This window comes from Zonotrichia leucophrys, chromosome 2 (genome assembly GCF_028769735.1).
Source record: "Zonotrichia leucophrys gambelii isolate GWCS_2022_RI chromosome 2, RI_Zleu_2.0, whole genome shotgun sequence".
Taxonomy (NCBI): Eukaryota; Metazoa; Chordata; class Aves; order Passeriformes; family Passerellidae; genus Zonotrichia; species Zonotrichia leucophrys.
The window spans coordinates 58470515-58592410 of NC_088171.1; the positions used below are offsets into that span (position 1 = coordinate 58470515).

Below are 121896 nucleotides of genomic sequence, written 5' to 3' on the forward strand. Positions count from 1 at the left end.
TGGACTGCTTTTCCACAAGGCAGAACATTTTTCTTTTAATAACATGCTTTTTGTAAGTTGGAAAGATGAACTTGTGCACCAGCCATGTGGAATGTACTCCTACTTGTTAATAAGTTTCACAACCTTCTTTAGAAAATTTGGACTCTGTGTAACTTCAAGATAAGAATTCTGGGCCTCCTCATTCTATTGCAATTTTTTTATGCCATGCTGGTGTTGTTTTCTATCATTTTTACCAATAGAAATATTTTTCCCTGACACCTTATGAAAAAACCTATGTTTACTCAATCCTGCAGCATCAGTACATGGTTTAGAATTCTTTCAACATGGTCCCAAACATATCTGAGAGCTAGACAGCAGAGGTTAGCAAGAGTGAATGGGAATAACTTCTGAACTGTTTCAGTAGATTTCCCAGGAAGGGCTTGCTTTTTGCCACTGCAACTTTTCCCAGAGATATTGTTTGGTTAAGAGTTGCATCAAAGGAGCCGGAGAGAACAGCAGCTTCTGAAAGGCAAAGAACGAAGCTGCACAACATTGGGATTGTGTGCGCAGCTTGCAAACTCATAGAAAACAGTACCTTACCACTCTCCTGCCTTTTCCATTAACATTAACATTTGAATCTAAGGCATTTTGGACAACTTTCTTTTGCTTCTTGCAAAGCACTCTGCAGACCTCCCTGCAACTTCTAGAACAAGATCAGAGATATTTTCTGTACTACCACAGTTTCTCCTTGCGAGACATAGTGGAAAAGCTTTTTGCTAAGATGCAGGCGACAAGAGACGCTAAAGACGAAGCTACAGAGCTCTCCGAAACTAAGCGCCGGTCCTGGGCATCTTTCGGCAGAAGCTGCGAAAGCGCTTCCGGAGCGCACCGTGACCAGCACAATGCTCTGTGCTCAAAGAAGCCTCTTCTTTGCCTCCGGGAGACGGAGAGAGCGGCAGCTTCCAAAAGGCGAACAATGAAGCTGCACAACATTCTGAATTTTATCTTTTATTGTCTACTTTTACCTACTACTGTGCTTATATCTACCAGAGCAAATATCAGCTTGAAAGAGCGTATTGTCATGACCTGCTCATACAAACGATGGTTCCCGATGGTTCGTTAACTGATCTCGGAGTGCAAAACACAACACGGAATGGGGATTGCAGTATCCATCCAAGCAAATGCACCTTTACAGAATGACTACGGCAAATGCCTTAAAGGAATTAGTGACAGGAAAAAAATATAAAAGAGAGGGAGAACAAGAGAGGGAGTATAGCTACCAAACATAGAAGGACAGAGTCCTGGTATTACAGCCAATGGAGTTTGCCTGGTCACATCGGGAAGATCTCCAATCCTGGTTGACTCAAGGTTCTGTTTATAGTCCATTGCTGAGGGAGAAACGGAACAGGTACAATCAAGAAGAAGTCTATTGAAATGGCTGAGAGTGAACAGATACAATCAAGAAGAAGTCTTTTGAAACGGGTGAGGGGGAAAAAGGTATTGAAGACAGGTACAGACAGTCCCTGTTCTCAGCAGGATAAGTCAATATCAGCAGTGAGTGGGACCCACTGTTTCAGGACTGCTTTCTATGGGAAACCAGTCTAGGTCCAGTGAACATATCTGCAGGCAACACTTAGCAGACATCCTGCTTCAGTCAGGTCAGCACCCCTGGATCAGAATTTCGGGCATCTTTGTCTCAGTCCTTGGCAGAGGGGCTTCGATCTCCGTCCTTCACCGTGGTAGTGAAGCAGATGAAGGATTTTCCATGAGGGGGCTACCAAAGCTGCCCCGGCAAGTTCTTCTGGCCAAGAGGTGGGAAAACTCCTGGGTGTTTGTCGTGAAGCAGGTGCAAGCATTTAGGGCGCGTTGCCCCTTGGCAGGCTCTGCTAGAAGCAGTCACTGTAGACACAGCCATGAACAATCACTTGGCAGGCCCAAATTCTGCTCAGGGGCCTCAGGATTTTTGGTGTTCATCCACCACCGGCAGGCCAGAATTCCAATCAGGGTCCTCAGGGTCCTGATGTCTGTCCTCGGGACGGTTGTGAGGCAAATGAGGGGAACTTCAGACCGTCTTTCACACGTATCAGGAAATCTATTTACTAAAATAGCCAAAAAAGAATGTATAACATTTAAAATTGAGAAAATAAAAACCAAAAAAACCAACACCAAAACTTTGGAGCAATGTCATTCTAGAGGATGCCATGTATCTATGAGAAGTACAAAAAGCTTCTATTTTCAAATGCACTTACTAATCATCTGTTTTTCTGTTTGAAAGCTCTGGCACTTACCCGGTTCCTTTTTGAGCTAGTTCAGCTCATTAATCTGGTAAGAAAGCAGTCAAAAATAAACAGAAAAACCTGTGGGGAACAGGATGTCACTTCAGCCATGTTGTAGTGAAGTGTTAGGTCAGCCTTCTGTGTTGTAGAAATATGTCTGTGATGTATGAAAAGCAACGCATAGCACTATCTTATTTTAAATTTTCTCATTGCTTCTGGCAACCTGAATGATCAAGATGGTTCAAAAACAAACAACACCCAGCCCTCTGAGATACTCCCCAAACTATTCCAATGGGATAACCTTATCAGATGAAGAGCTCACTATGCAAAAGCTGAATATGATGTCAAGAATGATTTGTTGTGGATTACCATTTTTTGGGATCGTTTATCCCTTACCTTCCCATGTAGGTATAGGAAAAAAATTAAGTTGCCACAAGATTTTTACAGGTGTTCTTGTATTTTGGGATATTAAGGATTTAGGGTAGTGAACAAATCTATGGTGAGTTTTACTATTGACTTTATTGCTTTTTCACTTTGAATTAACTGCTTTGCATTTCAGCTTACCCATCAGTATAATGAGAAGAATAGTATCTTCCTTCCTGCCCAAAAGATGTTTAATTATGCCTAAGTGATGTCATGGACTTAGACACAAAAAACATTGTGATTGAAAGGAAGTATTGGCATGCCACAAGGTAACTGTAGTGAGCTGTGTTTCCTCCTCAGCTTCACTCTTCTACTGCGATTGTAGAATTTTAATTAGCAGTTCCAAAACTTTGTTTTAGCATCATCTGGTGACATATCTCAATAGAGCAGTGTCCTAGGGTGACTTTATGATGCTTGTATCCCCAGCCATCTGTTCTGTTAATGCAGGATATTATATTCTGTGCCTTCAAGACTGGTCCTGAGAGCCAAGGTGGGGAGAAGAATAAGCACGGAGTTTGTTATCAGAAGCTGCACTCACTTCTCTAAAAGCAGGATGTGTAAAAATATTTGTGTACAAAGTAATCAGAAGGAAAAATAGAATTGGGAAGAACTGCACATTGTTCTGGAATACACCTCCTGCCACAGGCATACAGACATCATTTGCTGGTATAATTTTTAATAGTTCGGTTTTTTTTTTTAATTTTTGTATAAGATAAAATATTACTGCACCTTTTTGTTTTCTTAATATAGGTACAGCCATTTCTTAATAGAATAGAAGTAAGCTATTTGAATATGTACAAATGGTCTTTTTAAATACATATGCTATAGCACACTGTGAAAGGAACTAGCTATAAACAGACATTCAAAGTTTTAAAATGATTTTGAGTAAAGTGAAAAAGCAATAAAGTCAATAGTAAAACTCACCATAGATTTGTTCACTACCCTAAATCCTTAATATCCCAAAATACAAGAACACCTGTAAAAATCTTGTGGCAACTTAATTTTTTTCCTATACCTACATGGGAAGGTAAGGGATAAACGATCCCAAAAAATGGTAATCCACAACAAATCATTCTTGACATCATATTCAGCTTTTGCATAGTGAGCTCTTCATCTGATAAGGTTATCCCATTGGAATAGTTTGGGGAGTATCTCAGAGGGCTGGGTGTTGTTTGTTTTTGAACCATCTTGATCATTCAGGTTGCCAGAAGCAATGAGAAAATTTAAAATAAGATAGTGCTATGCGTTGCTTTTCATACATCACAGACATATTTCTACAACACAGAAGGCTGACCTAACACTTCACTACAACATGGCTGAAGTGACATCCTGTTCCCCATAGGTTTTTCTGTTTATTTTTGACTGCTTTCTTACCAGATTAATGAGCTGAACTAGCTCAAAAAGGAACCAGGTAAGTGCCAGAGCTTTCAAACAGAAAAACAGATGATTAGTAAGTGCATTTGAAAATAGAAGCTTTTTGTACTTCTCATAGATACATGGCATCCTCTAGAATGACATTGCTCCAAAGTTTTGGTGTTGGTTTTTTTGGTTTTTATTTTCTCAATTTTAAATGTTATACATTCTTTTTTGGCTATTTTAGTAAATAGATTTCCTGATACGTGTGAAAGACGGTCTGAAGTTCCCCTCATTTGCCTCACAACCGTCCCGAGGACAGACATCAGGACCCTGAGGACCCTGATTGGAATTCTGGCCTGCCGGTGGTGGATGAACACCAAAAATCCTGAGGCCCCTGAGCAGAATTTGGGCCTGCCAAGTGATTGTTCATGGCTGTGTCTACAGTGACTGCTTCTAGCAGAGCCTGCCAAGGGGCAACGCGCCCTAAATGCTTGCACCTGCTTCACGACAAACACCCAGGAGTTTTCCCACCTCTTGGCCAGAAGAACTTGCCGGGGCAGCTTTGGTAGCCCCCTCATGGAAAATCCTTCATCTGCTTCACTACCACGGTGAAGGACGGAGATCGAAGCCCCTCTGCCAAGGACTGAGACAAAGATGCCCGAAATTCTGATCCAGGGGTGCTGACCTGACTGAAGCAGGATGTCTGCTAAGTGTTGCCTGCAGATATGTTCACTGGACCTAGACTGGTTTCCCATAGAAAGCAGTCCTGAAACAGTGGGTCCCACTCACTGCTGATATTGACTTATCCTGCTGAGAACAGGGACTGTCTGTACCTGTCTTCAATACCTTTTTCCCCCTCACCCGTTTCAAAAGACTTCTTCTTGATTGTATCTGTTCACTCTCAGCCATTTCAATAGACTTCTTCTTGATTGTACCTGTTCCGTTTCTCCCTCAGCAATGGACTATAACAGAACCTTGAGTCAACCAGGATTGGAGATCTTCCCGATGTGACCAGGCAAACTCCATTGGCTGTAATACCAGGACTCTGTCCTTCTATGTTTGGTAGCTATACTCCCTCTCTTGTTCTCCCTCTCTTTTATATTTTTTTCCTGTCACTAATTCCTTTAAGGCATTTGCCGTAGTCATTCTGTAAAGGTGCATTTGCTTGGATGGATACTGCAATCCCCATTCCGTGTTGTGTTTTGCACTCCGAGATCAGTTAACGAACCATCGGGAACCATCGTTTGTATGAGCAGGTCATGACAATACGCTCTTTCAAGCTGATATTTGCTCTGGTAGATATAAGCACAGTAGTAGGTAAAAGTAGACAATAAAAGATAAAATTCAGAATGTTGTGCAGCTTCATTGTTCGCCTTTTGGAAGCTGCCGCTCTCTCCGTCTCCCGGAGGCAAAGAAGAGGCTTCTTTGAGCACAGAGCATTGTGCTGGTCACGGTGCGCTCCGGAAGCGCTTTCGCAGCTTCTGCCGAAAGATGCCCAGGACCGGCGCTTAGTTTCGGAGAGCTCTGTAGCTTCGTCTTTAGCGTCTCTTGTCGCCTGCATCTTAGCAAAAAGCTTTTCCACTATGTCTCGCAAGGAGAAACTGTGGTAGTACAGAAAATATCTCTGATCTTGTTCTAGAAGTTGCAGGGAGGTCTGCAGAGTGCTTTGCAAGAAGCAAAAGAAAGTTGTCCAAAATGCCTTAGATTCAAATGTTAATGTTAATGGAAAAGGCAGGAGAGTGGTAAGGTACTGTTTTCTATGAGTTTGCAAGCTGCGCACACAATCCCAATGTTGTGCAGCTTCGTTCTTTGCCTTTCAGAAGCTGCTGTTCTCTCCGGCTCCTTTGATGCAACTCTTAACCAAACAATATCTCTGGGAAAAGTTGCAGTGGCAAAAAGCAAGCCCTTCCTGGGAAATCTACTGAAACAGTTCAGAAGTTATTCCCATTCACTCTTGCTAACCTCTGCTGTCTAGCTCTCAGATATGTTTGGGACCATGTTGAAAGAATTCTAAACCATGTACTGATGCTGCAGGATTGAGTAAACATAGGTTTTTTCATAAGGTGTCAGGGAAAAATATTTCTATTGGTAAAAATGATAGAAAACAACACCAGCATGGCATAAAAAAATTGCAATAGAATGAGGAGGCCCAGAATTCTTATCTTGAAGTTACACAGAGTCCAAATTTTCTAAAGAAGGTTGTGAAACTTATTAACAAGTAGGAGTACATTCCACATGGCTGGTGCACAAGTTCATCTTTCCAACTTACAAAAAGCATGTTATTAAAAGAAAAATGTTCTGCCTTGTGGAAAAGCAGTCCATTAGTAATTTTATCAAAGGTAGGATTAGATCAAGTATTCCTACAAGACAGTAGCAGTACTACAAAAAGCCTTTTGGTGTCTATTCAACTACAGGGAACTTGAGAAAGCAGAAGAGTGTCTTTCCCTGCTGCAAGCTGTACTTCCTATTTGCTAGTGCTGCTTCAACATTGTCTAAAGAAAACTTGTCAAAATAAGACTATTGAATACAAGCAACTGTAACTATCCATCCTGTTCCAGCTAACTTTAAGTAGCAAGTGTGAGACACACACTGTAGTTGAATATTCTAACACATAGACAGAGTATACCATCACTAAGAAATGGGGACTCTGGACAAAGGAGCAAATGCAGACGAATTTCAGGGAAGGAAATGATTGGAGAGCTAACTGCAGTCCCTCAACTTGACAAGGAATGCTGTCCAGTAATCCCAACCAGAAACAAATAGAACTCCATTTTCAAATGGGTTGCATCTATGGTCCTCTGTTCTTCTTCCTATATGAAGAAACTGAGTTTTGAATCAATCTTCAAAATGGTATGGCTAAAGACCTTAGATGCCTCCAATTTTTTTTTCCCCCAAAAGTAACATTCTCAACACCTCTTTAAGCTGACTTTCCCCCTTAAGATGCCATATTTTAAAAGAGCACCTTGTCATTTAACAGGGTATTCCAAACATCATTTGCAAATTTAGACTCTTTAGAGTCACACTCTTCCTAGTAATCTTTCATTTTTGCAGCTCAGTGCTAACGTAAGCAGCAAAGAAGAGAAGAGAGCGCAGCTCTTTCCAGAGCATCTTGAACAAATGCCCTTGCTTATGTTCTATTCATTCACTTCACCAAAATACCTAATGATGAAGAAAAGGTTGGGAAAGCATTACTAGATGTGTTACATGGCAATGTATGGGTGTGATTTCTCAAGTAGAATTTGTATCACATAGATGATACTTGGCAAACAGCAAATGAAGGGGTTTTCTTCAGCTCTCGGACTGATGTTACATGTGGGTAGTTTAAAAAAAAGGTAAGAGAAAGGATAGTTTTTACATGTGAATTTAATTACACCCCTACCATGGACATCTGAATCTTATGAATAGACAGTGTCTGATTTAGAACAAAATTAAAAATTATTACAGTTTAAAGAAACATAGGATCATAAACCCTTTGCTGATGGAACGTAGCCTATTCATTGGTTGAAATGAAGCAGGTAGACAGGATATATGAAATATTTTTTTGTGGATCAAACATTTATTTTCTAAAGTGACGCTGACAGTTATTGCAGTGGCCTTAGACAGTCACTGGGGTGAGAGAAGGACGAGAATCTTGTTTCTTGATCAGAAGGCTTGATTTATTCATATATGATATATAATACATTATAACTATACTACAAAGAATAAGGAGAGAAGTTGCAGAGAGCTGCTAAGCTAAGAATAGAATAGAAGGAATGAATAACAAAGTTCTGTGTCCAGGGAATCTGTCCCTGAGCTGCTCCTGTGATTGGCCTTTAATGGTACACATGGGAGATGAGCCAATCACAGGGACACCTGCTACATTTCACAGCAGCTGGTAACAATTGTTTACATTCTTCTTCTGGGGCTCTGCTTCCCAGAAGATGGACAAATGTGAAAGAAAGGATTTCTATGAAAAAATGTCTGCGACATCTCACCTTTCTAAATTGTAAAAATTAAAAGAAAAATGCTGATGTGAAATGAACAGGAAATGTCTTCACCTGTAAAATATACAATACTAACAAATCACTAAAACAATCCTACAATATAGGAAAACGCAAAAAACAATGCAAAGAGAATTCAAGTCCAAGCAGCTGCGTTTCAGGAACAGTCCAAGAGCTGAAGTTGTTTCTTTTGGACATCTGAGAGTCCTTTTTGGTCCTGAAAACAGACTTGCTGCAAAAGAGTCCCATCAATAGTTATCAAAAAACCATTGACAGTCCTACAACAATTTCAAACAATTTGAACAACTTTGGAATGTCCCTTTCTGGCCCTTCAATGCTTCAGTGCTTCAGAGCTGCTGCCCGCTATTTTCAATCTTTTTTATTTAATTTTTTTTTTTTTTTTATCGAAAATGAAAAGAGCAGTAGCAGAGCAGAGCAGTGCCAGAGAAGGAAAGGCCCTGGGGGCCCTGGCCCATGATGGACCAGGAACCCCAAAACTGGCCCACAAAGGGGGACCAGGACCAGTAGGAGAAACCTCAACCCCCAGTAACACCAAGAGGCCAAATGCTGGCCCTGGCCCAAAAACTTCCTGAGCCCAACGGCCCAGGCCAAACCCATGAGGCAGGCTCTGCATTCCCACAGGCCTGCACCTTGCTGCCAGTACAATGGCAGCACGAGTGGGGACACGCTTCCTTTTCCCAAAACCACTGAGGCATGCCAGCAGCAGGGAAATAGAAGCCTTCCCCAGAAATCTCATCTGGGGTCTGGAGATGTTTGTTCCCCACAGCAAACCAGCTATGGTCTCCTCCATCTGTGCCCTCTCCCTCTGCACTGCAAACGCAGCAGGTTTGTCTCTCATCTGCCCCATGGTTTCATCCCCACCCCCTCCGGGCTGGGAACCAAAGGCAGAGCTCTCGGGATGCACCTGCCCCCCGCCACTAGGGCGCAAGAGAGGCGGCAGCCTCCATGGGACAATCCCCGAAAAACCACCCCCGAACCCGCCGAGAATGCTGATCTTAAAAGCAGGGAGACAGGCTGTCCCCCCAGTCAGCTGGCGGGCAGCCCCTGCTCCACGGAAGGGAAGACCAGCCGCCGGGGCCGCTGCTACAGCAACCGGTCCGGGATGGTCCGAGCTCGAACAAGCCGCCGGTTCCAGGGCAGTCTCTGACGCCGACACGGAGGACACAGCCTCCGACAACGGCAGGACTGCTGGGGCAGCCTGTGCAGGCAGCGGGGGGGAAGCCGGAATCGGGGAGGGAATCTCGCTGGATGTAGGTAGGAGTGGCCGCGGGCTTTTCCGAGGGTCCCGCAGGTTCGGCGCCGTCTCCAGCACCATCCTGAACAGGGACCGTCTCGGCTTGAGGTGGCGAGGAAGCCGATGGAAGCGGCAGAGGGGCCGGAGGGGCCGGAGAGATCTTCTCCTCCGCTGAGCCGGAAGCTGGAGACGCGTCGTCGTCGCTTAGCAACTCAGCAGCCACAGGAAGTGCCTCTTCTGCATTCTCAGACGCAGGCGCTGGCAGGGGCGGGGAGGCCTGTGAAGCCGTGGGCGGGACCGCCTGGAGAGGCGGAGACGGGATCGCCTGGAGTGGCGGCCGCGCCGGTGAGGCGGGTCTTGAAGGCGGACGCAGCGCTGGCAGGGGCGGCACCAACGGCGCTGGCTCGAGCGGGACCGCCCACTCCCATCCTCCCGAAGAGAGAGAAGCGGGGGGGAGGAGAAGGTTCCGTCTGCGCAGGCTCCGGAGAAAGAGTAAAAAAACTTCTTCGCTCGGCGCAGTTTCGCCTCCCCCCGCCGCGAAGCAGGGGGGGCCGGGCAGCCCCAACTCATCCCCCACCAGGTCTTCTCCCGCTGGGGACGGTGGAAACGGAGCCTGCCCATAGCAATTAGAAATCCATTGAAAAATAGCTGCTCTCCGTTTCAAAACTGGAAAGAGCTTTATAAATGCTGGGTAAATAGAAGGCGAAACACGCCCCTGGCCCCAGACGAACTGGAAAATGGAGTTCATGCACTCCCAGACAAAAACATCCAAGGCGTACAGGACATCAGTAAAGAACCCAAAAAGCTTTGCCCATCGAAAGAACTCATAGAGATCTGTTGCTGACAGAAAAATCCCATCTTCTCTACACCATTCTTGCCAGAGGGCAATAAGTTTCTCCTCTGAAGAGGAGAACTGAACCTCTTCCTGCAAGGCATGTGTCTGCCATACCAACAGCCACAAACTACGAAGGGCTGGTTCATCAGGAAGGGAAAAGCCAACAGTACCTTTTGAAAGTGTCCAGCTTGCTCTGGCCAGCTCCTTGGGTCTGCTGCTGTCTCCGAACATCTTCCTGAAGGTGTTCCAGAAGAAGGTTCACTTGTGGTCAGCCTTGGCTGTGAACTCTGTCCAAATCAGGATCTTCAGTTCTGCAACTCCTGGCTGAATCCACTTCTGTGGTCACTTCAAAGCAACCATCACTTGCTACACATGCAGGATTTTTCCCAGTGCAGCAATTTTGCTCCTCTGGTCTTATCAAATTAATTTTTGCTCTGACACGAGCGGTCACCAGATATTGCAGTGGCCTTAGACAGTCACTGGGGTGAGAGAAGGACGAGAATCTTGTTTCTTGATCAGAAGGCTTGATTTATTCATATATGATATATAATACATTATAACTATACTACAAAGAATAAGGAGAGAAGTTGCAGAGAGCTGCTAAGCTAAGAATAGAATAGAAGGAATGAATAACAAAGTTCTGTGTCCAGGGAATCTGTCCCTGAGCTGCTCCTGTGATTGGCCTTTAATGGTACACATGGGAGATGAGCCAATCACAGGGACACCTGCTACATTTCACAGCAGCTGGTAACAATTGTTTACATTCTTCTTCTGGGGCTCTGCTTCCCAGAAGATGGACAAATGTGAAAGAAAGGATTTCTATGAAAAAATGTCTGCGACAGACAGTGAACTCACCAACTTAGAAATCGCACAGTAGATAAGGGTACATAACTTGCTCCATCAAGTTCTCCCTTGGAATCATCATCCAAGGCGATTTTCCCCTGCATCTGTAAACATGTGCCTACCTTTTTCACAATATTTTTGCAGCAGCATTGTTAGGCCTGATCAGCTGATATGGAGGATGAATCATCAGCAGCAAGGTGACTGGCTAGGGGAATTTGCTTCAATGGATTTTGATCTCCCAGATATTTTGAAGACCTGCTTTGGCCCTGCTTGTCAAACACAGCTTTTCAAGGGTGCTAAACTGTAGTGAAACAATCAGGTTTGTCCAGGGCCCCTTGGGGAATCTGAATGCTGACACAGCGGCAAAGAAGCTTCCTGACGCCAGGGACATCTGCCATATACCCTATCCCTATAGCCATGTAAGGCAATATCTTGTTAACCCTACTATTGGTCACTTATGGTCATTCTAACACCTTTGCCATTGGTCAGGATTGGATCCGGGCCAAGGGTATAAAAGTAGCATACTGTACCCCTACTAACTCGGAAGAAGAAGTGCCGAGACCCTTCACGAACCCTCCAATAAAGCCATACAGTGGAACAGCCGGCGTCTTCTCCTTCTCCTCTCTCTACTGTCTGCTGGAGCCTTAAGCCAAGGGAGAAAGCTAACAAGCAAGCAAAGCTGAAATCATAAGAGCTGGCTAATCACTAATAGCTGAATATTCCCTGCTTGCTAGGGGCTGACCCGCGGCCTTGGTCTGAGAGCGAGCTGGCCTCTGACACTCAGTCCCCCTGGGAGCTGAGCTCTGGAGTTGTCATAGCTTTCCCTAAGATAAGACCAATTAAGGCTCATTTACTAAACAATTGTTCAGACTGTGGATCTCATGAAGAAGTACTTTCTGGTGTCTGTACGGGGCCATATGCTCTTTATTCTCTCCCTCAACTTCTCCATCACCTCTCATCTCTTTCACATGAGCTATGTTAAGGTCCACAGGCTGCGTTTCACAGAATCTTGAAGCCTGATGCAGTAAGAATGATGAATGGAACACAGCTGGGATCAATTTTCCAGTTTGGATAAAATGCATTCTGCACACAAATCAAATGAGAAGGTGTTCCCCCTATGCCCAGAAAAACCTTCACTAGTACTAGTGTTCTACGTAAACCGCAACTTAGTCTGAAAGAAAAGCTTTTTCTGAGAGTGTCAGAGAGGTTTGTATGAACCACAGATATTTGACAGATGCAATTTTGAATATCAGAGGAAAAAGAAAACGGCAAGAAGTTTTTAATTTTAATGGTTATAATTTTACTGGTAAAGTTCCATGCACTTTTTCAGCAAGTGGCAAGCTCAAATGCTCATCAAGATATTTTAGTCATTTGTAAGTCAGTATTCATATAAAATGTGCTTCAAATCAAAAGAATTTAAAACTTTTCCTCCAAGTTTCTATGCCTAGATTTATTATTTCCTATACATATTAGATGAAAGGAAGGCATTTTTTTACTATGGGGGTGCTGGAACACTGGAACAGGTTGCCCAGAGAAGTTGTGGGTGTCCCATCCCTGGAAGTATTCAAGGTCAGGTTGGATGGGGCTTGGAGCAGCAACAAAGGAGAATCTTGATGGTAGAGAAACAAAGTTGGACTATAGAAGAAACTCGGTTTGAAGTATAGGAGCAAGTTTTCTCTCAGCTCTTGGGGTAAATTCAAAGTTGTACAAAATTACATTTATCTGTGATTTTCACTACTGTTACAGTAGTGCCATTAGTGAAAACTGTACAGAAGATAGCAAATTTTAAAAGAAATAAGAATTACAGCACAAAATACATGGGATGGGTTTCAACATGAGACACTCTCTAAGTGAAAATCTCTGTATTTCAACACTTCATCATATTAGGATTTCATGAAGTGCCAAAGAAGGTGGCAAAATATCATTGGGGACATTATTGACTGGAGTTCAGCCTGGCCATTAGTAGGAATTGGGTTTGAACATAATGTAGATATACCACACACACTTTCCCTTCACTGAAAAATTACTGTTTACAATGAATAAGCAATGAGGATCAAAATTGATTGAAAGCATCTATAAAATGTCAAGTATTTCATTGTAAATGATCTGTGGTCCAAATACTTCTTCCACCCTAGGGAGGGACAAAAAAAATCTTCCATATTGTGATGATTTAAAATGGTATAAACCAATGTTTTATTCTGAAAAGATATCATCTAATTTTTTTCTATTTTTTGAAGAAAATATTCCTAGCCATACAGCACATGGGAGTTAAGTAATTTTAAAGAAACAAATGAAATTAAAATATTCTGTAAATATAATTAAATGAAAAGCTGTGTTTTAAATAGGAGGTAGATATTAAGCAGAATTTTTGTACCAGGTATTTGAATTATTGCACCAGCTGTTTTGCCCACAAAGAGAGGTATTTAGCATTTCAGTCTTTTCCAAGGTGTTCATGATCTGCTATGCTGACCTCTGTGTGTGCCTAGGTGTGTGTGGAAGGGGGGGCTTGTGAAGGGGAGTGTGTATGTCTGCTTAACACTTGTTGTGGCAGATTCATGCCTCAGCTCCATCATTTGTTTTAGAAACTTCACAGAGAGTGGATATGAAGTTTAATATGAACAGGAGATCAATTCCCAAATCATCCATTTGACTCTACCTTATAAATCATGTGCTTTGTTGCGTATTTTATCAAATACACTTTCAAGTCACATGGAGGAATGAGAATGTGGAGAATCCCTCCAATATCTTGCAACTTTTATGCCAGCAGATTTTCAAGAAAGCATCATTTCTCTTTTAAATACGTCTGGGACAGGCATGATGGCCATGTCAACCTGTTGGAGTTTTTGCTGCTGGGAGAAGTTGTACAAAAGGATTGGTTTTTACATTGACCAGTTACTGAATCAAGAGCATGAATACATTTGAAATTCAACTGGGGGTTCCTTTTTCTAGCAGACGACTACTAGAACGAGCTTTCAGACTGAAGCTGACTCTTTTGCTCTGGTTTTGATTCTTTCCTATTTTCTTGGCCTCTTTGCCACTATCTAGACAAATTCGGAACTTTTTTCCCAACTAAAATTGCTTCATAGTCTGATAATTATGATCCATTTTTTACAAGGAATTCTTTAAATCTTTGTTAGAGTTAAGAAAGTTAAGGATTTAGGTCTTTTTCTTCCCTTATCAATATTGCAATGAAATTGATAAATAAAGACCAACTCTTTATTTTTATTTTGAACCCAAGTAGACAATTCTCATACATTAATACATTTTGTGGACCAATAAGTTGTCACTTCTTAACAATATACCTTCTGTGACTACGTTGACAACACTTTTGGTGAAGATCCTGACTGGTCTTAGACACACATAGGGAGAAATTTGCTCAGCCAGTGTCAGTCTTAAGCATGTGTATCAGAAGATCTTTCTATAGCTGGGGAATTTTCCCATGAAAGGGATTCAGTTATGGAAGAGACAATTATCCCAGTGTTTTACATTCTTCTTGAACACTACTTAGGACCTTCAATCCCATGCCCATTTGGATCTCTGTCTGCACAGAACTTTGTCATGCCAGTGCTTGAAATGCATCTCTAAGAGAATTCACTAGCACAGAATGAATGAGAGTGGAAGGGCTCGGTGGGGCTCACCAGGCCCAACCCCCCTGCTTAAACCAGGATACCTAGAGCCTCTTGTCCAGGATCATATCTGGGCATCCTTTTAATGTGTTCAAAGGTCCAGGCTCCACAATCTTTCTGGGCAGTCTGTGCCATGGTTCAGTCACCCTCACAGTAAAAAATCATTTGGTGATGTTCGGAGGCAATCTCCTGTATTTCAGTGTGTGCCCACTGCCTCTTGTCTTTTCACTGAGCATCATTGAAAAGACACTGCTTCCCTCCTCTTTGCACTATTCCTTCTGGTATGCATGTGTGCTGCCATGTGGAGAAATGTCAAAAACCTCCCTGAAGCCCAGGCAGACAATATTCCCTTCATCTACCATGCAAGTTGATTCACCAGAGGAGTTTAAAAAGTTGTGCAGCATAAAGTTCCCAGGAAAATCCATGCTGACGACATTCTTTTGTCCTCCTTCGTGTGCCTGGCAATACTTTTCAGCAACAGCTTCTCCATCAGCTTCCTGGGGATAAAAATGAGGCTGGCTGGCTTGTGCTTTTCTTAGTCCTCCTAGTTGCCTTTTATGAAGATGGGTGACATTTGCTTTCATCCAGTCTTTGGGCACTTTCCCCAGTCACCACGATCGATCAAACATGATTAGGAGTGGCCTCAGAATAACATCTGCTAACGCCCTTGAGACCTGTGGCTCCATCTGAACGGGGCCTGTGGACTTCATGGAATACGTACCAATTCAGTGACTGTGCCCATAAAAGTTTGCATTATTGGAATATGAATCCCAATATTACCAGGTAGATTGTGCCTGGGCTAGTCTGACCCTTGCTGCTAGGCCAAAGGCGGCAACTGTGATATTTCACCTCAGAGACACCTTTAGCTGGCTGGATGATGCAGCTGGGTGCTGAAACAAGTCCAGACTTGTAGAAACTCAGTTTACCTCAGGTGGGAAGGCTTCAGGCAATGGTGAAGAGAGAGGAGACGGATTCTGCTGGAGGGTTAATATCCAGAGTTTTATTCCATGGTCACAGAGGTCTGAATCTCAGGTAAGAGCTCCAACAGAATACCGACTGCATGGCCTGATTGGCCTTTTAAGCTCCGGGACAGGGGGAGGAGAAGGGACAGGTGAGCACCAACCAGGTGGGAGGGGCAGGGTCTCAAGGGACGAGGGACACCTAGACAGGCCAATGACCCAGGCCTGGATTGCATCCTTTGAAAGTGACCAACCACTCGAGGCCTTGCTGGAATGTTAAGCCTGATTGACAGCACTCACTCAGCAAGGGGGCGAGGGGGAAGGGAGGGAGGTAGTGCCACACCTGGGGAAGGGACTGGTAAGTTTAAAACAGGATATTGAAACACACTGCAACATTGCATGGGAGAACAGGACATATTAACAGCTACCTGAAGAGTGAGTGAAAAGCTATGGAAGCAATCCAAAATGACAAAGACTAGAGTTCCCTTTTAAGAAAAAGCATCCTATCACGGAGCTGAGCAGCTTTAGATCTAGGGAAGCTTCCCTTCTGAAAGGATACAGAAGACATTCTTTTACCTTATCCAGTAATAAAATGGATTGACCATTCACTTGCAATACAAAAAATTAAATTATTTCCAAAATTGTTGCCGCCTAACTAGACAGTCATGTACTGGCTGGGTATTTCCCTAACCTATGACAGCACCTCCTTGATGTCTCTTATGCGTACAGACTATTCAAATTAGGTCATTTGGGTGGGGATTACTGGTCTTTGAACTTTCTTTCTAATGAATTTGGAATATTTATGGAAGCAAGGACCTGAAGATGAAAACTTCATTTCCCATCAGTGCACTTTAACATCCATGGCTGTAATGCCATTGTTTCTCACCAACTGAGTCAAGAATTTATGACTACAATGTGGATCAGCTCCAAAAGGTAAGATAAAGGCTGCATAATATTCTCTCTTGGTAAAGCTATTTATCTCAAATGAAGTGATCAAATTCTAATCACTCACTGGCCTAAAGCTACAAGGAGGGGAAGATGGACCAGATTTTCCTTCCACTGCCGTTCTCTTTGTCACCTCAGTGTTTAATATGGGTATGAAGACATTCAAAAAGATAGCTTTGCTGAATTCATAAAATTCAGTCTTAAAAAATAACTTTTTAGCAGCTGAAATGAAAAGAACAACTAAAATGCTATTAATTCCATGGAAGACTGAAATTATTATTTCTTCATTTTGCAATCGAGGATGTATATTGTGTAAGCTTGTCTTGTGTTGTTCTACAGGTTTTCTAAGTGGCACACCTTTCTTTATGAATGGACTGTCCTTTCCTAAATACTGTCATATGGAGGAATCTGCTTCTGATAAGAAGAGCGCTAGGATGTCTTTACTTGACCTTTTATTTTTACTGATGCTTGGTCCTCTGAAATGAATGTTTTTTTTAAATTGAAATGTGTTACTATTGTTCCCACGGGGTAATCCTCAGACTCTTCCTGTCAGAGCTGTCACTAGTCAGCTATTCTCCTATCTGTCTTTAAGTAGTTGAATGTTCTGGTGTAAAAGTAGCACCTTCTATGTAGCCATGCTCTTAGTTGCCAGTGTCATCTTGAGTCCAAACACCCTCCTGCAAGGGACTGCTGGTTCTGTAGTCAACTAATGGGGAAAGATCGGTCCATCCACGCTTCCTGATTTAAAAGATAAAGGTATATAAATGTATGGTGTCCCTAAACAATTCTATGCAGTTGAACACTAATCTTTGCCGTGTTTCTTCAACTCACTTGCAAGTCATTCATGCGGTAGGTTATTGTGAGAATTGCTTGGTTTGAAGATGATTAAAAAAGGGTATGAGAATACTCTTGTGCCTCTGGTATAAGGATACTTTTCTAATCCATACAAACTTCCTTCAAATGCAAAAACATGCATCTTGTATTGTCCTAGGTCACAATATAAAGATGTATTCTGTTCCCATCCTCAAGAGCTGCTGAAACCAGGGGGGGCATTGTTTTTTCCTTACCTCCTGTTAACGGGCCCATCAATGTCTTACCACATGACTCAGAGATGACTCCCTCTGGGAGCCATTTCTGTTCAACGGGTATTCAAGGACCCACCGCATGACTCAGAATGAAATTAGCCTATTGTGAGATGCTCTGCCTAGGGGGGAGGAGTGGTGTTTTCTTTTGTATTTTTGCATGTATTTGGGGTTCTCCCCCTTTTCCTAATAAATTGTATTTCTGCCTTGGAGTCTCTCACTGGTTTTACTTTCAAGCCCGAACAAAAATTTTGTTGCCCAACGTGAGGCCAGAGGTACTGAGGAATTTTAGAGTTACAATTTTGTATTGTAGAAGCCACATATTCCCTGTGATGTTCAACTTGCTTATTTGGGCCCTATACCTAGCTCTCTATATTTTTCTCTAATTTTGGGGATTTTTCTGCTGATTATAATGCTCCTGTATAAACCAGGGTATGGTGTAAAAATTGTTTTATTGGTCTGTTATGTCTATTGCATGATAACCTCCTAGGCAATGGACATCATTTGGAATACGTACTCAATTTTGTTTGCTTGTCCTAATCTAGGCTGCTGTGTCTGGGGCCTCAGCAATCACACCCAGCCCCTGGACGGAGGTGTAAAGAATTCCTTTTTCCAGTCTTTCAGGCTTGACACAGCAGTTTTTGAAAATGTTGAGTTCTCTCTGGATACCATGGACAGCATAGTGTTGTTGTTGGTTCCTCTTTGTCTTCCCTGTACAGCCTGCAACATGCTTAGAAACAAAGCTCTACATGCTGTGGTTCAGCGTTTTATTGAGGAAGAGGAAAGGAGAAGCAAAGCAACAGTGTCCATGTCTGCACAGAATGCCAGAGGAGGAAAGAACCAAATGCTGCAAAACAGCATCCATGTCTACACAGACTGTCACAGAGGAGGAAGAAACGAAAAGCATCATCAGCATCTCCACACAGATAGTCACCGAACCAGAACAGCCTGAACCAGTAGCAGTTGTCCCCGTTGAGAAGAAGAAATCAAAGAGCAAATCAGTCTGCATCATGACTGATGAGGATGTGGCAGGACCCTTGCACCCAGCGGAAGTGTCAGAGCCAGAAATCATCACTTGCTCTCTGTCCCTGGGTGAGCTGCATGACCTAAGGAGGGAATTCACCTGCCAGACGAACAAGTCCGTCCTGACCTGGCTGCTGTGCATCTGAGATGCTGCAGCCAAAAGCACTTTGAAATACACAAAGTATCCCAAGTGGAAGCAGGACCTTATGTTGGTTTATGAAAGAGAATGAGAACTTCAAAGAATGAGTGTGGATTGATACCAACCACACACAGAAGAAGAAATGTGTGGTGCCATGAGGCATTTTCCAAAGTAGGTCATGCATCAATGACAAGCACATATTTTGCCTTCCAAAATGTGCTCTGCCACTGTGTATCTTGGGCAGTGATGCATGAAAACCACTCTAATGCTTGCCCTGCACTTGTATTGGACACAGGGAGAGCTGGGAAGCAGCAGCAGTGAACTGTGCAGCAAGCTGGGAGTTCTTCCAAGCACAGGCTCTTTTGCACAAGGAAGACCCTCTGGAGAAATGGAGCCAAGGGAATGGCAGTGCTCACTTCCATTCCAAGTTTGCAATGGGCAAGAGAGCCAAAATATCAAACCAATCAAAAATGCAGAAAACAAACAAACAAACAGAAAGAAATACAACTTTTATTAAGCATTAATGAAGCTTATAGTCCTGCTTCATTAGGAGCATGTTAGCTGGTGCTCAAAATAAAAAGTAAACTAATAAGAAGCATAGCAAAGGTTGTCTTTCAGTTTGTAAAACCTTCTACAGCAAACAAATAAAACTCTAACAAGTAAAACCAATGTTGTATGGTGGCTCTGAGACGAAGAGAAACCTTCAGCCCCGTGAAGAAAAGCATGGCAAAGGAAAAAGCAACAGCTCAGTGCATGATTTCCCTCAGTTCACAGCAGAGGCGATAGGAACAAAAAAAAATCACTTCTGACTGAAAGACTGAGAAGGAAAAAAAATTACCTCCATGTTCATTAAGAATTACCAGAACAGATATGTGTTTTAGATGTTTAAAGTATTTTAAATTCCAGAACTGAGAATATTCAAAGTTGAGAACAAGGTGGAGAGTTGATCATCTTCCACAGAGAGAAATAATTTTTCTTTTTTTCTGGACAGACAAGTTGTGTTTCCCTTAAAATCTTGTGATCCTATGCTGCATTAAGTTTGTACATTCTACTTGAGATTAAAACTATCTTTAGGATTATTTTGTAAAAAATTTCTTGGGTAAAATTAAGAAATATCAATGCAGCTGTACCTTAGACAGCAAAATATCTTTAACCTTAGTATCTGAAAGAATGATAGAGAAGGTTATGCTGGATGACTTTTAAAAATAATGCAATCATCAATCACAGTCATTGTGTTTTCTTCAAAAGTAAAGCTTCTTTGTCTAGGTATAAGACTATTTAAAAAATCCCTACAAAACAATGATTACAGTTGGTGCTTTTAGGATTAACCAGAGGCAGCTTTGAATCTCTGGCCAGACATTCATTGAAACAGGTGTTAAATTTACATCATAAATTATTATCCTAGACACAATAATTTTCACACAGGGTACTTTTACTTGAAGGCAGTATGTGGAGAGCATTAGGTACTATGTTCCTTCCCTTGTTTCTTTGCAAGGTAGTTCATACAGTCCTGGTCTGCTGTTGACTGATGCATATTTTAAGGAGAGAAAGAGGAGCTTTGTAAGCAAAGGTCATATGTGTTCAGAAGAATTGACCTGTAGTCCATAACTTTTGAGTTTAAGAATATTAATTTAAAAGGTGTAGGATTCTATTGGGAAACTTGCTTCAGTTTCATGTATGACAACTTTCCCTGCAACAGTAGTGTTTATTTGCCTTTTTTCTATTGATAGGCTTTTATGTTGTTGAGATAGCTGTCTCCAAGTACAGAGCTGCTGTGCTGCTTCTTCCACAGTAAAAATCTGTCATCTTTCTTCCTGTTGCTTCTTTCAACTACTCTATGTGTGGTCAAAACATAATATGACTTAAATTATGAAGAGATCAGATGTAGCAAAGGTCATTTATAAAGATTTTTTGCCTGTTCTTCAGTTTCATGAAGTTTGTCAAAGGAGAATACTTATTTCCTATGTACTAGGTATTTCACTGAATTCAGTACAGTTACTGAATAGGAGAGTTCAGCAATTTCAGCAGCAGAAAGCTCTTCTGGCAATCCTTACCCTGCAAAAGAGAAAGATTTGCAAGCGATTGCTGCTGAACAAAACATGTCCCAGCAAATGAAATTAAAATATGCTAATGAATAAAAAAGTACAATATAGTAAATAAAACGTGGTACTGAATAAAGCATGGTGAATAAAATAAAAAAATAGCAGTCTCTTTTCATTGGAACTAAAAATTCAGCCTTCAGCTGTGATATTCATCATTGCATTTTGTGTTTAGAACATTCATTTGAATATGATGGGAATGGTTTTGATTTTCAGGGTTTTTTTACATCTGCATCTCTTCTGTGTCTTTCACAAATAAACCTGAAGTGACTTTGAGTATTCTTCTTCAGACACTTAAAGGAACATAATGAGAAGATGTGGTAGGAGGGAATTGAATTCATCTCCATTCACAACACATCAGACATCTTCTTTCCATTGACAGCTGTATGGTTTCAGTGTAGTGGTAACTCCTGCCCTGTCTCTGTCTGGGAGCTTAGAAGACTGTCTCCTCTCAAGGTGGTGTGTAGTTAAGATTTCAGACATCTTTCTGGATATTCAGTATAAATTAATTTGGATCCACTCCAGTCTGAACCCAGTGAAGCTGACAATAGTCCCATAAGGAAGAAAAGGGAGCACCAAAGAGGACTCAATCAGTATCTGTCTGTACTTGCAAAGTGTAAGGTAACTTTATATAGCTAGGTCATAGTAGCATTAATCCTTCCTCTCTAATAGCTGTGTTCCAAGTCCCACACACATGGAAGAAGCAGGTCCAAACCAAAATCACACTACTGGGGCAGAAGACATGCAGGAACCCTTGTTGCAGTAAGTCAGGCAAACATCAAAATGTTAAAACTTGACCTGTATTTAAAACCAATGATAGCAACCATAATTAAGAAAGAAACTAAAGAGAAGAAGGTGCCATATCTCAGAGCTAAAGCTCTAAAATAGTCATAGTGATGATTGTCACTTTGCACCAAAACAAAAGCTACATGCTTCTGCTGGCCCAGAAGCCAGCATATAGACATGAAGATTTCTTCCATATAAAAAATGGAAGAAAGGCAGGAGTTTGTGGATTCAGAAAAAGGAGGAAATAAAGTAAAGGGGTGAAGGACGGCAAGAAGAAACCAGAAGGAGAGCTACACAGACAGCAGACTTTATAAGGCATGTAATTATTATGAAATAAGAGCTGTCTATTTTGAGAGAACCAAAAAAGGCAAGGACTGACTGTTGTACCACAGCATGTTCCAAAACGGCCACCCTTCACCTCCAGGTGCAACCTGTAGATTGGGGGGAGGAAGAATCAGTACACTTTTACAGCTATAGTACAGTGTCCTTTCCCAACAAAAACACCGCTACTTATCCCAAAGAAGTAGATTTTTGGCATAGCAAAATTCAAGTAACTTAAATCTGACTGAGAAGTCATGGGTCGAGTCTGAGATGGAAAGAATGGTGAGGTTGGAGGGAAGAAAAGGTACAGTAGAGGTAAGGATAAAGGAGCATGGGGAATTCTGTCAAAGTATAAGTAAGGTCATATGGGACCCAATTCTGTCATTTACTATTCACAACTCCTTAGTTTAGCAATTTAGATTACCTTTTTATTTCTCAAGTGCTCTGTAAACATAAACAGGTCATGACCATTCACTTTCAATTTACCATCATATGTTCCATCAATAAAACACATTAGAATGTGAGCTGACATCAAAAAAATCATTTAAATGCATGCTGTGGAACCTCTAAGTTCTGCTTAGTACTCGGTCCATTAATTTTTGGTTTATTTGGGGGATTTTTAAAATAAATTAGGTTAAGAGTTGCTTGAATATTCCTACTGTAGATAAAAAGAAAGTTAGACAAATCAGAACTGCCTAAATGAAGAAAGTGTTTTCCTTACCCTCAGATGATGAGGCTCAGTATTATTTCAAATAAACTGTCCTGGTTATCTTAATGATTATCCTCAATACTACAGTGACACCTTCAGCTCCTGCTACAAACATTCACTTTCAGTCCTGATTGAACAAGTTTTCATAAACCAATAAAGTATATTTATTATATATATTTTTAATATTATTATATTTATTTTTTTAATTACCTAGAAGCTAACCAAGTCTCTAATTTTACAGGTGAGAAGCTGAGTAGCACTTGTTTACCACTCAGGCACCAATTAAAGTACTCTCTATGTGTGGGAAGTAGTGCTTGTGTAAGGTGTATGCAACAGATATAGCATAAGTTACAGTACCTCAGGTGATTAGAGGCTATTCAAATAATAGTAAATTCAGCTGAAAAATTAAAGGAAATTCACAGCTGATGATTGGAGGTGAAGATGTTGAAAAGAGTAATTTAAGTTCTGATTTGGCAGATCATCTCATCACTACTTCACAATTTTACAAATTTAATTAATTTTGTTAAATGAAGAAGTGAACTTCTCTAAAGTCTCTTTGAAGGACTTGATCAAGTAAGCTCCCAGTTCATTGTTTGTCTCCTGAACAGCTGCATCATAACTCCCAAAGAGTGGCGTTGAAGCCTTCACATCATCTCTATTTGCTTGGAGTAAAATGAGATTAAGCTCCTCTGCTACCCTTTCATATTTTTGGTGATCAAATCTGCAAACACTGGCATCATCAATGGGGTAGGTGATGCCAATAGGGTAGCAATCCTTTGGAACGGGGAACTCCACATTTTTCAGCATTGGCAATTCACAGAGAAATGTGAAAAGGTGTTTAAGTGCTTGGGATGACAGTGGGTTTCCAATAAACTTAAGCTCCTGTAGTTTCTGACAAGGGCTTAAACCTAAAATCAACATGTTGACATGAGTGTCTTGGATATTACAGTCCTCCAGAGTAAGACTCCTGAGCACTGAAGAGCAATGGCTGAGGAGCTTAAAGAATGTTGATGGGTAAAGCTCAGGTATATCGTGACCACTCAGGTCCAGGGCTTCCAAGTGATTGGCATGGAAGCTATTGGCTAAAAAGGCCATATCAGCATGGTTCAAGGAGCAGTTAGAAACATCCAGCATCTTCAGTGGAGTTTTTAGTGGGCTGCAAAATTAAAGAGAAAAATGTTTTATAGTACAAAATAAAAGCTACATTTACAAAATTTCATGCATCTAGCCACATTATGAATGCAGCCATCTACCAAATAATTTTTTCAAATCTCTCTTGAAAACAGAAGCATGTGACAACAATAGCAAGTATATTTTCTTCCTGAAATTAGTTCCATTAATTACCTCTTTCTATGCATGAATCCACTGCACTATTTTAATGGGGATTAATTTACTAACATTCTATGTATCTATTTTTTAACCAGTTATATATTGTAAAGTGTCTGTCACTTGCTGACTTTAACAGCAGATCACTACTACCATAAGAGCATTGGTAGCTGCTTGTAGAAAGCTGCAATAATTCCAGAGATTTAGATAATTTCCATTAAGGAAGGATTAATTCCAATACGAAATAAACATTCTCACAGGATATCTGCTTTCGTTTCTAGCTGATTTTTTTCTGCTACATTTTTTTAATGCCCAAGAGGTTTAGACATTGTAGTGTTCTGGAGTTGCAAAGAGACATTTTGATGAAGAAGGACGGAAGAAGTGTAACTGAGATTTTACTCAGATATTTATGTTAAATATAAAATAGTTCTGACAAATGAAAAGCAAGAGATCACTTTCATACTTACTACATACTTCTCCCACAGGGTTCAGCTGGATCAAGCTTAAAAACTTGCAATTCATTTCAATTGTACCAGTCAATATATGAAGTATGCTACTCACAAATTTTAAATAAAATGGTTTCTTGTATGGGAAGAATTTTAGACCAAGATCATTTGTCTGTATGAAACTTTTATCTGCCTTTTTTTAGATGCTCTGAAAAGCTTACAATTAACTTATTACCTGTTCCAATATAAGTATCACTCACTGGTAGTTGGCTAGCTTTTTGCAAATTGCCAGTTTTCCACTGGAATTCATAATGAATATTCACATATCAGCTTAATTTGCAATACAAAAAACTCTTGTCTTGACATCAAGAGACAGAACGAATAATTCAAATCAAAGCCTTAAATGAAAATCAGCTATTCCCCTGCCCTCCTTAAAATACAGTATCTGTGGAAAAGCATATTTACTGACTGTTCTTTAGAGGACAAACATTCACCAGATACTCTAGAAAATACTTGGAATACAGCTCAGGGCTTGCACCAAAGGCCAATGCAAGCTGATTAATACATAAGTTCAAATAAAAAATGTCTGGGTATACCCGTCTCTTCTGTGGTAGCTAAAAATATATTCTCACCAGATGGACTCTGGAAGATTAATCAAAATAGTCAGTTTTTCAAAGTGTATTAGGTATACTTTGGCTGCTGATTCTCCCCAACACATAATCTTTCCTAGCTTCCTGCTGCCCCCTCCCACATACATCCCAACATATACTCACTTCCCTTACTCTTAGAGATTCCTAGCTTGATGGTGGCACCAAGTACTCTTTTTTACAGTGTGACTGAAAGCAGGATGACCACATTACCTGAGAAGTTTCTGTATTCTTCCAGTGAGTATAGAAAATGACATACTCAGCTCAGTAAGCTGTGTCATTTCACCCATCTTCTCGCCAATTTTAGTAAGCATCTGTTCGTCCATAGCTGTGAACCTCCGCACATTAAATGTTCGTGCTGGCAAGGTCAAGGACATCAACAGAGGGAAGTGGATACAGTTGAAGAGCATTTCCAAGTGTTCCATTTCCAAGTGAACATTATGAACTATTTCCAGTTTGAGCAACAAGGAGGGATCAGTGAGCTTTATGATATAGAAGAATTTCTGCAGGGTCAGGTTGTCAGATCTGAATGCCACACAGCAGATTTTCAGTGGACAGCTGCATTTCTTCAACAGGGCCTGCACAACCAGCTCATAGTTCCGCTCTGTAACAAACAAGTCAATTAGTACATTGATACTGACTTCAAAGGTACCTGGACTGCACTCTGCTTGTTGCAGGTAAACCAGGAGGTCTGAACAAAGCTTAGAGAGCAGCTGTGTCCTGGTCCACCTGCCCATTGTCTTCTTGCACTTACAAAATTGAACTTCAACATCTTTTATACCCGTCAGGTCGACCACTTTCAACTTTTTCATGTAGGGAGAAGACTGATTCAGCACATAGTCTCTCAGCCCTGTCAGACAGCTTTCCAAGCACACTGAGCATGTTCTATGGCTTAGGTCTTCCTCATAGTCCAGAGTAGCTCCCAAAAGTTTTCCCATGTTAAAATCAAAAAGTGGCCAGTTCTCTACCAAGTCGTGAATCACTTCCCCTTGCTCCAGTAAATAGCTAGCTTTGAAAAGAAGCGGAAAAAGATCATGAGTAACAGCTCCGAGACTCTTCCTGGCAAACTCTGCATTTGACACGAATGCTTCGGCGCTAATGAATCGGAGAGACTTCATTGTTGTCCTGGACTCCTTACTGTCATGGAGAGTGACTTCTATATTTAACTAAAGATCCTAGTTGCTCACAACCTCCTATTTTTATCTGCAGCTGCTGCTTGCTGCTAGCAGGAGCCTGGGAAGCCAGAGTGAAGAGTCACATGCTGCTTTCTATTTTAGAGCTACACTGTGAGTTTGCAGTAGTCATCTGTGAGATCTTTAGTCAGAGAGCTTTTATGCCCTCATATTTATATCTAAGATAATTCAAGTAAATATAGACTGCTACCCAGCAGAAACAGTAAGATCAATGCAGCACACATACCTGAGAATATTGTTGTATTTTTTTATGTCATACAAAAAAGCACTCAGAGTTCCACTTAAACAAATGACATGATCTCTATTCAACTTTTTTTCCATGAAAGATGCTATGCTGGGGATTCACATGCTGATTTCAGTGGGGATGATTTCCCAGAGTTAGCATTGAGCTTCTCCTAAAAACTACAGCCATAAGGAAAAACTGAGGCCCTACAGTCATTGACCTACAACAGTGCCCCTCCATTTTGTCCTTGCTGTCAGCAAGGAATAGCTGGTGCTGTTGCTGCAGTGGAAAAGACAAAAGACTCTGATTTATTAAAAATATGCATATTGATCTAGTACCGATATCCAACTGTGACGGACAAAGAGGCTCTAACAGTTTAAAGTTAGAAAGTGTATGTTTATTGCGATTCTGGGCAGCGGTCTGGGATAGCTCCCAAATACACACCGCAATTTACAGGTGATTACAGAGTCCTTTTATCTATACAAGTATTGAATACCCAAAATACAAATGTATATTCATACCTTCGGTACATCCCATTTCCTGCTTCGTATGGTAATTAGTTCAAAAGCTATTAAGCATCTGTAGTTTGTTCCTTGAAATGGGTCAGTGGTCCCTTTCATGGGGAGGGGTCCCAAAATGAGGAAGTAAATGAAGTCTTCCTCGTTCTGACCTTTCTACCTTTTCAATGCAAATATGACAAATGAACCCTTGGTAGAACTCCCATTCCTGTTTTTAATTGGTTTCAGAACAGAGGAGGCCTACAATTGTCTTATGTTCCTAAAAGCTATTTATCAGTTTCTATATTCTTCATTATAAACCCAGCTAACCAAACATTATGTTGAAAGCAATCAATTATTAGTTAACTACTAACTCTTAACCTCGTCAAGGCCTACCCATTTATTTTTATTAACTCCAATAAAGCTTATTTCTAACTAAAACTTCAGCTCCTCTAAAATCCTGACATTCTTTAAAGTTTATGTCTCAGCTCTGCAAGAGCTCAGAGTCTTGGTGACCAGGATACTTGTTTGTGGTAGGAGACTGAACGTTGATTGCAAGACAAGCTGAACAAAACACAGCACTGTTAAAACTCTCTCATAACTTCTCAGGCAAGCTCTTGCTTTGAGCAACAGACAGTCTTTTCCTTCCTGTTATTTAAGAAATTGTGATACTGAATGGGAACACATTCAAAATCTATCCAGGCTAGGAGAAAAACAACTGTCACCTACCTATCACAAGAGCAGATGATGTTTCTTTCAATTCTTTCCTCCCAGGGGACGCAATGATGGACACCTCTCTTACCTCTCATGTGCTTTGCTAGGCAGCTAGTGGGATGGAGATTTCCTTCAAGCTGTGCTGATCCTGCTTTTCCAGGTAATTCCACATCTGTTTTGTGAAAAATTCACACCATGGTTCAAAGCTTCAGTCTCTTTTTTCTTTTCAAGTAAAGTCCTGATGGAATATTTGAATATTTTATTGAAAGCAAAAGAAAAATCCCAAATATGCTTTATATTACAGGAAGGAACATCTTTATTAGATTGTGTCATTCTGAGGAAGCTTTTTATTTTTGCAGACTTTTGGTTTGTGTTAATTTTGCCTTCCATTAGATGAGTTGTAAAAAACATGCAAGGTGAAATACATAGAACTTGACAAGGTATTAGGTATTTTCCTTTGTTTTTCAACTCCATGTGTATCAGATGACAATGATGTAGGTATTACATTACTTTGTGCAACCTAATAAATGCCAAAAATATTAATAACATATATTAATAATATAATATATATTACACAATATCTATTCTATTAATAATATAATATTAATAAATGTTCTATTGCTACATATAACTGATCCCTGTATGACAAGAAAATTGATTGAAACTTTTGTCAGTTTAGTTTTATTGCCTATCAAAATGGAATAAGCTAGTCATTAAGTTTTTATCTATTTACCCAGTACATCTGGACCTCTTTATTTCCCAACCTAGTACATTTGGACCTCTTTATCTGTTTACCTAGTACATTTGGACCTCTTTATCTGCTTACCTGGTATATTTGAACTAGTGGTCCAAAAGTTTCAAGATAAAGTATTCTACTATTGTCCCAGATTTTATTAAAATACAGCAATAGGAATGCTGCCTGGTTGTGTAGGGATGGGGTCAGAAAGGCCAAGGCTTGGCTGGAGCTGAATCTGGCAAGGGAAAGAACAGTAAGAAAAGTTTCTATACGTATTTCAGCCAAAAAAGGGAGGTCAAAGAAAGAAACACAGCTGGGAAACTGATAATAACAAACTAGGAAAAGGCTGAAGTCCAATTGTGCTGCCTCAGTCCCCACTGACAAACCTCTCTTCCCACACCTCTCAAGGCAGGGACTAGGGAAGCAAAGCTCCTCCCACTATAAAGATTGGGCTTTTGACCACCTAAGGAACCTGAATGTCCAGAAGTCCGTGGAACCTGACGAGATGAATGCCAGACTCCTGAGGGAATTGGCTGATGCAGTTGACAAGCTACTCTCCATGACACTTGAAAATTCATGCCAGTCAGGTGAAGTCCCAAGTGACTGGAAAAGGGGAAACATTGTACTGACGCCAGAGGCAGTGAGCTCGCTCGACTTCATCGAACATCAGATGTCAACGAGCACGCTCACCAGGTGGGACTCCAAGGGGGAGTAGGTGTGCTAGCCCAGGGACCCCCTGATAAAGCCCAACCAATACAATGGGTGGTCCTGGGAAAACCATTGCGTGTCTTTTCCCCAGGATCTGAATACCTTGGTAGCCTCATCATGAAAGGCAGAAAGCTCGCTCTGAGACATTTGGCCACTGAACCCACCAGAGTATACCTACCCTTCCACAAACAGCTTCCTGCAGAGTCACCAACAATATCAGAATACCTGGCCATGGCCCTCGCTGGGTTCGGAGGAGATGGGGATACACAGCAAAACCCCCATGGATGCAGTGGCTTGCGATTGTTGACATTGACCTGCCAGCTAAAGTGATTGACTGACCACGAGAAGTACCCATGGTCTTTACCGATGCATCCTCATTAACCTCATGGCAGCGGTAGTACGGCAGGCAGGAGAGCAGTGGTGGTGTATTGAAACAACGGATCCTGTGCTGTCGGTCCAACAACTCGAGCCAACCGCTGTGGCACTGGCATGTGGACTGTTTCTGGAGGAACATCTCAACATCGTGACCGACTCCATATTCATGACCAGACTCTGTCTAGCCATGGCCGGACCCGGCGTGGCAGTGTCCACAGTGGCGGCAATGCTGGAAGAAGCACTCTGTTCACAAAGGGGCACCATTTCTGTCATCCACATCAATAGCCACAGTCCGGTCAAGGGAGCCTTTCAGGTTGGCAACAACAAAGCAGATGCCGCTGCAAAAGGGCTGTGGGCCCTAAGAGAAGCCCACCAGCTGCATGAATCCCTGCATGTCAGGGCCAAAGCACTCACAAGGAAATGCGGGATCTCCGTCACTGATGCAAGGCATGTCATTGTGTCATGTCCCTACTGCCATAGTGGTCCAGCGGAGTCAATCCCAGGGGCCTCAAGGCTGCCGACATATGGCAAACGGATTTTACATTATGCCAACTGTTGAGGCCCCAGGCATGGCTTGCAGTGACAGTGGATACTTACAGCGGGATAATCGTGGCCACACAACACCAAAGAACTGATTCCAGAGTGACTGTCCAACACTGGTTAACAGCCATGGCATGGCTAGGCATGCCAAGGCAAATTAAAACAGATAATGATCCAAGCTTCATCTCGAAATCGGTAAAGGCGTTCGCAGCAAGGTGGGGAATAATTTCATGGCATCCCATATAACAGCACTGGACAGGCCATCGTCGAACGAGCTAACCAGACCCTAAAAAGTAAACTGGAGGTGCTAGCAAAAACAGAAGGCTTCACCAATTCCATCCCGCTGAAAGATCAAGCACAAATTCTAGCAACCGTCCTGCTAGCTTTAAATCAGTTCCCAAGGGGAGATGAAGGCAAAAGTCCTGCCCAGAGGCACTGGGCCACCCGGGTGCTAGAGGAAGGCCCGTAAGTAATGATCAAGAATGAGCTAGGACAGTGGGAGACAGGTTGGAGGCTGATACTCACGGGGTGAGGGTACGCAGCCATAAAGAAAGACAGTAAAATTAAACGGTGCCCACTTAAGTCAATAAAACCAGACCTTCAGGGCAAAGACTAACAAAATCTGTAAAGTTTGTCTTGCAGGACTGGATCCTCAGACACCCCCGCAGCCCATACACCCCGCTCCCAGAAGGCTGTGGCAAAACATCAAGCAGCCCGATGGCACACCACACCGGTGTCGTGAAAAAACTCAGTGAGAGGCCGGCACAGAGAAAGACTGGGGGGAAAAAGCTCAGCATCTTGTCCTAAGTGGTATCCGTCAAGTAGAGTTTTAACTCTGGCCAAGTTCTGGCTCTACTTGAATGGAATACCAATCAACCCAGAGCTTTTCCGGCGCCAAAGGCTCAAAAGGCGTTTTGGAGAGAGCATGAGTCCGGACATGAGCTCTCCAAATCTCTCTAGTTTTTAAGATCAAACAGGCCATAGACTCTGGGAGAATAGGTCGGTAATATGGTGTCAACAAAAAAACTGCAGAGGTCCTGCGAAGATACCCAAAAGTCATGGTTCAGCCCTCCATGACTGATTGCCCTTACATTTTAAACAAGTTCATGTTGTTTTTTAGGAAAACCAGTTGGAGATAATTAGCTTTTGGTTTGTTAAACGTTTACAGTCACAAGTTTTGTTACAGTTGTGTTACATTGTTTAACTTTTCATTTGTTACAAGTTTGTTACATTGTTCAAGTTCAGTGCACTTTACCGGTTACACGTTTCCCACTTGTCAGTTTAAACCTTAGCATTTCCTATGTTTCAGCTGGTCATAAAAGAGGGGGGAAACGTGGGCTCAAGATATCACGAGATGTCACGAAGATAACGCGATGTCACGCTCAGGCGAAACCCCTCCCCTTTGGCCGTTACTCTACCGTTACCCCCTGTTATAAATTACCCCAATTAGCCGTTAATAAACGCCATTTCACCGTCCACCACATTGGTGTCTGCATATGCTTTGGTCCGTGTGGTAGGGGTGCTGCCACCGAGCCGTGCTCGACCTGGGACACCACGCTCCTAGCCCTTGTAGCGGCAGCAACAGGACTGTCTCAATCAATGACATCGTGGCAACCAGTCCACCCTCAGAAAATTTGCAGATGACATCAAGCTGAGTGTTACAGTTGACATGTGCAAGGGATGAGATGCAATCCAGGACCTGGAAAAGCTTAGAAGTGGCCTCGTGGGAACCTCATGAGGTTCAACAAGACCAAATGTGAGGTGCTGCACCTGGGCTGCAGCAACTCCCTGTATCAACAAGGGTATGAGAGGATTGAGAGCAGCCTTGAAGGGAAGAACTTGGAGTGCTGGTGGAGATGAGCCAGCAACGTGCACTCACAGCCCAAAAAGCCAACCATTATCCCAGGTTCTATCAAAAGCAGTGAAGCCAGCAGGGCAAAGGAGAAGATCCTCTCTCTCTCCTCTGGAGAGACCTGACCTGGAGACTAGACTTTCAGTATTTACCTGTCTAGGAGCCCTTACATCTTTATCCAGGTATTTCTATATGAAAAACTATCCAGACTTACCAGGCTCTCTAACCTTGTGTTGTGGTTTAAATCGATATGGCAACTAACTCCCATGTGGCTGCTCACTCACTTCCCACTCCCCAGCAGGATGTAAAAGAGAATTGCAAAACACATGGGTTTGAGATAAGAACAGTTTATTAATTGAAATAAAGTAAAAAGGGGGAAAAAAGGGCAATTAAAACCAAACCAAACCAAAAGATAAAATGAAAACCCCACCTCTAAACAAGAGAACCACATTCATCTCCTAGCAATAGGACCATGCTGGTTTCAACATCCCAAGAGTATTCAAATTTTTCAAAATTCCCAAATGCCACTGTAATTAGCCTAGAGAAGCGGAAGATGTGGGATAATGTAGGTGTTATTGTTAATAGTTCCCACCAGATGGCTCCCGAGGTTCAGAGGCGTTGCAGTGCCAAGCAGGCAGACAGAATTAGGCTCACGACCAGTGGTTCTATTTCCTCAGAAGCCATTAATACAAAGTACAACAAAATTATCGCTTCAGCTCAGGCACCAAAGGTGATAAACAACACCATCAGGGAACACATACTGCAATAAGCTATGACATAACACAACTCTGAGAATGAGGGTAATCAGAGGCGTTGCAGTGCCAAGCAGGCAGCCAGAATTAGGCTCATGACCAGTGGTTCTATTTCCTCAGAAGCCATTAATACAAAGTACAACAAAATTATCGCTTCAGCTCAGGCACCAAAGGTGATAAACAACACCATCAGGGAACACAAACTGCAATAAGCTATGACATAACACAACTCTGAGAATGAGGGTAATAGCCCTGAGACCAAATTAGGCTTACATAGGCAAGTAAATAAGTAATATTGTTAATCACTTTCCTAAGAGTGATAATTGTAAAGCTCAGATTTCTGCTACTTTCTGCAGAAAATTTCTGACTTGTCAAGCTATCATGAAGAATTTGAAAAGTCCATGACATTTGTGGTCTAGAATCTGATCTGTGTGGGTGAGATTTTACATCGGCTTCATCTACAAGGAGCTAAGGAAGTTATTTTATTATGAAAGGCATAGTTACACAGGAAAAGTAATGCTAATGATTGAAAAAAAATCATAGGTTTTACAGAGTATAACATGAACATCATAGCAACTATTTTACATGAGAATGAAGTAAAATAACGGTTTTCACTACAAAAAATGCAATTAAACTTATTACAAAGAAAAAAAAAAGAGCAATTAAATAATACCACACAGTCATTCATATGAATTGACAGATTTTTTCAGCTCAGCCTTCCTCCTCTCTGTGAGAATGTTTATGTTACTCAGATATTAATCAGGTATTTGTTAAAGACTTGATCTTTTTATTCCATATTTAATGAACAATCGCCTGGCACTCGTTGCACTCCTTTCTTGTAATATTGATGTTAGGGGAGAAAGAGAAAAAAATCCTAACCATATTTTTGTGCATCTACTTTTTAAAATAGTGTTCTGTTGTGCTGAGTTTTTTAGTTTGGATTTGGGTGGGTGTAGAAGGAAAGAGATCATCACTTTGCCTTGTCAATCAAAACCTGGAAATCTCCTAGCAGCTTTCTCACTTTCTCCAATGAAAGTTCTCCTTGATCTAAAGAGTCAAGATATTTCTCTTGCTCATTTACAAACTATAGTTTTATCTGCATAAAAATGCAAAAAAAATCTGTCTCCCCATTCAGCAAATCTAACACAGACTATTCACAGACATAGGGCACAGAAATGAGATCGTTTGTTAAGTAAGCTATATATTACCTAATATATTTCTCTCTTAAGAAGTTCTGTCTCCTTATATTACAACTGAATCGGGCCACCTGGACACATTGACCTGATGACAATAATTTGCTCCTAAATTGCTCATATTCATAGTCATAGCACTGCACACATAATTGTCTCTGAGCAGCAGTATATGTAACATCAGATAAATTCAGCTATTTAAACAGAAAAAAGATATTTAAACCTGTTGTTTATTTAATAAATTCCTTAAAAGCAATGATGATCTGGTCATAATCTTCCTCCAATTTCCATGCTTCTCCAAGACTCCCCAGCTACCAAAGGCATTTATTGGACAACAGCAACAGTCCATGGACTTCCTCATCAACTGGATTATACAATTTGGTTACAAATTCCATGGTATCACCTTTAAATGGTGATAAATGGAAGGAAAGATCAACAGAATTTATCTGATGTGGACTTTGTCAGAGAGTAAACTGCATCAGGAGGCATGAATCCCTATTTTTTTAATGAATGTCACTGCAAACAAGCCAATAACTACAAAATATATTACTTTATTCAAACTGCCAAATTAAAAAGTACCTCCTCAGAACCACATTCATTACTATGTATAGTACATTCATTACTATGAATATCACACTCTCATTTGTTAAGAAGAAAGAAGTTCCCCTATTTAACTGTCACTCAGAACAAAATCAAGAAAGCAACTTAATTCACCCAAAACCTCTTGATCTGTTCAGGAGACCACCTCAGCGCATAAATTTCAGGTAAATTCCATGATGCTAAAAAAATTCCTACTAGAATTAATGCCCATTTATGGAAGTAAATTTAAGTTTTACATAAATTAATTCATTGTAAAACATAATTACTATTTATTATTTCAAAGTACCTTAGAATACTTCCTATTACAAATTAAAAAATAATAACTACAATCTCTTCATGCAGCTTTGGCTGAATTTAAATACTAGTTAACATCATGAAAAAAGTCATATTAAGAACAACAGATGTCTCTTAAGATGCATCTTACTTATCACTGTTACTACTATTTTTAATACTGGTTTTCTGTAAACACCACTGTTACTGACACTTTAATAAGTACTTTACTTTTCTTGAAATAACAGATACAAATAACCAACACTTACACCCAGTCCTACATGCGTTTAATAAAAAAGGGATGCCATATAATGCAATTAGAAATATAAAGGATGTTAAAAATTGTTCAACAAAACGTGCAGCAATTCTTCTCTGAGTATATCATGTTTGGGTTTTTTCAATATCATACACTCCATACTGTGATATGAAAAGCTATACCGAATATTTGCAGTACCCAGTGTTCACAACACTCTTTTAGAAAGCCACTCCTGGATTTCAAAAATAAGTATTTTAATAAAATGCAAAATTTTAAATAAAGATTGTAAACTAATAATTTCATGGATATCTGCAAGATCTTATTTCTCTTGTCACTTACCAATTATATAACCATCTGGATACAGTCCTGAGTAATGTGCTTGAGGGGAACGTGCTTGAGCAGGGAGGTTGGACTAGATGACTTCCAGAGCCCCCTTTTAACCTTACCCAGTCAGTCCTTCTGTGATTCTGTCATATAGTTACATATTTACCTATTCCTACTAGTTGCTTTAGAGCTAATTTATGCATTAGACTATGTTCTATGCCTCTGCAATGGCAGAAGAACAGACAAATTCCATTTCAGATCAGGAGTAAATGCTCTTGCTTCCTTAAAAAGGGAAAAAAAGGTGTAAATTTCACCTTGTATACTAATTTCACTTTGTATATTAACAATAAGGCTCCAATTAATTCATGCTATTCATCTCAACAACAATTACTAGTTTATTTCAAACATTTCTGATTCTGTCAGCATTCTAAACTGATATAAGTCTCCTCACATACTGATTGTATGAATCAGCGAAGAGTCTCTGAAAGTCTGTTGCTCTGGCATTAATCCTGCCACACATTAACTAGTGGGAAGTTGGGGGCATGGAGTTTACTGCTTAGGAGACTTAACTGCTGACCTGAGGCTTTGTTGGTTTTGTTTGTTTGTTTGTTTGTTTCCATGTACTGCCTCTTCATTTGGCCTAACCATCTACTGGGAATTTTACTGGTTGTTTTCACAATGTCACTCATCACTGATGCAACAGCCTTCCAGAAGAAACATACAGAAGTCTTTGTGCCCTTTAAAAATCTATCCTTCTCCAAGTGCACCAGCATCCTCCTTTCTTACCAGGCTAACTCAATAGTTTCTAGATCCTGTATCAATCTTGATGTCCCTGTTGCAATAGATACTAACACTAGAGGGTGACAGCTACGTGTATCATAATCGAAGATAATGCTGGCCACTCCAAGCAGGCTGTCATGACACCAAGGCATTTGTAAATCAAAATAAGCTACTGAGTAAGGATGAGGAGAATATTTTGGGAAAAAAATGTTATATTCCACCATCAAGAGAAGCCTCTTTTTGATCTCTGAATGCAGGGAGACAAAGTTTACCCAGTTTTCACAGAGAAGGAAGAGACTGAAATCTGCCTGCAGCTCTTCAGTTCTAAAATCAGTATCTCAGATTAAGGCAATAAATACTTCAGATTGCACAGACAACATACAACTCCCACTGTAGTTGAGGAATCCTGCTATGTTTCTGCAGCCAAGAGACAAATTATCTAAAATACATGATAGAAGCAGCACCTGTTGAAAACCAGGCCAAAGAATGTCTGTATCCTTTGTGGAAATCTTGTCAAAGATAGCAGTGAACAAAGAAAACACTTGCCCATTAATCTGAAATACCAAAGAAATAATGGCACTTCATACTGTGTCCATCCATAGAAAGAAACAATGAAAACTGAATAGCTAGACAGAACCTTAACTCCTAATGAACCCTTGCTCCTACTGTTTATGCTGGCTAACCACAGCTCTGAAAAAGCCTAGAAGCTGGGAAAAAATAAGATATGTAGTCAGGTCTCCCAAAGATGTCACATTTCTGAACATTTTCATTCCAACAATAGTCTCTTATGCACTAACTAGAGCCAAAAACTAGATCTGCAGCACTTTACTTCATGTCTTTTTTTTCAATAACCACTCATCCCTCAGTTACATCTCTGTAGTAGTTAACTAATCTTTTCCTCTAATATTTATTTAACTTGGTTGATTTGGCTTACCTGCACAACAGGATGTGGCTCCCTTACAGTAAGAGTACTGACAGAGAGAGAGCTCATCTTTCCTGAGCTGGCACAGGAATATTTGAGTGGGTGTGGTTTTCAAACTCGGGAAAAAACGCTTTTTAATATTCAGTGGCCATAGTAATTTCTCCAAGCAGTGCACAATGCTCCATTTCCAACTTACTATAAAGTCTGGAGTGCTGCTTTGGTCCCAGGCAGCAGAGCAGCTATATTTACTGATGCTTCAGAGTCTTATCCTCATATTCATGGTACATTTCAGAGATCAGTCTTCTGTAAAAAAGGGAAGCTGAGCATAGCAGCCTGTAAGTCTTCAAAGAGTCTCAATAATGTATTACTTTGACCACTGTCTTCTCTCCTGCTTTGAGCTTACATGACAATGTGCACTTCGATATTCTGGGATGTTTTTGGATCATGCACGAATTAGAGGCAAAAGAACACTAAACCAGTGAGACTGAGCAACAGAGGACAGGTGAAGGACTGAAAGAGTTTTTCCTGAAAATGTCAATAGGACAAAGCAAAGAACACAAAGAATCACAGCTCTTTCCTGATTGCAATATTTTGCTGTCTCTGGGGTTTTTTTTGGGAACCTGTAGAATGAACTGTCTTCTCATCTAGGCAGCAGGACAGATATTGAATAATCTGATACATCTGATTACCTTGAACTTATTTGGCCAGAAAAACTTGTTCCATTTCATGTTCCAAGGATCAAAGAGATAATGAAAAGATGGGTTGTGCAGGCTCACAAGATTCCCAGACTCAGAGCTGGTGGCAAGACCAAAGACAAATGCTGAAAACATTTGCAAGGAAAAAGACTGGGAAAGTTTTAAAGTAGTTCATCATCCATGTCTTTTATTTTGTGTGAAAGCATATGGTCTAGGCTTAGGCTGTTAATAAATGCTTATAGCCACTAAGTCTCACCACCAACTTACTAAAAAAGCTATATTCCCACTTACACTGTCAGCAAAAGACATCAACTGACATGTCAAGTTTAAAAAGTTTTCTTCTTTTAAAGGTAACACCTGTATACAGCTTTGTTCTCCATGACAAACAATATACACTTCAAATACTTCCACACAACTTTCCTAATATAATTTATGTATTAACATATCCATTATTTTTCCTCTCATTTGACATACATGTGATATTTAACACCTATTTCCAATTACTTTATTGCTTCATCATACTGGGAAATTAATCTTAAGTAAATCCAAATAACATAATACTTTATCCAGAGAGTTTAAAGTTTGTTTGTAATATTGCACATTTATGGCATCTCCTAATGCTCTTTGAATTCAAGTGAGAGCAATGAGTCACAGAATCACAGAATGATTTGGGGTGGAAAGGACCATAGGACTAAGTGCCATGGTCCAATTGTTTCTTGAACACCTCCAGGGATGGTGACTCCACCACCTCCCTGGGCAGTCCATTCCAATATTTGACAACTCTTTCGAGGAATAACTTCCTCCTGATGTCCAATCTGAACCTCCAATGGCACAGTTTGAAGTCTCCTGTCCTGTTGCTGGCTGCCTGGGAGGAAAGAATGACCCCCATCTGGATACAACTTCCTTTCAGGCAGTTGTAGAGAGCAGTGAGGTACCCCTGAGCTTCTCTTTCTCCAGACTAAACAACCCAAGCTCCATAAGATGCTCCTTATTTGACTTACCCTCCATACCCTTCACCAGCTCCACTGCTCTTCTCTGGACATGCTCCAGCACCTCAATCACTTTCATGGAGTGAGGGGTCCAAAACTGCACATAGGATTTGAGGGGCAGCCTCACCAGTTCTGAGTACAGGAGGATTATCCCTGTCCTGGTCCTGCTGGGCACACACGGGCTCATATTTAGCCTGCTGCCAACCAGTACCCCCAGGTCATTTTCCACTCAGCAGCTTTCCAGTCACTCTTCACCTAGCCCATGAAGCTGCATGGGGTTGTTGGGATCAAGCATTTGGTCTTGTTGAACCTCATGAAATTGGCCTCAGTCCATCAATCCAGCCCATCCAAATCCCTCTGTAGAGCCTTCCTACCCTTCAGCCAATAAACACTCCCACCCAACTTGATGTAATTTGGGAACTTACTGAGAGTGCACTTGATCCCCTCATCCAGGTCATCAATAAAGACATTAAAAATGACTGGCCCAATACTGAGCTTCAGAGAACCCCACTAGTGACCACCCACCAACTGGACGTAGCACCAATAACCACATTTCTCTTGGCCCAGCCATCCAGCCAGTTCTTAACCCAGCAAAGACTGCACCTGTCTAAACCATGGGCTGGACAGCATTTCCAGGAGTATGCTATGGGAGACAGTATCAAAGGCTTTGCTGATGTTCAGGCAGACAACACCCACAGCCTTTCCCTCATCCACCAGGTGGGTCACCTGGTCATAAAAGGAGATCAGGTTGGTTAGAAAGGACCTGCTCCTCCTAAATCCATGCTGGCTGGGCCTGAGCCCTTGGTCATACAGGTCCTGTATGTGCCATGTGATCACACTCAAGATGATCCGTTCCATAACCCCCCTGGTCATCAGGGTCAGATTGACAGGCCTGCAGTTCCCTGGCTCCTCCTTCTGGCCCTTCTTGTGGGTGGGCACCACGCTGGCCACCCTCCAGTTTTCTAGGACATCCTGGTTAACCAGAACTGATTATAAATTATGAACAGAGGCTCGGTGAATCTTCCAGCAGCTCCTTTGGTATCCTTGCATGAATCCCATCTGTTCCCATAGACTTACGAGTATCTAAGTGCCTCAGCAGGTCACCTGAATAGCAAAGAAGATCTTCACATTAAGGTGGAATTTCTTGTGCATTCTTTTCTGCCCATTGCATCTTGTCCTATCAGCTGGCACCACTAACAAGAGCCTGGCTCCATCTTCTGTCATTCCTTACTCAGATACTAATAGATATTGATGAGGGCTCCTCTCAATAATTTCTTTTTATGGCTGAACAGGTCCAGCTCCCTCAGCCTTGCCTTGTAAGAGAGATTCTCCAGACCCCTGATCAACTTTGTAGCTCTCCGCTGGAACTGCTCCAGGAGCTCCATGTCTTGTCCTGAGGAGCACAGAACTTGACACAGCATTCCATGTTGCCTCACCAGGGCTGAGTAGAGGGGCAGGACCACCTCCTTGGCCTGCTGGCAAGGGTCTTCCTAATGCACCCTAGGATCCTATTGGCCTTCTTGGCCACAAGGTCTCACTGCTGGCTCATGGACAGCTTGTTGTCCAATAGGATCCCAGGTCTTTCTCCATAGAGCTGCTTTCCAGCAGTTTGACCCCCAGCCTGTACTGGTGGTCCGGGTTATTCCTCCTCAGATGCAGGACCCTGCATTTGCCCTTGTTGAATTTCTGTAGGTTCATTTCTGCTCATCTCTCCAGCCTATCAAGGTCCCTCTGAAGGGCTGCACAACTCTTGGAGTTGTCAGACACTCCTCACAGCTTTGGGTCATGAGTGAACTTGCTGAGGAGGCATCTACACCTTCATCCAAATCACTGATGCACAAACAACACTGGGCCCAGTACAGAACCCTGGATACCACTAATGACAGATCTCCAACTAGTTCCAACTAGATCATGACCCTCTAGGATCTGCTGTTCAGCCAGTGATGAATTCATCACTTCCAGGTCAGGGTGGAAGTAGTGAGTTCTCCAGCCCAGCCTTACAAATGTTTCACAGAAGAGTGAGCTTGGTCTGGCACTGTAATGATCTGATGAGTTTTACAAGTCCCATTTTAATGTCAGAAAACTGGACTACAGGAAGCAGAGTGACCCAGGATTGTGTACCCCAGAATATTTTACAGCACACAGAGTATGCCAGAATTTGTTTATTTATTCATTATTTCTGGTTTAAAATATAAAGGATGGTGTTATTCATGTGGAAACACAGACCATTAAGAGCACCTGTTCAGGGAGTAATCATCTCTAAGCAGTTGCTAATATTCAGGATCTCTCTTCTTTAAAGAGGAGCAAACAGTGATCCTGAGAGTGGTGCCTGCCTCACAAAGACTCACAGGAAAAGATAAGAATTTCTTTAGCTCACTTTCCCACTAGCTCAGTCATCTGGAAGTGGGAGGAAAAAGGAGAGAACCACAGACCTCCCAATTCCTTTTAGCACATTGTACTTATTTTCATTGGCATGCATGCCAAAGAATTCCACATAAAATTGGAGTACACTGATTGGAGATAATCATACAAGATTATGCCAGCCTCATATTTCAGTGAAAACCTTTATAGACATATACCAAGTACCAGTCAGAGAAACACTTGCTAGTGTTGCTACACAGACTTAGCCTTTCTCTAAGCACAGTGTTTCAGGTATTACCAACCCCTTGGATCCATCTCAGAGCCTGCATTTATTTCAGAGTTAATTGTAATTCTGTGTATTTGCTAGCAACAGAGTCATTTTTGAACCTTAAAACCAGGCTTGATCTTGAGATAATATTTTCCAAAAGAAAGGTCATTTGAGGCAAAAGAAATAGTTTGATTTATTTTCTAGAGTTAAATCTTTTTTACAGCCATTTCAGCACACACTTTCAATCTGAAATGCACAAAATAGAAACAGTATTTGAGAGAGAAAACTAGATTTTGATTGCCCGACATTTTCAATCCACTTAGCCTCCATTCTACAAGCATGTGTAGTTGTTTCTATCTGCTAGCACCAAAAAGCAGAAAAAACACTCTATCAAATACAATTCACTTGAATAAGATTCACTCACTGCCCCAAGAATTCCCTATGTGTCAAAGGAGTAGGAATTCAACTTGGTTCACCAGCTGATTAAAGCTCAAAGGCAAATAAGACAAATAAGGTGGTAAGTTCAGTCTTCATAGCAAGACATTTGTTCAACTCAAAAAAAAGTTCAAAATGTTCCAATGTCTCTTGAACAATCTACTGAACTTAAACTTGTCCCCCATGCTGAACTGATTTTAAACAGAGGGCTCGCAGAGTATGACCACTGAACCGAGTATTGCTATACCTAGACTGTTTCTCAATAGGCATAGCAGACAGATTTTTTTAAACTTGCTACATTCTGTCTTCCCCACTGTGTACCAGATGAAGGTGAAAGCTGCTGAGCTTCCCTGTGACCCCCTAGAAGATCACTACAGATATTCTTTGCATTTTTACTTAATAGCAATTTTCTTATACATAAAAGAAGAGTCTGAATTTTCCTCATGGCAAATACTGTATAGCAAAAAGATACCCTGAATCAGGCGTGAATTCACTATTTATGTGACAAGAAGTTACAAGCACTGAACACTAACAATGTTTTGTGAATTATGGGGATATAGCAATAGAGTTGCACTACAAGGCAACCTGACCAATCAACGAATTTGTTCTTTAAAACTTCCTCTTAAATCGCAGTGCTTTTTGATACTACCAGCACTTTCTTTTCCTTTCAAGCATTTTTCTGGCATTATTTTGCTTGCACACTTTATGCACAAACTTTGAAGAGAAAAAAAGCACACAGTTTTCTCCAACAAACGTGTGTAAATGCATCTGCTCTTGTATTCCAAATTTGAAGTGCATATAAAGTACTGTTGATTAGCTATCTTCATTAACTGAAATATCACCCAATCCAAGCCTTTCTCAAAAACCTGTATGCAAGTAACACTATTGTATTGTTCTGCTTCATTAAGTCATACCTGTTTGTTAAGCCAAATGCAAAGTTCCCTAAGTAATAAAACACAACGGCTATAATTGAAGTGTGAAAATCTCCATTTTTTTAAAAAAAAGTAAGAAGCAGCCTGTTGAATGTACTCAGTTCTAAAGCTGAGGAAAAAAGGCAGAAGGAAGGATGGTGTGCTGCCCCTTCCCTCAGAACTGACGCACAGGGATCAAGTTACTCTTGAAGAATGCCAATGTTTACTCATATTTCTTTTGTTTTTCTCTCATAGAAGAATAGAAACCTGGATACAAAATGCAGGATTTATCAAAAGCTACCTGAACCTCTTGATTACTTATCATGATCATAAAATTATCACCTACCTCTATCAAAACACTTCTTGTTCTCAAGGTCTTTTTTAAGGGCACACACATCTGCTATCACTTCCCTGACTACACTTACATTCAACATACTTTTCTGTTTCGACAGCTATCAACACTTGTCTTTGGAGCTTGAGTTCCAAAGTTCCTTGAGACTTCCTCCATCCTGATTTCAATGTAAAAAGCAATTGCATAAATGGCACTTTGTCAAGACAATGCAAAGCACTGATATCCATGTCGCTCTAAATTTCATTTGACATGTCTTTCAGCTTACACCACCCTTCTTTATGTCGTCTCATAAACACTAACTGCTCCCAGGAAACATTCCTCATCACCAATCACACACAGCTCCACTAGATTAGAGTAACTGCTTCCAAATACTGCAAAATGCTCTTCTACTTCTTCATGATGCATGCTGAGATAACTTTCTCAGTTACAAAAAAACTCAAAACAAACAACCACAAAAAATACACCACAGACAAACAAAAATAAGATAGCAACAACAATACAGCAAACAGCTGTTCCACTGCCTGGCCAGGAGACAAAAGAACAATTGGGGGATGGATAGTAGGGGGTAGGCTAAAGGCAGGGGAAGGCTAAAGGCAAAGAGAAAGGGCAGGGAAAAGTTTAGGAGGACAGGAGGATAAAAGAATCAGTTTGGTCTTGAAATGCAAGTGTATTTGAAATGCATCTGCACATGCAGACCTCTGATACCCATGTGCATTAAACATGGCCTCAGGTGGGAACGATACAAAAATCTTTCCATGATCCAAGAACAATATAGCAATCAGAAAATGGAAGATAATAGTTTTCACTATCACTAAGCCTGTGATTTTGTCCACTTTACAGTGATGACTAATATTAAGACACAAGGTGGCGAGTTGGATTTTATACTATCAAAATATGACAGACTTTAATCTGAAAAATTTGGCCAGCCTTATAAACCAGTTATCCAGTCTACAATCTGAGCAATTTAAGTATACATCAGTAACAGTTTTTCTTTAATGTGAAGGCACCAAAGTTAATAAAATTTATTTTACTTTTTTAAGCTAAAAGATTGATGTTAGAACATAGAATCACATCTGTAATCTACCGCTGAAAATTTGGTTATTCTAAAATTCTGTTAGTATTACAGTCTCAACAAACACTATTTGCACATAAGACTGGTTTCCTTCCCTTGCACATCTAAGTGACAAAGGTAACTGCACTTTTAAGCTCTTTAAACTATGTAACATGTTACATCTACATGTATCACATTTTCATTTGGTCAGGGACAGCTTAACTTCACCCTTCATCAAAATTTTTACTCTGTTATGACATAAAAAGTACCAGGCACATAACATCCTCTTTAAGTGTCAATGGTATGAAACAGAAACAGATTTGCATCACAATATAGACTCATTCTAAAAACATAGATCAAATCAGTCTATGAAATTTTACTTTTTAGAAAAGGAAATTAAAATTTTCTTTAAGACTATTGACTATTCATCATGTTTACAGTATTTTTTTAAGAATTCAGCAACAAAGTCAAACCTGTTGGCAAAACCAGGATGCAAGGTTACCATTCAGGAACCAAAGGTCTGGGAGTTTTAAAAAAGCCAAACCAGCGCATGGAATTATATTATACTAAAATTAAGATATTCCCTCTCCACACCAAGTGTGTGAATGAATAAGTAATACATAATTACCTCTTACAGTTCCTAGCCTAATATCTTATTCCATTAATCTGATTTTTCCCAGTACAGATACCTCTGTTTGGTCTTTCATGCTTTTGCTACTCACTACTTACCACTTAAGATTACTTCAAGGCACAATATGTTTCAGGTTTTTCAGATCATACCCATTTGTTTGTCAGTCACTGGACATATTCATTCTGCAAAACAAAAATCTACAATTTTGTAAATTCTGGCAGGTTTCTGTTAATCCTTTGAGTCAACCTATATCTTAAAATTCAGTTGTAATTTAACAGTTCAAACTTTTAGATTGTTTTTAAAAGCATATTCTATAGTTACTTTCCAAGTAATTAGCAGACACTAAAAATAAAATATTTATTTGAATGAAAGCAATCCCATAATAGGTTATAAAAGAAAAAAATTATAAAAGAGGTTATAAAAACTGAAAAATCCAAATGAAAAAGGGGTGTAAAAGATAGGAGGAAAGTGATTATCTCATAACTGCATCACTTCAGAATGCAGAATGAAGCACTGTGATCAATAAACTTCATTATTATCAACTTTCAGCAAGACAAGGAGAGTTTAGAATGTGCCATGGAATGCAAAACCTTCAGGCAGAGCAGAAATTCTTGCAATGCAGAAAAGTCTTGTGTATCAAAAGGAACAGCTTAGTAAATTTTAACACCCTGGTCTGCTGCTTAAAAAGATATTATCTATTTTTACTAGTTGAACGTCTGTGATCTGCAGCTTCAAAAGAGGTAGCTCTGACTCAACTGAAACCTGTGGGCATGAGATGTAAAGAGCACGTAATCTGCCAAAGGAGAAGAGAAATTAAAATGAAAATAGCCAGGTTATAGAATATTAAAAAACCAAGATACGGCATGCTCTGATGTCTTGATTTTCAGTTTAAACATAAGAATTAATAGCCTTGAATCTGTTTGTTAAACTTGAGGGTGTCTGAAGAAAAGCAATGAAATTGTTTAAAGGTCTTGAGATCAAGTATGATGAGCAGGTGAGGGAGCTGGAGTTGTTCAGCTGGAGAAAAGGAGACACAGGGAAGATCTTAATCACTCTCTAACTATTGAGCAAGGCAGGTCTAGGGCTCTTTTCCAAATAAGAAATTATAGGATGACAGGAAACAGCATCAAGTTGCACCAGGGGAGGTCTGGATTGGATATTAGGAAAAATTTCCTCACTGAAATGGTTGTCAAGCACTGGAATAGGCTCCCCAGGGAAGCCAGTGGTGGAGTTGCTGTCTCTGGAGGTATTTCCAAGACTCACAGGTGTGGTGATTTGGGACATGTTTCAGAGGAGTGGCAAGTATTAGGTTTACTGCTGGACTCAGTCTTAAAGATCTTTTCCACTCTAAATTATTCTGTCTTTCTAAGGGGAGAAAAAGTTTAGGTTATTAACTTGCAGTTGGTGAGCAATGTTTTTCGTAGGACAGAGAATGGTAATTCCCCAAAGCATACCTTTCAGGGCTTATGGTATGAAGTGAACTTTGTTTTCTATAGTGATGGCAGCATTGAAGGTCATGTTGTTTGTACATGCAAGTGGTAGCACAATCATGGCACGTGGCTCTACTTGAATATTATAACTGGAGTCCATTCCTCCATCGGGCACCTGGAGCATGGGACAAAGGTGTGCCCTTATGTTTTTTCTCCCAAACAAAAGGCCATCATACTATAGTGTGGCTTCCTAAATATTTCACATGTAACTGTAGCTGTCAGTGAGGTTATGATCGTGCCAGGGAAATAAGACCTCGAGAAAGCCTAACAATTCGGTGTGAACACAACCGTGCTCAGGACTATAGGGAGCGCAGTTTAAACAAACGGTGATCTTTGGAAAGCCCCTGGAAAACACTGTCTAGGGAAATTGCTAAATCGGAACACAGGGGCTGTTTGAGCCCTGCTATCCCTTCTTCTGTCATAGCTTTGTAGGTCTGAAACTCTGCCAGCTAGGACAAGACTTGTTTTCTAAATTTTGCTAATCCCAACCCTTCCAGCGCCTTTCTCCCGGAAACCGGCGAGGAGCAGGCGGAGGAGCCCGAGCGGGCCGCGGTCAGAAGTCCCCAGCGCGCAGCGGTATTTACCGGGCCGGAGAGCCGCGGGGCCACGGCGGTAGGCGGCCGGGACGGCCGGAGTCCCGGCCCTGAGGATGCCCTCGCCCCCAGCCACAGCCGGAGCAGCGCGGAGCGCCGGGGGGAGGCGCGGACTCCCGAGCAGCCCAGCCCAGCCCTGCCCTGTCCGCGCTCCCGGAGCCCAGCCCAATCCATCCGGTCAAAAAATCCTGCCTCTCTGGCCCAGCGGCTGGTCCCGGGATATCGCCCAGGCCTCCTGTAAAACTTCATCTGTTTTAAAGAGCCCACCTCTGTGAGCAGCACGTCCAGTAACTCTTCTAATGTAACTTAATCTAACCTAACGTAATCTAATTTTATCCTACGGCTTGGACAGGAGTTCTTGCTGGGTTAAGAGCTAGCTGGATGGCCGGGCCCATAGAGTGGTGGTGAATGGTGCTGCATCCATGTGGCTGCCAGTCACCAGTGGTGCCCCTCAATAGTCTGTGCTGGGGCCAGTTCGGTTCAATACCTTTATTGATGACATGGATGAGGGGATTGAATCTTCCATTGGTATATTTGCAGACGATGCTAAACTGGGAGTGTGCATCGATCTCTTGGAAGGCTGGAAGGATCTGCAGCAAGATGGTTGGATGGGCAGAGTCCAATAAGATGAGGTTTAATAAATCCAAGTGCTAAGTCCTGCATTTTGGCCACAGTAACCCTCTGCAACATTACAGGCTGGGGACGGTGTGGCTGGACAGTGCCCAGGTGGAAAGGGACTTTGGGGTACTGGTCAACAGCCAGCTGAACATGAGCCAGCAGTGTGCCCTGGTGGCCAAGAAGGCCAGTGGCATCCTGGCCTGGATCAGGAATAGTGTAGCCAGCAGGACCAGAGAGGTCATTGTTCCCCTGTACTTGGCACTAGGGAGGCCACATCTTGAGTAGTGTGTCCAGTTCTGGGCCCCTCAGTTAAGGAAGGACATTGAGATGCTTGAGTGCTTGAGTGCATCCAGAGGAAAGCAATGAGGCTGGTGAGGGGCTTGGAAGCCGAGCCTTATGAGTAACAACTGAGGGAGCTGGGGTTGTTTAGCCTGGAGAAAAGGAGACTCAGACGTGACCTTATCACTCTCTACAACCTCCTGAAAGGTGGTTGTAGTCAGGTGGGGGTTGGTCTTTTCCACCAGGCAGCAACTGACAGAACAAGAGGACACAGTCTTAAGCTGTGGGAAATATAGGTTGGATATTAGGAAAAAGATTTTTATGGAAAGAGTGATAAAGTTCTCAAATCGTCTGCTCGCAGAAGTGGTGGAGTCATCATCCCCAGATGCGTTTTAAAAAAGATTGGATATGGCACTCAGTGAGGTGTTAGGGCATGGGTTGGACTCAATGATCTTGAAGGTCTCTTCCAACCTAGTGATCCTGTAATATAATCTAGTCAAATCTAATCTGATTTTGTCATCTAATCTAATATTTTGTGGTCTCCTGTAATAAAATTCTAACTCTTTGCAAGGCAAACTGAAACAAACTCGTAAAGCTACTCAAGAAGTGTTTATCTGAAGCTGTCTGTCCATAGATTGCTAACACCTGTCACATGCTGTACTCTGTACTTCTGCAATGCTCCCTTGTCATATCTCACTGTCTAGGCCTCCCTATTGCTCAATACATGTTTATCATCATTAAAAGTGAGCCTAAATAAAAAGTCCAATAAAGCAAAAGAAAATACTGACAATGAGGATGTGGAACTAGGTTCATTATTTGCAGAAAAGTCTAAGTATTCATCTCTTTATATAATCTAGATGTAGGTAGTTTCTTAATGCATAACTGCTTCTTATTTACCTATTCAAGGATGTTTGAATATGAATGTAACATGAAGTGGACTCAGAGCTCAGGTGGGTCAGGTGAATGCTTGAAATGTGCCACTATTTCCTCATTAGGAATGGCAGAAATGTAGTCAAGAGCCTGTATTCTCTCATGACAGGGATTTAAGCTGATAATTTGCACAAAGTACTTCTGGGTGTTCAGTCCCCGTCTTTTTTTTTTCCTTTTTTTTCTGACCCTGCTGTACAAAGATTCCTACAAACTGTCACAACATCTGATTTACTGGTCACTGGCTATTCAAACTCATTATTCCATTCCTGCAAACTGGTAGTGTTGCTAACAGCTATAGGTATTAGGAATCCTAGTAAAATCTAGAAAAAAGAGCCTATTGGTCACACTCAGTTGCTCCCAGAAAAGTAACTGCTTATTTCTTCATATATTTACCGCATGTATACCAAAAGTACCATTACCTTCCTTCATAATAGATTTTTTTTTTCTTCTAGGCCTGTCCAGAGTGTATCCAGATCCAACACAGCTGGACAAATTCATTCAGATTTCTTTTCAGGTGGGAATCACCAAATGATTTGGAAATTCTTGAAGATATTAATTATATGTTTCAAGGTATGGAGGAAGGTAAAAGAGGGGAAGACGGCCACCTCTTCCTTTTCCACCTTATGAAATGAGTTGTCTAGAGGGGCAGTGCTTGCTTGGGAAGATAGGTTAAACTATCTCTGTTTATCTTAAACTAACTCCTGACTATTACATGTTGGAATTAAGCATCATTCTAACATCAAGCAAAATCATGAGCAAAACCAGTTTCTGGTAATTTCAAAATTGCCATTTAAAAAAAAGGCTAAATGTTTTACAGTGCAAGCCTGTTAAAGAAATTAAGCATTCACAACACAAGGTTGTCCCCTAATGATTTGTATAGCAATTAGAATTTCTTAAAAAGCTGTATTTGTTCCAAAACGAGAAGGAATTATGCAATGTAAAAATTGGACTAAAAGCAGTAAAAAGACTTGCAGCACGGGAAAAAATTATTATCTTCTGTCCAAATTAGGTCTGGTTTTGTATCCATATGTATATCCATATGTATATGTATATTTTCAATATTTTGCTTACTCTTGTATGATAAAGGCTGTTTCACTTCAGCTGTTTCTTCAGCACACTTACATTTATTGTTAGACCATTCACATGCCAATGCAGCCAAAAAACTCTATTCTACATTGCTTCAGAAATGTTACCTATCCCACGTGGTTCAGCAATCACTCCAATGATGAATCTAACACAGATCTTCTTCCATTGACACTTTTGGGTGCAGTTTTTGTCCTGTGAAATATATTTCTACAGCAGACCTACCTGTGTTATGGCATGAGACTTTACAGTTGTCCTACACTTGATGCTCTCCAACATACCTATGTCTCAAATATTTTTAGCTTAGCATTGTGGCCTCATTCCTCAGTGATAGGACAAGTGGAAACAAGTTGCCCCATGAGGCTGCAGATTGGAAGTTTAGATTGACTAACTGGAAAGATTTCTTCATTGAAAGGGTTGACAAGCACTGACAGGGACTGTGCAGGGAAGTGTTTGAGTCACCATCCATGGAGGTATTTTAAAGACCTGGATTTGTGATTAGGGACATGGTTTAGTAGTGGGCTTGAAAGTGTTAAATTAACAGTGGGAATCACTGATCTTAATGTTCTTGTCTAACCTAAATGACTCTATGATTCTGAATGTCTGATCAGCTTCATTATCCTAAGAAATATAGGCAGTGTTCAGGGGATTAAATTTAGTGTTGTATATTACCTGGCAGCTTGATCCGTCTTTTAAATTTGTCAAAGAAGTAGGAGTTTGCTGGAGTGATGTTATAAATAGTATTACTGAAACTCTTATCTAAAAAGGCTAATTGACTAAATTATAATTGCCATTTTTGAAAAGATGCTGTTATTCTTTATGCATGTCAGGTGATGGATAGAATTCACCAATTTTTAGCAAACAAAAAAAACCAGTTTGGTGCAGGTAAAACTATTTACCTTGATAATCCCATCTGTTGGAGATTTTTTCAGAAATGGCTTAGAAGGCAGCTGTGAGGAGTAAAATTCTCACAGCCGGTTTCTGTAAACAGCAGAAGTTCTCAGGTTGTTTTTAATTACAAGTAAAAGTGACAAACGTGAAGGCCTTGAGAACCTTGCATACCAGAGTTCTCAGGCAGCTTTCTCATAACAAGTAGATATTCTATCTTTGGCTGTTTTGGGAAAGCAAAATTAAGTTTTGAGAACCCAAATCTTGGTATTGGAAACATAAGGAGGGGTTGGTGTGTTATCTCTGACCTGTTGTGAGCTTGGGTTTGCAATATGCATGAACTTAATTAACACGGTTATAAAAAGTGACTGATTGAGTGAATAAATGGAGTCAGATGCTGATCAACAAAGGTGGGTCTCTCCCTCTGACTTCAATACCCATCAACTCAAAAAATACTTTTTATAACACACTAAACCTGAGCAGGTGGCAATAGAACTTTTTTTCCCCAGAAACTACAATGAAACTGTTAGATTATGAAACACAAAGTTCATCCTCACACACACAGAGGAGCACAGAGAGACAGTGATTGTCTCCTAAACATTACAACTGAAGAAGAGAAACTGGAGCACTCTAATCTGGCTTCTTCCAGGGCTGTCACAGGAGGACAACCAGCCTCATTGTCTGCGTCGTGAAAGCCATTGAGGTCAGTCAAGTGGATGGGCTCTCTGTATCACTTGACAGAATAAGGAGAATTACAGCCTATGGGATACATCTTGGGATTCTGCAAGACATTGTGAATAAGAGTGCTTTGAATAGGAAGCAGAGACAGGGGGAGGAGGAAATTAAGGTGTTTTGAGGGTGAACAACTCTAAGAAGATAGAGAGAAGATGGTATTTACGGGACTGGTTGCATGTGAACAGGTTGCTGGTCTGCTCATCTGGTCACACCCTTCAGTTGGTCACTGCATTCTATCCTGTTTTATCAAAATCCATTTTTATTTCCTAGATGAAACTCTCTACTCTATACAGTAATGTTCTGAGCCAGTATAGGATGACCACAAGTTGTGTAAGCATTCTTTTTATTGTTTCTTGGTACCTTCCTGCAGTCACTGGATAAGTGAGTTTTATGTCTTTGTTAAAACTTCTGTGAATTATTTTTCTCACAGCTTGGGATGTAGATGCAGGATTATTTGTGACTACATCATTTGTCATTTCTACTGCTTTTACACTGAAGGAAATGTTAGTATTAAGATGTCAGTTAAGATTGCACATTATAGAGTTATTCTTTGAAAATATTTATATGTGGGTAGGAATTAAGCATTGGTTATTAGGCAGGTGATATAGGGGTGTGTGCACCTCTCTATCTTATCTTCATTTGAGGTCAGTTTTACCCATTTCAGTTTTCATTGTTTCTATCATGAGTATTCACAGGCACATACTTAGCACACATAAGGTTTCTCTACATTCTTAGCTACTCACATCTTAGCAGCACTAAAGTGATCCTTCTGCTTCAGACTTCCTTCGTTTTTTTCAGTCATGAGTACAGCTACACTGCCTTCCAGGATCTCTTTTCTGCCTGCACACATGTGCTTCCTGAAAGCACTGCAGTATTCAATGATGGATCTGAGAAACCTCTTCCCTTGTTGATATTGCTTGGAGGATCACGATTTAAAATAAACTATAAATACATCCTAGAGCCAGTTTTTCACTTCGCTTTCCTGAAACTTCGCAGAAACTGATGAAATAATTTTCTAAGATTGGTCAGAACTTTACTTCTATGATGTTAATTGCCCCAGTCAAGGTACATAATAATAATGAGATGTCATATGTTGTTTATGTAAATTTTAAATTATAAATCATTGTTATGATTACATCTCTATATATAACTTGACAAAATATGTGCCTTTCTGTTCTATGGATGAAAATAGTGGCTTATAAAGTCAATTGGAATTCTGTCATTGACTACAGTGGACTAGAACTATACAAAAAGTGTTGCAGCTGTCAGAATGAGCCTCGGAAAATCTACCAGTTGCTGCTTTTAATGATTTGTCTTTTATAAATGACATGAATTACCAGCAGCACTCCATTGTCCTTTTTAAGTTTGATTTGGGAGCAGAAATACATACTTCTCAGAATCCTTGAATGCAAAGTCTTTTCCAAGTGTAATAAAGAAATGATTTTCTAAATCACCAAAGCAGTGTGATTCCACCAAAGTGATACAATTTATTGCCAAACTTCTCATTATGATATACTATGAAAACATTTCTATAAAGACATTAGCAGAACAACTTGACTTGTTTAAAAATATATGAAGTAAGTTGACACCTTTTGGAAAGTACACACAAATATTTCCAAACAACAGCACTCCAAAGAGTGACAATTTAAGGCACGTGATTGTTTTGCAATCTTTGTTACATAAATCTCTGACTAGACCATGTATTTGTTAAACATAATTTCATATATTTCAATAACTAGGTTCATAGCTCAGAGAGACAGAATTCATCTCAACACAGGCAACAGTTCTCGGTTTTTTATCATTGCTAGATCATAGTGCAGCATAATAAACATTGTTAAAAACAACTTTATTCATGGAGCAAAATATGTAGAAGGAACAAAAAATATTTCTTCATTTCATGTTTTTGCAAGAAGGTAGGCCACAGTTACTTATTAAATAAATAGCAACTGTGGAATGCCAAGCTTTCCTTTTTCTTACAGAGCATGCCACAAAAAAATTTACAGACAGTTTTCAGGGAAGTAAGAACTGAACTGGCCTCATCAGAAGAGAATGAGTTGTCAACTGATCATTCCAATCTAATAAACCAGAGCAAAAATAGCGGATACTTATGGCTGTATGCTCAGCAGCTCTGAATTTATATTGCTGTGATAGAAATCAGTGGTGCTTGACTGATTAAAATGTGCTGAAGAAGTAACCAAACACTTTCACTCATATGTATACATACCACAGAAAATGTGAATGTACAATGAAAGAGAATGCAAAAAAACATAAAAATAGACAAATGATCAACTGTTATAACTTGCTTTTTTCTATTTACCCTGGTAGAGAGAGGGAATGTCTATTTATCAATTGCCCTTAATAAAAAAAAGGAATTATAATCCACTATTATGTATATTATGAGGTATGAGTACATTCTCAAATGTGGAAACTGGGGACATGAAAGTTTTTTCATCACATTTCTAACTGAGAAATTATGACAAATAAAACCTAGCTGTAGAATCAATTCTACTAGAAAACCTCTTCCAGGGGCAGAGGAGCTTCAGGAATTATGCAAGATATTCCAGATATGCAAGATTCTTCGCTATCAGAACGGCCCACTTTATCCGTCATTTGTTCAGCTGTAGTGATGCAACATACAGAGCATGCCTAAGGTCCTTGAAACAGAGAGGTAAGCCCTTTGTATATAGTGTCTTTCCCTTTCTGTTGTTTGAAATGGTGTGATATTCCTCTCTTTTATAATACTAGAGCCCACACCCCTCTCAAAAACTTAAAGGGTCCTGCTGACTTTTCACAGAGACTGCTATGTTTGTAAATATGGTGATGTCTATGGATCCTCTTTTCTGTAGCCTAAAAGCTTACAAAAACAATAAAAACATATGATGTGATTTCCAAAATTGCATACTCTTGTCTGTGCAAGAGTTATGTGGTGAAAGCTCCCATCTGCTGATGACAACTTACAAATGTTTCTTTGAGGTTCCTACCTTCAAGGTACACCTTTGAGGTGTACAAAAGCAGATTGGTAATGGTCTAACAAGCATGCAGAAAACAGTCCACAGTGTGGTTCTCTGCAGCTCAGCAATGACTTCTGTGTCATTGTCACCAATTTGAAATTGTCAACAATAACAAATGAAAGTTTTATTTAAAAGCCAACACCTGATGAGCATCTTGCCAATTTTGGTATTGGTACTTCAGCATTATGCTATGAGAGGGGTAGATTTTTGGCACATTGCACTTTACCTGTACTAACATTTGGGATCACTCACGGTTCTGTTACCTATCTATGCCAATTACTAAAATACTTGTTCCAATTATACTATCTGGAATGGTATTAATATGCTCTACTTCATCAAAATACTTGTTCCAATTATACTATCTGGAATGGTGTTAATATGCTCTACTTCATCAAAATAGTATGTTCACATGTACTCAGTTTCACAAAAACTGTATTTATATTATTGAAATTTAATGAGAGTAGCTCTGGGTGATGAAGCTTTTCAGTTAGGGACACTGGTTTGAATCATTGCCTACAACGACAACCAAACAGGCAGCTGCTTATGGCAGCTGATACCAAAAGAACCACTTCTCTCTGAGTCTGTTATTTAGAGGTGTACGTTTTGTATCTGTCTAGGTTTGTATATGGAATTTACCATCACATCTCTGCAATTTGCAGCAGCCTAACATATAGATTTTGGATACAGGACAAAGATAGAAAAAGGATGCGGACATGAGTTTTCACACATTGCTCCACTCTTCTTGGGTGTCTGGGTAAATCTCAGTTTTGATACCTGACACAGAATCATCTCAAACCCATTCAAAATCTGGGTAGGTAGAGTGAAACGATTGTTAACTTCTATAGATAAAGTAAAATTTACCACATAAAGCCACTGTCCAGGATCCAGTCTTAAACAATTCAGATACTTCCCTGAAGGTGACAGCTCATTTACAAATGGTTTACACTGATATTAAGTAGAAAGTAGGAACACATTAGGACCACAGAAGTGGCTAAGCACTCTCCTTCTATTAATGTCATAGAGCCTTTACAATTTATACCACTGAAGATTTCAAGCCAAAATTTCAAGACTGGAATCATCCAAGGCAAAATGGCCAGAGGACTATACATGTAGTATTATACATGTATGAGAGGTCTCAGAGTTTTCACTTTCATTTATAGTCTTCATCTGAATTGGCTTTCACTGATGTCTCCATCTGTCTTCAAGATGATGTAGATCTAATTCATATGCAGTAAGTGTCCAGTGCAACCATAACTATCATTTGACAGGAAACCACGTACAAAAATAACGGACATTCCTAATGCAAGTAGGTATATACATGCACAGTAGCCAAACTGCCTCTGTACAATACTTTGAACCATCAACATCCTGAGTCTTTGTGGCACTTAAATCATGTGGCAAAATGCAGAACATATCTGAGAGACCACTATCCTGATCAGCTATTGAAAGTGATACATAAATTAACAGGATAATCTAACAGTATTTGGAAGGTGTCTCCCAAAGCAGCAATAAAAATGACAAATATTTACACTTCTGTCTGAGTGAGGCTATTTAAAATAGAGCAGCTTAATTAAGAATATTAAATTATTTGCTTCTGACCACGAAAATTAAAATTCTGAGCTAATTCTGGATGTTCTTTCTTTCCAGTACTACCAAGTTGAGGGAGTGAAGGTGAATGAAGGAAATGGCCCTCCTGGAGTACTTGATTAAATGTCAAGATTCCATGACTTTCCTCTCCCTGGAAGGTTTTATATGAGAGTCGATATTCTACAGTTACTCACTCAGTGACAAAAATATTCAAGAGCAGGAAAATATTTTTCTGTAGCTTGCACTTATAAAAGGCACTGATCCATTTCAATCAGAGTCAACTTAGCAGGGAAGAGACTAACCATTGGCTTCTTCTACTTTAATTTCATATAGTATAAATGCTTAATTCCATTACTGAAGCAGCATATGCAGCCTATTCCTTTAAATGTATTTATGGCATAATGGCATAATAAACCATCTCCATGTCAAAAAACATCAAGGATTTACCATTTGAAAAGATTCTTGGTTAAGCCCTCCAAAAATAATAGATTATTTGTAACAGTCTATGTGAAAAAATAACAAGGAGTCATAATTCCCTCTCGATATGCACCCTTTCATTATGAATAAGAACTTAAAAATGTAAGTGCAGCAGAAAAGCTCAAGTGTTTCTGACATCACAGGACCCCACTCCCTTTCCATCTGAAGCCATCCTAGAGCAGATCCCATGAACCAATAGGTTTGCTCTCTATTTTTACAAAAGCCCTTTCTCATCTTCTTTCAATTAAGTTCTTGCTCACAGCTGTGTTTCCTCCTGTTCCAAGGAATGTGGAGGGACATGGCAAGATGCTGGAAGAGATGCCAGCTTCTGAAGCTTCGGGTGATGCAGAGGTTTTGGCCTGTGGAAAGAACGTCGGCTTTGTACACGTCTGGCTGCAGCAGACCTGTAATTCCCTTCTATATCAAGCAACATTTTCTTCTCTTGGGGCTCCTTCATGTAAGAGTCTTCCAGCCCTTCAAACATAAGCAGAGTATTCTCTTCTTGAGAATTCTCTGATTTGAAGCTAACTTCAGAACAATAACCTGAGTTTACTGTCTCTTTGTTTTTCATATCTGTACCCGATTCCCAGAAGAGATCAGGTACATTTGGGTCACATGAAGCAATGTACTCAGAAACAGCAGAAAGAGATATATTCCCTCTGTTTTCCAATGAGGAATAGTTTTGTGTCCAAGGCATTTGAAGACAAGAGGGGAAGAAGTGGAGGGGATTCACTGAAACACTTCCATTTTGGTTGAGTTGATCATCTGAAGAGGAGTATTCTGTCATTTCAACATCGTGATCCATATCACCTAGAAAGCATAATTAAATAGAAACATTTGTTTTCTATTTGTACACAGTTTATCTGTTAGTATGCTGGCTATTGGGCTTTGCTTTTGGCTATTTTTATGAAAGTCTTATGAATGAGGGTGGTTAAAGATTTATTTTTTTTCCTGAAATACTCTACTCTGTATCCAATTCTATCTTGGACAACCTGAAGTGAGTTAATTAAACTTCTTATCCTTGCTGAATGTCAGGCAAAACTTAGTTCAGTGTTTAGAAACAACTGCCTGTTTCAGATAGTTAGGAGATGGAGCCATCATCTGGTCACTAAGGTGTATCTTAAAACACTCCTGATTCTCAGCAAAGAAATATTTCAGAAGTTTTTGAAACAAATTGTACTCTTTCAATCAAGTAGCAGAGGGTTTCACTCCAGGGAATCAATTTCTTATTGATCAGAACCTATGATCAGTTTTCTGTATATATTAGCTATGTAGAGAAACTTAACATTTCTACTCTCGGCTTCCAGTTTCCATTGTTTTTTAAAACCTTTTAATTGAAATTTTAGTATCATTCTCCTATTGGGAGAATTTTGTTAAGGAGATAATTCAGAGGACTGTTTCAGACAGTAATCAGTGTGTATGCTTATTAGCCTGGGAAATCTAATTTTGCAAAACACTTATTAAGAAACACAGCAGTCAAAAATCCAGTGATTTTGATGTATCAAAGATACCCACAAATGAACTTACACACACCACTTCCTAATAATAAAGTTAATTATCTTCCTAATAATAAAGTTAATTATAAATAAAGCAATTGAATGGAGGAAAAGAACAAAGGCTTGCAAGAAAATGTTCTGCAGGTCATATGTCAGTATTCTGTGACTATGTCCTCAGTGGGGAAGAAAAACTGAAGAGAATTTCAATGTGGGTAAGTGTCAAGGTGAAATTTTCCTTTTGGAATGCTGCTCATTGTTCACACTTTTAATCAGGATATTGGACTGTAATTCACAGTCCTTTAACTAATCCAGTGTTTATTTTAAAACATCATTTTAAAAAATAAACAAAGATGCATCATTAAGAAACTCAGTACTGAAACCAAACACAGACCACCAGGCCATTCCAGTAAAGAAAGTTAATTCCTCTAATTAACCTTGAACTAGCACATCTTCTGAAGGGACAGAAGCCAGAACAGAAGAAAAATGCGACTACCTTTTCTACTTCTTCTTAAGAGGTGTGAAATTCTTCTTATGTCAAAATTAGCAGTATTCACTCTTGGCCTGAGGTGTTTGTCTGAACAAAGTTTCATCAACCAGACACAGAATACTTTCAACTCACATTTTGTGTTGATGCACACTAAGAGGACACTAAGACACATTTTTTGTGCCATGCATTCCACAAAAGTGGATCACACTCACTTTTGTGTTTCATTGCACAATCCCTGAAGTGCCCTGTGTTCTATTCAATTACATCTGAACTGTGGACCTGACCCCCCTCGTTTGAAGCACTACCTGACTTGATTATAAAAATGAAAGCTGATTTTATGATGTGGAAAATTTCCACACAGCAGAAGTTAAAGGGAAACTGAGATATTAATTTAAACCCAGAGTCAATTTAATTTTAAGCCTCCAGCACATTAGAAGCAACAAGTTATTTGATGCATCAAAAAGCTAAGCCTTTTTCTAGTTTCAAAATAAGGTATGGATTAAGGTAAATTCACAGTTTAATGATAAAGCTCTAAATGAGATTTTGCTTCTCCACAATTCTGTTGTGTAATTATCCCCACAAGGAGAATATGATGCATTTTAGTAAATACAATTCATTTTAAACCCCTTTCTTATGTAACTTAATGGTACATCAGTAGTGTCACTGAATAGTTGCACTGTAGCAGTGGGGCATTTTTTCTTCCTGGACACTGGATAAATAATCTGGAAAAATGTTCACAGCTAACTCAAGCTTCTTAGCAACAGAGTCAAAAAATTTTATTCCTTTTAGGGAATTCTGTTACCAATTTTATCATCTAGGACTGACTAACCGGGAAACCTGAAGCCACTTGAAAATGTATGCCCAATATTCTGGTACTTGGAATAGTATTTTCTTAGGATTTAAAATATTCAAGTGAAAACAAAGAGAAGGACCGTTATCTGCTGTAAAAGTAGCAAGGCATTGGACTGCAAATAGTTGAACAGCTCTTCTGCAGAAGGAAAATATAGAAGTGTTTTGTTAATTAAGTCAGAGGGAAATAAAAGATGTTTAGTTGTACAAAGAAATCAGGAAAGAAAGACATTTTCTGAAAGAAGAAAAAACAGAAGAATTAGTTTACTTCTCAGGATTGATAAGAAGTCTGGTTAAAAAATAAAGGTGATAATATCTTTTAAAATATTACATATGTGTTGATTCTGGGAGAAAAGATCTGGGTCGGTCCTCTGGGCCATCTGCTAGCAGGAAGGAATCTGTTGATTTATTGCTGAGCCGGATTGGAGTGAGTCGTTTGAAGTTGTCTGGCGAATATGGGATCTGCACTCGGGCCCTTTGTGAAGGTACCACAGTGTCTTCACTGGATAACCATGGTGAGAACTTCATGTAGATACTTTGGTCATCATCAGCTGAAAATACTGGGTTATCAATTCCTAAAAAAAAAAATTATAAGTGACAAATAAAAGTAATCAAAATAATTTCTTCATAATACAGCAAGATGCTTTATAAAAGGAGAAAGGCTGTTGGAAAAAATGGGCTGACATACTGATATGTGTGTGACTAAGTCAATACACAGACCATTACACACACATATATCTTGCTAATAGCTAGACATTTACTGGATTCCAATAAAGAGAAAAAAAATTGGTTACCACATCAAATTTGCAATTTTGTTAGGGGTATTTTGACACAAAATATAAAATCAATAAAAAAATCAATCAGTCCACAAGTGTTGAGCAAGAGGAAGAAAAAAAAATAGCACAGCATCAAATAAGTGCAGAAAATTCAAATCAAATACATAAAAAAATGTTTTGAAACCCCAACTTCACCACTCCATAAACAGATGAGTGTGAAATAGCTATGGCAGGCCATGAAACAGTCAAAAGTAAGATACAGGAGCCTGTTCATACAGTTATTAAGTTTGAGAAGCTTTTACATAAACATTTTGCATCTTACCATCCACTTATTTCTAGGTGTATTTATACATACTCAAACATAGAATTTGTCACGCATTAACTGCATTTAAGAGACAGTGTCATGCATAAACTGCATGTAAGGGTGTCTGCCACAAGAGTACGACACAAGTGTTTTTCTTCACTGTAGGTACCAATTACATATGGAGAAAACAGTGGCATGCTGAAAAAACTTAAACACAGAAGGGCTAAAGAGAAATACCAAATTTTATAACTCCATAAATCATATGATTTGGTTCTTGTTACATATAGTTATAAGCTTTCAATCTAATATTTTGGAGTCTTTCAAGGCTGGAAATCAAGAGCATTGAGTGCTCCAGAAATGCTGCAATCTGCTTTTTTCAGTGACTTCTGTAAGCCTGTAAGGATCTGATGGGATTGTGAACATAAAAGTAGAAATCTTGCCTGAAATAAGAAGAACAAAATTTATCACAACGAAGTTCCAATGCAAGTGAAAAACAATTCCAGAGGACTAGTATTGACTGGTCTTGTGAGGTAAGATAATTCTAAAATAATATTTTCTGCTGCTAGAAATAATTAGTGGCTTTAAAACTCGTTAGGTAGTCATATTCACAATTGCTGTCAGTTTCAAATATGGTGCTCTCCATACCTCCAAATATCCAAAAATATGTATGTTGACATTAATATTAAGCAAATGTATTTTCAGATTGAACACATAAAATCACTCAATTAAAAAACAAACAAAAAAAACCAAAAAACCAAGCTAACTCATCAGTATTTATAGTACATTTTGTTATATTTGGGGGGGGGGGAATCTTTGTAGGTAATAAATATTTTTACCAGCAGGAGCATCTGTGAAATTTTGTTTTGTCACATTAGCCAGGAAATCAACTCCTTTGCCTAGATGCAAAGTCTCATAATCATTATTTTCTTCTGATTCAGAAAACTCCAAATCTAGGGGAAAAGAAAAAAAATGCAATTTCATTAGAGATTTGTATCAGTTCTGATAGAAAATGGTATTTCCTGCTGGTTTGATACTGTCATGGTTATTAAAAATACATCTTTAACAAGGATTTTCATCATGTGACACAGGTGAGCATTAGTATAATGATTAGTTTCAAACCTAATAAGGTCATTGCTGCTTCTCTGCAGTAGAATAAGTTTTGCAATAGCTGCTAAACTACTTGCTAAGTCTGCCTTCCAATTAAATGTTTTTGGTGTTAAGTAGATGATGACATCTCTGTGCAGAGTTCTTTAATAAGACAATATTGAATGACCTACTAATGAGTATTCAGAAGGCTCTTCCGAAGCAACGTAGTTCTAGAATATTACACTTGGGGAGCCAACCTGTACTGCTTCTCTCAGTCAAACAAAAATAACACTTAGTAAAGGATTCAAAGATACATAAGGAAAAATATATTTACTTGGAGTTACTGAGAAAAGATAAATTCCTCTCTATTTTACTTGAGTTATCTTTGAGATCAAGGAGTTACATGCATAAACAGAGGAAAGAACACAAATCAAAGTTAGTCCAGAAGCTTTTAACCACATTTCAGTTTTGAAGTGACACATATAATTTAAAATTTTATAACAAACATGTTAGCAACCATGGCATCTGGCAATGCCTGACACCCATGCCAAAAAAAATGGCTAAAACAGAAAAGAATTTTGGGCTTTATATGCAAAATCAGCTTTTGCTAGGAATAGTCTTCAGGCTGATCAGCTTCCAGTTAGACTTCTAAGCCTGATCCATGTGACAGATCGGTTCATGGAGGGTGAAGCAGTACTGGAACTGATCTCTGACTACATATTCCTTCCAAAGCTACACCTTCCTTAAGTTATATCATGCTTGCTTAGCCTCAACTCTGATTCAGACCCTTCTAAAACAGTGGACTTTAACTCAGATAAGAATGCAATCTCAGCTACTGAATTTTACGTGGCTGATATCTTATGTAGACATATCCTGCTGTGATGAAAAAAAATTAGCAGCTCTATGTACCTTATCCTAACAGAGGCTGAAATTTCATTTATATTGTAGCCACTGCATTGTTTTGTTTACAGAATATAAATGTGATACTTTTAAACTGTGAGCAAAAAGGCCAACTAAAATTTTGCTTGTCATCCAGATTCCTAAAAAACCAACTTCTAAACATTTTTTATCATTAAGCAGATCTCATGATTTTATCATGAAGCAGATCTCCACTCCAAGTTCTGAGCTATGACTCAAGTTCTGAGCTATGACTAGAAGTCCCTTTTTAATGCCAGATTTGCTATGGCATGTCACAAAATCCTTTAGCGATGCTTTACTGGCAATGTAGCTGGTAAAATTCAGTAAATAAAAACAGTCTCTAAGTGCCTTTTACCTTTTTCCTTCAAAGCAAAATCTTCTACTGGGTTTTCTGGAGGAATGTTTCCATTTGGTATGACACTGCTATTTCTCTGAAAAGAAAGCCAAAAGTGACCAAAAATGCTAATGTCATCAGATAGCAATGGCAGTGATACCCTTTGAAATGATGAGTTCAGCAGAATAAGCCTAAAATCCATTGTAATCTTTGTTTGAAGCTCAATGTGGATGCCACTAATTTCCCACCTGCACCTGAAGTATGTACAGACAGAGTATAAAAAGAAACTTTGGCTCTTTTTATGTTGTGTGTTCTCTCAGTTTCACACAAATTTGGTTGAATGCTCCATGCTATCCTGCTATCTCTATCCTGCAAAATCTCCCCACAGTGTAGTAGCATGGTTCAGGGTCTGTTGTTTTTCAAGTGATCAGAAATCTCTCACCCAGAAGAAGAGTCCCAAAGCATAGAGAAGTGCAGAATGTGAGAAGAAGCCCCTTGAGTTATCTCCTAGTTTTATCTCTTCTTGCTAGGGTGCTCTAAATTCATTAAGTTCTATAGGACAGAGATAAGTGCAGGACATAGGATCCATCAGAGTCCTCTATACCCTTCCCACCCATTAGTTTGTATAATAGGTGGCTACATCTAGGTCCTTGTGAAAGTATTTTTACCCTTTTTTGGCCCCGGTCTCGTTTGTGGATTTTATTGAGCTTCTTGGAATGGTTTATTCCTAGTTTGGTACTCTTGAAAGATTCTAAGCGCTTCCTCATTGTCCTATGGAAAATCTCCTTGTCTTGTTTGTCATCTTCACTGTGCATGATCTCATGTCGACTGTACAGGTGTTTGTGCTGTGGCCAGGAAGGGAAGACAATATTCATTTACTGAGAAATACAGGTGAAAGCCCTGAATCAATGCATTTAATCAGTGTCACAAAAGTGTAAACAACTCCATGAGAAAGAGTGAACTAAAGATTAGCCTGAAGGCATTAATGAAATTCCCATTTTTCTTTTTTGTTCATGAAACAAGTCCAGGATTTTTAAGTGTGTAAGAGTGGACTGTCATTCAAAGTAAGCTTCTCCCCTGTAAGTGTCTGAATCCCTTCAGTTGATGCACTTCATTAAATCCTGATCAGAACTTTTGCTGGACTTATTTCTGCATACCACTGGCCCCAGTGATTTCAAAGGCACTAGTTCTTTTAAAATGACATGTTCTTAAATGAGAAATCACACAAAGAGCCCGTCTTCCTCAAGGGTGCAGATTTTGCAGTGGATTCTCTCCTTTTGAGTTTCACTCACAAGTTTTGGTTCCTATTTCCTCTTAGTTTTAGATTGGAAAAGAGTCCAATGCTAGCTTCTGGCTCTCACCTCCTGCCTGGGTTTATACAGGTACTGCTGTAAGGTGTGATGAGCGAGAGTGTCTTCTGTGTCCCGTATACTTTTCCTTCTCTGCTCTAAAGCTTGCATGTCAAGGCAAACTGGTCCAGCTTTTTCTCTCCTGAAGAAAAACACAAGCAGTGTTTTTTAAAATCAGTAATTGCTGAAAAGGAAGAAAAACCAGGAAGACGAGGAATGAAAAAGAAAAAACAAGATGAAGTTTAAAAAAAAAAGGAAGAGTAAGAACTGGCTAAATGACAATGAGTAAAAGCCTAATTGGAAGTGTGAGAAGACTATTGGTTTTTGTCTTTCAGGGGGATGTGGCATTAATTAATTTCACCGTTTACATGACATGTGGTCTGTTCAATAACAGATTGATTGAAAAAGTTAAGGAAGGGGCAATTTTTTTCCTTGCCTCTCTCTTTACTTTTTCTGGAGCAAACACAGAAATAACATCTAGCCCTATATATAACAGTTGGTGAACCAAAGGCAAATGAAACAACTCTAATGTGGATGTCTGCTTTATCTTACCATCCTTTACCAAAAAAAACTGTGTGCAAAATATGACATTACAAATCCATATATATCCATTTTCTGTGGGAGAAAATATTAATTAAATTTCAAAAATATTGTGACTGAAAGCCCTGTAATTTGCGTTTTTCATTTTTTTTAGCAGTGTTTCAATTTCCTCTCATACACCACCCCATCAGTCCACATTACTTACAATAAATAAGAGACAGAGCTTTCCACAGCACTTGGGAGTGGAGTGCTGAAATCCACATTTACCATGTTGTCTGTACTTGGAGAACGTATAAATGCCAGTGAACCTCTACGTTCTCCCTGGTCAGGGAAAGAAACAAGACATATTACAGCTGTAAAAACCTAGGACAAAATGCATATCAGAATACAGAAAATTTGTAAGACTGCATTTATGCAAATGCCAAAAGAAGCATGGGAGGGGTTGTATTTAGGTAACAAATAAAAACCATTTTTAGATTTTATGGTTTCTTTGCGTTGAGTGACATTGTCCCAACAAACAAAGCAAAGAGAAAATCTATTCCACTCTTAGAAATTGATTTTGAAGAAGTGAGTGATTTCCTGTGCCTCAATAGATTTGCAATTTTACTTTGTACAATGCTGCAAGCCAAGAGCATAGGAACATACATAAAGTTGTTTATGTTTCAACACGTTATTAGCAGCATTTTCAAAGACACAACCTTAAGTTTTCTCTTCTCTACCAGACTGGAAGCAGCAAACATTAAGGGGTGATAGAAGTCTACAAGTCTATTAAAAAGAGGTTATGGCATGACAAGATGAGATTTTCTTTCAGTTTTAAAACTGATGTCATTGAAGTGAACTGCTGGAAAAGCTCAGTTTTATGTCTTCATACTTTTCCCTACACCTTAAGTAATCTCTTGCTTAGCTAAAAGGTATCTGTATCATTGTGGTTACACAGGCTGAAAACATCTATGGTTTTGAATCAGTGGAGTGAAATCACATAGCAGATCTCTAGATTTTAAGCAGTAATAATCAAGAAAAATCACCTCCCTTGCAGAACAGAGATTTTATCTAAATTTCTCCATTTTTAACTGTACTGTGTTCCCTTTACATTTTCATATTCATGGAGCAAACCAAAATCATGTTTTCTTTTGATGTGGTAACCCATATATACATATCACAGCATGTGAGTTACCAATGGCATTAAGAAATACACTGTGGCCTCTGCAGGCAGAAAACTTGAGGCTAATACAATTAAATTCTGTGAGAACATGGTCCCATCCATTTTCTGAAGTGAATCTGATTTTCTTTTCAAATCAAGTTTAATGTTTCATACATACATCATACCATATCAGCTGTGAAGGTATTTTAGCCAGAAAAAGTTATGAACCATGAGTATTTTAAGTCACTTCCCTTCAGTTAATCAGGGTTATTTTGATTTTTCTTGGCTTAGGTTCTCCCCTCTCAACTGTGAGGATATACTTAAATAGAGACTGAACTCTCTCAATTCTTATTTATTATACAGATGCACCACAGCAGCAGAGTTGAACAAAGAAAAAGATATAAAATAATTTTTAATCTTTTAAGCTTCTCAGTTTCTTGCAAGTAAGAAGAGAGTGAGTAGCTGGGGGAGGCAGGTCTTTACTTGTCCTGGAAGAAATATCTTCAATTTCAATGTCAGCTTGTAATTCATAGATATTTAGTTCAAAGATATATTTGCAAAGTGAAGTTTTCTTTTAATACATACTTTTAAAACATTGCTTTAACAATTTTTAGTTGTTAAAGCAATGCATCATTGAAGAAAATATTAAAGTGAGAAAGGTGAAATGACTTTAGGATTCATAACTCATAATTAATTTCTACTGGAAGAAAAGATGTTGCAAAACTTGGAGAACTTAGAGAACTTTCAATTTCTTTTTCTATATATATCAGATCAGTAGACATTTGCCCAACAGAATTTATCTGCAAGAAACAATACACACAAATAGGATTTGGACTAAGGTAACAAAAACCAGTTCCCTTGTGTTTCATCTCCTAAAAAATCATTAAACTAACTTTTAGAAATTTGTCTTTACTATATGGGATCAAAGACATTACTGGATAAAAATTCTGGCTCTAAATCTGCATGTATTAGTGATCTATAAAGGCCTTCGCATCTGCTTCTTAAAGATAAGAAACACTGTAATGAATCTACTAAACAGATTCTGCAATGAATCTGAACATGAGTTTCATGGTTATCCACCTTAAAGTCATTATCCAGCTTTCTTCCTCTGAGGTGTGACCCAGAAAGAATCACAAGAAAGAAAATTAGTTCTTGAGTTCAGATGGTCTAAAAACTATATGGATAATTTTCAAAAATCTCAAAAGGAAGAATTTGGTTGTCTTGTTGAACTATTCTCCATCTTCCATACTAACATAATTTCTGAATTTTATCTTGTTTTCTGAATTCAATCTCCAGAATTATATGTTTCATTTGAATAAGACTGCCTGGCTGTAGCTCATTTAAAAAAAAAAAAAAAAAAAAAAAAAAAAAAAAAAAAGCTTAGCAGTACAAGTAGTATCAATGATTGTAATAGTTTAATAGTTTTTATTTAAATTAAAGAAATTAACTGATATATCACCTAACTGTGAAAGTTAATGTAACTGGAGATTATGAGTATGGATAGATTATAATTTCGAAGACCACTTTTAAAAATATTCCATTTAAAATTACCCTTGACACTTTATCAGTACTGCACATTCATGGCTGTTTGAACTGAGGTGACTAGTTTCATACTGAAGATGATTAGGAACACTTACACAATTGGGCAACATTGCTGCACTACTCCTGTAGAAGGTCAGAAACTTTCTTCAAATCTCCTTTAAAAACTTCTCCTGTTGCAAGTCTTAAGTTTCCCAGTTTCACAACTCTTTGATTGCAATTGATATTTGTAGTGTATTTTACCCTAATTACTGAATCGTGGGGGTTATGATTCCACTGAATAAAGTTACTCTTTTCTTTTTCTTTTTTTTTTTTTTTTTTTTTTTTCCTTTTGTGCATGTTACAGTGATCTGGCAGATTGAGATTAGCAGTCCCACACTTTGGCCATATATGCACATCATTTGTGATGTGAGAAGTGAGTCTCTTCAAATCAGATTTGACATCACATAGACCCACTATCCTGCAGGAGCCAGTGTCCTGTCAACCCTGTTGATGCATTTAGAAAGACAACACCTCTCCAGAATTACAGTATTTTTTTCATGTAATGAATATAAAAACAAAGATATTCAGTAAAATGCCACAGAAACATACATTGAAGTAAGTACAATATACTAGCATTTGGTGATCAGGCACAATATTGAGAACTACAGTTTCTCAAAGCAGCAATACTGACACTCAAAACACATTAAAAAAATAAAATATCCATCTCAGCAGAGCTGAGATGGAAATCGTTTTCCTTTAGGCATCTCCTGCAATAGATCAACTTTTGGTTATAGTACAAATTTTAAAAAAACAAATTCCAAGTGACGCTATAATATGTCAACAAGTGTTCATAAGTACCTCAGCCACATAGCTAATTGCATCCTTCAAGTTGAGCTCATGGAAAACATTAAGGATTTGGTCCCTTGATTTTTGAGCAGACCTTCTCATCAGTATTTTTCTGAGGTATTTCCTATCAAAATTGGACCACCTGATAATTTAAACAAACTGTGTTAATGGCAACAAGCAATTTTAGTTTCAAAGCATTTTTAATTTAGTATAAATTATATTTTTTTAGCTAAACACTTTGAGAAAAAGGGTGAACAGTGAAATGTGAGGGATTTGTGTCTTGAAGCTCTACCATTAGTGGGTAAATAAAGTTAAGGAAAAGCCTGCTACAGACTTATGCAGCTGTTACAAAGCATTTAATCAGTTCATTTAGCCAACACTACTACAAGAGTGCTATTATTACAGTATCCCATTTCAGAGTCAGTAACACATTTTATACCTTGGGATATTATGATACCTTATTTTTCTACTTCTGATTATGTTTAATTTTCTTCCCTTGTTGAGAAAGTAATCTGCTTTTTCCCAGGTGTATTGTAAGACAACCAGACCAGAAAATCAGTTCAGAATGACAGTGCCCTTCCAGAAGCTCTACCAGAGGGCCTTACTCATGCCACTGATGTGCTCTGCTCTGGGGATAGTAGCCACGTGTATTTTCAACTATTTACACTTCCAAAATTGTCTGGTAGTAGAATATCTGCCCTGTCATGTTTAGGGTCCAAAAGATTAAAGGCTGTTGTACTTTCTTCTAGCTTCCTCAACACTGCATCGAAAGGGCATGAGGCAGCTTTGGAGACTACTGGTCAGAATCCATCTTGCCCAAGGGCTATTTTGAGTTTACAGCTTTTGATTCAGATTGCTTAAACCATTTTTTGTTAAATATTATTCGCATAATTGGTAACTATTCCTCTTCTCTGGCCAGAACATCTGACCAAAAGGCTCTAATTCAGGTTTCCACACCTGGACCCATTGGTGAGGATGCTAGGGGTTGCCATTTCTTTATGGAAGCAGCACTCTCATGTACATAAGAGTCCAAAAGGCAGGCTTAAGATGGTCACATTTGTCATCAAGCTACATACTCAACCATTAATCTACATTAAGCTATTCCTTCTGTTCTTACTCAAGGGGATTACTTTCTGACATGCAAAAGGTCACATGCTAATCTGCCACTTTAAAAATATAGCTTTATCTTTGAGTCAATATATCAAAACTGGAGACATATTTGCCTATATTATATATAGCCTACTGAAATTTATTCCCAAAAAGTAAACTACAAACTTAGACCAAAATAAAGATGATTTTCTCTCTGTAGTGCCTCATGAAATTTTTTAATTGCATAAACAAATGAAGAGCAAAAGGAAAAGGAGAATGTCTCTATAACTGGATGCAGGTGAGAAATTCTCTTTGAGTTCCAGTACAAGCTAGCTTCAGCCTAAGAATTTTATTGTTTTGCATGATAATGTTAAACCTAAGCTAATAGACTCAGCTTCTCAGAAAGCATTAGTGCTCTGCAGAAAGCTATCACAACCACATAGCTTTTGGATTGGAATTGGCATGTTGACTCAGCAAGAGGTTAGCAGCTCAAAACTGTGACTGTTTGCACCTATTAAATGACCTGACTCCAGGGACAGAATGGCCTAACTTGAAATAACAGTCTTAAGGATTTCCAGATTTAATGCCCTTTCTTCCACTTTTATTCATCCAGGTATGGAAGCGTGTCCATCGCAAGGGTAAATCTTCGCATGTACTTTAAAGGAAATGGTCTTTCAGCTGAGTAATTCTGCTTCTCTCTAGATGAATCAACTATAAACAGAGGAGATGGTTCACTATTGGTTTCAGACTAATAGGCTGAAACTGTCAGAGCAATTTCAGAGCACCCTCTGCCATAACTTTCACAGGTGTTGAACACATCCTTATAGAGATAGGATAAACAGCTAGCACAGTTGTAGCTGAGCTTTTTAGTGCCTCCACACATACATTCATGAAATGTAGTAGTACAAAGAAAAACCAACATTAACATTCCAGGTGAAAACTTCTGCAAATAGTCAGTTCTCTAATCTTGAGAGAATAAACCCTGTATGTGAACTGAGGCACCTACAAAGGCATAACCTGAAATGTGGAAGAGAAAGGAAAGATTTTAGTTGTAAGGGGACAAAAATACACTGTTTTGACTTTTGCTATATTTCCAGTATTTTCAGTATGCTGCCTCTTTAACAACATTTATCATCCTTGCTTTCATTAAGCTCACAGGCTTAAAAAGTTATAATGTACAGATAATATTTCCTAGCAGTATTTCCAGATTCCAAATTGGTTACTACTTACTTGTCTCTCAGATAATGATGCCCTATTTGTCCAGAAATGTCTTCTATAGCAGAAAGAATGTGATCAAAGGCCTAGGAAAGAGAGAGTGGAATTAATATCTTTACAGAAATAAAAACGCATAATTAGAAAATAGCTCTATTTATTTCAAGTTGTACCAGGTGACTATGCAGAATAATTTTATGGATGTTATAAAACTTTTTCCCCATTTACAGAAGTACTAACTACTATAAGCTTTTCTTCAAAGGTCCTAAACTTTCTAACCAGTTCTTCATAAATTTACTAAGTATTCTTGAATTACAAGGGTCTCAACGAGAAGGTACTTAAACCCCCTTTTTAACATTCAATTTTAAAACTTCTATGGACTCATTTTACCATCTCCATTTCTGCCCTATTAAGTACATCTGCCATTATTAGTGTAGGTGACTATTTCAGTTGAGCAGTTTCCACAGTAATTCTTTTTAGATGTTTCAGGAGTTGATATTTCTCTCAGAGTAGAAGTAGGCAACATTCTTTTAATATCCAGGGCAAAATTTCATACTGAGTATATTATCTGGCTGATAGAAATCTGGAGGCTTAAAACTCTTGAGCCAAACAAAGGCAGCTGCAGGTACAATTTGGCCTTTTTCTGTGTATGGTTATAACATTTCACTCTGAACATTGGAATGATTACTGCAGAATTTTACAGATGCTAGGTTTGGAACAGCAGGACTGACATTTGGCACTGGTGAGGCTGTATCTCTAGTCCTGTGTCCAGTTCTGGGCCCCTCACTTCAGAGAGGACATTGAGGTGCTGGAGCATGTCCAGAGAAGGGCAACGAAGCTAGGAAAAGGTCTGGGACACAAGTCCTGTGGGGAGCAGCCAGGGGAGCTGAGGCTGTTAAACCTGGAGAAAAGGAGGCTCACTGTCTATAACTACCTGGAAGGATGCTGTAAGCAGGTGAGTGTTGGCCTCTTCTGCCATGTCTCAAGTGAAAGGACAAAAGGAAATGGTCCTCAGTTGTGCCAGGGGAAGTTCAGATTAGATTTCAGAATAAAAAGTTTTCCCTGAAACAGTGGTAAGCACTGGAATAATTTGCCCAGGGAGGTGGTGGAGTCACTGTCTCTGGAAGTGTTCAAGAGCTGTCTGGGTGTGGTACTGGGGGATATGATTTAGAGGTGACTATGGTGGTGATATGTTCATGGTTGGACAGGATGTTCTTGAAGATCTCTTCCAACCTTGATGATTCTGTGATATCTTATAGTCTCCCATCCTTTAACGTATATTTATATTGAAAAGTTATGTTTTCTTTTACTTAAAGAAAACTTTATAATGTGATGTGAAAGTCAATTGGAAGAGTTTGTGTTTCAAAATATTCAAAAAGGGTAAAGAAATCCTGGGACACAACATTCACTCTGAATTAAAACTGTTGTCATTAGTCTGGAATTTCAGTATATAATTATTCTGTACTGGGCAGCAGAGTATTTTTCTATGTAATATGCAAACAGAAAAGCCTGCTTTCATACCTTTTCCAAAAATTAAACTTTTGAGAAGGAAAAATAAATTTTTTTTGGACATGCTTTGCCCTAGCAATTATCAATCATTCTCCTCTTTTAGATGAAGACAAAGAAACATATTCCATCTGTCCTGTTTCCCAAGTACTCCCAGCCCCATTGAATTCTCAAGTGAAAGACCAGAACTTTCATATTAATATCCTTTCACAGGATTTAACCATAGAGAAACAGCAATGTACAAATAAGTTTTGAAATGTTTGAAGGATTTTTTTCTTGATATTTGACAGCCCACTCCCTTACCAAAAAAGATATTTTTAATAACAATTTTTTTTCTCTTAAGGTGCTCTGTAAAAATGAAAAAGATACCATGAGGTCTTTTTTAAACATCTTACTCTGCCATGAAGTTTCTCATTCAGTTTTGGTTCTCTGTGTTCAGTTTTCTTCACTTTCAGCCACTGTACCAAAGGTTTGATAGTCAGTCCCTAAGGATTGAAACATGACAATAAATGCTTGGAAGTCCTCTTAGACTTTCCTCCAGCTGGTTAAACAGAAATAAAGCACATATGTGTTTTATTTGGTGGTTCTCATACTTTCTCAGTTGATTTCTATTCCTTCTAGAAGATAAAATAATACGGTACCCTTAGTTCCTATTACAAAGATTTGAAAAGACAACAGTGGAAAAATATATCATTTATAAGAAAAATACGCTAGTAGAAGTGTTTCCTATGCCACTGAATGTGGTCTTTTCTCCACAAATCAGGAGTTTGTGAACACAAGTAAATTTTCTGTAATATACTTCAAAATATATTGTAAGCTGCTATCTACTGACTTATTTTCATTTAAAATACTTTTTTTCATCCAGAAAGTACTATTTTGTTTGGATGTTAAATAGTTTCTTGTCCCACTGCTTGCTACTATATTTTAAAACAAGGGCTGAGGCTCAGCTAGATCAGCTTAATGATTGTATCTGCCCATTAAAAGCACTGTTCCCTATAGTTATCCACATGAGGTGAAGGATGTTTAATCAGATATTAACTTGGTACTATTAATACCAAGCAGGCAAGACTGAACAATTTTTAGCACAGAGGAAATTGTGTTTTGCCCCATGTGGTCCCACATCAAAACATAAAATAGGATCTTTGTTACTAAAATTACAAATTCAATTATGTTTTCAGTTCAGTGAAACAATATGCAACCTTCAGCTGAGTACTGCCTTAAGCATTCAGTACATTCGGGGGACTCCTTCTCCTTGCAAGAAGCGTGTTTAAGAAGTTAAATTACCTGGAATATAACAGTAAAAAACACAACAATGATAGTTGTGCTGACAAACAGCTTTCTGTCTTTCACTTTATTCCCATCCAGAAGTGCAACAAGAGCAAAAGCAACTGCTCCTCGTAGCCCACCATAGGACATCACCACCTGGTCTATTATCTCCAGCTGGACAGTTCTGTAGCGGTTAAGAATCCACGTCTGTATAACCACGCCTGTAAAAAACAAATTTCAGCATGTCTAGAAATACCCTAATGGAACGTCAATATCCCAGCTGTGAGTAACAGAAATGGTGCCACCAGACTGCCTTTATAACAATCTTCACCATCTAATTCCCCCTCTTATCACTGTGTTGTCCACTTAGTGCCTTCTCATTACATCCAGCTGAAGGAATTAGGTGAACATGCTTCTGTAAGCCAGCTAGCTAGCTCTTCTGAGAGTGCTGCCCTCTGGCACAGGCACTCCAGGGAAAGTTCTGACATGTGCTGGCCTTTAGAAATTCAATTTTAGGTTTTCTAGCAGTGTAACCGGTGATATGCACAGGGTCAGTTAACAGAAACAGGTTAAAACAGCACTGATTTAGGGAGTAAGTGTTGTACCGTTTGCAAATCACTGAAAATTACATTTTGTAAGACAAGTCATAGTCTTATGAAGGGCTGTTTAGTTATGCTAACACTGTCTCCACACCTACAGGTGAGATGCTGCCTGCTGCAGGAGACCTAAGGCTCAAGCTATCTCAGTGTATCCCAGAACTCCCTCCATACATAGGGAAAACAGCTTCACCACTCCTGTGATTGGCATGGCATGTGATTCCCACTGCAGCAGGCCAGGGCTGTTAACCAGTGCAAAACAGTTTCTTCTCTTTTTAGAGAACTTTGAACTTGTGCCAAGAGAAGTGTCTTGTCACTGTAAGGAGGGCCTCCGGAGGAGGGGACCTTGGAAATTCTACCAATCTGACTCCTCCAGGGAATGAGAACTGCAATTATGTATGGCCCAGTATCATCCAGTATTTAATAATTTGTCAATGTCCAAGATCAATTACTTTAGTGGGTGCTTATTGTTATTGCTGAATATTTACTATTTACTTATCATCACATCTGTTACAGGATTGTTAACCACTCATTTGACAAATACAAAAAGTGTCAAAGACAAGGCCCAGAAAACTCTTTTAAAACACCTCAGGCACATTTGCAGTTACTGAGAGGCAGCTAAACGAACAATACTTGCAGAATATTTAGAAAAGGAGGGCAAGGAGGTAAGCACTTCAATCAGCTCAGGAGCTTCTGGAGAGAATAAGAGCACAGAATCTAGGAAAATCGCCAGCTAGATGGATGTGTGACCTGTCATTTGAATTTAAGTCAAGGCAAACAGGCAAATAAGCTGGTTTAATTTTTCCCAGGTGTAAGTACATACACCAAATTGCCATGTGTGTTACTCTCTAAAGTATTTCATTCTACAGCTCTTTTGGGATTTTAGCAAAATTACAGCAGAACTATGTAGATGGGCAAATCATCATTGGTATTTTGAAATGTTTGCAAACTTATATAAACCCAGTAAATTGACAGTAGGTAATCTCTACCTGCCACGGCCTTATTTACTCAGTTTTTCATCAGTCCCTGAGAATTATTTCTTAAGCCAGAGAACCTGCAATGTTATTATGTATGGTCTGATATCACTGTGTGCCCAAAACCTGAAGTCAACCATAACATTAGTTTAAGAAAATCTCTTTCGTGCCAAATTGAAAGAGCTGGAGGAAAGATATGGTTGACAAGAGTCACATCTCTTGTTAGACTGCAAATTAAAGAACAAAGTCCATTTTACTGGGAGATTTTGCCAGTACCATTTGCTGAGTCAACAAAGGTTAGCCACTGAATGATTCATGTTAACTGCTGGGCTACTCATGTTCTCAAACATCATCAGAAATTAAATCCTGCTATATTTTCAGCGTATGACAGAACTTACTGTAGAACTTACTCTACTACTCTAATCCAATTCCAACAATAAATTCAACTAAAATAAATGGAATGTTTTAAAAGGAGCAAAGCTAGAACTCCAAATATTTTTGGGGGAGAGGGCTAAAGAATATGTGATTGCATCAGCAGTACAATGCAAGAACAGGAAGGTCACTCTCTTACCAATAACTCTGTATACTGAGATGAAGACCAGAGTCAACAGAATAAAAGCCGTATTCCAAGTCCAGATTTCTGGATCCACAGCTGAAATACCCAGGAACATGAAGATAATAGTTTCTGCTCCACTGGCTAGCATTTTCATAGTATATCTTACAGTTGTAGAAGACTGTTCAGATATGTTAGCCTTGACATATTTCTGACAGCAAATGCCACAGAAGGTTATCCTAGAAAAAGAAGCAATTGTTCAGAAAATATGTGTTGCAATATTTAATATTATTTCCATCTGTCTGTCACATAGTGATAAAAACCCACTATTAATTCCTAAGAAAAGATACATTCATGAACACTTGTGGAGTCTACCCTTGGTAAAAAGCATATCACAAACACACATGCTGATGTAACCTCAAGTGGCCTGAAGACAGCACATATTAGAACATAATACAATGCAATTCTCTTCAGATTACTATACTGCTTTCAATGCAAATTTCTAAACCTTGTTTACATTAGATATAATCTTAAACTAATGATCTGTTTGCAGAAAGATTTTCAGAACTTGAATACACTTACTATATCATCTACAAACATGACAAAACTGAGAAGAAAGGCATGCTGGGAATCAATGGAGACTAAGAGAAGAAAGACCACAGAAGTACTCAAGCCAAAACAGGCAACATTTAGGCAAATCTTAATGTCCAGCCAAGACAGAGAGAGAGAGACATAGTGACATTTACACAGTGCCTTAGAAAAATATTGCTTTAGTCTCAAGTTATCAGGAAAGATGTCAGCACAAATGGACAACTGTTAAGTCTGAAATATTATTAATAACAGACAGAAAAGAGTCATGTCTGTATTTTGCAAAAGAGTTCTTGTGTTTTGCTCAGAAGATACTGAAAAACTTGCATTCCTTTTCAAGGCTGAATGACAGGACTGGCAAATTATAATCTAGTGCAGTGTGAACATAGTATTATCCAGCATAAACTTAATGTCATATTCTACAGTTGTCCCATATAATTTAGGTTTTTTCCTTTCAATGTTTTAAAAACCATATTCCCTTCTCATCCCCTTCATAGACAGTAATAAAAAGAGACTTACGCTAAGATGGCAGAAAGAGAAAGCATCTCTGCTGTGAGGTAGGACAGGTAGGAAATGATAAACACAAATCCAGGTTCAATGATCCTCACATGCTTGGTGAAACGACTGACCAATGAGAGCAGGAATGCAAAGATAATACCAACCAGTGTCCCACCGAGGCTCACCACAAAGAATGACACTGAAAAACAAAACACCTAACACAACTTAAACCATAGAAATAGAATGGTTTGAACTAGTTCTCTTCCAGAGACAGGACAGCGAATGACCAGTAAATCACAGAAAAATTTGGAGGACATGTCAAATTCATTTCTAGGCTCAAGGATTTTGAGCACTTGGTACATGAATGTAGAATTCTGTAGAAAAACAAGGCTACTTCTGTTAAGCCTCACCATTTGACTTTTATTTAAACCCACTGCATTTCTGTATACTATTTTTTCCATGTTCTGTAAACAATTGTTTTTTACAAAAACACATTATAGAATATGACAAAGTCACTATCAAAGCATTTATTCATAAGATAATTCAATTTCATTTCATGCAATGCTTGGAATGGGAAATAGTGACTCATTTTTCAGGGAAAATTTCTTGATTGTTACTGGCAAACATAGCTTGATGGTGATCAGTGATAGGGAGCGGCAATGCCTGTATGCAGTATGGACTTTCCTGGAAAGCAGGGAGAGCATAGGCTGAAATCTGGGAAACACTATTAAATACAAAGAAAAGCTGTATATCTGTCAGGTTTGGTGTTCTCAACAACTGAACTCCGCATCAGTCTCCTCAAAAGAAAACAGATCTGATTAAGTTTCCCAAATATTCAGGAATGTTTATTTATTTATTTTCTTAAGACATTTGCCTATGCCATAATATGCCATAAGAGTGTGTGAATATGAGTAATAATGAAAAGGGCTGAAAAATAAGTTACCAATAGCATAATAGTAATATTTTGTTTAAAGTACTGCATATATACACCAATTGTGTGATACAGAATTAACTTCTACGCACCTATGCCTTTGAGACATTCAATCCCCGTCACATTTGTTTCACCTATCGCAACAAAAGAGTCAAACACATTGTACAGCACCTGGAAAGAAAAGTAGACTAATTTAATAATTGCTCCTGAATTGAGCCTATTAAAATAATCTCCTTAGGAGCCTCAACATTATGAAGCCTGAAATTGAGTTTGACTGAAGGAAATCCTGTCTCGAAGAAGAATTTTATATTTTCTCAAAATAAAAGAAATGCAGTAGGCCAAGAAAAAACAGGTTTTTTTTAAATTAAAAAATAACACCTCACAGCAATACATTTCTCCCTTCAATATGTCCCCTATGAATAAGAAGCATTGTTACATGTAGATGTATTTTCTAAAGTACTTCTCACTGTAAAATCCAGGTATTTGAAAGATTCATTTACTCACATGTATAAGATAAATAAGATATTTAATAAGACAATAATAAGATGCTTATAATAAGATACTGAATTGAAATATGATGAATAAGTTGAACAAAAAAGAGAATATAATGATTGTGCTAAAACTTTTTAAATAATTGACTAACAGTGATTGAGCTGAAAGAAATGAATTCACCTTATCCATACCTGTGCCTAAGGAGGTTTATGAGTATCATTTTTGAGACATACCAATTTTATCTGCGCTTAGTTCCTCCAGTGGTGAATGAGGACTTTACTATGGCTTTCTCAGCTTTCCTTCTTGCAGCTAAACTTGATAATTCTTATCATGTTCACCCAGTCACGGGATACAGGTTACTTTTCTTCTGTAACAGTATTCTTTTACATATTTATGTTTAAAGAAAGCTATACCATCCACTTTCTTCTGTCTTCCAGTCTTTCATTTTTCAAAGTAGTAACTCCACTGTTTCAAATTTCCTCATAGGCTGTGCTTTCTACCTCTGGATCATACTTGCTCTTCTGTTTTTTCATCAATGAACAATCAAACTTTTTTTTATTTGTAGACTGTTTGTGTTCATTTCACAGTAACAAAATCTCCTTTCCTTTTGAAAGCCAGAGATGTTGATACTTGAGTTCATCAGAGGTTTATTTTAATTTTGGCAATACCTCAGAAGTACTAATGATACCGATATCCAAGGGCAATTAGGTTTCTTTGGAAGCCATACTGTAATCTTCAAACTCATGTGAACAGTTAGACTGCTGCCAATAACCTTGGAATGCATTATCTCCTTGGCTGCAAAAAGTTAAGTCCCTGAGCCTCATGAACATCTCTTACCCTCTCTTGCAGATAGGCAGGAGCAGGAATTGTAAATGATTCAAAAGTGAACTGAAGCTGCACAGCAACCTGATTGCATAGCATCTTTCTGCCTTAGGACTTCCTGGTCCCTGACCACTAGTACTCCACTACAAAATTATTCAAGGAAAACTACAATTTTATTCAGGGGGAAAAAAATTGTGTGATAAGGTGTTTCAATCAAAATAAAAATCAGTAGAAGTCTGGGATTCTGCTATATCTATTAAAGCTTTTCTAAATTTTAAAAAATGTTTGCAAAAAAAAAACCATTAGAAACTTTCTAAAATGTCACACATTTTTTTTCCCAAATTGGCTCTTTTTTATATGTGTGTTTGATAAACATCTGATCAAAGTAAAACTAAGGGAGCAGGAATAAACTTTGGAGAGTATTCTGTCTCTCACTGGCTGAGGTATGCATATAAATTATGAGCATAACACAAATATAGAGAAAAATATATGTGCATTAAAAAATAAGAGCAAAGGAAGGTTTAAAATCCCTGGAACTGATTTCATTAAGTCATGAAAGCCCTACTTAAACAGCAAAGGAAAATAAAACATGCACCCTTGAAACTTCATTTGTAGAGTCTAACCCAGGACTGTGTGTTTTATGTCACTTACCATCTCCAAATAACTTTCATGCTCAAATATCTGATATTTGTAAGCAAGACAGAAAGCACCATGAGATGCATTGCAGTAGTCCATGAGTAGATACACATAGAGAGTACAGTGCTTCTTTAAAGGGGAAAATGCACTTCAGTAGAAATCCCCTTGAGTTACGTTGACTTTGGGATATATAATTTACTTACCACAGTTACAGCATCATTCAGAAGTGATTCTCCAAAAACAATGATGAATAGAACTTCATTGACATGGACTTCTTCAAACACTGCCAGAACAGCTACAGGATCCACAGCAGCAATTAAGCTGCCAAAAAGGAGGAAGTCCAGCAGCCCAGAGTGCAGTTCACCTTCAAAAACAAAGCAAACAAATTATAAGCAGAATAATCTCTGTATTATCATTAGCAATGACAGACTGGGATGTTACACATAATGCCAAATACTGGAAAATAGAGATGCCAAGGTATCAACTTGAAAGCATGTTACAGTGACTCCTTAAAAAGTTCTGCACTGAGTCATGTTTTATCCTGCAAGTTTTGTTGGATTCAGCATTGGCCCATGTGGATCAAAGTTACTTCTGGGAGCTGGACCAGTACTGGCCTGTTCTTGTTACAAGACAGTTCCAGATCTAAACCAGCTTTCTATTTGTGTGTGGCATGGTTTGTCTAACTTGACTAAATTACCCCAAGATAACTGAGAACTCACAAGATGTTAAGAGGACCATACCAGCACTTTTAAAGTAAATGTCCCAAAATATTTCATGTCACAGGTCAAATTTGAGTTTTGGTTACTAAGAACTGCTACAGTGGTGTTTAACTGCACTCAGTACAACTGAACACCAATTGTGGCCTCCTTACTCACTGGTAGTTGTGGTTAAGCTACTTGTTCCCAAATTAGGATTCATGAGGCTGTTAAATTGTCTGCAAGTAGACCATAAAAATAGATAAAGGACCAAAATGTACCTCAACATATTTGTGTTGAGGTACATGTAGCCCCTAAGGAATTTTGGCAATGATTTCAAAAGTTTTGAAGGTACAAAACTCTGGTGACAGTGTAACCTAGTATTTTTTTTAACCTGCTTTTAGTTATTAATGTTATTTTGTTCAGTTATGCAAAGAGACAAAGGCAAGCATTCACTCTCATTTTAAAAGTAGCAGAAAAAGAAAAGTAGCATAGCCACAAAAAAATGCTTTGCTCAGCTTCCTAAATACCTAGCAAAATCTACCCTCCTCATGAAATCAAAAGTGGAAACCTAGTCATTGTTTTCTAGAGAAAAGATTTCTGAGCAGTAAAATTCCCTTTGCGTTCATCAATGGATGGAGGAAGCAAGGTTCATGAAGAAATGATGTTGCCAGAAATCATTTAAGGAACAGCAAAGAAGGAACAGGTTGAGAATTCATCCATTAAAACACAATGCAGAGGCCCATGCCCAAAATTATCAGGCATGATTTCTACAGGTAAAGAATAAATTCATCTAATTAAATGGTTTTTAAACATGAGTCAGCCAATGACAGTCAGTAGCCATAGCCACAGAATCAATAGTGCCTGTAAAGTACTTCCAGAACAACATGGCTACCCCTCTAGAAAGGACACTGAAAAGTAGTTTTTCAAATTCAAAATGGTTTGGGCTTAGAATGTAAATGAAACAGAAACCAGATTCCAAATGGTTTTGATACAAAATGTCATAGGCTTATTTACTCAAGGATACTTGTATGGGCAGTCAGAGGCAGGAGTAAACAACATCCTGTTATATGTGACAATGCCCAATATTTCTGGTGGAGATGCAGATGTATATATTCTCTTAGCTACTATCTGCCCATCAGAATATCTACAAGATTTCTGTACAGTTTGTAGGGATCTTGGTATGGCCCTGAAAACAGAAATTCATAGCTTGCACAGATGTATAACTACCTTATTTTTTCAAGAAGATAAATAGTCTTGTTCACACTTGGACTTATAGGGCTGTGAACAAGGACTGTGCCTATCAGTTTTAGTGTGCGAGTGGGGTGAGACAGTGTCCTGAAGTCTGTGCCAAAAATTCTGAAAACTGCCTTGAACGTAAATCTAAGCAATGGTTCCACCAAATGCTGCCCTCCTCAAGCAGGCTTAAGGAAGGAACAAGCCCAATGACAATAAATATCAGATATCAGGGTATAATAGAACATAAGGTTTGAAAATAAATTGGCTCACTGAGATTGCTTATCTTTTTTATGTGTTACCAATTATAATCATTGGTACATTCTTTGAAGACTTGCAAATCTAGTAAGCAAACATTTATGGGGAGATTAGGACACATCTATAAATCCTACAAAGCACTGCCAAGAGGCCTGTAGTTTCTAAATCAGTCTTTCATTTAGAGTAATAACAGCAGTTATTTTCAATTGGTACATGACCACGGCTTCCTCTAGCTCATCAGTGACACCTAAGATATGTTCACTGGACCCAGTTTAAGACTTTTAGACACACTCAGCATATTGCAGCTATGACCCTAGATTGTACAGAAAAAACTGTTCCAAGAACTAGTCACAACCACAATACTGCAAGCGTTAATTCTCCAGTGGACAGTGAACAGTTCACTGCAATCAGCAATTATGTAATTCTTCTTATTCTGTGAAAGCAGACTGATAGTACTAATGGTTAACAATTAATGTGCTAATCTTCTTATTTCAGTTCCAAATAAGGATTTCTTCATCATTATCACCTTCTCCATTTTCCTTCTGCAAATTATTATATCTCAAGGGTATTGAATGCCAACAAAGAGCTGATTTTATGTTCATTTTTGTAGGAAATCTATGCAATCCAGTTTGGATTATGCATTCTTGTATTGATGGACAGTACTACAAGTCCACTAAATGTCAAAGCTAGAAGTCATTTGGTTTTAGTTCATCTTAGTTTGTAGCAGATTTACATTTCTACATTTTAATGATATTACTTTTATCATTATTCACTTCAATTGTAGAACAAATGGGATATAAATAAATATGGAGCCATGGAGCTTCAACCAGAAGGTAGTATGAACTCTTCTGGAAACTGAGCAACTCAGCATTCTCCTATCTTCAGCAAGTAACAACATAAAGGTTTTTCACAGTGTGGTGCTTAGATCTTGTTGACCTCTTGGAGGTTAACACAATTGATTTAGTAGATTAGTAAGTTGGTGTCATGTTGATATTTTACACTCCTACTCAGCTTTGCTGGAGAATGACATTGTTTGAATCAGGGACAGCCTTGTCTGGCCTTTTTCACAGCTGGAATTAGAACCCTTGTAGGTCTTCATGGCAAAGACAGGTCGCCACAGTACACAAATAATGCTCTTTCTAAACATTAAAGTTTGCCAGATGTCAATTTATCATTCTCCTTATTTATTAACATCCCCATATTCATCTTGTAGAGCTTTAGCTGTGACCTGTGATAGGGGCTGATTGCCCTGTGTAGCTGTAAGCTTAGAGTTCTTGTATGCATTGCCACTAAAATATTCTCATACTGATGAAGCAGAACATATAACTATCAAACCCAGCTTTTGCAGTTAGTCATGAGTTGTTTACAGATTGGGAGGAGAAGAATAATTTAAGTGAATTTTCCTGCTAAAATAGTTTTTTTGGGAAAAGAGTCAACTTTTCCATTTCACACATTGTAAGGAAATCAATCCTTTCCATTTAATGACTTATAGCAACATATTTTTAAAGTAATTATCACACATTATATTTCCAAGAACAGTTTTTTTAAGAAAATATTTTGGTCCTATTTTTAAATTGATCCAAGCATCTTGGATATTTAATAAAGAAATCCTTTTCCAATTTGCAGTAAAAATATCCCTGTCATACATTTTCTTTCTGAACATCTGATTTTAATTATAAACGTGATATTGTGGATTAAATATGTTGCTTAAAGCACAGTAAACCTCTTATCTACCAAAAAAATGCCAAAGATTTTTGCATCTGAGCTGTCTCCCCTGTATCTTCTTAAGAAAATATTACTGCTTCTAAAATAACATTTATAATAAGGTAGATATCTAAAATGCATCCATCATAGCTGTCTATATTACAAACATCTGCAATTACATAACATGAGTCTTAAATGAAAGTAGAGATTAAATACTGCTGTTCTGTGCCTCCTCTTACAGCCCTGTGCCCTTACATCACAGTGTAATTAAGCCAAAGTGACTTGGAATCACAGAATGGTTTGTGCTGGAAGGAACGTCTTACACCCTCCAGTTCTGGGACACCTTTCACCAGACCAGGTTGCTCAGAGCCCCATCCAACCTGGCCTTGAATGCTGCCAGGGATGGCCCATCCACAGCTTTCCAGTGACCACAGTGACCACCCCCACTTTTTGCATTTGTGGTCTAGGAAATTGTGTGTCAGCCACCCTTTCAAGCCCCTTTGAACTGCTCCCATTAAAATGGCTTCCTTTTATTCTTTTTTTTAGTAAGACATCTGCTACTTCATTCTGTAAAACTTCTACATCATGTTACAATTTCCAGACTCAGAAAATGCAGAAGAGATGTGTAGATGGGTCATGCATATATATCCACTCAGTAGCCACTTAATATTGGATAACACTTACTATAAATAGCACTTAATTGCATGAATAATATTAAATACAATAATAACATTCAATATTAAATAGCAGTAAAAATAACACAGAATTCTAAGGCTGACTTCAGGAAGACACTTTCATTTCAGAGTAACTTTTAAGGTTTCTATAAAAGCAGAAAGAAACAAGCCCTTTAGTGTGTATTTTTTCCAGATGTCCATTAGAGAAAGAATCCTGAGCTTTATCCTGAGAGTGTGCACACACATTTGGAGCAGGACATCATAAGAGACATGGATTCAAGTAGCTTTTTCAAGTATACTTTTGGTAGGGAAGATTTTTTCCTAAAAGGTCGTTTTAAAATTTGATAAAGATATTACAAATTGCTCCCATTAAAATAATTTTTTTCTGCTAGGAAGAGTTGTTACATTGTAACTTATCACCCACCTAACAGTATCTACAATGGCATTCATAACTGTGTCTTCATAAATCAAACTTACCCATTATTCCAGTCAGATAGACACCGTAGAGAGATAAACCAGTTGTGGCAGCATTCCAGACTGTCCCAATGACAGCATACAAAAGGATGGAGCCAAGATTTCCAAAAAACAATCTATTTGGCATAAAATATCCAGCATCCAAAACAATGGGGGGCAGCAAATAGAAGAAAAATACAGTTGGTGTCAGGGAGAAGGAGGCAAGGTGATCTGCTGCCCATACAATGCCACCAAGGAAAAGACCAAGGACAATCAGCAGAGCACTTTCTGGAACCACCCGAGTGACTTTGTGGGACAAGTGGAAAACTGCAAGGAAACACAAAAACAGTGAGTCAGAAATGAAATGGAGGAACAATTTGAGCAACTAACTTTGATAACTGGCAATTTTGAATCCGCACAATCTTTTTGCTTTCACTGTGATTAGACACAAAAGCGTGTATGGAATGTTTGGGAAACAGACACTTATAGAATAAAAAAAGAGTCGATCTTCAGATTTTATCCAGCATATTTTAACTTATATGAAGCCAATATTCCATGACATTTATATCCTTCATTGAATTATCTTCTCTTAACTAGATCTGTTTAGGGAAAGATGATGGTCTGTGCAAAGCAGTAAGTGAAAGGCTGAAAAGAAATGGAGAAGTCCTGGAAATGTATGATACTATGGTTTATTTCTGTAACTAAAAATACACATGCAGCCTCCTAATTATTGTCTTTAAAAATTACCAGTTTATTAACAGGCTTATTGGAAGATATGACACGAAGGCTGCAAGAACTAGTTTCAAGACAACTCTTTTTAAATGCATAAATATTCTGATAATGTCGCCTGCAGCAGGAAAAAAATGAAGCTTCTGATGGAGGTCCCTTTTGAGTCTTTTCTTCAAGACATCCCTAATAAGGATTTCTTATAATTCAGAGGTTTTCTGAAGGAATTGAGGCTTTAGTGGTTCCTTCAAATATGTATTTGTGCTAAATGGTTCTGCAGTAGGCTGCTTTCTTTTGTATAAGGTGTCACAAAATTTGTATATTACAATAGTCTGTAAGACAAAGAATATATGTATCTATTACAGCAAAACATGTAACAGCATGGTGTGGTCAAACTATATAAACTAGCCAATGATTAGAAGGAGGGAAAATTACTGAGCTTCATGAGCAAATCTAAAGAGACAGAGAGATGGCACAACCAGGCAGAAAAAAACAAACTGTTCAAGGTGACAGAAACACAACTAAGACTGCAAATACATGTGGCAACATATATTTATAGTGCATTTGATAGGTATCAGATAAAAGAAAATAAAAAAGCAGAGAGAAGAACAGAGAGAAGTCAAGTCTACAAAGAAAGATGGAACATAAAATAGGAGGAAGAGGCAGAAGTGTTTGATAATAAGTAAGGACAAGTGGTTTAATTTACTTTCTTGGGATTTCTGTAAGCTTGTCCTTCAGTTTATCTTAAGTAATGATGTGCCTCAGATGGTCTGAACCCTGGTACTTTGTGAAACTGACCCAATAAATATGGCTTTACTTACATAGCTTTGTGTTGAAAATGTGAGTTACACTTCAGGAAAAAAATTTTAGCAAAAGCCACCAAGTTTTTCCTGGTTTGAACATCAACTGTGTTGAAGCTGTTACTATGCTAACACAATTTAGCTAAGAACTAGCTTGGACAAAAATCCATCATTATGAATTCTAGACTCTTAAGCCATAGTGGAAGAATCTTTCCAATGACCACGCAGAGATCTTAGACCAGGTTACTTTACTGAAAGAGCATTGTTTTTCTTCCCATCCAAGTATTTGTCCTTGTCAAACATTTACTAGTTACCTTTCAGAGTGTTTTAAGGGCCTCACTGCTGAACTGGTAGCTTTTGCCTTGGCTGCATCTACACAGGCACCATCCATCATTACAGCTGCCCCACAGCTGTAATGAGATTTTCTATTCTGATGAGACAGCTGTCTCATCAGAATAGAAAACATAAAAGTGACCACAGCCTCCCTATGCCAGTAATGAGCATGAATGTAGATGCTCCCGAGTGTTTGCAGACAAGACTTGAAAACATGTTGGAACACAGCTAAAAAGTGGGATTAATACAAATGCAATCAGACATGAAAACAAACTGAATTTAGTGAAGCTGACTAAACCATGCCAGATTTCTATGTCATTGGTGTCATGTAATGAAGAGATGAATGACACTTCACAGAAACAAACACTGGTTTTTCTGTCAAGTTTCCTCTCTTTGTTATAAAATCCCTTGGGTTTACACTAGAAAATAAGGAGAGAGAGGAAATTAAATGAAGAAAAATAAACTAGCCACTATTCCATGGATACAAATTGAGGCATTTAGCTTCTCAAAAGTTCTTCCCACTAGTCATTCTTGATTCCTTGAATTTCCAGTCAGTGAATTATCAACTAATTTATCACCTCACAGAGAGGGATTATCTCCTTATCCCTGAAAATGAATGTTGCTGAGCTAGTCTTACTAACCAAAGTCTGTTTTTCCTACTCTTACATTAGCAGATAAGCCATGACTATGAGAAGTTAAAGTTAAAAATTTAAAAGGAACCTGTGAAGACTTTTCAAAACTAGGCATTTGGAAAAAAAACCAAAACCAATTTCCAGCTAAAATTTCATATTTTGTAGAATTCTCCCCTTTACAACCAAAACCAGTTTTGAATGCTGGGAAGCCAATCTGATTTTGGTTATAACATTGTCTCCTCCTAAAAGTTGCATTTTCCCAGTGAATCAGCTCTGTCTTATCTGTATTGGTCCCATTTAACTCCAACCCACTGATTATCTGTGCCAGATTTTAATACTATCAGCAATAAATTCTTCTACTCTGTTATTTTAAGAATGCAGGCCATGGGCAGGAAAGTTATTGCATGAATGGGGCCTAGAGAAGCCTGTTTTCATTTTTGTACATGGCCCAAGCAAAATCTGAAAAACCAGACTGTATTTGGTTTAAGATAATTGCCTAGCTAACTCTTCAGGCAGACAGCATGCTATGTGATTAACAGAAATATGTCTATAAGCATAGAAATAAATAAAAATACCACAACTGATGAAATTCAATAAAATAGCTTTGGACTGAGATGCAATTGGAACTTAGATTAATGTTTGAGCTCATATTTGCACCTACACAGATTGATTTTTTTTTTTTCCGGCTATGTGTAAAAAATATATTTAATCACGCTTGTACATTATAAGTAGTTATTACATTTGTGGAATTTGATAGAGATAGGTTAATTCCAAATTCATTCCTTAATGTTTATTTTTGTAATTCATTATTCTGAAGCAACTTCTCTGATATATTCTGAGAGTATTACAAACTCACACAGTGATAGCACTTCTGTTTCATAAAGTTTGCCTTTACTTGTCTAAAAGAGATCCAAAAACTGTCCCAAAAAATTAATTGTGTCCCTATGACAAAGTAGAACTGGAAGCTTTAATTACACCTAGATGTCTAGCATGACTAGGTGTTTCACCTGACTGAGGAGGAAAATATAATCCGGCAAGGTTTGTAAACTCCTAATGGACAAAGAGTTTAGTTTGATTCTGATGTGAAAGAAGTTTCAACTATCAGGAAGGAGAATAGCATGCAGTGCTGCTCAGATAAATTGCTCTGTTACAGACCCAGAGATGAAATTGTCTACTTTCACCGCTTTTAATATATTTTAATGAGGGAAAGGGTAAAGGAAGAACACCTGTAGACAGTTCATGGCATAAAAAAAATAACTATGCACAGGACAATTTTGTGATCAATAAATTTTAACATTTAACTTTTTAACATTTAGCATCTGGAATTCTTCTACCTATGTCTAGATACAGTATTAAAGAAAAAGTAAAACAACTTCCTCACTTCCAGTACATGCTACACCTGGTTTGAAAGTGAGTTGGACTGGCTAGTGGGTAAACTGGGTTTAAATTCAAGCTGAGTGTCATCAAATTAGAAGCTTTCTACAAAATTAAGAAACAGTTGCACAGTATAAACATCCTGTGATTTTTTTTCAGATGCTTCCTTTGAGATCCAGGAAAAGGGCCTGTGGCATTTAAGCTATCTGATGAGAAAGACAAAACAAATTAACAATCTGTGATGTGGTGGCTGGAACCACTTTCTTTTGACACAAAGAATAAAATATACTTAAAGAAGCAAATTGACATTAATGGCCTTTTATAAATGCATTAACTTAGATTAAATCCTTCAGTGGAATTTACAGCATTCAGTGAATTATCTCTTGCTTTCTAAGGCCATCTGTGACTGGTTTGGAAGATGTGATCCAACAGAATAAGCTTCTTCTCACTTAAAGAAATGGAAGTCAGGAAGACTGGTTAAAAGAAAGAAAAAATTAATTTAAACAAAATAAAGAAGAGATATCGTACAATTCATCTGCAAGTTGTAATGTTTGTAGTCGTAAAAAAATTTCTGAAGTAGGATTTGCACTTATTTTTTTAAATGATCTCTAACAAAACCTATTTTTAATCAATACTGATTTTTTCTTATCAAAGGAAATATTTTAATTTAACTAGAGCTGGGATTTTTTTTGTATTATTGCCAGCCAAAATTAACAATTCGAGATAGATTTGCAACCTTTTGAAAATACACCCCTGCAAAAACAAAAATCTAAAAGTACCTATTGATAAATTTCAGGATTTATGCAGTCATTTCAACACTATTTCAAATGAATAATTACATTTCTATTAAATTTGATAGTGTAAATTCAAGTCTCTGAAAACAGTGAAATTATTTTTGCAGCTAGTGTTACTATTCCAGTGAATCACAAACCTAACACACGTGTACAGTACACTATGTGTCATCCAGAGAAATCAAGAACTGACCTATAATAGTGATGATAATTCTCTGATGATTTTTTTCCATGTATCTTCGGATAAAATCCAAGGACACATAAAATAATTCAGAAAATTAAAATATGATCAGCCTCTCATCGTTTCATAGTTTCTGTGAAAGCATAGATACGAATCCACCAACATTTCTAAGCTCCTCCTACCAGGGTTAGTGGCAGGCATGAGGTCTCCCACATGCATTTTTAGTAGTGGTTCAAATATGCACTGACACTCCCTTATTAGCCGGTTTTCCAGTTTTGACTTTTTATTTTCACTTACAAAGTTGAAGTTAACATACTTCATCAAGTCATGGGTGCTTCTAATTGGAGCTCCAAGACTTGATTCTCTGCAATTGGTGAAAACCCTTGCCATTGACCAAAGTGAGAGCAAAACACAGCAAGCTCCTTTGCACTTCTTTACTTTTCAGAGATGCAAATAACTGGATCTCCAAGGCAGCACACAATAAGATTTTTCTTAATAGCACAAGAAACTTCTTAAGACACGGCATAATAAATTACACAGAAGAATATTCTGCCCAAAGAGAACTCTTCCCTCTAAATATCTTCCAGTAGTTGGAAACTGACCGGCAAGCATGAAATTTTTGTATCTTACCTTATGTACCTGTTCACATTCTCCTTAGCATTATAAAGGAATTCAATTCAAAAACTGTTTAGTTCTACCATTTTTGCAATTTTTCAGTGGTGCCTTCTGCAGATATATGTTATTATTTAACACCAAAAAAAAAAACCTCAAAACAAAAAAAACCCTATAGCATACCTGGAGAAATTCCTATAGCATGCCTGGAGAAAAATCTGGTTTATCTTGCCTGTATAATAGCTTAAAGTATAGTCAAATACCAGTTTGTGACCCAAATTGTATCAACTCTAGCTGATCATAATGTAGTTCAAAAGAATCCATTGCTATTATGTTGGTCCACCAGACTAAGACATGGCCAAACCCTCCAAAATATAATATACAGCATGCATTTTCAAGAAAGGATCATTTTGCTTCTCCCATGCCTAAAAGTCATGGATCCCTGGGCATGCTCTTGCTCCCTAGCCCCACACTTTAGTTCCAGCCACATACTGGGTCACAGCTCAGACTGACCAGCTGCATCTGCCGCACCAAGAAAGAAGCAGCAGTGCTGTAGAAATACATACAGCCAATACAACACCCCTGCAAGAGTGCGTAGATGCTGGGATAGAGACAATTGTGTATTTTCTATGTTTGTTTTTTTGTTTGTTTGTTTTTTTTTTTAGTCTGCAAACTCCTTTAACAGACTAATGTAGATTAGATTAGATTAGATTAGATTAGATTAGATTAGATTAGATTAGATTAGATTAGATTGTTTGGAGATTGGTTCTCATTAAAGTAGGAGCCCTGACATCTAAAAAGCAGCTGAGCACTCACTGTTCTAAAATTACTTCTCACTCTTGGTTTACCAAGAATCTCATATAATCACTGAGTTTAATTAGCTTCCTCTGGTGTGTGCTGTGGTCCTCTCATGACACTGAGGGCAGTGTATATTATGCACATCACCTCATCCAGTCTAACAGTGAATTTTTCTTATAAAATGGACAGCACAAAATCCTTAGCAAACTTCCCCGTAGCAACAGTTTAGAAAATTGCTTAACAATAATGACCATTTTTTGTTTCATTTTTAATCATGTTGGCAGTTTCTAAAAGTAGTTCTCGTCAATGCTACTTTCTTTTCTGTTTATTGGGCAATTTTATTTATACTACCACTTTAATCTCAATTTTCTCCAGAAGTTTTGCTGATAAATCTAATCTCTACTTACTCCACTCTTTACTAAGAGAAGGTTTTTGATACCATTTCCTGTTTAAGAAGTTTTACTTGTTTATAATTCTCCTATCTTTTATTATTACTCCCTTTACTTCTCAAGAGTCATGTCACCTACTAGTTCCCTAATAAACTTCCTGCACATGCTATATACTTGATTTCTTTATAATCTCAGGTCTTCCATTTTCTGTTCTATCCTTGTAATTTTTGTTCTTTTCACAGATGCACCAGTTTTGCATCCTTCAGTGCATTGACCTCAGTTGTACTGGATCTTTTTGTTAACATATCCTTCACGACCTGACTTCCTGAGTTTCCTACTTTAGCAAACATAGCATTACTACCTGCATAGCCATAGGCACACCTTTCAAGTAATCACAGCTGCTTATGTAGCCTGCACAGAGTATCTGGGAATTCTCATTAAGAACCATAAATACTAGAAGGGCTATTTGGCTGTTTATGCAGACCTTCATTGCCACACCATCATATTTAATGATCCTCATCTCAGAGGATTATTGCCCCAGCTAAGTCTATGTGAAGGTATACCACCAGCCCTCATCACATTCTGATGAGACTTCATTCTGATTTCTAGCCTGAACTTGTTCACAGATATTTTATGTTCCTTTTCTTTTGCAGAAGTGATACCAATTTTCTTAACTGGCTGGTTTTCCCTAATATTAATTCCTTAATTTCCTCTTATATAAGCAGAGAAAAACCCATGTTTTGTTGCTTGTCTTTGATTTTTGAAAGTAAACAACTGCTTTTCAGTCTTCAGTTCTGTCTATTTAATCTGAGTTCACTCTGTGGATTCAGAGCCATCAGAAATATAGATTGCCTTCTGCATGAGTCATAGGAGAAGCGGGTCAAACGGCATTAATAATTTCCTATTACAATCTATAGCTCAGCTACATCCTGGATTCTTTATCACACTGGTGACTCACAGTCACCTTGTATTCACTTTGTACAGATGTACCTCCTCTTCCCCTTCCCATTCTCATGTCAATTCCTGTCATGGCCTCTGGGTGAAACTGCCCTTTCTATTACTGTATTGCGTACCTTCCCCTAGTATCAGGACTATATATTTTTCCCTGTACAATAGTCAGATCTGCATGAATACTGATAATGTCTGCAGAAATAAGTAATCAGAAAGCTTCAGTAGGAAGGCCCACATCTGTGGGTAAATCTAAAAAAGAGCAAAACCAATGCCCTGCATAACAACTGTCGAAAAACTAAATTCTAGTGACTTCCTGTGGCTGAAAAAGAATCCTCTTGTAGTTTCATACTTTTATCTCATCTTTTCTTTATCTACACAAAAACTATTTTACCCTGTTTTATTTGCAGATGAATTTAGATTTAAATTAAAGAAAAAATATCTTTCATTGTGTTTTAAGAGTGGTTCAGTGGAAGCAAAGATTCAAAGCATTAGGGAATTGCATTTCTAGTTTGTCCAGGAAGTGTTTGGGCAGACTTGTCAGAACTGAAGCTGATCATTATTATTCTATATTTGCCTTTCTAATCTTTATCAACAAAGTGTGCCCAGTTCTTTTTTTCCTGCTCAGAGGACTGATAGCATATTTTATAGTCTTTTGGATTCTGTTCTGTGGACCTTGCAATAACAAAGCAAGTGTTGTGAACTGATGTTGCCATTTTGAATTGTTTATATACAACAGACAAAAATCTCTTAAGAAAACCGATTTTAAGGATTTCTTGTATCAACAGTCCATAGACAGACATGAAATTATTTTATTAATCAATACTTTATGCTTTTACCCAATCTAGAAAAAAATGAGAGATTTATTGAAAAAAAACTTCAAACTATTTTATATCTGAAGAAACTCAGAGATGTAATATATTTATATTGTACAAGAGGTAAAATCCACTTTTAGTATTGGATCTTGGTACTGCCTTAAAATATGGTACATGAACATGTCTATTAATATGATTTATACTTAATCTCGGACATATTTTTCCTAAGCAAGGCACAAAAGTCCTTCATATGGAAGGACTCATTTGAGTTTGGTTTAATCCAGCTCAAGAAACCTTGTTTTATTTGTCGCACATGTAATGGTCACCATTTACAAAGTGCACAGCATTGTAATGAGCTAATTAAGGAGGAAATTTTAGGTAGCTGGTCTCTGTAGGTGAACAATTAACAAAATATGTTAGCAATTAAAAATTTAACCAACATACAGGTCAAGGTTCCCAGGTGATAGGTCATAACATAGTTAGATAGCCTTAAGCTAAACTCAAAGAAGTGTGTGAGTAAGCAACTATTACCTCTATAAGCACTTAGAACATAATGAAGTTTAAACAGTCAGGCACAATTTATCATAATTATGCTATATAGTTCTTTTTTGAAGGGGCAGTCCCACTGCAGTGCAAGTGTGGTAGCATTTGGCCCTTATGGAACTGAATGACACTGAAAAAAAATGGGAACAGTCAAAAATAATATTTCAAAATGAGAGCAAAGTACACATTAGAAACACCTTGAAGTATAGTAGAGGATATAAAACAGGACAGTAAAAGAATCATAAAACTGCTTCACTTGCTATGTAAAGGTATTATAATTAAACTGCAATGCATTGCAACAGCTCCAGCTTTAAAATAGTCTTCAAAGATTCACTGAAAGTTATTGATAGACAGTGGAAGCATTGTTTTAGTTTTAAAATACCAAACTATTTCCCAGCAACATGGGTTAAATAAAGAAATGCCAAAAGCTGAGTTTCACACTATGAATTTTAATTTTTTTTTCCTTTCAACCTTCATTTTAATATGATAAATTAATTGAAACTAAGACATCCTCATGGGAATGTTTTGGCATCCTCTCATAAAGATAAAAATCTGCACGGAAATGGGTTACTAGTAATATAGGAACCAGTTGTTCTGTTGTATAATAAATTGTGTAAGGACGTACCAAAGCCTGAATAAAAACCAGAATTAGTTCTCCCTGATTGAGGTCTACAGTAAATGAAGAAAAAGAAGATGAGGAAGAAATCATTTAATGAATACCAATAGTAGGCTGAAACTCTGTAAATGTCCTTATATGGTAGGGACTTTGTCTTCCCCTGTACTGCTTCCAGCAAGGCATAGTAAGGATTGTTGCTGCTAGGAAGGGCATGAGGGACATAATTAAACCCTAAGGGCTAGAGCAAATAGCTATGAAGGCTGATGCAAGTCATGGGGTAGGAAAGAACTTTTTATCAGGCACTGGCAGACTGGCTTGCTTCCTGCCCCTTACAGTCCACCCCAGAAAGATTTTAATTAATACAAGTGGAATGGCATGGAATTACAGTGGAAGTATTCCTGATTACAGCAGTAAATTAAATAAGCATTATGGTATTCAAATTCCCGAGCGATGCCCACAGACAAAATAAAAAAGAGAAACCAATGAAGCAAACACATATGTCAAGTAGCTCTTGCTTAAAACTGAAAATATGTTTGAGAGAATTAACAAAATATGCCAGGCTATTTTCCATTGAAAGTAAATACTACTGCACGCCCTGAAAAGCTTCAAAGTTTTGCCAGTCATATGTTGGAGGAGAGTCTCCAGCAGCTTGATAAGAGAAGAGTTTCATGGTGGACTACAACTCCTATACATAATTTCAGAAACTCAAAATATACTGTTTATATGCGCCAGAAATTTGGTCATTTCAGATTTTGTAGGTGAGATTTTTAACCAAAAAGTTAGAAATACTTTTAAGATAAACACTCCCTGTTGACATAAGTTGTCCAGAATGACAACAGATGAAGTCTCTTCCCAAGCTCAACGCAATTCAGCAGTGCGCGCTCACAGCCTAGAAATCCACTTGTATCCCAGGCTTCATCCAGAGCAGCGTGGGCAGCAGGACAAGGGAGGACATTCTGCCCCTCCACTCTGCTATGGGGAGACCCTGGCGTTCTGCATCCAGCTGTGAGGTCCCTGGCAGAGGAAAGGGCATGGATCTGCCGTAACAGGTTCAGAGCAGGCAAGGAAGATGATCACAGGACTGGAGAACCTCTGCTATGAAGACAGAAGGGGACACTTGGAGTTGTTCAGCCTGGAGAAGAGAAGGCTCCAGGAAGACCTTATAGCAACCTTACAGTAGCTAAAGGGGGACTGCAAGAGAGCTGGAGAGGGACTTTTCCCATGGACACACAGTGAAAGGACAAGGGGAAAATGGCCTTAAACTGAAGGAGGGTAGATACTAGGAAGAAACTCTTTGGTGTAAGGATGGTGAGGCACTGGAACAGGTTTCCAGAGAGGTTGTGGACTCCCAATGCCTGGAGATGTTCAAGACCAGGCTGGATGCAGTTGTGGGCAACCTGGTCTAGGGGAAGATGTGTTTGCCCACACAGGAGACCTGGGACAAGATGATCTTTAAGGTCCCTTCCAACCCAAACTATTCTATGATTCCACAATTCTCTAATTTATTAGGGCTTTAGAAATATCTTTAGAGCTTTGGAATGGTTTATGATCCCAGAGTTTTTTCAGAAAATGGAGAAGCAAGTAAAAACTTTAGTCTTTAAGAATGCTCTAGACATAATGTGTCACTTACCTGTTTCTCCACGTACTATTATGGAGAATACATGATGGAATTTACTTCATGACCAAATAGCTCTTTTAACATTACTAGCACTAGTCAGAAAGAATATGGTAGAGAACTGAGCAAGGTGATCAGTGGGAAAGAAAGAGGAAACAATTCTTATGTTACAAGAGTTACACAGTACTCTGTCTATTAAGAAAACACCATTTTCACCAATCAAGCCTGTAAGTTTCTGGGTTAGGCAAATAATAAGAAAATAGAAAATGTGACATGCTTTGTTACTGAATGCACTCATTCCTGCCCATAAGAAAGTAAATTTGCTCAGAAATCCAGATATGTGATTTATTTTCCCTTGGACTTAAGGGCAAGATGCATTTTAATTTATATCACTCTGATTTTATCCTGCAAATGGCTCTGAGATACTGTTATCATTCAATGTGCTTTAGCTTGACTTTTGATTTTTGTCCCTACAGTTTCTCCAATTAAGCAACACGTTAACTTTCATACCTTCATTATCTCATTTGAGAGGTGATGTACATGATGGTAGCAGAAGGAGGAACTGTAGTTTAATTAGGGTCCTTGTACTCCAAAATGTAGTACCTGGAAAATAGCTTTGATGCTTTGAAATGCAATAGGAAGGTGGTAAGACAGCTGGTTTTTTCAACCATGCATTTGTGTTTTGTAGTGCATGTGCAGGCAAAATGAGAAAGGACAGTGTGCAAAAAGAAGTTCACAAGGGGATTAGTTTAACATTACTTTCCACATTTGAGAAATAAAAAGGAAAGGAACAAAACAACTGGCTAAAGCTGTATTTGAAGGCTAGCTCACAACTCAAATATTTTGGGTACTTAAGATGACTGTGTATTACAAGGAAAAAGAAAGGTAGAAACCAGACACAAATCCCTTCCTAAGTAAAAAAAATCCCAGAATGCCACATACCTAGACTAAGCATGATTCTATTGTATGATATATAGTAAAAAGTCATATCAACATAGGATTCTTTTCATTGTAAAATATGGTTAGATCCCTTCCAACATGGGAAAGATTTTGCATATATTCCCAAAAATATTTGTGCAGAAATTAAACTTTGGGAGCAGTAAGAATTCAGTATGAAACAAATGTTACTAAACTATCCACAGCAGTGCCTCTTTTTTACTTTTATTACCACATATATAAGAATTAAACTTCAGTTGAATCCTAAAGTAGTTACAATTTGAAGAGACATTTGAAGGTCATCTACTCCAATCCCCCTGCAAGGAGCAAAGACATCTTCAACTGGACCAGATTGCTCAAAGACCCATCCAACCTGGCTTTGAATATTTCCAGAGACTGAGCATCTATCACCTCTCTGGGTAATCTGCTCCAGTGTTTCACCACCCTAGTAATTTCTTCCTTCTATGTATCCTGAATCTTTTAGTTAATAACCACTAGTCCTAGTCCTATCCCAGCAGGCCCTGCTAAAAATTCTGCCCCAGTCTTTGTTTTAGGCACCCCTTAAGTACTGAGAGACAACAATGAGATGTCCCCAGAGCCTTCTCTTCTCAAACAACATGAATGCTCTCAGCTTGTCTTAATAGGAGAGGTGCTCTCACCTTCTGGTCTTCTGGTGTCTTCCTCAGGACTTGCTCCAACAGGTCCCTTTCCTTCCTGTGCTGAGGACCCCAGAGCTGGACACAGTACTCCAGGCAGGCTCTCACCAGGGCAAAGCACAGGGAGAATTGCCCCACTTTGACCTGGCTGGCCACGCAGCTTTTGATGCAGCCCAGGGAGCAACAATAAAATAAAGCAAGGAGCAATACCAATGCCAGAGCAGAAAAAGAAAAACAGTCATTGATTCACACATTATTGTCCACTCCTCACAGAAAGCCCTTGTCAATACCCTGACTCCCCTCTGCCTCACAACACTCCCCACCCTCCCCAGAAAATGACTTAAGGGACACAGATTCACCTCCTCGCCATGCCTCTCCTGGCTGCTGCAAAAATTAATCCTGTCCTGGCTGGATCCAGGATTCTGTGTTTTAGGCACTAAAACAGAAACCTTACCATTGGCAGTAGTACTTCTTCATCTCCCTATAATCAGAAAGCATTTATCACATGATGGCATATCGACAAGATTCTACTGACTTTCAACACATTGGGGTCCTCCAAAATGCAACAGACAACACAGGCTAGACCAGGCAGCAAGAGGAAAATGTAAGACCATTCTCCTTTACATTTGCATGGATCTTTCCTGACACAAGCACTTCAGTACCCCCACAGAAGTTGAATTTCCACTTGCAGTGGCAGATTTATCTTGGACTGCTTTTAATCTTTTAATAAATCACAATAAACAGAGGAAACTTCATACTTGCTCCTGCTGTTTTTACATCTTCATACTTTCAAACACCAAACAGCATTATTCAAGTGAACATGCCTTAAAAAATATGGTTTTTAGTAAGATCAACTGTGCTGTATTCCTTAAGAAAGGCTAAAGAATTAAGATGCCTTATTGAGTGCTTGAAAGTAATAATTTTAGTTCAAAAAAAATTTAGCTTATCCTTTAATTATAATTTTCTTCAGTACAAGTATTCAAGACATGAGAACAACATATTCTTCTGTTTACTGAAAGGCTAGGGAACATAAGGTTCAAATAAGATTAATGTATTGTGTACTAAGGAATTGCTGCTCTCCTTAAGTCCATGGTAAATGTGAGTCCTTTTTTTTAACCTCATGTAAATTGTAATAACCTCACCCTTAAATCAGAGAATGTCTGAAAATTGAGTTAATTTGAGCAGAGGAGGGGGAAAGTGAATTACAAAATCTTATTTTTCACTGACTTCAGTGATGTATCTCTCATACTGAAAAAAAAAATTGAATTTTCTGAACTTATATTCTTCATTTCTAACAAAAATTTTGGAGGATTGTTGACTTTTTTTCTAAATTTTGTCACAGAGAAAGTAATAAAACCCGCCTTCCTTTTCCAGGCACTTCTATTGCATAAGAAAGTGTAAGTTTTCACTGGTACAAGTTTCAGACTCTGTTAAACACAGCCACTTAGATATCTGGCCTGAGTGGGCCACTAACCTATCTTTTATTCTTGCCTTGGATCATAAGACTTTGCTCCATGCAGCTATTGGCAGATCCAGCTTCAAATATCCCAGATTTATAGAATTTCGGGGAGCAGGTGGAAAGGTGGCTCCCTCATTTGAAAGAATACTTAGCATGACAGCGAACTGAAAAAAAATTATATTCAGTGATTTGATGCCTATACATCTTCTCTAAGAAATGTTGCCTGTACAGCAGATACACTGTATTCCACAGGATAATATGGAGAGCTACTGGATGAGTCCTCTTGAGGATAGATTGCCCAAGAGCAAAAGCAATCCCCTTGAAGCTCTATAGAGCAAAGTTTCAAAAATCTTACATTGCTAACTCATGATAAGACATTATGATTAACAGAAGTCTTGATAGAATCTGTCAGGCAGTAGTTTATGACAAAATCCTTTCAATGAATAGAAAATATTTTAACAGAAAACCTTTAATGACAGTCAAATGCTTTTCTTTGTGATACCAAAGCAACAGAAACTGAGAAATTAATTAATACATTTATTTGTTTGTTAGGCTTTGAATGTAAATATGGAGATTCCTTCTGCAGTTTTTCTAACCCTAACCCTAATTCCAATGTTTTTATGCTTATGTAATAGCACCCTCATCTGTAGCTTCCATTCTGCCCTTCATCTCATACCTTTTATCGTACTTTTTCATTCTTGATCAGGGCACTGCTCAGTTCAAAAGTGTTCATTTTTTTAGACGTAGACTATCTTTCTCAGTTCATTACACCAGAAAGATTGTGCATGCAACTTCAAATACTTTTTTGCCTATAAAGTTATTTGTTATTTCTTTTCTACATGTCTTCTATAGTAGCAAGTGAAACAATGGAGAAGCATGAGAATAAACACAGCATTTCAGCAGTAGTTCTACTTAGAAAAAAAAAATACACTGTTCTCCACTAATGGTCATCCACAGCATCTTATCTGACCAAGTAACTGAGTCCAAAATATCTTTATGTACGATTCAATAATGTTTCTTGACAAAATACCAGTTCAATAGTTGAAATGTCCTCCTATCCAGAGTCAGAGTTTTCACAGTCCTTTGTGAAGTGAAATGAAGTTAGCTAAATGAGTATAATTTTGGGAAGGAATAGAAGACCATTATGGCCATAATTTAGGGTCCTTTTTTTAGAAGGACAAAGGCAGTCTTCTTGAGAAAAGCCCATTAAAAATGGACAAACTGAGACAAAGTTGCAAAGTGCCAGTGCTCCAAGTCAAAGATGCAGAAGTAATAGCTGCATAAGTACGGAGAGCCACAGAGGAGTGCTTTTCTGGCATACAGCTTGTGTGCAGGAAAGGGATTAGAAGGAAACAGGGTACGCTACAAACACCACCTCTGAGTTTACACATGTTCCTGCTGACTCATTTAGCTGCTGCTTGAGCTTGGTACTACCGGTGAACAGATCTCACTGCACATTCCCATCAAGTAATAATGATAATTCTCATTAGAATATAAATTCATCCTGGGGAAAGGTTCGGCTAAAACAAGAGATGAAACTCACAGTGTATCAGGTAAGAAAAGGCAGAAGGGTGAGTGATATATGAATGAAAGCCATTCATAACAGAAAATTGAAGCCACTCTGATCAGAGCGCACCTAGCTTAGAGGAGAGATAAACTATTCTGGTACTTTGTCATTCCTACATTTAATTCATTGGCATGATCATGTGGCTACTGTATGACCACATTGTATTCCTCTCTTCTTTGTAGTGTGCAATTTTGTGTTAACCAAATTGTATCAACTGCATACACAAATATTACTTTCTTTGACCAGGTAAGATGCAGATGAAGGTCTATCTATGTATGACCATTGCTAATCCAAGGTTCTGCAGATCTGACAGAGCAACTAATTCGGCAAACAGACTCATGAGGGACAAGAAATTTCTCAGGAGTCAGCACGGTTCACTACATGAAGTGCTTGACCAACCTGTTAACAATAAGTGATGCACATGGAAGATGAGGGGGGAGCAGTGCCTGATGAGTTTCTAATGAGCCGTCAATAAGGCCTTTGACGCTGCCTCCCAGAACAGCCTCAGGCTGTTGCTGTAGGGGTTGGATGGGCCGCTCTGGGATGGATTGAAAACTGGATGAATGGACAGACCTTGAGGATGGCGATCAGTGGTGCAAAGTATAGTCGGAGGCTGGTAACTACCAGCGAACCCCGGGGGGTCTGAACTGAGTCCACTCTTGTTTAACGTCTTCACTAATGGTCTGAACGATGGGGCAGAGAGGAATTCAGCAATTTGGCTGACGACACAAATTTGGAGGAGTGGCGGACAGGCCAGAGGGACCTTGACAGGCTGGAGAAATAAGCTGACAGGAACCTTGTATAGAGTTTGGCAAAGAGAAGTGCTGTCCTGCAACTGATGAGGAACAACCCTCCACACCAGTACATGTCGGGGGCCACCCAGCTGCAGAGCAGCTTGGCAGAGGTGTGAGGGTGGCCAAGTACTGGCAGAGGCTGCCCTGAAATGTTGTTGTAAATAATCAAAAGCTGTCTGGACATGATCATGGCAATGAGCTGTAGGTCACCCTGGATGAGCTGGAGCATAGGACCAGATGTTGCACCTTCCAACCTCAACAAGCCTATGACACTATTATTTTATGATTCTGTGACCTCCATAGGAGACTCAGTATCAAACGGTTTTCCCCCAGTTCACTACTGTCCCGAATTCATTCCAAGAGCTAAATAGGATGGAATAGCTTAGAGGCAGAATTATTTCAACAGAAAATCTGGATATTTAATTCAAACCAGGTCTGAGAGCACTTCAAACTCTGGACTGTGCAAAGACAGAAGAGCAAGCATTCAAAAACTGCTTCAGTCATTCTGGAACGAATATTTTAACCACTTAAGCCACTAAGTAGCATTTATTAACTGAATTTTCTAAGCATATATCTAAGCTGCCAAGGTCTGAAAATTTACATCTAGATATTCACCAATTTGGTATTTCACTGGAGTAGGATTGTAATATTGCCAAACTATATCTATATTTAGTTTTATGTATGATCACATAACAACTCTACCTCCATTAACAGTACAACTGTTAATGTATCATTAACATACATTAACATAAAGCTATCTTATACTAACTGGTATCACCTAGTCCCTGGAATATTATTATATCACCAAACCAATGAAACAATACTAATTTTAATTAAAGAGCTAGCAAGTCTCTCCATCAGTTTACAATCGATTTGCACCTGGGAGATTTTCATTGTGGAATCTCACAGTTGCAAGACCTTTACCGGTTTCTTAATATTTAATATTTTCCTAAAAGCTTAACTTATTAAACTGGCTGAATCCATAAAGATACTAGTTCAAACTAGTTCAAACTCCCCCCCCTCCCATTTTTAAAAAGCAGAAATAACCATAACCATATGTTTTTGAAAAATCAATCTACAATCTACACTGAGATCTTTCTTCCCTGGTATGTGACTACTGCTATTTTACATTATGCTTTGGCATAAACCAAGGCATTTTTTCTTTCAATAGATAAATGCAGAACTTCACTCCTAGACACATTTTAATGAATCCAGAATTACTGCTTCTATTTTCATTTAATGGAAGGAGAAAACTCTCCAGATCCAGCTACTTAAAACCCCTGTTATTGTGCAGGTCTTTCAGAATACCTTCCAGTTTTCTTCTTCCATGAATGAACGTTAAATATTCGTGCCTTAATTAAAAGTGTTTCCACTTGATGTCTTGCATTCCATCTTGGTCAGCTCTTCCTTGTCAGCCTGTAGTTTCAGTATTTATGACTTTACAGTGCTTTACATAGCAGCCAATCGGGTATCAAGTCATTCCTTCCACAGGGGTAAATACTCTGCAAATTGCTTTACAAAAGGAAACAAAGTATTGCAACACCGCAAATCCGCCATGCTCTGTGGTTTACCAAGACAGTTTTAATGGTGTCTAGTTTTAAAGGCTTGCCACTTGTCAACAGAACGAATAACAATTAAAGACTGTAGTTGTTCAGGCCATTAGTCTAACTTCATTGCTGCAGGGAGGAGAGAAAAATCAGAGACATTTTCCTGAAAGAAAATGAATACTCAGATAAGAAATCTTCTTTTTTGACTTTAGACTCAACATTTCATCTTGGAACAGAGTGAGACATATGATACAGAAGAACTAAGTAATACACTAGGCTGTTAATTCAGAGCAATTAAATCTCAGGTAAATAGGGGTGGGAACACTTTTAGCTGGATTTCAAACATTTCTTAAAGTAAAGTTGTGGTAAAACTACTGATTTTTGACAGGGTTCTGGTTGTGTGTGTCAAACAAAGTAATAATTCAGGATTTCCAGTACCAGCTTCCCTACTAAGCATCACTAAGACACAAAGCTCCTCAAGAAACAAAGGGGGACCTCAGAGCCTTTCCCTTGAAGAACAAGTGTACACCTCCTCTGTACACCCAGAAGGTTTTTCTGCTTGGTCTTATTCCTTGTGGGGCTGTGGTCTGCTGCATTACCACAGAAGAGATTTACAGTCACTTCGGGGGTTTGTAGATCGCTCTTGGTAATAAGTGGCTTGAGCTCTGAAGACAGTAAATCAATGGTTTCAACAATCCTAAGACTACAGTATTAAAAGGATTCCATTGTTCTGCAGAGAACGCTGAGCACTTTGCACACAGGTGCCTGAAAGTAATTGATGGCAGAGATCCTTCCTTAGGTATGCATGCCTGAACTGTATTCAATTCAGGGCCATTCTCAAAATGCCATTGTTTTCTTATGTAATTCACACAAGTTGCCATTGTACATTTGCTATTTGCCTGGGCATGTAATCTGAATCTTGTCAAATTATACTATCCTGATATCTTCTTCCCTGCTCTAAATAATTAAGACTTGAGACTTGTGAGACTTGGAGGGGGAGGGGGAAGAAGATAGATGTGTGTTACAGGGAGACAGGAAGTACAGGAAAATTATGAATAAGGCACAAGACTAAAATGGAATTTAAATGTGGGAATAGGCAGTCACTTAAAAATATGGGTCACACATTATCACTTAAATATATGGCTCACAGGATTGTTCCTAGCATTGGAAAGGCAAAGCAATTATTCAGTTTTGGAAATACTCTTTTCAGATGCCAAAAACTTATAAAATGTGAGATATAAAAGGTAATTCTTTTAAAAGATAAGAGATTTTACAGAACTTAACATTCTTAGTTCACAGGTATTTTACACAGCATGTTGGAAAAGAAAATACAGCATCATACAAAAATGAAGACACTGCAGATATGAAACAATTGCCAGCACAATTTATAGTGTTTCTGTGGCTATCTGGGGAGAAAATGCATATGCCTCTGTTCTAAGTGTGCTAACATGTTTCAGCTTCTACTGACTTCACAATAAAGGTAAAAGAAGCATTTTCCCCTTCTTATCTTTGTCAGAACATGGGGGAAGGCAGCTAACTCCAGACTTCTTAAGTCACAATGTAAAGACTTTTTCCATATTGTCATTTGCTAATGAAGGCAACTTTTAACAAGATCTACAATCATAGGTTTTAAAATTTGCAGGATCTGATGATATCATCAGCTTTGAATCTCTGACTCCATTTTCAGTCAAATACACCCAATTAAGTTCTGCTAAGCAGCCTTCAACATTTTTTCCAACTATGTCATTTACTGAAGAATTGCCAACAGAAGAGCTAGTCTCACATTTCTTATTTTATTAAAACAATACCCCAAATCACTTTCTCTACATAACTGACACTTTTCAGTAGCTAGAGTGCCAGCAGGAGAAACTTTGGAGTCAAATGGGCTTTTGTTATGACAGTTTGCTTTGGAAGGAGGGTTATTGATTTCTTCAAAGAAAATATTGCCTCAGGAGTCTAAGTTAGATGGGTGGTTAGACCTGCCTTTCACTGTTCCTTCCCCAGCCCATCCCTAACATGCTTAAAATTCTCCACAGCAATTGTTTGTGTTAACAAAATATTCTAAAGTGCTCCTTTCTCAGGGTAGTTTGAGACAATGTGAAGGAGCTCAGGCATGCAGAAACTAGACTGTTTGTGGGGAGCCATATCTCTAAGCTTAGAGATGCATTGTGCTCTGAAGCTCGCGGTCCTCCTGGGGTCTCAAGAGCTGATGCACTCAACAAGTCCATCTGACACAGTGTCTTCACCAGCCTTCTCCTATGTGTTTGCTCACTGTTATTGAATCATTTCTTCCCCCTCCTACAAAGCACTGTGGCATTCCTGAGGACAGATTTACCAGCTGCCCTGGATTCAAATTTCACTCTCACTTTTTAATTTCTTATATAAAAGCCTTTAGAATTTGTATGCAACTACACAGAAATTAAGGGGGAATAAAAAGCTTTTGTGACATTCTTAGACTCAGCATAACCTATACCAACAAAAATGGTTGGCAAGAGGTTTGACTAAGATAATGAAAAGGCTGTGTATCCTTCCTCATTCCTGTTCATAGTCACTTACTCTCCCACTATTTCTTCCAGTTGCTTATCTGCATACACTGAGCAAACCCAGGGGGCCAGACAGACAGAAAGGCTGCTTTGAAGGGCTTTTTTTTTTACTTTGGAACAATTACCTAATCTTCTGTAAAAATGTTGAAAACTGTTATAAAAATATTAGAGTACAGAAAGGGATTTAAACTGCAAGAAGGAATTTCACAATTTCCCCAATACAAACTCCAGTGAAGATATAAATACAATCTCTCTGTGTTTCCTAGGATTCTGAACAAGGTAGAAACACGTATTACATATCCCTCAAGTAGAAAGCATACTTTTTTTTTTTTTTGCATTGACATGGAGAAATACCGTCACAAAATTGTATACAATGTTCAGTGTTAAAAAAATTCTTCTCAGCCATTTTTAGCTTCTGAGCTCATTATTCCTTCCCTTCTTCTACTTCCAAAGTTTTCTGATCTTCCACCTGTTCTTACCTCTTTCTGTGGAGACTTTCCTGCTGAAATATTTTGTGTCTTCTATGCATCTATTTATTCAAAGTTTATTTCCAAGATGTTATCAATGACAGACATATAAGAAGAAGAAGAGCATATGGCCAAGTGAGCTTGGAAAGAATGTGAGTCTGGTCAGTATACAAGTGTCTTTCATCTTAAACTAGAACTATACTGTGTGAGCATGTTGTTTAAAAATGGTACATCCTTTACCTACAGCAGGAAATATTTGTACTGTCTGTAGCTATAAATGCACACGTGTGCATTTAGAGGTTATTCTTTTTCAGTGGTATTGCTTATTTCTTCTGGAGCACTGAGATAACCAGGACGTGGACTCCTGAAATCCACTAGGATGGTCCTCAGCTGTACCTCATGTACTTCTTCATGTAGATAAGATGATTTTCTGGCTTAGATTTACAAATGTAAGTAGTTTATTGGCCCTATCCCACAAAGATACTCCTCTGTAGTGATAAGAGAGCCTACCAAAAGAAGAAATAAAGATCATTAGCCAAAGCAGAACATTGTGAACCTTAAGAATGTTTCATGTGAAGTGGAAGAATGAAAAGTTGGAATATCTCAGATGAAGAGGGTCAAACTAAATAAATTAGAATATGTTAAGCAGTAGACCAGGATGCATCAGAAGTTTCAAGGAAGGCACATATTTTTTGATTTTCTATAATGCATGAAAGCCAATTGTATGAAGATTCTTTTCCACTGTTTCATTTGTAGCAATATTTAGAGTTAATCAGTAACTAGACCAAACTAAAACTAAAAAAGCAGTTTCCTTCTCCAAAAGCCCAAAACACTAGTCACTTCCTTGTGTATTGGGATACTTGTGAGAGTTAACATACAGTAGTTTATGTTGAAGAATACTTTGTACACAATATGAACATCAAGCCCCAGAAAATCTGCAAAAATCTCCTAATACAAAATGCTTCCCCCAGTCATATAATATCATGAACTGAAACTTGTTTTTTTACTAAAACCCTGAAATTCCACACAAATAAAACAAAACAAATCTAAAAAAACCCGAAAGCAACAAAAATCCAAATAAGCACTAAACCAGTAATGCTATCCCAATTCAAGAGAAAGCGAAGTATTGTCATACACCTTTATCCCCAAGTACCAACTGCAATTCCTAGAACACTTTCTGCTGACCCAATTGTCTATCATCCATCAGTAAAATAACTCCCAATCCCTGTAGCCATGGAGAAGAGAGCTTGCATGTGTAAGAACAGCTCCTTCCCTGCTGAAAAACCCACAGCAAAACCAGCAGTTTCACTCCACTACAACTGACCTGCTTCAGGTAGCAAAGAAACCCAAGGATAGATGCTCTGTATTTTCTTTCTCGGTTCTTTTCTGTCGGCTTTTTGAATATGTAAACTTTCTTTGATGCAGCACAGGACTTTTGCAATTCAAAATTTTCTCATAGATTTCTGACCCACTTTCCAGAACTCGACACACAAAGGCAGACAGAAGGCTGAAAAGCTATTTTTTTCAGTTCCCTTTCTCACAGACTTATATGAACACCTTCACGATTTCTTCATTAAGAAGGTGTTGAACAGTGAGTGTACATTCTTGCTTTTCTCTGTGTTATTTGTAACTGATGGGAAAAGCAGAGACATTCACAGGCTCTTAGAGGACTACAGCAGTTATCCACTGCTTCTCCAGAAATTATGTCCAGAGAAGTATAGGATCAAAAATACAAATGTGAAGAGAGAAACATACAAAGCTTAAGAGCTCTGGGGAAGTGATGGAGTCGATGATAGCTATGATCTACTAATAAGTGACATGCTCTGTGCAGCTATGAAAGAAGTACAAAGAATTTAAAAACAGAATCAGCACCACTCGGCTCCTGACAGTAAGCGCTTTATCAAGAGTTTATATCAAGGACTTCATGGTAAAATGGCTCATATTAATCTCAACTAATCTCAATCCAGGCAATTGCAATTTAAATATAGTACAATCTAACTGTCCTGTTCTTGGGTTCAGTGGCTTTAGACACAAACTGATATGGTTGTGAACCACTAATATTACACTGTACAACTGGGCCACATGTACAGAACAGCAAAGCCTAAATAGCACAAGGCCTTAATAACTGTACTTACCCAGAAGACTATCTCAAAAAGAAGGTTCAAACAAGCAGCCTGTTTATTATTTTGTTCAGTACAATTTTATAGGTACTCAATGTTGTCAGTTATTTTCTGTATATGGTTTCCTCAGCTTTCTAATTGCTATAACTCATCAATAAAAGTAAATTAAAACATAATTGTCTGTTATGTAAACTGTGATGTAGCAACTCTCTGAAGACAAACTATTTGCATAGCGTAGTCAAACAGGTTCAAAGAAAGGTATTTAGTTATATATAGTTATATATATATATGGTTAATCAAGTAAAAGCTAAGATGCAAATACTGCTGGAAAATTATGTACAATATCACCCCAACCTCTAACATACTCCTTTTTAAAATACTTTTTTGGAGTTTGGAGACAGCATTTTCCATCCAGGTCTTACTATGCTTCTCTTATGTGCTAGACAGAACATACCCAAGTATATCTTTTTACATCTTTCATTCTCTGCGGCATGAAAAATCTATGGGATGTGATTATGGTATACCAAATTAGTACTAACAGTACAAGTCCAGAAAAGTCTTCAGAAGGATTTTCAGCTGACCTAGTGAGAGGAGACTGATTATAGAAAATATTTATTTTAAATTAAAATGGCATTTACAGTGTCAGCCAAACTGGAGGTGTGTTTTTAGGCAAAAGGTCTGAAAGTAATAGCATTAATCAAGTAAAATGCATTCTAATTAAACAGTGACTTTGTCGTTCTGCAAACTGCATTATCGGTACAAGATCGCTTTTGGAAAAAGTCACAAAGTTCAGAACACAAGAGTTGGAGCATTCATATAAATTCATTTAAACTACACCGAAGTTAGGCTAACTCCTGGCTTTTCACTTGTTCCAATTTCTTGAAGAAAATTCTGGGTGGTCTAAAGCTTGTATTTTTTTCAGCTACATCAGATGGTCTGATAATATGTGTTGCCTTTCTCTATAAACGATGCTCTTTCACTAATCCAGCAATGCACTTCAAAGCAGAAAACGCTAAGTTCATATGTGCAGTTTGCACTGGTTAGTTTTGATATTACGAGCTGATTTAGTTAACAACCATAGGCAGGAGAAGAGCGTATCATAAAGTGCGATAGATATAGTGTAAGCAGTAAGGCCCGATTTTTGTTTCACTTTTGCAAAAAAGTTTTTCCTGGGAGCAAGGGTAATGCAAGGTCTCAAGGAATTGAAAGGGTTTTCAAGGAGTCAGATGCAGAAGCCACAGTCTTGGTCGGTGAAAATGAACCAGGTAACCCTTCGAGGCTGGTGAAAATCACACTGCTAATCACCGCGTAGGGCAGTATTATGAAATCAGGACAGACTACAGTAAACCCCCTGAAAACGGGTCAGCGGACCTATGATAAGCTTTCTTCATTTACGTTGGGTGGGAGAAGGGCAAGGGGGGAGGGAAAGGCAGAGGACATGTATTAATATGTAACTCCAGACTCACCTATTTTGGCCAAGCTGGCCACAAGTATCCAGAGTGCAATGATATACGGCTCTTTGACGTGATCCCATTTGAAAGAGACGATGGCAAAGCTTTCGTTGCTATTTTTATGGCTTTCCGAGCTTCTCTGTCCCAGCGCCGCTGGGAGAGCCATCAGCCCCAGGAGAAGCGCCACTCCAGATACCGGTCTCATCTTCAAACCGCACAACAAAATCCTGCTTCCCCTTCCCGGAGAGATCCCGCCTCTCCGGAGGTCCTTGGGGGCGAGGTCCTTGTCCCTGCGCCCAACGGCTCAGGACGGCGGGACAGCGGCACGCGCGGCCGAGGGCGGCAGGGTCCCCTCCTGTCCCCTTCTGTCCCGTCCCGCACCGGCTGCCCCAGGCGTCGCCTCGCGCGGGGTGGCAAAGGACGGGTCAGAGGCTCCGCGCACACGCAGATGCTTCGAGCTGGGGTCCCGCTGCTCGCCCGCACCTGCCTTTATCAGGCTGTTCCCGATCGGACGGAGGCGGAGCCTCCCGCCGCTCCTGCAGAGGCTGCCGTGCGGGGACGGGGACGGCGATGCCGATGCCCGGACTGACTGAGCACCCGGGGATCGGCGGGCAGCTCCGCAGGCTCTGGCCTGTGTCCGTGCGACCCTGGGCAGCTGGGCAGCAAACAGCAGCGGCCCGGTGCTGCTGGCGCTCGGAGCGGCGCTGGGAGCGCTCCCGCGGGTATGTCCTAGAGGAGCCCGGCGTCCGCGCCCCCACCGGAGCCGTGTGCGCGGGACATCCACAGGTCTCCGTTCGGGCGCTCTGGATGCTTTTGCATAGGCCTCCCTCCCTCAGCCTCACTCTCCCTACAGGTTGTCACAGAGGAAACGCACTCTTTTGCGCTTCTCAGCCTCGAGCCCCATTCTGAGCTCGATCGAGCTCACCGAGGGCACAGCAGCACGTTCCTCAGACCAGCTTTTCCTTCTGTCCACCAGAGAGCACCTCTTCCCACGGTGCTCGGGGAAAGGACAGCAGCGTGCATCATTCGGCTTTCCACTTAGGTCTGCTTATAGCTGCTTGTTAAGATATACTGTATTAAAAAAGCTATGTGGCTTGGTTTACTTTTTTTTTTTTCCTTTTTTTTTCTTTATGCTTACACCGTGAGACCTTTTAGGAGATTCTACTCTCTCCCTAAAGCCTGTTAGCCTGTTTGCTATCTTGCGTGGTTCATGAAATCATGGGACCCTGGTGCTGCAGGCAGATGGACCCATGATAATCACCACCTTGAAGTAAAAGGACAGCAAAGCATCCTGTTCCCGACGGGCAGAGCTGAGGGCGCCCTTCCACACGCCTCAGCAACAGCAGCAGCAACTCCACTCTTGTGTGCTCCAAAACAATCTGTGTGCAGTCTGCACTTTCTGTGACTTTCTGCAGAAAAACACTACCTTTATGTTTTCCTAACATAACAACTGGTTTTATTAGAGGTAAAAAATGAACAGGACTCCTTTAAAATTATTGGAAGACAAAGAAATTATTTTTTATTATTTCAATCACTAAGGAGAAAACCCACACACTTTTTCATAGTCATCTGTCCTGCACAGACACTCCATAAATAAACTAGCTGGTTAATTAAATCTATAAATTTCCATGGCATGTTATTGTCATTATTACCTCAAAGGAAGTGCAGGCCCCAAATTGGACCAGCTGAATTCAAACAATGAAACATCTTGCAACTTTCTTTCCTTCTTCATTATTTAAGTGAAAGGGAATTATGTGGGAAGTTTTTTAAGAGGGAGCAAATCTGAAGACAGAATTGGCAACTCTTTTTAGGAAGCAGGACAGACAGCAAAATATGTCCACATTCAGTAAATGTTGTAGACAAAGACCTGAAGAATTCTTCAGTATCTAACAACAAATTCTATCTGCATTTTTTATCTTTTTCAGAGCATGACTTGGGCACTCAAATGTTGTTTGGAATTGCTCCTAAGTTCTGTGATTGTTCTACAGGTGGCTGTAGCCAATGCCTAAGTAACATTTTTGTGGATAGCCAGTTGAGAGAGAAAACTTCAGCTGGAATTAGGTAGCTGCCGATCATCCGTGTAAACTGTTGCTGAGCCCCGTGGAGAGTATTAGTTCCTAGCCATGAACATGAATTCTGTTTGCTACTATTAGGAGAACCACGAACTTCAGTGGAGACAAGCTGTCAGCAGTGTTTTCACTGTCACAACTTATTCCAAATATGCTCATACCACAATTAAACATTTCAGCTGCAGCTAATGAAAGGGTACCAGTGCTGCCAGTGTTCCATCTTATTTTTCCCAAATCTAATTCCAAAAAATGCTGACTGATTAGAAAAAACCATGCTGTCCAGATGGTTATCATTAAATGTGTCTTAGATCAAGAATACCTGCAGCAGGGCTGGAAAAATGAGAAAGCCTTCTCCAGTAGATCCTTTCTAGAGATAAGCAAAGGCTTGGAGGAGCACCAGTTAAAATCACACCTCTGATTGCCTGTAGGCAATGTTCTGTGCATGGCAACAGTAACCAAAGTTACATGCCAATTCTGAGTTTGCTGGTGGAGGAAAATAATATTAAGGAAAAAATTGTCAGTACCATCTTGTAAAAGCAACGTTTAAAACACTGTTAAAATGCCAACACTGTATTTCTTTTAACAACAAGAAGTTAACAGTTCAAAGTGCACTTGTGACTGCTTGGAATTTTTTAAAGTTGACAGGGTATCAAATGACTGTAGATATCAGGGAATTGTGGTGTGATTCATTAATATTTCAGCAGGACAGAGAGGACAGAAGGGACTGACAATAGTGAATTTTCTATAGGTACACAAATACATGTACAATAAACCAAGAATCCACTGAGTATACATGAGTTCATGTACAAAATATGTACTTGTACAAGAATACAGTTGCATATATGCATTAATTATCAGAGTCCATTTTCCTGTATGTTCTTTATGGAAGCCCTTACATAGTTTCCAATAACCTGACTCTGTATCAGTAACAAAAACCATTGGTTGAATATCCTGCTTGCAATAAAGATATCATATCATACAACAGCTGATGCTTCCTGACTTCCAGAAAGACTGCAGAAGGAAAATTTCTACTTACTGAAGAAATAATGATGTTGTGTCCTGAGCCTTCTTTTTTTTTCTGGCAATTGACTGAACTCCAGCATTGTCATTTCTGGAAATATCGTGTACATAATGGCTTAAAGAAAATAATTATGAGTATCTTAGTATAATTGTTATACAAGTATCTTATATAACTTTCACATGACCTGTGTCCTGTAAAGATTACTTCTCGGCAATTTTTTCAAAGCTGAGGTAAAAGATGATTTCACTTTAAAAAATCCCTAAAATTGTATCAGTTTTCTCCAAAAAGCACACACAGTATTTCAGTTATGCTAATTTAGATGTAAAAGCTACAATTAACTTTTAATATTAGCATTTGCCAAAAATCTACTTAAGGTGATATGAAATTGAGAAGCATATCTCTGTCAAACTGAGAAATCTCATGAAACGAAAACTAAATTAATTAATAAATAGCAAATATTTGGCAAGTGAAGTGTGAAAAATCTCCTGATGCAACATAAACTATCATAAATCACTTATTATCACTCCTGTCTTTCCTCAAGGAAAGGCACTTTTTTAATATGAATATCTATTAACTGTGTAAGCAGGTAAAGATTTGAATGGAATACAGTTCCAGTATATCATTTTATGCCATAATGCCAACTGTATACAAAGTTAAATAGAACTATATAACTAAATAATTATTGTGAATGGAATAATATGGAATTGCATCAATAAAACTGCACAATTTGGTGAAAATCAATGTAGGTGAATGGAGAACCACACAAATTTATAACGAATGTACTTGATTCAACAGCTGACATTTTGCCAACCATTCTCCAAGTGAAATGAGTGCCGCTGTGCAAGTGTATGCTGCAAGGAGTTGGACAAATACTGTTGGACTAAGTGATGTTGCACAGCGCTGTGTTACAACATTATAGATACGAACTTCTGAAATTACATTAGAAAGTATTTTTTATATATATATATATATACATATATACACATATATATATATACATATATATATATATGAACCCACACAATTATTACCAGTTAAGGTGGACAAGATGAAGACTGGTGTGAGAACATGAGAACGAATTAATCAGACAGGTAGTTGGAAATAGATTTGGCTAGGAAGTAGTGTGGAAGAGGAAATTAGCTGAATTCTTCATGACTCATTTCAAGACAAGACTCACTTTAAGGACAGCAAGGATTCTTACCAGAACCTTCATTTTTAGCCTCAAATATTTTTTGAAATTGGAAAATATTTTAGGCAGATTGTGAGATTTTTTTGGTGTATTGTTATTGCTCTTACTGTTTTTAATGAACCTCCACACTTATATTAGATTAGAAGGTAATCTAGTAGGAGTAGGACAGTACGAATGACAAACTGACACAGCCTAGAACCTTCATTAAGGAGAGTCCTCCCCATAAGGGATTATATCTGCATGAGCTCTCAGTGCCATGTACAGTGAAAAGAGAATGGGACAGAAAAAGTTCTTATATATAACCAGAGAACTGATACTTTTTATCATCTATGTTTAGGAAAAAACTCCATGTATTTTTACAAAATGCCATGTGTATTAAAAGTACTCTTTATTTCAGTTCCAGTTTCAAGGAATATTCTTCTGTTGTTTATTAGGACTCTTGTAGGCTTGCTATTAGTCAAAGATGGCCACAGAGATTTCCACCTGTGACAGTCTGCATCTTCCACATCTTCTGTCTTGTACTCACTTCATTCCCATGTTATTGGCATGCCACTTGTATATTTCTCTGTTCTTTGTTCTCCATGTCTCTGCTGTCTTTCCTTTTCATGCACATCTTCAGTTAGTACTTACCAAGAATCCCTACTAGGGAGATTTAAGGAACACTCAAAATGCAATTTGTGTATGATGTTTCAACCCAATACTTAAGATATGATTCTCTCTCTATCCCGTCCAATTCAGCTTTGTCATTTTTCACCACATATACCCCTTCCAGGTACTCACATCAGCCTGACCAAGGCAAATGTTTATACTAGACACAAGACACAAGTGATTCCTCTAGCTATAGTGAGGTTGTCTTTGCTATCTTTAAAAATCATCCTTTTGCTTTATGCTAAAAAAGCTGGGGGAAGACTGGGACAGAAATGATAACCACAGTATTCAGAGATCCAGTGGGGGGAAAAGGAAAATAAATGTGCCCTTTGGCATTGTTTCTGTGTACAGGTATTCGGCTTCCTGTAGCTTAACCTGAGAGGAAAAGCAAAACAGATTAACTTCTTAGGAAAACTAGGAAGACTCTTAAATAACAAAGGCAGATAAGTAGATAATTTCAATTGCTAACATGATAATTTTACACTTATTTCTTAGGTTTATAAGTAGGTTCTGATGTTTCTTGGTCTTCATTTTTGGCTGATCTATGGAGAGGGAATCTTTCCTTTTCTTGATTCTCCATATACCATGCCTCTCCTGCCTAGCTAAATGTGTGCATGTTCACATGAAAAAGTTCAACTGATTTCACCTAAGGCTGCTCCAGATTCAATACACCATCCCCAGTGCTCCTTTTTTGGCAGGCACATAGACTGATTGTTCAAAATCACCTGTGACACCTGCAGGTGGAGACACCCCACCAGACTCACCAAAGTGTGTCCTGCTGTCCCTGCCTCCATGAACTGTGTGCTGAGGTCCACTGTCTGGCAGCAGCCACTGCCCTGCAGTGATTCATGCTTGTTTCAACTGCTAGGCCATGGAGTGGACATGGGCAGTTTAACCAGTATGTGAAAACCAGCCACACGAATAAACTTACCTCCTTATTGCAGTCCAAAGCTAATTCCAGCAGAAGATGGTCTTGAGAGCACTGGGCTTGAGGGCACTCAGTAACCTGTGAGGACAGGACTTCTTAAGCATCTTGGATCTGATGATAGTTTAAAGCTACTCCTACCTTTAGGATGCTTCCCAATGTCAAAATGCCCAACATAAGCCTCCCCTCTTTCATTGCACATAAAGGAATTTTCCAGTAAAATATTTCTAAATCTCAAGGCAGTTGAGATTTTGTGAGCGCAAAATTTCATGGTTTTTCCTTATCTAAGGGGATAAAAGGAAAAGTGAACCTTGGCTGAGGAGCAGCAATAATCTTGTAATAATTAGCAATTCCTTTGAACTTAAATCACATAAATCAAAGAGTCAAATAACTAAATTAATTACAATGCCAAAAAAAATCTGCCAACACAATTTATGGCTTAAGATATTGATTACGGCAGTTTTATCAACACAAAAAGACATAAATGGCACGTGACAATACTTGTTGTTGACGTGTTCTTTAAAACCTGTTGCTATTTAAAAACGATGCATTAGATGTAGTAGATGTATTTTTGTTAGTTAATTCCAGTTTACTAAAATCCAAACATTTAAGTGGAACACACATATTTTTATGAATCTTTCCTTTGGAAGTCTTCACATGATCAGAATGGTATTCCTGGCTAAAGTCGCAGAGGAAGGAGAAGCTTCAGAACTGACAACATCAAGAATCTGCCTAGTTTAGTGCAAAGACATAACCTTGAATTTCATATATTTCAGGTGAATGCCCTGATCATGAGATTTTAACATGGCTCTGATTTGATTTTATTCTGCAACAAGGCAAAAGCAATTGCTGAAACTTCAATGTTTGAGGAACAAAAAAAAAAAAAAAGAGTACTACTATTCCTTCAGTTTGGGTTATTAAAAATTGTTGTTATATTATCACACAAATAATCACTGAAAGTTATAATCAATTTGGAGAAGTTTGCAGGAATTATTTCAAATATCAGTTTAGAGGGAATGCTGTACTTGTTTTGCAGTCCACTGGACAGTAGTGGAGCAGAATAAGAGACGGTCAGTCTGTCGCTACTGGTGTAAAAAGTGACAGAGATTCTTTGAAGTCGAAGGGCACTCCAGTTTGAATTGAGGGAATCTGAACTGGATTGCTGGTTATCTCACTGAAGTTCCAAAGGCCACAAGGTGCAGAGTATACATAGCATGTACTTCCACATTACCAAAATAGCAGTCATAAACTAACTGACTAAGGCAGTAAACGGATAAGTAATCAAACAGGAAAAGGGACGTTGTCCAAATATGCAAAATAATTTGACACTATTATATTGTATAACTAACTACATCACTCTGCTATGACTAATTTTTTGGCCTCTGGAAGCCTTGATTGGAAATATTATTAGTGAATTTTCAAGAATACTATTTAGAATCAAAACACGATAACTTTAAAATGAAAACAAGAAAGGAAATGATGAGACTGTTACTCTCATGAAGCTGCACAAAAAATTAGACAGTGGATCTAGGCCTTGTCAGACTAATGTATTTTAAACTGCTGTTTCCTACAAAGTCTCACTATTGAAAATACAGAAAAATAAGCTGAACAGTTGCAGAGAAGTAGTTTTAGTTTCATCTTCTAGATGAAAATAAGAATCCGTGTAGTAAAAGCATACTTTGGGAAACCTTTCTAAATTTTAACTGTTGTACCACCTCGTTGACTCTGTTTGATATGATGACACAGGCATGTATCCAGTTTGGGGAGCTGCTGAAACTTTGTTCCTGGGACCAAGAATTCAATCCTATGACTTGGCCCCTAGGTGCACATTCGTACAGTTTTCCCTCTATTTCCTTTTTGGACCTTTTGATAAGCCATTTCTCACTGCAGTGCTGAAGTGAGGTGACACTAAAATCAGAGGTAATTGTTCTCAAAGGCCCTCATTAGCTTAATCTTGGTTCAGGACATCATCAAGTTTTAGGGACCTTACTCTCATCTTAAAATTTGAGAAGAAACCTCATAGAAATGTAGGTAATACTGAAGAGAGATACATGATGATGCTATGAAGACAGATACAGGATGAGACTATGAGGACTGCCCTGGTCACTAAATCCAGTCTCCTGGAACTACAGGCACCACGTTGCGTATTTCCTGCATACGTTTGTCACACATTGCCTTGGAAACCTTATCTCAAATAATTTCTGCTGGCTAAGCATATTAATATAATTTCTAGCATAAACTTAATTAGAAAGTTCATAACTTATTTATTCTTGAGTATTGTCCTTTAACACTGTTTCTTCTTCGGTTGTTTTTTCACCCTTTAAAAGAGTAAAAATACACTTGAAAAGAAGTATTAATTAATCCTTCTTGAACAGAGCCAACCAGGACACACACAAATGAAGTGTTGCTAAGCTTTGTAGGCTGGCAGCAATACTTCCTCATCACAGAAATATGGCCTGAAGCACAAATGAATGGTATTTGTTTTCAATGGCTACATCCCAGAATTTTTTCACAATTCTCACCCTGAAAGCCAATAATATAGGCAAGTTCTACTCTTTTTGATGGATTCCAATGAATGAATCTATAGCTAGCTGATTATTGTATTACTATTGTATATCTTTCTTTTCATTATAGTAAAATTACCTGAGTCCTCAGTATCACCATGTCCTTTCAATACAGCCTTCTTCTATATGGATGGGGACTCCAAACTTTGCATTATCAGCAATCAGTTGTGGATGCCAAAAGCACTAATGAAAATATGAAACAAGATGGGCCACAAATTGTAGGGTTGAAGTATCCCTCTTTGGGCCTTCCTCCAGCCTGATTATCCTTCTGCTTTTTCAATAGTTGTTGCCCCCACAGATCCTTGCAGTCTACAAAAAATAGCTTAGCACCTTGACAAGATGAACACTGAGAATGTGGTGTATCTCCATCAAGCTGAGGTAAATATTGACATGTCCTAAGCATATTCTCTGCATGAGTGGGAAACCAGGATCACACCTGGGCATCAACAAAATTCTACTTTCCCCTGTGCCTCTTGTCTCATAAATATCTCTTAATTTTTCCTTCTCTGAATCCTAGAGCTCTTAACTGTATATCAAAGCAAGCATAAAACATTATTTCAGAGATGCAGATAAATTTATAGACTTACTGTTCTTGATATTAATATGAATATGAAGACATGTCGCAGACATCTTTCCACTAATTGGACATCTAATGGACATCTGTCATTAGGATTTTTCATTAGGATTTTTCCTGCTGAAGCTGAGAAGTTTCAGCGACAAAGTGTAAACAATGGTTATCTGCTGCTGTGGAATGCAACAAGTGGATCCGTAATTGGTCTCCTGTGGATGTTTGGATTTACTGACCACTCACGGCAGAGCTGGGTCTCGCTCTCTGCTGAGACACAGATCTTTGTAATCATTCTTTTCTATTCTATTCTTAGCTAGCCTTCTGAGAACTTTTCCTTCAATTTCTTTTTAGTATAGTCATAATGTAATATATATATCATAAAATAATAAATCAAGCCTTCTGATCATGGAGTCAACATTTTCGTCTCTCTCTCATCCTGCAAACCCTTGTGACCACAGTCACAATGACAGAGTAGGAAACAGTGCATAATTAAACTTTTCGTTTTTGCTTCTGCTTATTTATGTTTCACTTAAATTTTACTGTGAAAAGAGGAATCACTGAGAAGTACAGCTAATGTCCCTTATTGAGATTCAGTAAAATAATTTTAAAACATTTGAAACTCGGATCTCAATATTCTATGCGCTTTACTTATTTATCCTCTTAAACAAATTTAAAATTTCCATAATCTATTTTTACATGCCCAGTTTTATCTTCTTTTTAAACTGCTTGTTTGAGAGAGGCAAAAAGACAGGGAGAATGCCACTTCAACAGTGCAGCATTCTGTATCTGAAGAAACCACACAAGCTACAAGTTTTTACTTCCCTATTGCCTTGTACAACTATGACATTCCATCTATTAGGTCAGGCAATAAATCTGGGTTTATTCTAAATCAATTTGCATCACCTTGCATCATTATATTCTGTCCCATTAATGTTGCAACAACAATCCTTATCCCACTCCTCCATGCCAGAGCAGGGGTGAAAATAACCATGGTCATGTTGAGGCAACAAGGTACCTTCTAAAGCAATCCAGTAAGCAAGATCAGGATCTTTAATGCACCATAAAGTGTTGTCCCATATAGATGAGAATACCTGCTGCATATTAAAGTTCTCAGTCTTCAGCAAATCTCTTTGAAACCTCAAGGATCACACATGTGTTAATCAAAGGACACTATTTGATTTTCTGGCTCTACACACACAGACATCTCAAATTGCTAAGAGAAATTATGATGTCCCAATGTGCATGTTGTGTTCCTTTGGGAAAGTCCTTATATACAACCTTAGCGGCATTAAAATGCAGATATCAATATGTAAGTAGTGTAAGATAAAAACGTATCTCTCTTCTACATCAAAGCATATGTGTTAATTAATTTGGATTCATTACTAGTTACAAAACAGTGCATAAGGGCACTGCATCCTTGACTACTATGGGCTGATCACCAGATCTAAGGATGAATGAAACTACTTATCATATAATCTCTTTATTCTGGTATATACAGTCTTTAGAAAAGATTGAATACTTTGGATTATCAATGATGGTAGATCTACAAGAAATATTAATAAACATCTCTGTTTCCTATTTTTCTCTTGAATAAATGTGTTTGCTTTCTCTCACATAATAAATTATGGTAGATTAAATTTTGCTATCTTTATATATAAATAGTTTTATCATAATTTAGCTGATATTAATATGGGACACTATTCCTAAAATCATATTTATTTTTCAGTTATATGAATAGAAATATGTTTGTAAGGATTTGTAGGCTGTGGGAGAGAGGAAAGAGGAAGAGGCCCAAATGTATTTCAATGGAACTACATCATTAAAATTCTTTTAATATTCTCTAGACTACAAGTTACACAGAAAGAAGTCAATCCCTACTATCAAAGCACCTTCAAAACCTGCTGGTTGCTCCAAATTGTAATAAGAAGTGGAAAACAACGGTCAAACAAAACTCCAGGAATAAACACACAGTTTCCTTACAACAAGAAATACCAGGGGCACCATTATCCCATTCTTGAAGTCCTTACTAAGAAACAGGAACTTGCCACTGTAAGAGAACTAGGTGACTGGTTGGAGTCAGGGTGACCTTTCTTATATTCTTATATTCTTATATTCTTATATTCTTATATTCTTATATTCTTATATTCTTATATTCTTATATTCTTATATTCTTATATTCTTATATTCTTCTTATATACTTCTTATATACTTCTTATATTCTTCTTCATATCTCATTTATCTCTAGCAGTGGTGCTTATCAGTAACATTTAACATGAAGCTTCATGACCCAGAAGATAATCTAACAAAGGAAAAAGAAGCTAAACAGTGTCAGTTTCTTATTACAGGGGAGGTTTCTGAAAGGTCAGAAAGTTTCTGAAATAGAAAGCAGTAGTGTATGAGCTATACAGTTTTAAAAAAATGTAAATCATCAGTAGTGGTTGAGTCTAGACAATATTTTGAATTATTAAACTTTACATAAGCAAGATGAATTTTTAATAAAAATAAGATGTGAGCAAGATGAATTTTTAATAAAAATAGGTTTTAATAGACATTAAAACCTGGAGAGTTGTAAAAAAAATTAAGAGACAGGATTTATATTTACAGACCAGAGCATTCAGTGATTTTATTATTTACTTGAAATAATGTGACTCATGCCTACAAGAACTGATTAACCTCTGTGCCACTCCTATCTCTAATTATTAGAATTGGAGTAACAGACTGAATGATTTTTTCCTGTTCATGAGTTTTGAGTTTATTATTCTACAATTTCACAGAATATTTCCTTGTTCCTGTTATTGATAGGAAGAACAAAAGATTCTGCTGTCTTGTTTCCTGTGTTATTCTACCATGTGTCTTTAGCATATACACTCTTACTCACTTTTCTCTTAAACCATATAATGCTTTGAACCTTTTCTTTAGATGCAAGTATTTTTGCCATGCTTCCCAGATTCCTCAGTGTGGCTTCATTGTGAAATACTACACCAATATTTTGGAGTGGGATACAATTTAATTTAACCTTGTGTTACATACCTCACTAAAGTTAGGACCATACTCAGTTCAGCATTCCCTAATCAATGGAAAGACACAGGCAGTCCATAGGGAAACTCAGGATACTCCAAAATAAAAATTCACTTCTTTCTGGAGATGACTCTTAATATTAAAAGTAGGGTTAAGTGGTCTATTTTCATAATTCAGCTATCTTGATGATCTCCTACTACGTGAGAAAAATGTGGACTGAAGTGAAAGATAGTGAACAAAATATTCCAAATAAGATTGCAATTTCTCTTTTTCTTCTCCTTTTCCTATTTTTTTAAACAATTCTAATTTCTTTTACATGCTTGCCAGGGTTGTTTAATTTGTTGGTTTGGGGGGTGTTTTTTGAGTTGCCAAGAAATGATTACATAAAGCCTGTCCAGAAGATTATGAGATTTACTTCAGAATTTTCTGAGTGGTTCCTCACAGTTATGTCTTTCCCCGATTAGTTTCTGTAACATAATGTCACTTGGATATTTTAAAGTGTATTAAATTGGAAGTTACTACAATTTAAGTGTATTTGAACTTAAAGCATCTTTAACCAAGGAGTGATTGATTTCAGTAGGCTTAATTTCTACTGTTACAGAAGTTCTTAATCAATTGCTACAAAGAAAACCATATCAGTTGAAAACTTGAAATAGAAAGTACTATTTTCAAAGCTGAAATCTCTTTGCATTTTCATAGTTATATAAAAATTACTTGTATTTTCTTTTGAACTGATGAGAATATGATCCCATTTTAGATCAAATAAGACATTGCTTTAGTTTGCAAACTAAATTGTAGTCCTCAGTAAACTCAAATTTTGGCAATGTAACAAGTGCAACAACAACAAAGCCACTTCTTGTTCTTCCTTGCAGCTTTGAGTAACTTCCCATATATCAAACACAAAGCCTAATATAATCTTGGTCATTCTTCTCCCTCTTGGGGGTCTTTGTAAATTGTATTGCTTTAGGAAACTGAATACA

The 121896-nt window shown here is 38.6% G+C and overlaps 2 protein-coding genes across 3 annotated transcripts; both read right to left on the reverse strand.

Moving 5' to 3' along the window:
- Nucleotides 1-23146: 23146 nt before the first annotated feature.
- Nucleotides 23147-26173, reverse strand: LRRC14B (leucine rich repeat containing 14B). The gene is made up of 2 exons (XM_064703398.1): nt 25269-26173; nt 23147-23792 (listed from the first exon to the last, which is right to left on the reverse strand). The coding sequence occupies exons 1-2, from the start codon at nt 26171-26173 to the stop codon at nt 23147-23149; spliced, it is 1551 nt and encodes a 516-aa protein (XP_064559468.1).
- Nucleotides 26174-59530: 33357 nt separating this feature from the next.
- Nucleotides 59531-109188, reverse strand: SLC9A3 (solute carrier family 9 member A3). Of its 2 annotated transcripts, none has more exons than XM_064703400.1 (16): nt 108930-109188; nt 84226-84528; nt 79385-79545; nt 77324-77402; nt 76322-76499; nt 75233-75453; nt 73110-73312; nt 72221-72283; nt 70338-70408; nt 68031-68160; nt 64716-64831; nt 63983-64112; nt 63290-63466; nt 62643-62718; nt 61120-61233; nt 59531-59778 (listed from the first exon to the last, which is right to left on the reverse strand). In XM_064703400.1, exons 1-16 carry the CDS (start codon nt 109117-109119, stop codon nt 59531-59533), a joined length of 2460 nt encoding a protein of 819 aa, XP_064559470.1. In that variant the 5' UTR covers nt 109120-109188. The 2 variants fall into 2 exon arrangements, with proteins under 2 accessions (XP_064559470.1, XP_064559469.1); XM_064703399.1 differs by having other exon boundaries at nt 72221-72310.
- Nucleotides 109189-121896: the final 12708 nt, after the last annotated feature.

Excerpts from the sequence above, each read along its gene's own strand:
- LRRC14B (XM_064703398.1), bottom strand. The coding sequence starts at position 26,173 with ATGAAGTCTCTCCGATTCATTAGCGCCGAAGCATTCGTGTCAAATGCA. Across the intron at positions 23,793-25,268 it reads AGAATACAGAAACTTCTCAG|CCCACTAAAAACTCCACTGA; the intron begins GTAATGTGGTCA and ends TTAATTTTGCAG.
- SLC9A3 (XM_064703399.1), bottom strand. The coding sequence starts at position 109,119 with ATGAGACCGGTATCTGGAGTGGCGCTTCTCCTGGGGCTGATGGCTCTC. Across the intron at positions 68,161-70,337 it reads CATCATTATCTGAGAGACAA|GTGGTCCAATTTTGATAGGA; the intron begins GTAAGTAGTAAC and ends TTAAATTATCAG. Across the intron at positions 62,719-63,289 it reads GAGACCGGGGCCAAAAAAGG|AGAAATAGCAGTGTCATACC; the intron begins GTAAAAATACTT and ends CTTTCTTTTCAG.